We start from the raw sequence: 103,313 nt of genomic DNA, 5'->3' as shown, positions 1-103,313 counted from the left end.
TAAAAAATAGAACAGTCTATGTAAGGCACAATAATACATTGTATGGTCCAAAATCTACATCTAGAGGTACTATGCAGGGTGCTACACTGTCTCCTTTGCTATATAATATATACACAAGTGAAATATGTAAATTTGTAAATAGTAATGTAGAAATTCTGCAGTTTGCAGATGATATTGTTCTGTACACTAGTAATTATAATGTAGAAATTGCGATTGACAATATCAACAAAGCCCTGTCTGAACTATTCCACTACTATAATGATGTATTGCATTTAAAAATTAACCCCTCCAAAAGCAGTGTCATGATATTTGGAAATGAAAATACAAATTCAAAAGTAATTTATAATGGAGAAATTATAAACACAGTAAATTCAAAGAAATTTTTAGGCATAGTAATCGACAGAAAATTAACTTTCGAGGAACATATTAAATACATATCAAAGAATGCTCTAAAAGGCTTAAATATAATGAAATGTCTCGCAGGTGTTTCATGGGGGGCAGACCCGAAAATATTGTCAATTTTGTACAAAAGTATAGTTAGGAGTCATTTCGATTATAGTTCTCTAGTGTATATAAATAGTACTCATGTAAATAAATTAGATCTCTTGCAGAACAGAGCTTTGAGAACAATTTCTGGTGCAATGTGCTCTACTCCCATAAGGGCCATGGAAGTAGAGACTAAATTGATGCCCTTAATTTTGAGACGTATTCTACTTGCAGGGAGATTCTGTCTTAAGCTAATTGCTGCAAATAACAAGAAAATAAAAAATAAAATTGTACCTTTTGTAAATACTAATTCTAGTAGACTAACAACAGGAGAGGATCTCTTGAGTGGCAATTCCCCAACATTATCCAAAATATTGCTGGAAACAGAGAATAGTTTTACTGGTGTTAGAAAACAGTGCCCATGGCCATGTTACTCCTTCTCTTATCAGAGTATTACACATCCTATTAAAGTAATGCAAAATTCAATTAATAATAATTTTGAAATGTGGCAGTTTTTGGCAGAAAATAAGAATTATTATGTTATTTATACTGATGGCAGTAAGGGGAACGATTATGTGCATGCTGCTATATACGATTCACATTCAAAATTCTCTCGAAGCTTTGTTCTGCACAATACTTGTAATATATTCACTGCAGAGGCATATGCGGTTTATAGGGCATTATTATATATTCGTCAGCTTGATCATTGTAAATACTTTTTGATTGTTTCTGATTCACTAAGCTTGATAAAATCTTTAGCTAACCTTTCAATTTCATTTAAGTCTAATTATATTTTGTATTTTATCAAAGAAATAATTTATCAGTATTACCTTAAGCATATCGAAATTGCGTTCCTGTGGGTACCATCTCACCGAGGCATCTCTGGCAATGAAATAGCTGATAAAACCGCATATGATGGTAATAATGCTGTTGATGTTAGAAATGCAATGGAAATTCCGATGACTGATTTCCTGCAATGTATTAATGAAAATGTACATAATTTATGGTTAGAAATGTGGAAGAAAGACCAAAACATCAAAGGGAAGTGGTATGGAAGTATTCAAGAAAGATTACCTGTTAGACCCTGGTACAATAGACTGAAAGAAGCCAGCCGAGACTTTATCACTACGTTAAATAGATTGCGCTTTGGCCATAATACTGCACCGTCACACCTTGCTAGACTTGGGATTATTACGAGTAATACGTGCCCCCATTGTGAATCACAAGAAGGAACCATGGAGCATCTTATTTTTGACTGCCAAACCTTCCTACTTGACAGATTAGTGTTGGCTAGTGAACTGTGTGAACTGAAAATTAAGTTTGATTCTTCATCCCGCCCGCCGCCACTTAAACAGTTATTAAAAGACAAGAACAGTTATAAACCCATATACAAATACATTAAAAATACTATCAAAACAATTTAAGTGTCGTGAAGTGAAGTGATAAAGTTTATGTGTAAAAAATGACTTGACTTAAAGGTCTCAGTTACCAGGTCATAAAATTCCAAAAAAAAAAAAAAAAAATTTATTTTGTAGTGAGTGACAGCCACAGAGTACTTTTTATATTATGAAAGTGACAGCTAGTCTCTTGGTCTAGTCTTTTTGCACCATCGCTATCTTTGGTGAAGAATTAGTCCATTGGACATAATTCGCATTTGCGACGAGGGAAGTGAAAATTTAAACTTATCTTACATAAGAACTATGGCAAGGCCGGGCAAAGAAGATGCTTCTGAGGATGCAAAGAAAATTGTCGACGATGCCAAGAATTTTATTGAAAAAGCAATAGCTGATATTGGGAAAACATCAGCAACGAAGCAGTTAATTTTAGGAACTACGTCAGGATGGTAAGTGCTATTAACAAACCCATTTAGAGAAGTTGTATTACTTATTCATAAACATTAACAGAATTCAGAAACGATTTTACTTGGATCACCTACTCCGTCGTAATTGCAGTCTTGTATGAGTAATGTCAACCTTAAGATTTGGTATAATATAAATATTTCCACGACCTTGGTCGATGTGAATCATGATAATGATCGAGTCTTTGTCTCAACTGCTAAACTACCTGTATTAAAGAGCATGATTTCATTATAATACACAAATCAAACTTAGGTATATAAGAATCTTGTCTGAAATGAAAGTTGAAATAAATGTTAGATTCAATTTATAAACTACTGCAAATAGTCACATGAAGAACTATTTATTTAATTTCTTGAAATTCAATCCCAAATTTATAAAAATATGGATGGGATTGCTGCCCCTAAAACGACTCACATATTCATATTCATATCATTTATTGCGTTCCACAAGTTTCACATGGTGTTACAAAAGCTTACAGCTACGTACATTTGTGGACCCTGTTAGGGCACAGCAACATTTGGCATTTAATGCCAGTACATATAAAATACTTAAAACTAATTCAAACATTTAAACATTAGGTATAATAGGAATAGTTAATTTACAATTAAAATTATATATTATATTTCTTTATATTTGTATAAATATATATTAGGAAATAATTTAGATATTAGCTATTTTAGTGTATTGTAGTGTGTATATTGTTTATGTATGACTAATATTTATTTTGTCGTTCATGTATTCCTGAATTGTATAGTATGCCTTTTTAGTTAGGATTTCCTTAATTTTATTTACATATACATTATACTTTGGTTCGTTTTTTATAGCATTTGGTAATTTATTATATATTTTTATTGCCATTACATATGGACTATTTGAATGTAATGTCATACGGGAAGTAGGTGGCATGAGCGTGTTCTTATGTCTAAGTGATCTGGTTTTGTGTTTGTCTCCTCGGGTTGTGAAGAAGTTACTGTATTTCCTAACAAACTTGCATATTTCCAGAAAGTAAATAGATGGTAATGTGAGTATTTTGAGTTTAATGAAGAAGGGTTTGCAGCTGTCGGTTTGGTCTATGTTTACAATAATGCAAATTAATTTCTTTTGCAGTGTAAATAAAGTAGTCGCGTCTGTGCTATTTCCCCACAATATTATGTCATAGCTAAGCCATGCGTTTGCATAGGCGTAGTACATTGTAAGTGCGGTTTGTATGTCTGTAGTTTTTTTCACTTCGCGGAGAGCATAGCTAAATTTTGAGATTTTTGCCTTGGTATTATTAATATGCGTTTTCCATGTTATATGTGTATCTATTGTTATTCCTAGAAGCGTAAAGTCTTTAACTACTTCAATTTTTGTACCGTTTATGGTGAAGTTAACTGCCAGAGGGTTTTTTTGATATGGGTAAAAAGTCATAATTTTAGTTTTTCTGTAATTTATTTCGAGATTATGTTGATCCATCCATTTAATTGTTGTATTGAATATTGAAGTCAGCTGAATATTTATATCACTATCATCTTGGCATGATGTTAGTACAGATACGTCATCGGCAAAAAGAACACTTGGTTCTTCCAAGGCTTTGGGCAAGTCATTAATATATATTAAAAACAAGAGGCATCCTATTACGCTTCCTTGGGGGATTGATGCATTTATAATTTTTTTATTTGATCTTACTTTTACTATTTGTTTTAGATCATAATCGAAGTGCTCTATTTCAACATATTGTTCCCTATTTTTAAGATAAGACTTGAACCACCTGTGTGTCTCACCGCGAACGCCAATTTTGTATAATTTATCAAGAAGAATGTCAAATTGCACTTTATCATATGCCTTGGTCATATCTAACAGGACACCTACGGCATATTTTTGTCATTAATTATATTTACTACTTCCTGTATAAATTTGTATACAGCAAGGGTTGTTGACCGCATTTTCCGAAATCCATTTTGTCCTTCGTCAAAAATTTTGTATCTTTCACAGAAACTATATACTCTCACGCACATGGCCTTTTCATAGACTTTGGAAATCGTGGGTAAAAGAGCAATGGGTCTATAATTGTTCGGGTCTGTTTTTGAATCTTTCTTATAAAGAGGTTTGAGGATAGCCTTTTTTAAGCGGTCTGGAAATGTTCCATCATTAAACGATTGATTTATTAGATTACATAGAGGTAAAGCTAGTTCAGCTGCACATCACTGAACTGGGATAAGTTATTTTCATTAATTGCCCCGATTGACATGCGCAAAACCAGAACTTTAAAAATCTATTGTACTATGTTAATCATTTAAAGTACTTATATATTAAACATCACATTTCCAGGATTACCGGGTTCTTATCTATGAAGATAGGAAAGGTTGCTGCAGTTGGTTTGGGTGGCGGTGTTATATTATTACACATTGCTAGCCAAAAAGGCTATATTGATATCAATTGGGATAAAATCAACAAAAAAGTAGACAAAATTAGTGACAAAATTGAAAAGGAAGCAACAGGAAAATCACCCGATTGGTTTGAAAAAGTAAGTAACCTTAATTTTATTTATCCTACTTACAGGGCACTTTTGCCTGGTTTCTCTAATCAAATAAAAATTAACTTAACTTAACTTAACTTAATTAACTAATTAGTGTCTTAAAGTCCTATCTGCATCTTTAAACAACATTTCATGCCATTTGACATTTGATTGGATCTCATTTAATTTTATAACACATATCTTAAGTCTTTAAATACAGTAATATAGAAAACGAAAGCTTAGCTTATTATCCAAATACTGTATTTTATTTGCAAGATAGTAAATTGCCTTTTCTAGTGTTGTTACATAAGTTTTAATTTTTTCGTGATTCTCTGTAAGGTTAAAATAGAAATTAAAAAGATGTTATTACCATCTAATCTAAAGTATTCGAAAGTAATAATGAATGCATTAATTGTCCTGGTACCAAGTGCAACACTGTTAAATTTCATGCAAACAGTACTTTGTAACTATAGGCATTCCTGAAAGTGGCTCATGAGTAGAAAAATTTACAAGTACCCTCTTTTGTGATACACATTTTTCAGTTCTACTTTTCTCAGTTAATATCTTAAAAACAAAAATTCCAATCAAAGCTAATAGCACTGATAAGAGAAGAATGTTCTTTCAAAATCCAAATCAAAATATCACGAGCAAGCTGCGTTGTATATGGTTGCCTTTTTTGGGTAGGTATTGGGCCCTTGAAGCTAATAGTGTTGTCAAAATATACAGTTGTCATGGTTTCAAGTCATTCCATCACATTTCAATCAGATGACTGTCACATGCATAAAAACCTTTTTGAATCAATCTATCTAATAAAAAAAATCCGTATCAAAATAAGTCGCGTCGTTTTAAATATTTAAACACACATAGGGACACACCACATCACAACTAGCGGGAAGGGTCTTGTGTTAAACTATGTAGTGATTCAGTTTATTTGTTACAGGTATTATTATTTGTCAAAAATAATTCGTATTACTCTGCAGGCTTTACCGGAGGATTCTTTTTTGGTATTGCTTCCGCGTGATCATTTAAATAGAATGTGAGTTTTGTAAAGTTTATAATTGTTACTTTATTTGTGATTATTTTAAGGCGAAAACTTTGTTAATTTATTTAATATTATACATTCTTTTCAAACGGGACATTAGACACTATTATAATTTTAAAACATTTTTGCTGTTTTACTCATTTGCCATTTTTTATAAGCTGATAATAAACTTATGTTTTAGTTGATAAAAAAAAAAATATTTTTAAAACCAATATGTTAGGGCCCTCAAATTACGTAAATAAGGAAACTTTATAAGAAAATATTGCCGCGAGATGGTGGTGTTTCTTTTTTTAAAACTAACTGTTCCACGTGGTGTCATCCACGTCCCGAGAAAAACTACTTCCCGTACCACAATTAAATAACTGTTGCCCGCTGTTTCACCCACGTCCCGGGGAAACTTATTCCTGAAACCACATATAACGTAGCCTGTAAATGTGAGAATTAAGAACTTATAATCTACTGCCAAAGGCAAGTCCATTTGTAAATGGATAAATATACCTTATGTACTCGAAGCTCAAATAACACCATCAGTGATTGCTGTCTTAGTGATTTTAATTTTTGTTTTGAGTTTTCAGTATTCAGTTACTAAAAAAATCATCTTCTTGAGGAATTTTCTTTCCCAGTCTGGGATAAAATATAGTCTGTGTTAACCGAATATCGTTGCGCTTCCCAATTTTTCAGGTAATTTCAGAAATTTCAGAGCCACTACAATATAATAGCACAATAGAATAGTAAGGGCGTATTCAGATGACACGCGCCGATCACGCACAGCACCCGTGCACGCGTTCTGCCCGCCTTAAACCCGCACACGCGCAGCATCCGCCTCGCACACGCCTCGCGCCCACATAAACTACCAGTGACTGGACTACTTCGTTCACTAGGCATAGTGGCTTCCAGGTATCACAACGCGTACTCGGGGAGGGTGCAGAGCGCAGGCAGGGCGAGTGCAGGGTTGGCGCGAGGCGGGCTCGGGGCGTGCGCATGGCGTGCGCGTGTAGAATTCGTTAAATGTAATTTGAGATCTATTGATGCATTACAAGGCTCAAATTCTTATTTAACTTTCAATGCGAGTTGGACGCGGGTGGCGTGCGCTGGGCGTGCGCGCGTCGTGTGAACGCGCCCTAATACAATGCAATATTTTCTAGCTAGACAAGTTATATTGTCCCCGGTTTGACATAGGTTATATTGTCCCCGGTTTGACATAGGGTATGATGTTTAAATAAAACCGGCCAAGTGCGAGTCGGACTCGCGCACGAAGCGTTCCGTACTATTATAAAACGTTCCATAATTATGATACATTCCATATTCTGTGAATATTTCAAGCTGTTGCCGTTATCGATATCGAGCAAAAATTTTTTTGAACGTTTTTTGTATGGGAGCCCCCCAAAATATTTATTTTTATTCTAGTTTTCAGTATTTGTTATAGCGGCAACAGAAATACATCATCTGTGAAAATTTAAACTCTAACTATCAGGGTTTTACTATTTTCAAGAGTCGACCTCGATTTATCAGGATATGGTTCATCAGATCCTGGACTTGATGGCAATGGAACCATTTGGAAAGTATTTACAAACAAAAAAAAAGAATTGAAGCGTCTTATTCTGGCATAGATTGGATCCCATTATCGATTGATAGATTAGAAAGCGTGACAGATAACTTGAGTCCATAACACGAACCCTAAAGGCTTCAAAAGGTCCCGTATGTATCAAACGCAAAATGTAACCCACTATATTTTGAAGAATATTTTTTTATGTTCTGTAAGGTTCTATGATGAAAACATAAAACGCCACAAATTTTGAAATATAATATAATATCGGGACACCATTTCACACACATGGTAGGTTAGCGGGCCCCATAGAAAATTATTAATTAACTTGTGTTATGGGTGCTAACACAACTGATAAACTACACATAGCTACATATACAGGGTTATAGGTAACACACTAACAACCTCTCAGGACCATATTACTAATATCATAAACTAAAACTTTTGTTCTACGACTTTTAATAATTCTCAGATTTTAGTTCATCAAAATTTTCACACAAAAATTAAAATATTTCAAGTGTACGCTCTAAAATTTACGAAGTCTATGCGAAGCAAAAGAAGCTCTAGTTAGGTAATCAGTAGTACAAAAGACAGCGGAGGGGAGCGGGGCTCGGGCGGGGGGGAGCGTTTGAACTTGACCTATTTACGAGCCGTCAGTCATTTTTATGCGCCCGCGTCGCGTCATACGTGTTCTTGTAGCGAAATTCGGTAGTGCGAACGTAATTATCTTTACAGTATGGGGCGCAACGATATTCAAATGTCGAGTACACGGAAATGGTGCGAAAGCTTGCTAGCTGTGATGACAATGTTTCGGAATCCTGTCGCCAATACGCCATACGATTCCCAAACATCCCTACACCTAGACAATGCTAGCCGCCACACAGCGGTTACGAGATTACGGGCAATTCCGGCATGCCATCAGGGATAGTGGTCGTCCACACACAGCACACAGTACGTGAAGAAGAAGATATTTTGTTTTTTTTTTTTATTTCACCTTTTCGTAAAAAGGCGGGAAATCGTAGCGTAGCGAGTTACCAATTCAAAAGTATTACTAGGTAATTACGAGAATAGTGCGCGGGAGGCGTGGGTAGGTAAAGATCTTGCATTCTTTCTAAAAATGCAAACCCTCCACCAAACGAATTTATTGTATAGTTACCGGCACGGATGTCGGGCTCTCGGCGGAAGAGTGGGGATCGCTTTGCGCACCCGTACGCATAAGGCAATAAGGCAGTAAATCGCTTGTGCGCAGGTGAAGGTCAGGGCCCGACATCCGTGCCGGTAACTGTAATGTGTGATAATCTCGACTCGTCCGCACACTCTAAGGTCGACTAATCGCTCGACTGGTCTCGATCGGGCCTTTAGTTGGTAAACAAATTTTAGGGGCGTGCAAATTTCATCTCGACAACAAAATAGAGTTGAAATGTGTTAGATGGAACAATGAAATCTTGTAGGTTTGTTTTTGGCAAATGTATTATGTTTTATAAAAAGTCATAGAACAAAAGTTGTAGTTTATGATGTTAGTAATACAGTCCTGTAAGGTTGCTAGTGTTTTACCAATAACCCTGTATACATACTTAAAAATACATATTATAACACCCAGACCACGGCCTACCAGCATGCTCATCACACAAATATCGACAGAATCTTGAATCGATCCGGGGGCCTCGGGTTCGGCAGTCCGGAATGGTGACCATTGCGCCATCGATGTCGTCAAAATTAAATTGAGATGAGCAGCACATACCTTATACACCATTCACTACATGAAAAAGTCGCGGCGGGGCTAACGCCTGTTCTTAATTTGAAGTTGTTAATGCCACATTCATATTGAAGAGGTGTACTTTTGAATCTGTATGATTTAAATTTTTAAGTGACATCTATTGGACATGCAATAAACAATTGCGAATTTCAAACAGCTTATCGTTAATACCATAATTAACTACATATACCACCTACAACTAAAAATAGACAAAATATGGGCGTCACCATTTATCTACAGCGTTTATATGGAACAGATTTTATGTTGTTTACGTGGACAAATAGACACTAATTTGCAGTACTTTTGACAAAAAAACAGGATATTCAATTACAAATTATGCTGTATATTTGCACGGCCTTAATTACACGCCTATACCTACCTACGTTTTGTTTTAGGTAGAGAGATTTGTTGACCGCAAACTGGATAAAGCTGAAGATCTACTGAAGAAAAAGGAAGTTAAAGCTAAGCGCTGGGTCAACAATATCACGGGAGGAGATCACTATCGTGCTACCGAATCCCATGTATTTTTTGCATCATTTGTAGCTGGTATGGCCATTGGACTCATCTGTGGAAAATAAACACTTTTTTATTACCTAATCAGTTATACATGCTATTTATGTATTTAACCAAAGCAATTTGCTACTTAACTTACTGTTTACTAGTACACTAGTGGTACTTCGTGTGTAATAGTATAAACTGCTTCTATTTGATCAATATGTATCGTCGAAGTTATTTGTACGGTATTAGGTATTACTTATTCTGTATTCTGATATTGTAACTAATAGATAAGGACGTCTAAAAATATGTATTATTATATCGAATATTATGTAGGTATTTCAATGTTTCCGAAAATTAGTTTTATAAAAAAAGTTAGTGATCTTTTAGACTAGTTGTTATAATTATATTATCTACTAATTGTAAGATTATTATACTCGTTAATTAATAAATTATTATCATTTACATAACGTTTTTTTAGGGTTTTGTACCCCATGGCAGGCCTCTGTCACTCGACGTACTTGCGCGCGATAAATGCCTACCGCTCGCTGGGTTACCGGTAGCCCCACGCGGCTCAGGGCTTTCAACAGTCACACGCGCCGCGCGCGTTCCAATATTATTATTTTTATTTTGTGGCATGTTATGATGTTGGTTTTTATTAAGTTTTTTAAGCTACCTAACAAACTGATGGATTATTTTGAGTTGTGTTGGTTTATATGCGACTATTGTAAGATTTAGAAACATTTTATATGTATGAACTTATCTAGTAATTCTATTTTTTTAAATAAATTAATACTTATCTACTTTATGACTTTAACAACAGAGATCATTAGGTAATATTTTACTTTAGATACCTACTTATAGTTCGGCCATTCAGAGAATGCGTTCCTGACACGTCGCGATTGAACTGACTGAATTATAACATTCATTGATTATTGATATAATAATGTTGTTTTAATGCTCCTCAATTGTTAAAACGGTAAACAACCAGCAAAAATATTTTTATCGTAACTGCAACGCCATTGCAAAGTTACGTCGTCAGTTCAATCGCGACGTGTCAGGAACGCATTCTCTGAATGGCCGAACTATAGTTATGTGAACTGTATTGTGAGTTTTGTAGCTCAAAACACATCTCGAGTGTAAGTAGGTATAGTTCTGGTCCAACTTAATGACGACTCGGAATATTACGCGTGTCCAATATGCGCGTAAACCAATATTTTGTATGTATCAACACTCGACGGAGTTGTACTAGGGGGTATGGCACTTGTGCTCGAAAAATAGTTGGAAACCGCCTTTGATTTTAACGAAAGCTTTACTTAAGTACTTACCTATGCTTACGTATAAGGTAATATGTACCCATACTCCATTTTAGTAGGCAATACAATAGTTAACTAAAGAAAAATATTCTGGATATTACTTTTTATTTAAAAACTCAGTTTTAAAAAAGGCTATTTTAAAATAAGCGTAACTTTGTTTTCCTACTTAAATATTAATAAATTGTTAGAAGCAACCCTAAGCACGGCCACGGCACGGTTGCGGTCACTGAACTGTGCGCTATCGCATTGGAATAACAATCAAGCGCTCGAGCTTTTAAGGTTCATTTTATAACGCAGCTAGGAATTTGTAGGTAGTTGGGGAACTTGTAGGTGCTTATAACAGTAGGTATGGACTTTTTTGTATGGAGTGATTTATCTGTTACGTAGTAACTATTATATAATCTGTGGTCTTAGGAGCATCTTAACTGGGGCTACACTGGCGAGGAAACTGTTCCTGCTTTTTAGTCGGCTGCGCGGTGGTCTAGCGCTATGTAGCGGATGACGTTGGTCCGTTTCTTGGCGCATTTTTTCCAGGGAGGCAGCCACGTTCCTGCGTACCGCTGGGGGTGCAATTCCGGCGAGTGGATATAGCATTTGAACCGGTGTTGGTTTGAGACAGCCTGTTATATTACTTAAGTATACGTATACGTTATATTACTTAAGTACTTACCTATGCTTACGTATTAGTTAATATTTAGTAATATGTTCCCATACTCCATTTTAGTAGGCAATACAATAGTTAACTAAAGAAAAATATTCTTGATATTACTTTTTATTTAAAAACTCAGTTTTAAAAAAGGCTATCTTAAAATAAGCGTAACTTTGTTTTCCTACTTAAATATTAAATTGTAAGAAGCAACCCTAAGCACGGCCACGGCACGGTTGCGGTCACTGAACTGTGCGCTATAGCATTGGAATAACAATCAAGCGCTCGAGCTTTTAAGGTTCATAATAATGGCGTCCACGGCCGATTTCGGCCACGGAGGCTGTTCTCACATACCTAAGGAGATCAGCCAGCTGCGCAGGACATATTATAGTGCACGAGCATTTGCGCAGACACAAGTGCACTCACTATTCCTTCACACTCATAACCCGATGGGAGGGCAATCCGACACGACCAGAAAGAGATCAGGCGCAGGACCTACATTAACGTGCTCTCCGATGCACGGGTGAATCAATCGCCGCCTTCCAGACTACGGGCTGCTTTGTGCAAGTTTTAGAAAACCCACAAAGTGATTTCGGCCCGATCAGGGAATCGAACCCGAAATGATGTAGGTAGATATGACTGTTTCTGCAATATCAATAAATACCGAAAATTAGAAACTACTCTTTCCTGTAAAGAAATCATTTTCCAAATCGGTCCAAGAAAACGAGTAACTAAATCAAATATATCCCATTCGAGATATTCCTCCTTTTTAGAAATTCGATTGCAAATAAACATCTATCATATAATGTATAGGTATTATATTACTGAGGAATTGTTTTTTTCTTTGTAGGTACTCTAAAGGTTCCGAAACTAATGAACCTATTTTAAAAATTCTTTCCCTGTTGGGAAGCTAAACTATCCCCGAGTTGCATACTTACTTAAGTTCCTACGGGACGCGAGAGCAACTGTGGGAAACACATAGATGACTACATAAAGGATGAGCTGTTTTCACGTGGGAACTACTAGATCTACTGCTCGTACCTGAATATACATTCTAGCTTATGTTACACGGGGATCATGAAACTTCTCAACAGTGAAAGAAAATTAGTATAGATGAAATTCCATTCCAGTAAGGTAAAGTAGGTACCTATTGATGGGATATCTACCGAAAAATGTAAAACCATCCGTAGATCGTTAAAACAATGTTTTATTATAGTGATCAAATAACTCTCTAGAGGATAAACTTTCTAAGAACTCTCTGTATTTCGTAATGTAATCCTTTTTCACCAATAACACTGCACGTCTGTATTCGTTTTTTTCCGAAGCTGGTAATGTCGTCCAAGACACGTTGCTGTCTGCGTCCGCTGAATTGAGCATATAAAATAAATCTTTGCTGTTCCTGAAATTAAAGTAAGTTTGTACAGTCTTAAAGAAGAAGTGTCGAACTTCATTTTGAACCTATTTCCTAAAAGGGAAGTATTTGTATAAAAACCATAGGTGCAAAAACTTACACAGAATAGGCAGGTAAGGTACCTATACATATATTGGTAGTTTACTCTCTCAGTGAGGGTCAGAGTCAGAGCTCTTTATTTTGTGTTCACAGGTTACAAAGGTGTTAGTATTAAACATAATATAACGGTAACGGGACACGCCGTCACGCGCAGGATGACAACGCCCAGCAAAGTGCAAAGCAAAACACGCTAGCATGTGTTATTTTTACCCATTGGTTGTTTTACACTGTAACTGTTGTGTTTCAAGATTCTACCAGGAGCTTCATTTTGCAAATACTTAAGCGTCATACGATTGATATCTAACTAAGATTCATTTACGATTGATGCGTAGGTATGTGGCATTCCGCTATTTTTTTTTTCTTTCAAATAAACGTTTTTATCCTTTTCCGTGATTCAATCATGAATCATATTGTCTGCAAATAATTTACGATTGCAATATGACTGTAGAGCAGACTACCCTATACAGAAATGAAATTTAAGCAGCGCGCAAAAAAAAAAACTGGTGGTCCAGAATCGTTAACAGAACATATCTGCATCATCAGTAAAAAAAAATTTTCATTCTTTTGTCCGCCCTAAAATCAGCAAAATATGGATACCAACTATTCTTAAGCGCGCCGAGCGGAGCTCCGTTAGTAAACCGGTTTCGCGTTGCCGCCGTGCATACTATGACGACTGTGACCGTACTATCGGTTACAAAATATGTAAACATCTTTCGATATCAATAACTTTTCTTTTTTGTACTAAAACACTAAAAAATAAAAATATACGTATCTATAAAACTTATTTAACTATAAGTTGACAAAGTTTGCGCACTGGATAAAATTCATTCCTGTATACCAAATAGCAGACCAATGGCAAACCAATGAAATGTCATTGGAATACGATTAGTCTTACACGAGTAGCAGAATGCCAGATAAGGTTAAAACTGCTATTGAGATTCAATTTATATCCAATTGTGACATTATTATATTAACTTAGCAGGATCAAGTTCCAGGTTTAAATCGCCAAGTCTTATTCCTTTTTCTTTGCCAACCTATTCGCTTCGACAAACAATCGTTAAAATTTTGTTAGCTTACATCACTATCAGTAAGAAAAAACCGGCCAAGTGCGAGTCGGACTCGTGCACGAAGGGTTCCGTAAATTACAGTTAAATCAACCTATCTCAAAAACTATAAGAGATACTTTGATCAAACCAAAAATCGTTGAAAGAGTTAATTAGCATGCATCACCTCTATTTTTTTTAGAATTTTATACCCCGTAGTTATAAAAATAGAGGGGGGGGGACATACTTTTTACGACTTTGAGAGCTGATATCTCAAAAACCGTTCACTTTAAGAAAAATGTTTTTTAGAAAACTTTATATCATTTTAAAAGACCTTTCCATTGATACCCCACACGGGTATGTACATCGAAAAAAAAAATTTCATCCCTCAGTTACATGTATGGGGGGCCCCACCCCCAATTCTTTTTTTTACTATTTAGTGTCATATTTTTGTAGCGGTTCATACAACACATATTCCCATCAAATTTCATCACTGTAGTACTTATAGTTTCCGAGTAAATCGGCTGTGACAGACGGACAGACGGACAGACGGACATGACGAAACTATAAGGGTTCCGTTTTTGCCATTTTGGCTACGGAACCCTAAAAATAATTGTAATTAACTTACTTAAGGGTAGGAGGTAGTGGTTCTGGTATAAATATTCTGGGGCCTTGTTCATTACTATTCGCTGTTTCCTCTATAGTCTCATTGTCATTCTCCACACACTGCTGAACACTGCTGGGAATCAGGAATAAACAAAATTTTAAGGGCCATACATGCACAGAAATAATTTTGTTCAAGTTGTATGTAGGTATGAGGTGCTGGGTGGCAAAAGTATTAAACACAGTACCTACTTACCTATAAGTTGATGACTCTTCATCACAGCCTAAGTTGATCTCTTCAGCATTTTCATTTTGTTTATGCGATTCAATATCCTCATGTACATCAGAAGTACACCCTTCAGACGTCTCAACAATTGTATTGCTTCTATTTGTGTCACCAGTTAGAAACCTGCAAATGTCAATAATACCTACATCATATTTGGCCACATATGTAGTTTGATAAAAAATATTTTGATGAGGATTTCTAACTTGCGTACTGACTATAATAATAAATTATGAGTTAGTCAACTCTAAAATTTTTGGTACTTATGACGGAACATGAATGTAATCATTCATTTTCAACCAAGAACTCAATATTCAAAAAGCATAAAAACTTGTGATAAAGATGAAGCAATAATAAATTTTCTGGGTTGTCCCAAATTATAGTTTTAGGACCCTTTCTTGGCAATAACAAATACACAAAACGGAATCGGCTCATTCATGTTTGATGGCCATTACATGGGAATTTTATTTTTATAAGATAACTCATTATACCTTGGTTCATCCTTAATTTTCATGAAAGGTTCAGCATTTGCTAACTTGTCTAATAACTGTTGCTTGAACTTATGTTCACTGACTTTGTATGTTTTGTTAAGTTGGAGTTTTTCTTCTTCACTCAAAGAGAGCCAGGACTTTGTTGCTTCCAATAATAAAGATTGATACTAAAAGTTTATAATATTAAATATATAATAATAATAGGGTACTAATAAAAGTAACACTGAACCTCATAATCACATATAAGTGTTTACCTTACTTTTAGATGAACCTTTGTGTTTACAATATAGTTTTATGTAAAACGATAAGGCATTTTTAGGAAACTTCTTATTTCCGATTTTATTTTTCTTTGCTTCCATTTCATTAACGCTGTGGGTTTTTTTAGAAGTCCGTAACAAAATAATTACATACGAGTGTGCCGTCCGGTTGTGTTTAGTTTGATGACAGTTGCTGTCAATCTGCACCTTAACTGCACTTGTCTCGCGCATTGAGATCATTGACTTGAGATCTATGCTTGAGATAAAGTCAATTAGTCAATGGTCTCGCGTGCAGATTATGCATGTGTTGACATAACAGCTAGTGCTGTCGGTATAGCCCGGTCAAAATAGACATTTGAAATAACAAAAATTCCCACAAAGCTGATTTTTGGTGGAGAGCTAGATTTGATCATCTATACATATAATAAATCTGTAGAAAAGTAATTTTTGTACATTGCAGGAATTGACAAAAAAAATAGCCAGTATGTTAAAGGATAACTAACAGAACCCATTTCCATCATTTTTGTCTGTTTGTCTGTTTATCTGTTTGTTTGTTCGCGATTCACGTAAAATCTACGAATTAAATGCAGACAATGCTTATATACAAAAATTCTACGTAACTTGGGGTATAACTTAGTTTTTGTTTCATCGAAATCGATTCACTCTATCAAAAGATATGATTAATTTTGTGAATTCAAGATGTAAAATATTACGACACGCAATCTATTTGTCAAAACGGTACATTTGAATGTTGTACTTATATTAATTGATCGACCTATTATTAATCTTTACACAGAAAATCACACCTTTATAAGTAACTTCGGAAGAAAAAAAAATATGAAAATTTTGTTTAGCCAAGGTTAAAGTAGCTCCATCTGTGGTAAATAAAATACATCAAATTTGTCAAAGGAGCGAGGTGGTAAATGACAATATTACCATACATTCTTTATAGAGGATTATTATTGCAACAGATGGAGTTGTGTATTTTCCGTAATTCACCATATTTTAACACGAAGTGTAATTTTTCGATAGACATTTCAATAGTGTTTGTCAGTTTGCCGTGCCACATCAAAATCCATCCAACTATAATTATTACCTTGATGAAAGGAAAATTAATAGTTCTCGGCCAAATTTAAAACGGTGCCATCTAAATTATTTTTTGAACATTATGTCAAAAATGATGACTTTAGTGGAACAATTAATTATCATTTAAAGTTACAGATGGAGTTCATATCAGGATTTTTTCATAAACATAGTTTAGCTTATCTTCCACTAATGTGGTGGCCTTAAAACAAATTACTTTGAGTGAGTAGTATTAAGTAGACCTTAATTATTTTTTCTGATGCAAAATATGTAAACTTAATCCTAGAAGAAATGAGGATCTATCTCTTGCAAGCGCTGCTAAGCGTGAGGTAGGTAATGTAGGATTCTGTAGCTTTAAAAACAAGCCCAGATACAAAGTGCAGATAAGAAATGGGAGCTTTCTCGATTTAATACCATACACACGTAAAATGCTTTATGCGTCTGAAAACGTACAAATTAAGCGCCGCATACCAGAGACATGTTTACTTTCAACTTCTGATCGCAAATACACTGTTCACGATTACGAACAGTCTCAGTAAGATCCGAGCCAAGTCTAAAAAAACACCTTTTATATAAAACTACGTTTGATGTCATTTAATCACAAAGACAGAATTGTTCTCTGTTGCAAATCCTATCCACCTGTATTCTATCCTAATCCAGAATGCATTGCAGGTGTGCATTGCACAAAAACCAATGGTATCCTATTCGAGAAGTCAAAAGAGTTGACCTGCCAACGTCAGCTTCTGCGCTAAGCAAGTGTTCTTAATAGTACCATCAGAATTACATTCATCGTTGAATGAGGTGAATAAATTTTCAGAAACCACAATAACAGTAGGAGCCAAAGCGTATTATCGCTTCATAGAGCTCTGATTGGCCCCAGGTGACCAAGTCAGGTCTGATTTGTTCGTTCATCAGATCTTTGAAAGTGTTTCGGTGGATACTTACTGTCGTCCTGTTTACGTGTGACACAAAATATGGTATATGAACGTCCTCCGCAAGAGCGAAATTTTCCCGGTGTGCGGTAGTGACGCACAGTATACAACACTTATGTTTCTTTTGATTTGCTGGCTCCACCAAGAAATGACAAATTGCGAGCGTACATTCTGAAAATCTTGGCAAAACTGCAGGTTTCAAGTACGAACACATGAAGTGGACTCTCACAGATACGTACATTTTGCCTATTCGTGAACTAATGCAAACATTTCGGTGGAGTCCCGGCTTAGGCCTCCCCCACATTAGGCGTGCGATCCTCGGGCGTGTGAGCAGCGCGGGCGCCGCGCGTGCGTCGCGAGCGCGTTGCGTGAGCGTCGCGTTTTGCTGCCCTGCGGCATTTGCAGCGCGCTCGCGGCGCGCACGCACCGCTCTCCTTGACGTTTAACTGCTAAGGCGTTTAGCGGGCGGCGGGGATAGCGGGCGAAGGGGTAAGAACGCAACTCGAGCGCCGCGTGCTCGCCGCGAGCGCGTCGCTTGCACTCTTCACACATGCCGCAGGGCAGCAAAACGCGACGTTCACGCAGCGCGCTCGCGACGCCCGCGCTACTCACACGCCCGAGGATCGCTCACGCCTAATGTGGGGTCAGCCTTACCATAGTGAGTAAGCAAGCACGTACCCAGAATTTTTTGTCGGGGGGGGGGTCCAGGTCCAGGCAAATTATAAAGGTATCGCGTAAATGGATACTTAAAATTAAAAGAAAATTGTTTTCACAAATTATTTAACGGGGTGGCGGGCCGCCACCAGCCGCCCGCCCCGCATATCAAAACTGAGAGCCATATTTGGCACTGTACTTACTACTGAGGGATTTATTTTATGGGTTGCATCTATTTTCGGGAGGGGTCCGGACCCCTTGGACCCCCCCCCCTGGGTACGTCCTTGTGAGTAAGTGAAACTATCCTACCCTATGCGCCTGCTGATGATGATGACTCATTTTATCATCCATCCAGCTATTCCCCAACTATGTTGGTGTTGGCTTCCAGTCACCGAATCTGTTTGAGTACCAATATTTTGCTTGGAGCGACTACCTATCTACCTATCTTCAATCCAGTCAACTACACAAGACGATATCCATGGTAAGTCTGACAGACTTTCTGGCTTCTGATTAGTCACAGCAGCTGCAGAAAATGTACAAATGACAGCTTTGTCAGACTCGAAGCATGTAGACATAGATTATAGCTGTTTCCTGTAAAAATTACTTACGCACCATACGTAATAATTTTCTGAATTGGCTGAACAACGTCACAAACTTTACTTCTTTTGTTTAGATAAATGGTCACATCCACAAAAAAAAAAAAAAAAAAAAAAAAAAAAAAAAAAAAAAAAAAAAAAAAAAAAAATACCACCAATCTCTCAATCACTCAAGTATGAGGGCGCGGGTTCGATCCCAGGTCAGGCAAGTACCAATGCAACTTTTCTAAGTCTGTATGTACTTTCTAAGTATATCTTAGACACCATTGGCTGTGTTTCGGATGGCACGTTAAACTGTAGGTCCCGGCTGTCATTGAACATCCTTGGCAGTCGTTACGGGTAGTCAGAAGCCAGTAAGTCTGACACCAGTCTAACCAAGGGGTATCGGGTTGCCCGGGTAACTGGGTTGAGGAGGTCAGATAGGCAGTCGCTTCTTGTAAAGCACTGGTACTCAGCTGAATCCGGTTAGACTGGAAGCCGACCCCAACATGATTGGGAAAAAGGCTCGGAGGATCATCCACAACACAACCTTGATCAATGAATCTATGTGACTGCTAAGTGCTAATCCTAATTATACTGTCACGTGAAAGAATGCACCTACGGGATAAGTAGTATTTTGACGATTCTATATTGCCCACGCAGACAAAGTTGCGGGCAACAGCTAGTTATAAATAAAATACTAAAAGTCCCTCTCGATCCCTGTGTGCGTCAAAAGTTATTCGAGGTCAAATGTCAAAATTTTTGTTTTTTTTTGTGTTTTTTTCGAAAACGGTAAGTTTTATCAAAAAAATACATCAGACCAAAATTGTAGATTATAAAATTTTATACAAAAATGGCATTAACAGTTTTCTCCTAAATGTTACCATTCCTGAGATATCGCGCTTCAAAGTATATTCCATACATGACATGCACACATTTCCACGCCACCTGTGAGGTAGTATACTTGGCGCGTTTTTTTTATCGTGGTTTCCCCTGTAGACCTACTCCACTAACTGTCATGACAATTTTAGGATAGTTGGGAATAATTGCCGTCAAGTTCTAATATGATGTCATTATTGATATTAACTATTGGGTTAACTATTATTGTGATTGTTTTAGATTTATCAGATTCATACAAAAACTCGTGGTGGCCTAGTGGGTAAAGAACCAACCTCTCAAGTATGAGTGGGTTCGATTCCAGGTCAGACAAGTACCAATGCAACTTTTCTAAGTTTGTATGTACTTTCTAAGTATATCTTGGACACCAATAACTGTGTTTCTGATACACGTTACGGCACGTTAAACTGTAGGTTCTGGCTGTCATTGAACATTCTTGGCAATTTTTGTGGGAATTTTTGTTACTTGACCACTACTTTTATGTCTATTTTGACCGGGCTAGTAAGATAGGGTAACGAGCAAAAAAACCGCGGCGATAAATACAAAATTCGATCGTATTCTGCATAGCAATACACCGTCCAAGACATCCAATTATACCTCAATGAAAAACAATCTTCATTCGCTAATCTGTCTGGGTTCAGTTCATTTTTCCCTGACACGCATACTGTAAAAATAAATCAACAAAAAGAATAAAAATACAAAAAAATGTGAATGTCTTGTTAATTACTTACTTACCAAGTAATTTTAAACTATGATGAGGACTTTCTAGTCAATTTTAATCAATAATAAACTACACTAATTTATTATGAGTTGAAAGAAAGCCAAATAATTTTGTACCGTAAAATAGAATGGACGCGAGGTTTCTGAGTCTGGTCTACAAAAATATCTGCAAACCTATCCATTCGATTTCATAAAACAATCGATTTAATTTCGTTACGTTACATCACTATAAATGTCAGATAACTCAAGTACTGCTATTGCTGTATTGCTGTCATCTCATCTGTCGAACTCGTCCACTGAGTGCATTTTGTATATTATGAAAAAGTCATCGTAAAAACGCGAAAACTGAAATCACAAAGCCCTAAGACGACCCATTGACCAAGTTTAACACACTATTTTATGTGTAACTATATAAGTAATTTTTTTTTAAGTGGAAAAAATAATTTCTGTCTCAGTATTATCGAGAAGTCTACTTGACATGTCGAACAAGAAGTTTGTATCTTATTTATTTAGTTTATATTTACGCTGATATTGTTTTACTTGAAAGTTCTTTACTCATGCTTTCAGATATGGTCTCATATTATCTGATAAAGGAAAACCAAAGCCAACATTCCAGGCGTCAAGAAATGTTTTTGGAAATGATTCTGATTCTGAAGAAGATTCAAAAAGAAAACCAACTTTGCTTCGACCCAGCGATATAACAACAAGACAGGTATAGTGTTAGAGTTCTGTAAAGTGGTCTAAATCTGCAGGTATGACTGCTAAACTATCTCATGTGCTAACATCTATCCAAAGGACAATGCTATTCTTTGTATGGAAGTTGGGCTCAAGAGTTGCCCACAGTAACTGCATAGTGTATTATGTTCCATAGGCTTATAATAGGTCCCAGACCGAAATATTTCGAAATCTATCCCAGGAGTGCTGAGAAAAACTGGTTTGACTCTTATTCAATATTACGAAAAATATGCTTACGAACTCTTAACTATTCCACTTTTATTACCTTAATTGAAATGCATTATAATATTAATCGACAAATACGAGGTATTGAACGAGATTTTTTTTTACCGACTTCAAAAAATGGAGGAGTTTCTCAGTTCGTTTGTATTCTTTTTACGTAAGTACGTGCATAACTCCGTCGTTTACCAACCGATTTAAACAATCATTTTATTGTTTATAAGGATTTACTTTCCAAATAGTTCCAGGGTCCAGGGTCTGGTGATAGAAACCTTAAAACATTATGGAACTCTCGGAAATTGTAAGCACATATTGAATAAAAACTTGTCAATCGGGTATATGTCTCCGACACCACAAAACTGTGGAGGTTAAGACCTGACCTGACGATGGAGACGACAGTGAGACGAGGGAACTCCTCAACGGTATCTATTTACTACCTCGTGTTTGAGCTTATTTTATTCGTCTTGATAAGATTTTTCCATTGCCATTAAGGATATTAATTGCATGACGCTACTCGAACTTAGGACTGATTGTGGTAGATAGAGACTGAAAAGCAAGAGAAACAACAATTACCTTTAAACGTCTATTTCTGTTTTTTTTTTTTTTTTTTATCCTGTTAACAGTGAAACCACTATCTATCTGATATATATATATATCTCTATCTATCAAGAAAAGAGGTTGTTAGGTTTGTGGCTGCTTAAAATGGCTTGCTAACAATGGCTGGCTAACATTAGAACTGGTTTTTCTCGGGACCTCTGGGACCGATTTCAAAAATATTTGGATTCCGTCTTAAGAGTGAAGTAAAAAACCTATTTTAATCATTCCCACTACTGGGCAAATGGCTTGGGCTTCATAAACTGACTGTTCAAGTTGGACATTAGAACCGGGTTTTCTCGGGACCTCTGGGACCGATTTCAAAAATATTTGGATTCCGTCTTAAGAGTGAAGTAAAGAACCTATTCTAACCATTCCCACTACTGGGCAAATGGCTTGGGCTTTATAAAGTGACTGTTCAAGTTTAACATTTGAACCAGTTTTTCTCGGGACTTCTGGGACCGATTTCCAAAATATTTGGATTTCGTGATAACAGTGAAGTAAAGAACCTATTCTAACCATTCCCACTACTGGGCAAATGGCTTGGGCTTTATAAAGTGACTGTTCAAGTTTAACATTTGAACCGGTTTTTCTCGGGACCTCTGGGACCGATTTCAAAAATATTTGGATTCCGTCTTAAGAGTGAAGTAAAGAACCTATTCTAACCATTCCCACTACTGGGCAAATGGCTTGGACTTTATAAAGTGACTGATCAAGTTTAACATTTGAACCGGTTTTTCTCGGGACCTCTGGGACCGATTTCCAAAATATTTGGATTTCGTGACAACAGTGAAGTAAAGAACCTATTCTAACCATTCCCACTACTGGGCAAATGGCTTGGGCTTTATAAAGTGACTGTTCAAGTTTAACATTTGAACCGGTTTTTCTCGGGACCTCTGGGACCGATTTCAAAAATATTTGGATTCCGTCTTAAGAGTGAAGTAAAGAACCTATTCTAACCATTCCCACTACTGGGCAAATGGCTTGGACTTTATAAAGTGACTGATCAAGTTTAACATTTGAACCGGTTTTTCTCGGGACCTCTGGGACCGATTTCCAAAATATTTGGATTTCGTGACAACAGTGAAGTAAAGAACCTATTCTAACCATTCCCACTACTGGGCAAATGGCTTGGGCTTTATAAAGTGACTGTTCAAGTTTAACATTTGAACCGGTTTTTCTCGGGACCTCTGGGACCGATTTCCAAAATATTTGGATTTCGTGTTAACAGTGCAGCAAAGAACCTATTTCGACCACTTTCACTACTGGGCAAATGGCTCAGGCTTTGTTAAGTGACTATCTATGGAGAATATTTGAACCGGTTTTTCTCGAGACCTCTGGGACCGACTTCAAAAATATTTGGATTTCGTGTTTAGAGTGCACTATGGAACCTATTTTAACAATTTCCACTACTGGGCAAATGGCTTGGGCTTCATAAACTGACTGTTCAAGTTGGACATTAGAACCGGGTTTTCTCGGGACCTCTGGGACCGATTTCAAAAATATTTGGATTCCGTCTTAAGAGTGAAGTAAAGAACCTATTCTAACCATTCCCACTACTGGGCAAATGGCTTGGGCTTTATAAAGTGACTGTTCAAGTTTAACATTTGAACCGGTTTTTCTCGGGACCTCTGGGACCGATTTCAAAAATATTTGGATTCCGTCTTAAGAGTGAAGTAAAGAACCTATTCTAACCATTCCCACTACTGGGCAAATGGCTTGGACTTTATAAAGTGACTGATCAAGTTTAACATTTGAACCGGTTTTTCTCGGGACCTCTGGGACCGATTTCAAAAATATTTGGATTTCGTGTTAACAGTGCAGTAAAGAACGAATTTCCACCACTTTCACTACTGGGCAAATGGCTCAGGCTTTGTTAAGTGACTATCTATGGAGACCATTTGAACCGGTTTTTCTCGGGACCTCTGGGACCGATTTCAAAAATATTTGGATTTCGTGTTCAGAGTGCACTATGGAACCAGCTGAAACTACTCCCACTGCTGGGCAAACTTTGAGCCCACACCCTGGCATTGTCCTTTAAAAGATATATTAGGGTCAATCCCCACTGAAAGAGCAGCGGCCGTAAGAGCACGGACAATGTAAGAGCGCGGCGCGGCGCGGCGCGCTCGCGCTCAATCACTTGCATTTGCGGCCGCTGCTCTTTCAGTGGGGATTGACCCTTAATATTATACTAGTGGTATTTTATGATTTATAATTTTTGTTACTTTTGGTTTTCTTTGCTGTTTCTTTTCGCAATAATTTCGCATACTTCACTTACAGTGTCAAATAGCACAGCTAACGAAATTGTGTAGTCACTGTTGGTAAACCAATATATAAATAAATAAATAGTGGTAACTCATAAATTAAAATTTATGCAGGCAAAAATTACTCAGGAGAAAGCTTTAATTGAAGATCCAACAGTTTACCAGTATGATGAGATATATGATGAGATGGTCACCAAAAAAGATAAAGAAAAGGTGAAGACTAAAGAAGAAAAGAAGCCACAGTATATAGAAAATTTAATGAAAGCAGCCAATAAACGAAAAATTGAGAATGAACGTCGGATTGAACGCCAAGTAAGTAAAAAATATCTTTTATGACTACCTGTGCCCAAAAAAGGGGTTTAGAAAACTGTGCAAAAATATGTAATTGAAAGGTTCCACAAATAATCACAAAAGTTCTAGAGTTGGTTAGAACCAGGGGTGGATCCAGGTCACTGTTGAGATCAAGTTACAAAAAATATTAATTATAAAGCTAGTTGCTGCTATTTGGTTTTATATACTTATTCGATTCTTAATATTCTCATGAATTCAAACCGCCTCCCTGTAAATACGAAAGCGCGAGCGAAGCGAGTGTGAAATTTTTTATTCAGATTGAGGACTAAAGTTGACCTTGTGATCCACCCTGGATCCGTCCTTGGCTAGAACTGCTTTTATTAATGAGCTTAGTTTGTATGAAGTAAAAAATTATCTCATTTGCAATTATAACACAGCTCTTGGAAATCGTGAGCGCTGTCAGTGCAGCGCCATCACACATAACTTGACTTCACCAGTGTGGTTTGAGTCAACTTCGTGATTGTTAAATTACCAATTGATGTGGCACATTATGACAGTTCTTTTTTGGTGTAAGGATGGCCTTATGCTTGTAAATTTTGGTCACATAAAAAGCATACGTAATTAACTTACGATTGCACAAAGTACTAATATTTTATTTATTTTGTATTTAAGGTGCAAAAGGAAAGAGAAAAGGAAGGTGATGAGTTCCAAGATAAAGAAGTATTTGTAACATCAGCTTACAAAAAGAAATTAGAGGAAATGCGATTAGAAGAGGAAAAAGAGAAACGTGAAGAGTATTTGGAAAACATCGGGGATGTTACGAAGCAAAATGATCTAGGTACTATAGCAACCAATTAGTTACCGTCATATCAGTGGAATGCAAAAGATACCAACATGGATATGTTAGATAGTTTTTACCCACCTGGGGCTCAATTTTGGTAATTTTATTTAAGTGACATACAATTGTTATCTGACTAAGATTTAATCACGAGTAGTGTTGTAAACTGACGGTCACATACGATAAGTGACCGTCAATTAATATTAAATGACCGGTCACATTGGACATTTATTGTCAGACTGGTCAGATATATTAAATAAGTATTTTTTACTTGGTACAATTATTATTTTCGTCTCAAGCAAATTAAAAACATTATGAATGTGAAATAATACCTATAATTGCCTTTCTAAACCAACATAGTGCATAGATAACCTTTTAAAAAGATAGACTCTCAAGTACGTATTTATTTTTATTGATGTGTACTGACAAATCATTAATCATAGAGTGTCGGCGAAATCTTTCTTTTTTTTTATCGACGTTAAAAATCATCAAATGACCCCTCCCGCTGTGGGTTAGCAGCGGTGAGGGAGTGTCAGACTCTTACTGACTAAAAACCGTCGTGTTCCATCGTAGGCCTTTTATGTACCAGAGCCGCGGTAACTCTTTCGAACAACCCGCAGCCCCGGCAGGCCTTGGCCCAACTGGGCCCCTCTGGGGTTGCTGACATCTCTTTGAGGAGCGCGTGTCGACACGGGTCTGTCGTCTAAGTAGACAGAGGGACGATGAGCCACCGGAACTCACCGCCCACAGACCCACACCTACGGTGGCCGGGAGTCATCTCGCGACACCCGGCGCCCGTGGTGTCTACCTGGTCCAGCACGGCGGCTGGGATGAGAGGTGCGAACTCTCTGGCGTTCCGCCTCCTCCTTCTCGAGCATGATTGCTTCGCAGAAGGAGGCGACGGCATCCCATTCCCTCTCGCCCCGGACCATGGCCTGGATCAGGGCCAGACGCGAGAGGTCGCCGCCGCCTAAAGCCTCGACGAGGACCCAGCGGTGCCCTTCCCATGCGGGGCACACCTGGACTGTGTGGTCCACCGTGTCCTCGGGGCTGTCCGCACAGTGGTGACACCTGGGCGCCTCCTCACGACCGATTCGGTACAGGTACCTCCCGAAACAACCGTGTCCGGTGAGGACCTGCGTCATGCGGTACGTGAGGGTGCCATGACTCCTCCCGAGCCACTCCTCAAAGAGGGGACTTACCGCCACGATGGTGGCGTGCCCTGCACTGGGTTGCGACAGTCGCTCCCTCTAGGCCACCATGAGATCGCGCCGGAGCTCCGCCCGCTGCGCGACAACTTGCCGCGGCAGCGGAGTTTCCCCCTGGCGCAGTGTCTCCTCGCGCCAGTCGTACAGGCGCAAGAAGACTCTCGCCTCCAGATCCCACGGTGGCAGTCCAGCAAGTAGGCCAGCTGCTTCGCGGGAGATCGTACGGTACCCCCGGATTAGCCTAATGGCTATCACCTTTTGGGGCACGTTCAGGTAGTGTACAGCACGCGGCCGTACCGAACGTGCCCATACCGGGGCCCCGTAAAGGGCCATGGACCGCATGACCCCCGCGTAGAGTTTACGGCAGGGGGCGTTTGGGCCTCCCAGATTGGGCAGGAGCCGTGTGAAGGCAGCACCTGCCTTCTCCAGTTTGGGGCCCAAACGTCGGAAATGCTCAACGAAGTTCCACCGGCTGTCGAGGACGAGTCCTAGGTACTTCATCGCCCTCTCGACGCCGATGGGAACCCCCCCCCCCCCCACCGTGACTTGGGAGGCTGAAGGTGGTGCGTTCCGAAGCCCATGAAAGCACATGGCCTCGGATTTGTGCAAGGTCACCAGCTAGATCCTCTCGATGATCGTCGCAACCCCGCGCGTCATTATCTCTGCCGCCTCCTGGTGCGACCTCCCTTGTGCCAGAACCAACGTGTCGTCAGCGTAGCAGACCACGCTGACGCCGCTAGGCACCTACACCGGCGCGCAGCACCTAGTCGTAGCCGATGTTCCACAAGAGCGGCCCAGAACCGACCCCTGCGGAACACCGCACGACATCTCCCGCCGGGCGAAATCTTATCTTAAAGATCGATGAATGACATTTGGTTACCTTCGATGATTCTAAAACTTCCGTAGTTTTATAAAATAAAGAAAGAAAAAACGTTTATTTCTAATAAATTCTATTTAAAAAAAAAACGATTCTGACGTTGCTGACAATAAATGACAATAAGTGACCGGTCAAATTGGATAAATGTCCAATATGCTCGGTCAGATTAATCGGTCACATATAACGTGACGGTCACTTTACATCTCTAATCACGAGTCAATTACGATTGTAGCTTATATGGCATTCTGCAATATTTCTTTTAAATAAACGTTTTTATCCCTTTCTGTGCTTCAATAATAAATCATATTGTCTACAAATGATTAACGATTGTAATGTGATTGTAGAACAGGGACCCTATTCTTCTAAGTTAATAACGTCAAAATCGAATAGAAATTGAATCGCAATATGATCGCAATAGCAGTTTTAACCATATCGGGCATTCTGCTACTATATAATATAAGACCAATTGAATCGTATTCCAACGACATTCGATTGGTTTGCGATTGGTCTGCTATTTTGGTTATTTTAGTCTATACAAAGCATGTGGTTCATTAATTTTTTTTTTTAACTTTAGGTGGTTTCTATCGTCACCTCTATGAGCAGAAACTGGGGAAGAATGTTAATAAGGAAGAAATTGATGAATCAAACAAAGGAGTAGAAGATGGAAAGAGTGATTTATCCAAAAGTAATGCATCTAATTCAACAGATACACAAAAGAAGAGAAATTACAGGAAAAGAAAATCATCAGATAGGACACGACTATCTGAAGGAGAAATAGAGGACTCTGATGAAGAAATAAATCGCGTAAATCTGGACGATATTAGATTGGCAAAAAAATATAAACAAGACAATATTGATGCTGACTCAGACTTTTCTATTGATGAGTCGAGTGATGAAGATAAAGATAAAAATAATGATGAAACCGAACCTTTAAATACTAAGAATAAAGATACAGATGCGGGTAATCCGTTGGAAAAAGACTGTATTTCCAAAAATAATAAAACAAAATCAAAAGAAAATAAAGTTGATGACAATAAACCTAAGGAAAAAATTGATATTTGGAAAAAGAGAACTGTAGGACCAGTTTATGAAGAAGCTCTTAAAAGATATTACGAGAGAAAGGCAGCCAGGGGTTGTTAGCAAATAAAAAACAGGTACTGGATGGGCAGATAATATTTAATTATACCACAACATAGTGCGCCTTGCAGTGAACTGGAAAATAAAACATTAATTAAAAATAAATAAACGAACTTAAAGTTGAACAGCATTTGTATACTTATGTACTTTTTTTTACCTATGAATTCAGAAACTGGATCATTTTCGCCTTCCGCTCTCATTGTTCCAGTAATTTCCTCATTCTCCACCATTGGCAACACTAACTGGACAAATTCTGGCGTGTATGGTGGAGCTATGGCATCTAGAACCTAGTAAAATATATTTATATATTAAAATCCCTATTTCGCAGAATGGAGTGTTATTTATTTGACACAATCTGGGCACACTATTAATTTACACCTGAAAAACTAATTTAAGTAAAAATCTAAAAGTAATCGCTCTACATAAAATAAGATGCATTATCCCTTTCCTACTAATATTATAAATGCGAAAGTATCTCTGTCTGTCTGTCCTGGTTTTAACTCGGACTTTTGAAGAATCCTATTGGAAACGCGATATAATTTTACGCGGGCGAAGCCAGTAATTGATTTACTGTTATATAACATCAATATTAACTATATTCCATGAAAATATGCCTCCATAAATAATTATTTATGTGGATACCAATGAGCTCATTTCATTATTTCAAAGAGGAGTTTTAAATGCTATATTATTTTATTGTACTTAACCTTTCGTGTTTTAGACGTGGATCCACGCGAGACACAATTAATTTTCTATTGTTCTCTAATTAGCGGCATTCAAGAGGTTTAAAAATCTGTCCCACAGAAACAAATATTTGCTAAAATGTAGCATGTATACTTAAACTTGCTTGTTTCACTTAAAAAAGTTTAAATGAGATTAATCAGGATTGCCATGCTTTGTCTCTAGAATAAACTTCAAAAGTTACCATCCCTGGACAAAATGAATTGTTTCTCGCTTATAGGAACCGGACATAAATGAATCCAGCACAATGCCATCTGACTTACCTCGGTAATGAAGTATCTAATTAATGAAATATCAGTGTCCCCGCGCTGCCAGCATTGTTTTATGTAACGAAGGACTGGGACGACACATCCTCGACTTAGTAAATTAACCATTCTATCAAGTAACATTTTCTTTAATTCCAACTGAAAATAAATAACATTATATAAAGTTCAATATATTTATCAATGTTTTTTACATTCGTTTTTATCTTTTTTACCTGCACCAAAATTTCCAACTCATCTTGTGGAGATTCGAATAGCTGAACAAGTAATCTCAGGAGGCGATGATGCAGTAATTGATGACAGGATGCAACTTCATCCAAGAGTGCCAGGTGCACGGGACAATGTTCTGTGCACAACTTGAAGTAAGAAGGTTCTGTAACAACACATTCTACCCAAACTAGGACTCCCATCCCAACGACGGGAAACCTGCAAGGACAAGACAAAAAAGGGTGTATCAAAAAACGGACCGGCCGCGGAGGAAAGTCCTCCGTGGTTGGTATAACTATAATGTTGGTATGTTTTTTCAATAAAAAGTCATTTAAATAACAGGCATGGCTTAGCAGAAAACACGTGTTTGCAAACGACCAACAGGGATTCGTTTGTCATAATTTAAGTATGGCATTACCTTATACAGTGATACAACGTTGGTAATTCTGCTATTAATTCACTAGAGCTGGCGGAACTGGTGCACACGGCGTGCACTTTTTCAATTGCTTGCACTGTAGCTTTCAGTTCATCTTTAACAGGTCTGCCGGCAGTGAGCCCCTCGCAAACGCTCGCAGCATACGCCAGCAAATACATGTATTTTGACTTATGTTCAGGATTCAGTTTACTACCTAACTTGAATAAGGCGTCGACTAGCAGCTCTGCAAAAATAAAGGTACAATCATATTAAACATACTGTTCTCTAAGTGACTCATGTATTTCTTATTTGTTTAAGTTATGAAGGGTTTGCAATAATTTTTAATTACTATACAGAGTGTGTCGTACCTAATCACAAATGTGGATTAGCACAAAGAAATAAATAAAATATGCAAAAATTAAAAACTATTTTTTTAAATGTTTGTTTGAAAAAAAAATGTGCGAGAATTAGAACACCATATAACAGTCAGTCATTACAAACAACGGAAATTCTCGCTTGAAAACCGATAGCTGTCAACTGGTCAATACATTCGATACTCCTAACTTTATCTCTGCTTTACACACGATGTTGTAAATTATGAAAATGAAAAAATGACTCCTGTGGATAACAACTGAATGGATTAGGCAATTTTCTTACAATTCACCATAGAATCTTATAAAGCATATGTGATACAATTTAATGTGATAGGTACGACACACCCGGTATAAATGAATCAATTATTCAACATATATATGAACATACCTAAAAATTGTGGAATTCTTAGTAGATGAACTGGTGGTGGCTCAGGCTGTGTGTAAGCTCTGAATAGTACAGAAATATCAGCTGGGTTGAGTGCACCACGTGACAACATGGCTGCCAGTGCTGTGCGAGCATTGCGCCACGATTCACCTGATGTGAGAGCCAGAGTGATTGGAGTGACATCATGTCCGCTGTAACAAGAAAATCACTTATTATTAGGAGCATTAGCACGACTTATAAGTCACATATACTTTGGTATAAATTTAGTACCTAGGAAGGAAATAGCAGTTTGTAAAAAGCAAATCAGAATCCAAGAGGAATTAGTGGTATTTTAATAATATTGCAATCAATAACATCAGAAAATTAATTACCTTTGTTGTGCACATCTAGTTATTTCTTGTCCAAGCCTTTTCATGATAGCTCCTCCTCTAGGCTCTTGAGAAAGTATATGCACTATAACTTGGCTGTACACATATGTGTGTGCACCATGGCAGACCATTTTCTGCAAAAAGAATGTGATATAAAAGTACCACCTCACATTTCAACCAAATCAGTTCCGCCATTATTGAATAGTAACAGCGATGAACTGCCCAAACCACATCATGATGTGGCTAATAGACAGCATTATAATTATTGAATAGTTCATGATGCTAGGAGACATTATCAGAACAAAATGAAGTTTATACATACAGCACATTCATTAACACTGTTTTGCCAGTCATCTGAGCTTTGCAAGAAACCAACAATGGCAGATTTGAGGACCCTTGAGAATACTTCAATTTGCTGAGCTGCTGTTGATATGCTTGTAATTTCTCCTTGAAAGCCAGCATCTGATATCAACTGTAAATATTATTAGTTATTTAGTGGTGGTGTTTATTGTACTAAACAAAAACATAATTTTGCAAGTAATATAATTAACAACAAGTACAAGATTAATCTCAAAATATATGAATTTGCTTTATTTATAATATGGTGTTGAATCTTATGAACAGAAACCTTGCTTGGTGAGTTGGAATCACATTTTTTATTTAAGAATTCAACTTTAAAAAGATACTAATATGTGGAAAGAACTTGAGGAACACATGCTTCTAGATTTATATGAAGCAGCTTACCTTAATAGTAAAGTTGAGCATAAGACAATCCGGATACTCTTCAGCCAATCTATAAATTAAGGACCGCCAAGTGGGATGTTCAATCATTTCTGTCAACCAAGCAGGAGTCTAAAAATTTAATAATTCGGTTGTATTACAAAACAAAAATTGAACATAATTATTCATAAAAATACCTTAACTTACTTCTCCTTCTTCGGTGAATATTGTGTCAGCTTTTTTGGGATCAAAAGTTTTTAGGATCATATCCTTTAAATGATTTTCAACCATTGCCTGAACTTCAGTAACCTTTACTCCTTGAAAATTAATAAGATTAAATATATTGCTTATAATATAGATTTAATATGATTTAAAATCAATTGTAAAAATAATTTTTAATTTACATTGCTAAAATTACCTCCAAGTATAAGCCACTCCGCTAACAGATTTGCCATTTGTGCGACTGCATTGTAGTTTATAGACAACTGCTCAATCACTTGTTCAGGATTGCCTCCAGCTTGAAAGTATCGCTTCAGTTGACCAAAAATTCCTGGTTCCATGATATAGTCAGGAGTTTTAAATTTTTCAAGGCATTCATGTAAAACTTCTTCAGGGTTCTCAATGACATCTTCATTTCCTTCCTCCTGCAGTAATTCAATATTATTATATTCAATATTTTTATTACGAGCAGTATAATGAATATCTATCTGAGAAGATACTCTATTTGAAACTTGGTTTAAAAATAAAATGTAGCTAAAAATCAATGTGAATACAATAATAACAATTACTTAATGAATTAAATAATTATTTTTAGCAAAAGTTTATTAATTAAATAAGTACTTGAGTCAAAACTTCTGTCAAGATTGTTTACTTTTAGTTAAGTGCCTACTCAGATTGAGTGTAAAAAAAAGCTTTTGATCGCATAAGATCAAAATGAATGTCTGTTCTAATATAATAAAGATAAATGTTTGTTTGTAACCCTAAGGGCTCCGGAACTACTGACCCGATTTGAAATATTCTTTCACTGGTTCAAAGCTACACTATCCCTGAGTTTATATCGGTATATTTTATTTGGGTGCGGGAAGAGGTTTCACTGAGACGCGGGTGAAACGGGAGGGAAACAGTATTATACATACCTCATATTGAGCGTGATTTGGTGCTTCCCAAGTACGCTCCTCCTCGTATTGACTGGGCATGATTGTACACAAAGCTTGAGAGATGCTTGATTGATCACGATGATTGTTTATTATCTATGGTGGAAGAACAGCAGAATTATACGACACAAGTCAACACAAATGCCAGTCAATGTTTTGTAATGCACTTTTAAATACATAAAACAATGTATAACGATAACGACATAAAACGAGCGAGTGAAGTGAAGGGCGCCGAAGGGAGGGAATTGTTTGTTTGACACGTTTGACAGATAGGATACTTACAGTGCTGCCAATAAAGAAAACTCAAAGAGGGATTTTCTTTTTTTTTTTTTCCTAGTTGATGCCTAGATGGCGCTGATCTTCGTACGTTATTGGAAGGAACGAAGCATCATCTTATCAATGTCATATGAGGGATCTTTTGTTTTCATTATTTTCCTAGCTGATGAAAGACATGAAAATCTGCGAACTCGAAGAGGAAGAAGTCCTGGATAGAGCGCAGTGGAAGAAGGGGATACGGATACCCCGTCACAAAATGGGATAAACGCTAAGAAGAAGAAGACTTTTCATCTGATGACTAGATGGTGCTGACCTAGGTACGTTTTTGCCGGGGCTACGGCAGATTGTTCGACAGAGTTACTGCGGCCCTGGTACATAAAAGGCCTACGACGGAAAACGACGGTTTTTAGTCAGTAAGAGTCTGACACTCCCTCACCGCTGCTAACCCACAGCGGGAGGTGTCATTTGATGATTTTTGACGTCGTTAAAAAAAGGTACGTGAATACAAGGAACGTCATATAGTTTTCAGGTCGTATAACGGAACGTTTTTGTTATCAACAATAAAAAAAATAATAGAAAATAGAGAATAAAAATAGAATAAAAGTAAAAAAAGAAGTCAGTCAGATAACTATCTGAATGTTCCCAGACATTTTGTAAACAATATGTCCAGAAATCAGACTTTCTTGAACCAAGCCACTTAAAAGGCTTTTGGCATTTTAGCAATGGCTCAGTAACGTAGTTGTTACAACGCCGTCTATCACTTTGCTAGGAACTAGTATTTTTTAATTCTCAAAAAGGAAACCTCTAATTACCGCGTTACGCCTAGAAGTTCTAGGCTAGAAGTGTCTAGTCTAGTGAAGTATGGAGACAGTAGTCAGGAATATCAAATCGTAAACTGGGGCCCGATTCTCCTAAGTTAATCGTGTTAAAATCGAATAGATATCGAATTGCAATATGATCGCAATAGCAATTTTAACCATATCGGGCATTCTGCTACGAATATAAGACCGATCGTATTCCAACGACATTCGATTGGTTTGCGATTGGTCTGCTATTTTGGAGTTTTTGGTCTATACGGTAGTTTGCTCTACAATCATATTGCAATCGTAAATCATTTGCAGACAAAATGATTCATTATTGAATGACAAAAAAGGATAAAAACGTTTATTTCAAAGAAAAAATTGCGGAATGCCACATACGCTTCAATCGTAATCGAGTCGGGATTGGATCGCAGTCGAACGAGAATCGTATGTTGCTTAAGTAAAATTAGGAGAATCGGGCCCCTGGACTATGCGAACGCATGGAAAAAAAATCGAAACGAAAATGACAGGTTTTTTTCCGTTCTGAAAAAGTACCTAAGATTTGTTTTTGCGAGCTTTTGAAAACATTTTGTACGAAAAAAGAGCATTTCAGTTTCCGAATCTGAATTCTGATCGGAAATCCTAATTCAGAAACCGAATGTGTGCGGCCAGGCTTAATAATAATGACAGCTGTAAACAACTTTGTTCCTATGACAAAGGTAGGGTGTCCATATTTGGTGGCAAATATCAAACAAATAAGAAAATATGTTTTTATAATAAGAAAAACGAGCACTCGAAAGTCGGCCATACAATTTGAAAATGAAAGCGTTTTATTTTTTCAAATAAAAAAATTACAAGCGAAGTCGTGGTGGCCTAGTGGGCAAAGAACCAACCTCTCGAGTAAGAGGGCGCGGGTTCGATTCCAGGTCAGGCAAGTACCAATGCAACTTTTCTAAGTTTGTATGTACTTTCTAAATATACCTTAGACACCAATGACTGTGTTTCGGACGGCACGTTAAACTGTAGGTCCCGGCTGTCATTGAACATCCTTGGCAGTCGTTATGGGTAGTCAGAAGCCAGTAAGTCTGACACCAGTCTAATCAAGGGGTATCGGGTTGCCCGGGTAACTGGGTTGAGGAGGTCAGATAGGCAGTCGCTTCTTGTAAAGCACTGGTACTCAGCTGAATCCGGTTAGACTGGAAGCCGACCCCAACATAGGAAAAGGTTCGGAGGATGAGGAGGATGAAAAAAATTACAAGCGACTTGTGGGTCTTCACTGTTTGAGTCTTAAGTCAAAAACTGGCAATTTATTTACGTAAGAATTGGGGGCCTAAAATTAGGGCATCAAGTTGCCTTAATTCGGTATTGATCATAAGTAACCAAAATTGCTGCCTATTTAAGATTTTAGGGGGCCGTCTATAACTGCAACATGTGTAACTTCTGTGGAGCTTCATTTATTTGGGATATTCGGGGATGAACAACAAAGAAACTCAAAATAGGTCTGTGATTAATTTATTGTGCTGGCTGGTTGCTTTGCTACTGGGCGATTAAAACAATTCCATCTGTTTCGATAACTGTATTTGACAAGCAAGGGTTTATTTAGTATGTGCTTTAAGTCTAGATATGTTTGGGATTTAAGGTATGTATTATTAGGCCATAATCTGGCAATAGCATTCTCTGCCATTATGTGTCTATTACTGTAAAAATTCAAACAATACGTAAAAAGTATCGTGCTAATCAAATAACCTCCTGTGGGTACCTAATTAGTACCTAGGTAGGTGTAGTACCTATCTAATTAAATAGCTATTGGGCTGGATCCGATGTAGCATGTTTTTATGGGCTCTCAAAATGAGTAAACTGGAATTATGTATTGTAAAATTAAATACATACTTCTTACTTAAATTATTTAGTTTATGAGGTAATTAACTTAAAATTTGCAATTTTGAACGTTCACAGTAATATACAAATACATTATTTCATACAGTTACATTGCCAGTTTTGTCGTTATTTTGATTTAATATATACAGTGTAAATTGACTTAGGTAAGTTAGTAATTCATAAACATATCACAATTCATAGATCTAGCAGTTAGGCAATAGTAGGTCCCATTGTATGTACTATTTTACTGAACTGATGACTTCTCGCCTATGAATAAAATGTAAGTAAATACCTTGAATGTGTTTAGATTGTAATCCAATAATAATTATAATGTTAGTAAAACCGCACTTGTCAGACTGGAAATATTGTCCTTAATATATTATAATGGCCGATTATGACGATGTAGGAACACTCGCAAGTAGGGATTTGACCCATCTAATTCTGTGACTTTGGATGCTCTTAGCTCTTAATTTTAAGCGCACTCCATTGACTCCATATTGAATCGAATGTCAACTGTAGTGCGATAAAGCTTCTTTTAACGCGGCCTTTCTACTCGCCGCGTATGACATGCGGCAAATAATTAATTTTGAATAGTAAATAAGCGTTAAAAAGAATCGCAGCCTTTTGAAATTTCGAAAATAAGTTGTGAAATACATATACTTATTGCCACTATTTTAGTTTATATTAAACATACCTACTTAGGTACTTATCATTTTTTCAGTTATAGCTTATCGGTTTTAGTGCGACAGCAACATTACAAAATAGTAAATAATCACTTAATTTGTTATTTCAGAAGCGGAGTAGGTATTGAAGTCTCTTAAGAGACTTTTATGAGATGTTTGGTAACCAAAAGTAGGTAGTTACCTACTACTGACTTTAGGTTAATGTTCCTGGTTATTTATGTGAAATATATTGATAACGTTTAAGAACGGTTTACATGACAATTTCAGTCACAGAATTAGCTGAGAGTACCTGCAGACAGTTGTGAGACGTGCGCCATTCGTTATTCATGACGTTTTTTAATAAAGCATTTTACATATATATTCTTACTTATTTATTTTGATTCAGGCAATTATTTACCCTGCTTTTATTAAGAAACATGTTAAATTTTAAAATTGGTTCGAGAATAGAACTTTACTAATTAATTAAATGGGAACACAGAAATAGAAAGTAATTTGTTGATTCGATCTAAATGTTTGCCTACTTTTATGGTTAATACTGAAATAAATGTTTTGTAGTGGCCACTAACTATAGACTTGTTTATACGGCATGATGGAAAAACTGAATGTCTATCACAGCTTCTTTGTAATTATGTAATTATTTATAGTTATCTATTCTTTTATAAACAGTACAGTAATTTACACTACCTACATTATTTGCAAACGTTATAAACCTAGATGTTTCCATTTATAAAATGTCTAGTAGGTAGATATAAATTTTGATTTTAGGCATTTTATATTATCTAGCCTATCTATATTTTACTCAGGATTGTCGATTTATCCGGTTTTCGTTCACTGCGAATACTTTTACTAATTATTACTAGGTACAATAAAGATCTATAATAATTATTAAACAACTTATTACAAAAATATGTACAACTTAACAGTTATGGTACATTTTTATATAGTATTTTTCTATTTAAATTATTCGTAAATCTCATATCTTTTAAAGAAATAAATAATTAAACAATGTAAGCGTAACGATAAATATTACTTAGGTACGAACTCTGTCCAAGAGTCCTTGGTCTTTATACGTAAACGAGTGGAAGTGATTATCACAACATCATCTCGTTGTATATTTAATTTATTGGAGTTGCACAGGACATCTTACCAACTATCTACTCCTTTTACCTAAACTATGATTGCTCATTTTCTCATTACAAGCACCTATCAATAAGGAAATTATGTGAATGGACAGCGTTGTGCCATTTTAATATTGTGCGAACGTCGTAATAATTATTTACAATGAATGACGATGGGAACATGAATTTGGTGGAAAGCCATAGTATATTATTGGGTTGGATGAGGAGGAGACGTTGTCTCAGACGTCAGGTCGCAGGAGGTGTAGGTCGACAGCCACGTCTCGCCGCTGGTTGCGCATGACGCGGGGCTGGGACGCCTGAGCGGCGTCGCCGAGCAGCGCCGCGTCCTCGGCCAGGGAGTCTCCGGAGCCGTAGCCGCGCTCCTCGGCGGCGTCTCCTTCGCACCACGATGCAGACCCTGAGCTCACCGATCGAGGCTCAGTTTCCGCTCCCGCGGAGCAACTGGCGCAAACTTCTGCAATTATTTCTAATTTTCAATGTTTCTGGTTTAACCCGAACACAAATATACATATTGATCATTTTGGACCTGGGGAGTTTAATGACGGAACTCCCTCTCTTACAGAAATCGTTGAGACTTATTCGAATTTAGTAGATACACTATTATGGTGGGTCCATACGATACCTTCACACAGACTTTCATAGCATTTTATCTGCGTAACAAACTGGTTCATGCCAATGATAAGTCTACACAAACATCTCTTGTCATAATATTTCCACTCAGACTTTAGATTTTACTCAGATATTTGTACTAGCTTAAAGTCTGTATCGTGTGGACCCACCATTAGATAAGTAGGCACAGGTTTGTCAAGTAGAAAATAAAACTCGCGTTATACAGGTACTTCGATGAAGCTGAGCTACACTTTCTGTATCGTCTCGAGTTTGAATCCATGGCATAGGTTGGTTGTTATTTGTGCTATGAGCGTAGCTTTATGGTGTGTGTGACACAACTTTCTTAGCCAAACAGAAATATTTCACTTCTAGCACCAACATATTTCGCACAAATTATTTTAGAATATTTTTAGGTTTTACAAATGTAGTTAACGATAAGTGTCAAATATTTTGATGTTAGAAGTGTAAATACTCTGCTAATAGAAGAAAATACATAATAAAAATTATGTCAAAATGCAATTTGTATCCCAAAAATTATCAACTGTAGCGGGGAGTAGTAGATACATGTAGGTAGACTAAGAAGTCAATTGTTAGATATGTATTCGCGGTAATTACATATACCTCAAAGTAATTTTTGGAGTCTTTGTTTAATTCTGAAAGTTCTGTCAATTCAAATGTTTATAGAAAACATTTGAAGTGAAAGAACTTTCGGAGTTAAAGACATAAAAACGACTTTGTGATATAATTACCATTAGATTAGTGTCAATGTAAATATGTGTAAGTATTATATCGGGTGTGTCGTTCACAATCACATTAAATGAAAGGCGTTAATATACTGGTTAATATATGTCGATTAACACCAAGAAAAAAGAAAATTAGTAAAAATAAAAAAATGAATTTTTCAAACAAACTAAATAGAATAAAAATGTGCGAAAATTAGAACACCATATAAAAGTCAGTCATTACAAACAACTGAAATTCTCCCTTGAAAACTGACAGCTGTCAACCGATCAAAACATTGATATTACTAACTTTATCTCTGCTTTACACATGATGTTGTAAATTATAAAAACGAAAAATGACTCCTGTGGTTAAACCACTGAATGGATTAGGTTATTTTGTTTACAATTCGCCATAGGATTTAATGTGATTTTGAACGACACACCCGATATATTATGAAACCCAAGATGATGTAATTACCACAAATAAAAAGATCACACCTCATATTTGATGTAAACTAACTTTTAAACCAGCTCCAGTCGGAGCTTCAACCTAAGTGATCTGGCGGATTTTTCGCTGGATTTTTCCGAACATGGCCGTTCAATTTGTACTAGAGTTTTCGCGCCTATAAGCTTACGGCAAACCATTGACAATAGCCGGGAGAAAGGACGATGGGCGTTTTGGTACCCTGTCCAACAGTGTTGATTCTAGTACCATTGCGTAGGTCTTGGCAAGGCAAAAAATGTTTACTATGACGACTAGTTCCAAATCCTGGTCCATTTCGCGTGACATCGACTAATAGAATGTGTAATGTTCATAAATCATCAACGTAGATGTAGTTCTTAAATCCAACTGTATTGAATAAAAACTGGTAAAGTAACAAAAAAACAGGAATTTGGCCTTCTTAGAATGTTTGCCTACCGACTTCTTTAAAAAAAGACTGTGCAAACCTTTGCAGTTCACGCAGAACTAGCTTATGTATTTGATAAAAGTCTTTCAGTATTTACAATCAATTAAGGTTGTTAAGTCAGGAGACGATGTTAACATAGTACATATTACGACTTAATCTTGCTCCCCAAGAGGTGCAGAGGTAATGATGAATTTATTCTTCAAAAAAGATGAATAGAAATGTTTTGAACTTTTGTCAAATCAGATGACGATTGTGTTTCCGTAGTATGACTCCATAGACTATTACAAACTTTAGATTATAATAGAGTGTATCTCAAACAATGTAAGAAGTCTATTAACTGAGTTTAAAATTATTACACTGACGACATATTCCTCTTCATGAATTTGCATATATGGATGACATACTTGTTTCTATGTAGATTCAATTTTTATCGTTACTCGGATCGGACAGCTAATTGAGGCAAGCCCCATAGATTTTATTATTCTTCACGTAAATACCTTTCTAATGATATATCATACGTTACTGTTGGAGCGGGTACCAAATCTCATACAAAGTGCCCATTGTCCTTTGTCGTTACTTTACTTCGTTACTTTCAATAGTTTGTCTTCATATCTCATTGAATAAAAAAAAAACTGTTCAGAACACTTTTGTAAAGCATGTGTATAGGTACACTATTAGAACTTGAATGAATAGAAGTACCTACCAAATTTTTGCACTGAATTGATTTTAGTCACCGTTTATATTGAATTTGTACTATCAGAAAGATATGACAAAAATAACACCTATTGGTAATCTTTAATTTCCTTGCCTTTCAGTAATTTCGTTTTTCATATAAGTAATGACATATTTCTTAGTTGATTTCTGTACTAACCGTTTTCCCGCGGTTCCACCTGTGGCCCGTGAGAACCCGTAGCGAGATTAAATATAGCCGGACGGACAGGAAGTTACTCGAGAGGAGTGTAGCTTTCTAATTGTGAAATACTTTTTCAAATCGATCAAGTAATTTCGGAGCCTTTAGAGTACAAACAAACAAAAAAAATGTTTCCTCTTTATTATATGTATTATTTGAGCCCATGGGCATTATTTGTAGACTGGTGTCTTTTTATTTTATTAATTTAAAATTTTGTTAAAGTGTATTGTAGGTAAGTATAGTTTCTCAAAATTGTCCGTCAGTATAGATTAGCCAGTAGGTAGGTAATCTAAGTTTCCATTCGAACTTACTTTGGTTTGTCTTATGGCTTTCATCATTGAGGAATGATTGACAATTTCTATTACACATAAACATTTGAAACACATGTAATAACACGTATAAATTATACTTATTAGGTAATTTCTTGAAATTATTGCATCGCTATATCGATGGATAGAAAAGAAACTACGTAAATATACATAACAGACATGCTAAAGTTGCTAAAAGAAATTTATGAAAATAATGCTGTTTATAATGATCAAAAATTCTTACCACAGTTTATAAAGTAGGCTGGAATCTAGCGTGTAACTCTAATGTAGTAGTATCCGTATCCGAAGTCAATTTATTAAATCAATTTTTAATTATTGGAAATTAAGTATTGATTCCATTCGTTCACGACAAATCGAATACAATTGAAATCAAGTTTTTTTTTCACCCGAAACAACAGTTCACTGATTTCAGCCTAGTTTACATGGCATTGTTTTAAAGATTCAATTTCAAACATGCTACCAGTTTTAAGAATTACTTAGGTAGATCAATTGTGGCGCTTAGCGCTTACAATGCAGATACTCATTTAAAACTTGCTTCCTCTGGCAGTTTCACCCGCCTTCCGGATAAAATGTAGCAGGTAGTTAGTCATCCTCGATAAAAGGGCTAACTGACACTGACAGATTTTTACTAATTGATCGAGTAGTTACCTACTGAGATTAGCGCGATCAAGCAAGTCAACCAACAAACAAACCCTTCAGCTAAATAGGTACTTGGCTCCTGCGGTTTCACCCGCCCATGGGAAATACTAATTGAAACAAATAAACTTCCTACATACAGTAATATAGTATAGATTACATACTTAAAACTTGTTGCATGTTTGCTTTTAACTCTTGATAAAAAGTTATTTTTTTTCGATGGCATCTAGAATTATTAGTAAATAGTCATGTATTGAGTCAATATGTTGTTATCGTGTTGGTATATTGAACTAATTTTGATCAAACAGCAAATTAAAGTACATACATTAAAAAAGGATCAGATAAAGGTAAATCTACATCTACGACACGTTTATTAGTACATTCATGTGGTTGGAATAACTGTAGGCGGGTCTAGGAGGACACAGAGAGACACTAGTAAATGATAAACATTCCACACATCGATAGGGGTAGGGTGTAGAACTCACTCAGCCGGCGGCGGCCATTTACTATGGGGCTCTCCCATGTCGTCGGTCAGAGAGAGGTCGACGACGAATAATCTTCATAAGATGCTGCAATTTTGTAATATTCTCATATTTATACCTATGGCAACGACGTTTAATTGGTTAAGATGGCATTAGACTAGATTACAGCAATCGATTCACACGACTCTACTTTGCAGGTAATGTGGTGATAGTTAAAGTGGGGGTAAGGTTTGATAAGTCATACCTATCACAGCGTGCAGTGAAAAAAGTAGATATTGATTAGAGTTAAGTAGACTTTGCAAGGTAACTTTTGGAGAACAAGAAGGAAATTTACAGGTCAAATTTACAGGTAAATCAAGTCTGTCTGACCGTTTAAACTCTAAACAATTTCTACAAATGCAACGATTTGTGACTATTCACGAATTGTTATGTGGGTTATGACTGTTGGTACTTATGTACATGTGTGTGGGCATACATCGTGCCCGATACCGACCTGAGCTGTCGGTAACAAGTCGGGGAGGCGTGACCTCGCGGTCCGGCACTACGATAACTACTTCGTCGTCCCTGGGGGAATCACCGTTGCGACTTGAACTTGCTGTCCTGTAATTATTTATTATTCAGCTGAGTATGCATCTACACTTCAGTGTGACTGACAATGATGGTAGGTATCTACTAGGTAGATATTAACGTGGCATAAAAAAAATAACGTCTAACAGTAAAATCACTGCTTACTTTACGATAACTTTTTTTTTCATGAATCTGCTACCGAGGTCTGAATATCCTCGGTTCATGGGACGTTTGTAGGGCACGAGCGGCGCGGCGACAGGCGCGGGCGGCTCGAAGGTGCGCGACACCGGGGAGTTGGGCTCGGAGCACTGCTTCTCCGTGAGCGCCGGCCGGTGCCGCGCCAGCAGCCCTCCCTCTCCTGAGGGGCCACCTTCTCCTCCGTTGGCACTACTACCTCCTAGCCTTCGTGACGCTCCTCTATCTTCCTTATACATTTCTAATAAATGATCCAACTTACTTTCTATATCATCTACCTGAAACAAATATATAAACCATATAAACGGATATTATTACATACAAGCGCCTGGTTGACATTTCCCGTGACCCAAAGGCTGGCTTGTTTTTGCCAAACGATTACCTAAACAGGCTATTCAACGTGACATTCCCGCCAGCCTATTGGGTACTCTAAAGGGTGACAGCAAAGCGAGATGAGGACCAAATTTATGACGTCCTGTATAAAACTAAGAATTTTCTCGTTTTAATCTAAAATATATTTAGATTTATAATAACCTTTGAATATGCAAATAATGGATGTTTAGCATGTAAGGCGTACATAGTGGGCATAAAACTTACTTGTCTTTCAATTTTAACTACTCTGGAAGCTAGGCTGATTTTTGATGCGTAGACATCTTTAGCTTTAGATCCTTGTTTTCCAAGTATTTGGTCTAACCTGTAGGTGAGTTAAAAATATAAAAATACATATTATATAACGAACATTTTATTTTGCATATCTATGTGTGAAGGTGCCATGGTTGTGAGAATATTTCCAATGTGCATGGAATAGCAGAACTAAGGAACAGCCAATAAAAACGTTAGCATTTATAAAACAATAGCTTTTACCCAAAGTTGTTTTTTAGGGCTGGTAAATAAAATATTATGTAATCATCTTTTGTCTACAAATACATTGCACAAAAATATCAGAAAAAGGAGGTATACTATGATACCTAATTTTAAAATTAATTCTAGATGATAATGAAAGGTCCAACTCATTTTAAGGACGCACGACTACGAAAGGTAACTAGGTGCCTATTAAAATATTTATTAATTTATTGAAAAGAAAAAGCCTGAGGTTGTAATTGATTAAGTGTATAGGCATGGAAAGTAAATCATTATCATCGCCTCGTGTAACAAAGCTTTAAGTACTAGACAAAAGCATAAAAATAAGTAAGAAAAATAATTAAATAGTAAGAAAAATAAGTAGTGTTTTTATAAGCAAAGCCAGTAAGCCCGAGATTCGCTAGTACCTAAGTACGCTTTTGACATAATGGCCACGTGTTGCCAATATATTATGTTAATTATTTTTAGGAAGCTTGAAACTATTTCAGGGCTTGCGTAATTTAGTAAATATCGTTTAAGGTGTACTTATTATATTTTCAAATGATTCAATAAGTCAGCATAATGATGGAAATGCATTAAGCGTGTGTATGATACGCAATAGGATTTTAAGGCGTGGACAGCTGAAATTGGATAATAAAAATTCCTAACTGGCAACTAAACTATAAAGGTAGGTATTATATGGTAAGGTATCTCTGCGAAGGTTATGATGATACGTTAAAGAGCAAAAGCGATACAAAATTTTGCCCAAGTGATTCTTTTTTATCTAAACATTTTAACAATTATCTATTCATTTAGGATTTAGGATAGCAAATTTTCCTCCTAAATCCAGTTAGGTACCTAAGTAACCCAATACCCTTTGGCAAGATTGTATGACAGAATTTTTGGGTAACTGGTAACGACTTCAAAGATGCTCCAATAACTGCTGAGACCCCCTGCATTCCGAAACTCGGAAGAACTCTTCGTTATAATCGATCGATCCCTGTGGCTATTGCTTAGCTACGAGCTCCTTCTTGTTTTATAGTTTAACTTTAGATTAAGTTTTTTAGTATAAACTTTAAGTTAAGTGTATTGTGCAGGTACACCTGGACTTAGGGGACTTAGTTAAAAAAATTATACCTACCCATAGATACGAGACTCTGTTGGCGTCCTTATTGACAGACTGCAAACAACTTTCAACAATCTTTGTATCGCTCATATTTTTAAATGCAGTTGTCGGGGTCCGAACTCGCTCCGCTATGCACTCGGATAGTCGCGTATTGTAACGAGAACTGAGACTTAATTTGCTTAATGAGGTTTCAAGGTGGATGTTTTGGTGGCATGCAAACGTGCGCGGTTCGTAGAAGGCGGGAAGATTTGCTGGCAGCAAAATGCCTACTTGAAAATGTCTAGTAAGGTTCTATAAGTATAAAGAAGAAAACATACACATGCACAAAAATCATTGTCTAATCTTCTTAACATGCATAATATTCGAATGAGTGATCGTCGGGTTTTGATCCTGAAAGAGATCTGTGAAGGTTATCTTTATTTGGTAATTTGGCAGGTTCACTATTTAGCATGCAATTTAATTGTTAGCTAAACGTACACCCGGCTCTTTGTGTTAATATTTTTTATTTAAATAAATGATTTTCAATGTACTTCTTTTCAGGCACATACCTACAACATGAGTTTCAGTATTGGGGAAACTGGCGTCAAGACAACAAAATAATTCTACTATGGTAATGAAATAGTGAATCTCTATTTACCTATACCTAATATTTTAAAACCTTTTAGGTTTAGTTTATCAAAATAATAAAACCTGGTAGGTACGTATAAGTTGATATAATGTTAAACAATCAAAAACAAGAGATCTATCTATCCTGTAACATTTGTAATAGGTATTGTCGAATCCATTCTTGTTTTCCTAAGCGTAGAAGATTCATTAACTAAAGACTACGTCTAAACCTACCTACCTACATCCTAAATACAATATCGGTTTAAACCCAATAAAGTGATTATTACTACTTAAACAAAATACTTATTACTACATACACTAACTAACATTAAGATTAAAATTACAAAAGGTTGTATTTAAACACTTAAAATCAATAAATCTGCTTTAAAGTGTATTATAGGGGGGACCATCTAATTGAACATAAAGAGGATCTACTTACAAACAACATGTTACACAAGAATATAATTACACAATGCAGATACATTAAACACACATTATCACAGATTAAAATGTATGAACCAACCAGGGCACCCAAAAAGTTTTGCTCTAACCATCTAACATACGATATTTAACGATAAATCATCACATGACATCCAATTTAATTCAATCGTATAGTGGCTGATTTCACTCACTCTTTGGTATTATTTTAAACCAGATTTTATTTTTATAACTAGAGTAAGTACTTTCTTAGAAATCAATTGTGTTAAATACGCAAAATATTGGATACTGCGTTATGAAAAGCAGTTAAAAGTTCGTAAAAAAATCGTATGAAAGTGCCTGTTTCGTTTAATGCACCTTTTCATGTCGAAATGTAACTTTGTTAAGTGAAATTAAACAGTTAGAAATAAGGTAAGTACATTGAATGGAACAAAGCTCTATGAGTGCCTCGTTTATGTGGTTTAATAACGTTAATCACCCTTCCTCCTTGTCGTGGATATAGTAGTTAAATTTATGGCTTACCTACCTACATGGGGTGGATAGTAATGTTAGTTGGTGAGAAATGTCGTTGGTAGTGGGAGAGCCGCTGGCGTTCGGTCTAGTTTAGCGAGTGGCTGTACAAGTAGGCGAGCTCTGGATGACAGTGAGTGAAGCGGCGGCAGTAGCCGACGACAGTGCGAGTCGCTCGTCTCACCTGTACTGCAGGTTCTTGGTTCTGTTTAGCAGGTCCGCATGTCCCGACGAATATTGCTCTATTACATCTTTCACGTCGTACGGTTTCAATGCTTCTCTAAATCTCTTGCGTGCGACAAAATACTTGAGCTACACCAAAATAAAACACATCCTGATGGCCAAATTTGCAAAGTTTATATAAATTAAAATGGTAAGTTATGAGCTCATTTTTGATACGTAGTGAAATTAAGAATATATCATAGTGTCCTAATATTTGTATTGCATGATATTCTAGCATATAATATTGAGTATGTAATTGCAGTAGGATTCGAGAATAACATGATACAAAGATAAACGTGTTTTTTTGTATGTAATTTACATGAACGATAATAAACAATACATGTATATTTTTATTTGATAGGAGGTTCCTGCGTAGTATATTTATTATAATATCGAATCGATGAGGATTAATAGAACTATACCTACCATATTACCCCCATATTTGATAAAAATCATATAGGCTATCATGCAGTAGGTATTTTTACCGGGCAACTATCTGTTAATTAAAGCTACTTCTTGATTACACATGTTAAATCTTTAGTTTGGGCACTAACTTCGTATGGTCACTGAAAATTTCGTTGAAGTTGGGCAAAACGGAACCGGTGTAGATTAGGTCATAAACTAGGTATCAGGCATCTAGACTAAGAGGCAGGGAGCAGTTTTCATTTGAAGTTTTCAGTGTAGAGACCGCTTCAAAATCGCTAATTTTAAATATTCATATTATAAGTATGCCTCTGGTCACTTCCGCGTGAAAGCAATATAATAAAAAACAATACTAATTAAGAAGGGAGTAGAACTATAATCTAGTGTTGTATTTCTTATTTATATATTTTTATTGCTTAGAATAGTGATGACTAAGCCTTAGCTGAAATCTGATCTGGCAACAAATATCTTCATTACATCTTGATATGTAATAAATTCTGGAACATAATAAATACTATAATATATCACTCAAACGAATAACATACAATGCGAATATGTGTTCGATGTGGTATGAAAAGAGGTTTTAGCGATTTCGAGGCAGCCAATGTACTGTAGTTATGCGTTATGTATATAGCGTTGCACACACTAACTACGGAAGTAGTATAAAGGTATTAAGTTCAATGGCAACTTTGACTACGAAGATTACAAGACACAGTCGGTTCACAGTCCAGACGGAAAGTATAGTAGGTAGGAGGTATGTAGAAAGTAAATGGTAGTGCATGGTGTAGATGGGTTTGCAGGTAGCTGCAGTACCTAGTCTGGACGTTTTTCACGCGGCCCAGCAGGTCCACGTGGCCCGCAGAATACTGTTCAATTACGTCCTTGACGTCGTAAGGCTTTAGCGCTTCTTTAAACTTACGTCGGGCCACAAAATACTTCATCTGTCAGAATTTCACAAGTCAGTAAGTTACGAATTGATATTTATCACAAAGCTAACATAAAGTTCCGGAATTATTCTCGGATTGCAATTAAACTTTTGCGCTCTAATGATCATGTTAAATCCAAGATGTCGTCATTAAGTGTTCATTAAATATTCACGTTTAAATGTCTCGAGTATGTACTACTTAGTAGGTACGTATTTTAGGTAAATCTAACGGTAGGACTTGCAGTAAAGTATGAACTTAGAAACTGGTACACATTCTAAATTCTTTTGATTGCCATCCTTCTTTATTTATACATGGTAGTAATGTCATTCGTATAATGTACATACTTTGCACAGTGATATAGCAATAATATTCTTATTAAAAAAAAAACAAGTATATAAAATCGACTTTGGAAAAACTATGTACTTATGTATTGGGTGAAGCAAATGTTATCCGTTCTGTAAGCGTAAATAATTATACTCCCTCATCGAAGAATTTAAAATAAACCTGCATTTCTTTTCTGACAGATGATTGGAAGACTCAAATCACTAAAACTTTAAAAGCTGCGGAACTATTTTCATAACTTCAATCGCCAGCTTTTTTTATTCGTCATTGTTTTTTTAAAGATTTCTCATCGAAACAACTTGTCTTGTACGTACCAATGTAAGGTAAGATGAATATTTAATCATAATTTGCCCTTGTCATACAGATGTTTACGGGATCCGATGTTTGAATTTAGATTTTTTACCCAGCCATGATGCCATTAGTTTCATACGAACGTCAAAAGGGGAAAAGTTGACGACTTAAAAAAAAGACAGTGTATAATTTTAGATTGTTGAGAGCCATTGTATAGTTATTTTCTGCAGAGCCAGAAATCAAGGCCTTGAACTAAAACTCTAATGTTATTAAAAATAGTCTCCGATTTGTTCGACTCTACGTTAATTTGCGAATGGATTTGTGGCTATAAACGTGTAATGGCAACACGCTCGAAATGTGGTTTAGAAGTATACTAGATTTTCTAGTTCAATTAATTCTCCACAAGCTAACGCTCTATGTAAGTTTACAAGATATAGAGAGCGGCAGACAGTTACGTACCTTTCTTATAAATCGTATGGCAGCTTTGTGGCGTGACGTCAACGTCACGCAGCGCGGCTCGTCCTCCTCATCTGTACCAAGAGCTCAGTGTTAGATAAATTAACATAATATAATGTTGGTACCTATATAACACTAAATGTTGTGACTGCCATTAAAAGCGAGCTTGTGTTGACGGCGACCTGTCGTGAAATCATTATTTATGCTTATTCAAAACATGACATCTTTGGATTTTGTTTTAAATAACCATATCTTTACGTGGCCAGCGAATATCGTAGATATATTAATTGATTTGTTTTAGTAGGTACATATACCTAGGTTTACTGTAACTAATGGAATACAAAACAATTAATATTGTATTTAGTTCTTGTTTTCAATATACACAACATCAAAAGCTGTACCTTAATTATAATTAGTTGGAAAACGGGTACCCAATTAATTGACTAGCGACGCTGTATGTTTCTCGCAACATCAGAGAAGTAAATTGGTGAACCGTATTATTTGCCACACGCTATATGAATATGTTTATATACTTGGGTGGCCAGTCGATCTCAACGCGGTTTACAGCTGATACTGAACTTCAGAAATAACACTCAAATTTTAGCACACGTTTCATGTTTCGGATAGATCAATATACTCAATTCTTTTCAGGGGAATCATTTTTTGGGCTGCTTTTCCGACTGATTTATTCACTATTATAAGGATGTGAATAGACACATACGTAGCTTAACATTACGAAATATTAGAGATTAAAGATAAATTCTTAACTTTGTAGATTCTTAATTCCAATTTTTACTCTTTCAAACTAATAAGTATGTACTTTGAATTTTTCGAAAAGACATAGGTACATAAAATACGAGTAAGATGTACGGTAAAGGCAAATAGGTAGCGGCTATACTGAAAAGCAAACTTAAATATTTAAGTTGATGCCAGCTGTCATAAAAACGAAGCCATCCCAAGCCATTCCCTCCTACAATCAAGAAGGAAATCAATTGTTAAACCGGAGAATACCGTGTACTTAGGTGTGTGCTCTTAACAACAGCCTCTGAAACTCTGTTGTAGGTACTGAGTGTTATACAATTTGTATTAGGTTACCATTACACAATTAAACTGTATGGGGAAGTAAATGTATGTGTCTATCTCTAGTTATATGTTGTCAGACAAGCCGCGCATTGAGGGTGGTGATTACAAAAGACTATTAAATACCCAATTGTTGTACAGTCACCAAATATAGATAGTTGTTTTTTTTTATTATTTATTATTTCAAATTAAACTTGAAATGGAATCAATTGAAATAATACGGATACCTTATGCACATTATGTTTAAGTTCATTGTTTAAAACGTTCTTCTTCATTTACTTAAATAAATCAATATTTTATGCTGCTAGATATAAAGTGTATCTATTAACAAAACGACATGAGGATAATCAAATAGAAGGGTACTGTTTTTTTCTTTTCAGGTACAACCTAAATATACTTAAATCAATCTTCGTCATTTGTCAAGGGACATGCTAGTTATCGTAATGGTAAAAGTAATTTGTCCCTGCTGAAAATATATGCTTTTAAGGCAAACTACATGATGTAATGGATGAGATTCTTATTGATACAGATACCACAACAATATATTATAAAAAAACTAGACCACCTTAAAATAAAATATTGCGGAACGAAAATTAAAGGGAAAAATAGCATCATCGTAGTCTATCGTAGTCGATATAGTAGCCGATCATACTCGTGCGTATGGGTCCACCACTGATAGTATTCCACCAATGTGTTATAACAGTGTGTTTATACTATCCTGACAAGTAAATAAATAACATTATTAATGTATAGCTTAATATAAAATAGGTATATATGCGGGGTTTACTCAATAACGTGCTCTGGTTACTGAACTAGGGCAAATTGTACGTAGGAGTTAGGAGCAAACAAACTTCTTTAATGTAAATATATTGATGAGTATAGTGATGAAGAAAATATATTGGATAAGGAAATGTTATGACACACGGATTACATAAAAGTCGTCAAGCGAAAATGTTACTCACAGAGACCGAAAGGATTTAGCTTTGAAAAAACGAGGAACTCTTCCCTTGTCGAGAAAGCCGAAAGCCCTTGAGCATAGCTTATCCCACGTCCAACTATATACCTATATATACGTCCGTGTACCCAAATAATTCAATCTTCGTGCAAGAATTATGAGTACAAATAGTTTAGATCCTTCTGTACAAGTTATTTCTTACAAAATAAAGGGGTAGCTACTTATTTATGGGCGCTAGCAGTCCAGATCTCAAGACATACCGAAGAAACAGTCGTAACGTAAAGGTTTTTCTTTTAATATCATTTAATTGTTCTGAAATTATTTAAGATAATGCAGCTAATTGCAAGAACAATATTTGAGTACCTACTAGAAACTAAATCTCGAAGAGTAAAAATCTTTTCATAAAAATATTTCGATTTCTATTATTTGACTATGACATGATCATCTACTGTTCAAAATAAAAAGATTTGTTTAGATTTTCTTAGGACTTCGTTTTCGTCATTTTGTTATACACACATATAAACAAGTAGGGTTATAGGGGCACGACGGCCGCGGAGATTAATGTGATACAGATAAAAGGATATTTTATTTGTTTGGCTATTCCAGTAACGAACACAGCAAAGCAAAAATGGGTTAATGTAATCAACGAGTGAAGGTTTCGCCGCAAACACGAATTATTATTTACTAGCTTCCGGCCGCGGTTTCACCCGCGTTTCCACGGAACTATTTCCCGTAGATGGATAAAAAGGAGGTTTTATGTTATTTCGGTATTAAGCTGTTTTACTGCCAAATTTTACAGAATCCGTCGAGTTGTTTTAGCGTGGAAGAGTAACAAACATTCCCAGATACTCACGTAGGTACATACATCCATACATTTTTACAAACTTTTGCATTAATATATAATTAATATTAAAAGTTTTACAGGGAGGGAACAAAAGATGTAGGTATAAGATTAGTGGGTACAGATTGTTTGTTGCGGAGGTTAATGGTTGTTAATGTTCACGTTCACAGTCCACACATTGCATTTCCATATTGTAGCATGCGTTAATGTGCCGAGGAAGATCTTTTAACCATGCTGCAGGTACAAACATTTATAATATACATTGTATACAACTTTACACGTAGTCTTTAAACATCAATACAGTTAATCTATAGGACACATTTACAACATTTCATACAAAACATGATACATAAATAAATTCGCATAAAATGTTGTTGCGATGCAATCAGCTACAGAACTACTAGTTATGAGTTAAAACATTAATGGACGTTATTGCGTATGTATAATACGTAGGTATGTATACACTTTACTGGAATAGGTGCATCTGAATCCACATTACTAACACACACCGATGCATAGTTTCCAATAGCACGATGCGATGTCTATATAATTTATAAAAAGCACGTGTCATGAGCTTTTATTAGATTATACTTTCATACAGATTAATGGTCTAATCATCTAAGTGGAAACTTTAGTGAAACATTACGCAATATTCTAGGTGTCGAAAAGTAGTGAATGTGTTCCAAATATACACAATCTCGTCAAACCACATAAACTACATCTGTACATACTCCTAGTGAAGAAATGTTACACTACTCGAAAGCGACAGGAAGAGCACTTGAACAGACGAACAGTTTTGTCTAATACGAAATACAGCTATTTGAAGGTATCTGTTGCGTCCACGTCTTACCATCAGAGTTTTTCTTGGAGAGTGGTGTCTCGGCCACCGAGTCCTCGCTGTGCGCCGGGTGCACGGGCGGCGCGCGCGCCGGTCGGCCTGCCGTCGCGCCTGCCGACCCACACATACGCTCACTTCAACACTGCACCCACTCCAGCGCATCTACCTCGACTAGCTGGCATGCTCGACCCTATCCTACCCGCACACGATGCTACCCAATACCAAGCTCTCAAGGTCCAATTTCATATAATATGTAGGTGTAGCACCATCACGTCATCGATTGTAATCAGGGGATCTACATCAAGTATGCGTACATTTTATAACGTGAGTCAAGGTAGGTACCTACATTATCCGCCTGTCTGCCTGCTGAGTGTCTTCTATAATGTTAAACTGTTACTTGGGCAGTTATTGAACGGCTTTACATAGTACCTAATAATATATTACCTATGTGTAACATACCCTACATATCGATACATTTTCTAATAACTGTCACAAAATGGAAAACTTCGATTTTAATCTAAGCTAGATAGTTTTTGAACGTTATGTATTTTCAGTATGAATAAATTACACCTTATTGTTATTTGGTAACAAATTCGTTCCCTTTCTACTATTTAATTTAATTCCTATAAATATACCGTAAAATGAAATTTCCGCAACGTGTAGCTTATGTCAAATAGGGTTTGCCTTTCATCTTGACTCATATTACAGGGTGGAAAATGTTTCGGGCGGGGAATCCTTTTATTCTTTGAAGATGAACCTTGTCATTAGTATCGAACACAAGTGTAACAAGACTGTGGCAACGTAGGTAACAGTTATACTCGTAAATATACAGTTAACTTGTGTCAATGTTGCCTTACTCCGAATCAATAACTAATAGAAGTGAGTTGAAGGGGAGTTCTTGCCTAACAAATTTCGTAATTCTTAAGGCTGCATCAAAGAAACACCTAAATAATGAGGTCAATGCAGCGGTTGCCATTTAATGTCTCGGGCAAACTATTGATCCATTCTTCGTCTCTTTCTGACTAATGTGCAAACGCTTTATGAATGTAGCTCATTGTACTTGAATAATAAGTATGCGGAAGCATTCCAAATCACAAAAAAAATATGCCATATTTATACGAAATACTCGTTTATGTTGTGCACATGTTTGCGGTGCGGAACCCGCTATTCTTGACCGTCATGAAAAGGTCACTTCACACTCTCGCTACTTTCAACGTATTTCTCTTAAAATGATTAATTAAAGAAGTATAACGTGTTTGAAAAGTGGTATGTTTGTAAGTAATGGCCTTATCTGAATCATCCTCAGATACGTAAATAAGATCCACAAATTCAACTATGAGTAAGTAAAACAAAGTATTTCTGAAAGTGTAGGGGGAATGGAAATACAGAAAGTGACTGTTTTTATGACAGCAAAAGTTGTTTACTTACACTCAAGGCGTTTCATGTTTTTGTGATCACCGAATGGCCACTAGGGGTTGGTTATCTTAGTTTTATTACGAATTAACTTGCCAAGTAACTAAAATACGTCACAGTCTTTTAGTTGTTGACGTCGTTCAAAGTGAAGCATTACTTGACGATTCAAGTTTTTATTACCTATAGACAACCATTAGGATTTAAAAAATCACGATAAATAAAATGAACAATCTCAAGTTACCCATAATACAAGACGTCGTAGCACCGATAAATTGATAAGTTTAGTAAGACCTAAATAGGTCTATTAAGATGTCTCTAGATCTCCTCTTTAGATCAAGCCATCTCGGTAATGAAGTAAATAGAAAATAAGTATTTCTATAAAATTAATAATCCTAAAAAATAATTTATCTAGTTGTTATTGCCAGTTTGCCGACTTGTTTGATTTTGCAGATGAATTTCAAAGATAGACACACTATCAAAATTGCAATGTTTCTATTTTAATTGTTTATATTGATTTATTATTTATAGGTAGGACTCTATTGTTAATATCAGTAATGGTGAACGTCATCTGTCAGATTCGATAGATTCACGAGGTTCCATTAGATTTCATGTAAAGAATTCTATAGCTTTTTTCGGCTTGTTTAGATGTGTGCACAATGATGGCTGAAAACAATTAACGAGTGTTCAATAATATATCTCCCCCTAAATAAAATTGCACGCCATGAGCTTAATCGCGTGAGTTTATATGATTATAATTTCTTAAAATACTAATTCATTACCGTCTAGCCACGCCTACTTGAATTAACATTATTTTAACTTTCCTATAATTAGATTATTTTTTAAAAAGGTACATGTAACTCACAAATCCAATGTTCAATATAAGAATAAACAGCCAGCTAAATGAACAGAAGGTTTTTTTTGTATCAATCTCGACTGAGACAGGCGGGAGTACAAAAAGTAGTCTGAAGCATGCCTACGTACGTTATATAACCTTTATAATATAATATTTTGAAATCATCATCACCCACATATAGAATATCGTGATGATAAATACCTATAAATATTTTACAGAATTCCTATGAACTATCTGGCATGCATAATAAAAAATGCAAAGCAGTGTAAATACTTAGTTATTATTTATTTAAAATACGTAACCGAACTTAAAATTACAAGCTTTTAAGGAAGCCATTCCAGTAACATGAGGTCGCTTGTATAATCTGGAAATTCATTGTGTGAACCGCGATCTATGATGCTAAATGAACGCAAGTCTTGCAGTCGGTATAAATAATTAACATTTCATATTTTCATCACTCTAACTTTAGCAGTTCAAATACGCGGAAGCAATTGTTTTTTAGAAGCCACTTCGTCAGATGTAGGTATATAAAGCTTCTGATTGCGATACAAGTACAAGTAGGTACTGTAAAGTTTTCGAAGCAATATTTGAATCTACGCGGGTGCATTTTTATTTCAAAAAAAGTGAAAAATAATAGAAAGAAGTAGAAGGTAAGTAGGATGTCAGCAATCGTGTCTGGAGCTAAGAGACGTAGCCATTATCGCCGGAAGGTTGACATTTTGTCCTGGCTGAAAGCTACGTCAACATGTTCGCTTTTCGTGTATTCACATATTTCTGGAAAGTATTTTCTAATAAGAATCAACAAGAAACGCAGCGGAAGTTTATCGACTGTAATATTGTCATGCCATAGTGCCGTCTAAAATATTTATAACAGAACCTTTAAAGCAGCTTTTCCAACAATGTAGTAGACAACACGCACGGTCCCCTCCCGACGTATGATTATCTACGGAACAGGGCAATAAATGACATCACACTCCATTCCACTAAACTCTTCACATGTCACACACACTGCACAACACTGCGCTAATTAAAATGGCGCGTCAATCTACAGAGTGTTGATGAATATTTGTCCTTTTTGTTGTGTTAGCAATTGAAAAAAGTTGCGGTTTGAGTGCACCACCTTAATGGCCTGTAGTATGTACATACGTGATGGATGTGCCTGCGAACATTCTATTTATGTACTTATGCTCAATTGTTTTTTATTCGCAACTCGTCTTATTTAGTGATCTTCTCGTTTTATTTATTGCCGATATGTTTTCTTTTGTATTTCGGTATATCCTTCTTCTTTTTTCTTTTGTGTCGTTAATATTGTCCCAAACTTAGAAACAGCCAATTTAGGTCCTTGTGGTAAATTTAATGTTGTTTATGTCATCCGGATTTTGTCTGCATTAACACAATTTCAATTTATTTAGGTTGTTTACTATTATTTGTAAAGTTCATCATAAATGCCGTGTGTTTATTTGGGTATTTCAGTGAAAATGAGTGAGATCGTGCGGTGCCTAAGTTTAAGTTTCCCGTGTTGTTAATTTTTGAAGTGAAGTATAAAGCTGCCCATGGCAATATTTCAGCATGTATGTTTATATGTATACCTACGTCACATAAAAAATCGTATTTTAATATTTTTCTTAATAAAGTCTTCAGTCATTAAAACATATTTAAAATTAAATAAAAAATAAATTACGAATGAAAAGACTATGCTTCAAATAGCCTTACCAAGATTTTCAGCGCTGGCATTGACATCGTATCTATGTGCGGGCTTGGAGTGCGGCGCGGGGGAGTGCAGCGAGGTGCTCTTGTGGCGGCGGATCGTCGGCAGCCGCGACACAAAGGATGCATTGTTCTTGAATGACGCACTCATCACTCGGCTGTCAAATATACATACACTCGTCACTGCTGGTTGTTGACTTTCCTATACAACGGTTTATGGCAAGTGACATAATTTAATTGAAACCTTCAATTTATTTTTCGATAGCTAATATGAAATAAAATAGTATTCTGCACCAATTTTTCATTGAATTTCACTTACTATATCGATGAAAAATGCTGGTCTGTGAAGTTTATTAGTGTTAAGGAAAAGTCAAAGTATCTCATTGATTGTCACTTCGCAGAAAAACGTTTAGTTGTTGCTTGTAAAGCTATGGCAGCGGCCATTCGTTTTTTTTTAATAATTACCTGGCTTGTGGACTGGGAAGTGGCACTTGGTGTATCTTCCAGGTGGCGACACTCATGGAGTGCTCGTCTGCGGCGTAACACCTCCACAGCGCTTGGATGAGCGTGGCGGCCGGCTGCCGTCTCCGGATCATATGCTTCTGACGTTGTTGCTGCTGAACTTTGAGGGCAAAGCCAGACCCAAGTATTCCCTGTTCATAACATTAACCTATATCGATTACACCAAATGATGTAGACACACAGGAAATTGCCAGGCATGGAATTGACATATCAATACATATATTTATCAAAAAATTGCCCGTCTTAAACATATTTTTATATATAGACGAAAACATGAAATAAGGTAGTATTAGATTGTAGTTTGTAGATAAACTAAGCCAGACATTGATTGAATAAGTCAATTAGAGAGTGGAAGTGATTCTCACGGCGGGTAGCGCGAAGAAGGATATTCCCAGCAGTGCGCAGAAGGAGGCGATGAACTTGCCCTGCCACGTCTGCGGCACCATGTCGCCGTACCCCACCGTGCACAGCGTGATCTGCGATTACATTCACGCGTAAGCTACCGCACTACACACACACTACACTGATTGAGGCTTTGTTCAATCTCTCAATGAAAAAGCTGAGACTCAAAACTATTATTATTTATAAGAAATTCAAAATAAACGCATACAAGTTTATATGTACTTACCACACCCCACCACAAAGCTTCTGCGAAATTTTTAAACTTTGTATCCGCGACGTCTTTCTCAGCTAAGTACACCAGAAATGAGGCGAATATGAGCCCGAGGAACCCAATATATAAGGTAGTTATTAATTCCTGAAAAACAAAGATGTTTTGTATTCCCTTTCTGCAGACTCCCTTATAAACATTATGATGAAGTAATAAATAGGTACAATATTATAATTTGTGAACTCTTAATATATTTTCGTGTTCTTTGATTGTGTGTAATACTTTCATAATAGTGTATATTAGAGAGCGAGAACGTTTTAATTAGAGTAGCGTAACATGACGCAGCAGAGTGGCACATAACGTAGCTGTGCCTTTGTAGCTGTTTGCAAAGGTCATAGGGCAAAGATTCCATTCCACTCGCAAACTTATTGATAGCATTCTGCTAAAGATTTCGGGGACTCGGCAAGTCCAACTTATATTAGCTTTTAAGTCTAAAATAAGATGTTCATTTCGAAGAAACTCAGTCATCTCCGTTGAAGGGTTCTTTAACTGAGATTGGCATCCATTACATTTATTTTCATCTCATTTTTCATTTTTTTAAAACGTACAATAAGTCAAGTTCTTTTAGAGAACTGTAGATTTAAGCAGCTTTTTAACTACTGAATACCCCAACTTGGATAAATTAAAGTCTAACCGCAATTATTTTACAAATCTCCCGACTTAATTTTAAGACCCTTCTTAAACGTAAAGGTCATCCATGTTCCAAGTTCAAAGCTTCGAAAGGTTATGAAAGTGAAAACATTTTCTTGAATAATACATGTAGGACAAGTTTCATGCACTTTTATAGCTCCATTCTGAACCATTATTACCTGCATAGTGTGTACGTGCACTCTGATTGCATTCTATAGGCTAGGAAGTGGCTGTATCGGTAGCAGCCAGCACAAACACGGAATATTTATCACTTGTTCTTCGGTGAAGTAAACATTACCAGAAAATTTGCACGTCTGAGAAGAAACTCGGAGCACGTGAAATATGTACCCGAAGAATGCGCTATTGTGCCGGTCGATGTAAGAAGGGATACGAAAAATGAGGAATTCTAAATACCAAGCGCTTCGGTCCGACGTCTGTTATTTGATTGTCGTTTGATATCTACCTATTTCAGCGCAATTCTTGGTATTCTCAGTTATTCAAAAGGTCACGTAGCATGTTTAGTCTTAATATATAATAATTAACAAAAAAGTATGTACTTTATTTATCTACTATATATATATCACACACACCTACTACCTCCTACTACTATATACTACTACTATATATGACTGCCTCGTTGGTCTAGCTGTCGCTAGTGCGGCTGCTGAGCACGAGGTCTCGGGTTCGATTCCCGAGTCGGGCCGGAATCGCTTTGTGGGTTTTAGAAGACTTTCACAAAGCAGCCCGGAGCCTGAAAGCTGGTGATTGATACACCCGTGCATCGGAGAGCACGTAAATGTCGGTCCTGCGCCTGATCTCTCTCCGGTCGTGTCGGATTACCGTCCCATCGGGCTATGAGAGTTAAGGAATAGTGAGTGCACCTGTGTCTGCGCAAATGCTCGTGCACTATAATATGTCCTGCGTAGTTGGCTAATCTCCTTACATGAGAACAGCCGCCGTAGCCGATAATCGGTTAGGAGGACATCATCATCATCATCATCATATATATATTGGAGAATGTACCCTACATAACTTAGATCAAAATTCTATAAAACACACTTTTATTTGCAAAACAAGCACAAATTGCTGCTTGTGACATAAAGACATTAGTCACAATAGATGGAGTAAAAATGTTGGCCAACTAAGTCAGTCTTAAATAACAACAGGCTTTGTTCATTAATCTGACTTGCCGTTATAAATTTTCATCGCTGGTACGTTCACTGACTAAGCAACTTATAAAAAATATTGCTACAACAAATAGCAAGATTTTCTCCAGGAATCCTAGGGCTACTTACATATAAGTAATGAATTGTTCGATCATTTTATACACTCTTTACAAAAAGAAAGAAAATTTTATGACGAAAACCAAATTGGAAATAAACCCAAATATTTATGCCCATTTCCTGACCGAGTACTTCTAAAGCTATAAAGTCAGAGAGGCGAAATTTTGTGGGTGAAATTGTTACTTACACTAAAATATTGCACGAGCAGTCTGGTCTCGGGCACGTCCCTCGTGGGTAAGCAACTCCGCACACGTATAAACTATTCATGACGTAAACAGGCGAATAAAAGTCGTCCGTATTAAAGCAGATATTAGATATTAAATTAGCACCCGCCTGCATCGAAACGCGGCGCTGGCGTTTGTGTTTACTTTGGAGCGAAGCGTTCTAAATGTCAATATTGTAGGAGCAGCGAGAATCGTGCCGGTTGCTCCGGTTTATTTTCTCTGCATTGTGATCATGCAACTTTAACCTGAAGTGATTGTGAATAAATATTGAGTGGCGTCCGCGTCACTACCTACATACAACTTAGGACTACGGAGGAAATTGCGCCCAGAGCCGCAGCGACGCGACGCTTACTCAGCAATGCTTTACACTACGTTAATCACCTTCGTTACGTATCGATATCGTGGGTTTAGATAAGTTTTCGCGAGCTAAGCGGCAATTTTTCAACAAAAATCGCGGTCCTTATTTGAAGTTGTATGTTTTCTTTAATGTTACTTTAATTAACTTTTATGCATCGGGTTTTTTCATTATCAACTTTCACATTTAATATATTTTTTCAAATATTTCAACGATTTAGGATGAGAAAATCAGCATCATTAAATTGCCTTGAATTCTACAAAGCCTACGACGCACTTGCTACGAGAGCTACGGCTGCTACGAACATTGCTACGATGTGTGCTACGTATCTTTTAGCGATTGTCCTGTATTGCCGGTAATATTATTTTTCTATATTTTTTTTACGGTCCTCATTAAATTAAATATTGTATAACAATAATATTCTATGTTCTGGATTATTATCAGTTAATAAAGATATTCGTGATATATTGGTTACGGACTCAATTCGTCCTTTGACGAAGAGACTTACTCATAATCTTTGGAATTTTGCAAATATATAAATAATGAGTACGTATTAATAACGTATTTCCATTATAATAACTGAGCTCGAATCAAAAGCAATTGGATATTTATGATACATATATTCAATAAACTTGTTCATAAAATGTGTAACGGATGTATTACTGACGAACGTTTTACTTTGAAGTCGTTGTGATACAATTTCACAGGGGAGTAATTTTGTGTCGAGAAAATACTCGTAACACGGAAATAAAAGCAGTGGGTATTTAATTTAGATAATTTTTTTGACGTTACTCCCTAAACGAAACTCTCAATTTTGTGCCTCAATTTTTCATTTCTAATAAATAAAATTGCAGACTTAAATGTCGTCGATTCGTAGAATAATATTTTGCGTCTTCTTTCGACTGTAAATCGTTTTTGTCAGTCTTCTTTTTCCTACTTCGGAGTTTTATGAACACGTTTTTTAAATAATAATATTCGCGGGAAGAATGCTTCTCGAGACGACCCAACTCAATTACTGTACATAGGCAATGATTATTAGAAAGAATGCCTTTTTAAGCACGAAGAAAGCCAGCCTACTTTGCAGGCGGCGATCATTCATGAAATATGCACGAATGTAAAAGATGCATATAAATAGTAATTTTCTCACGGGAAACACATGTGGCGCTGTTCTATAACTAGCTCACTTTCGTAGAATATTGTTAATGTACTATATGATTCAAGATCAAAACTAAAGGTTGATAAACGGCCCTTTGTGTAAGTAGCAGTTCTTATGGTACTTTATCTAGATTTTTTTTAACCCGATACGGAACATAATAGTCCAGCCGGGCGAGTTATGGCCTTCCCACGACTTTGCGCTTTATGACCATCATAGCTAAATGCTTCTCAAATACCCGCTATCAATATCTAGCCGTTTTCCCGAGATTTCCCGCCCCCTAGGAACAAATGCCCCTACCGGGGTAAACAAGACACTGAAGTTTCAATAGTGAAAGAAGTTTTAAAATCGGTGCAGGAGTATCGGAGCTTTTAGTGTTCAAACAAACAAACAAATGTTTCCTCTTTATTATATAATATTAATTTTAAGTAGTAAAGATGAACATAATAAATTCTGATGTTCGTACGAGTACAATAAATTTATATTATCATCAAATAGCTTTCAATGACATGTACCGTGGTACTGGAATATGTTTATTTCAAAACGTAAAGCAAATGGTATTTCATAAGAAGGATTTATCATTTCCTTTGCGTATCCAAAATTACTCTTTCCTCATTTTTATTGAAATATTCCTAAAGATATGTGTTTCATCAATAAATGTGCCTGCTGTTCATAGAAATATGGATTATGTATATGTAGAGTTATTAGTATAATGTGTTTTGAAGTAAAAACACGAATCACGTAACATGATTTAATACTAATAATGTGACCTGATACAATATGCAGCACGAAAGGTTACATCAACAAATATGCACGAAGTGAACCTACATTGCTCTATGCTCGTAATGGAATCACAGAGGAAACATTAAACTTTTAACGTTAATAAATATTTTCAGTGAATTCTTAACTGAAATGAATCGTTGCAAACATAACGGCAATAAAAACTATACGGCGCTTTATTGCTTTCTCGAAATTATGTATGCGTAAAAATGTGTTCAAGAGGATTACACTACACTCATTAACTACTCGTTAAATATGTGTTACGAATTCATATAAAAGTGTTCTATTCAGTTATTTATTTACGATTAAAGAATAGTAAAACAGATAGTTTTTATGCGTACATATATTAAGAGTATCGGGAACCGTGTTAACGTTTACATCGTTAACGTCTGCTAATCAAAAGTAATTACCCTTCTCAGTAATATATAGTTTTGTACATTTGTTTGATGTTTCAAGCGGATATTAAACTGCTTCTAATTTATTAGTACTAAATGTTTTCAGTAAAGTCGTCCAGTTTAAGAGGTTGATGATAAACGATCCCGTCGACAGATTTTTATTAGAACTTTTAAAATGTATTAAGTATTTTTGATATAATAAATTAATGATATAATTGAATAGAAATTGCTGTTAAATGTAGATAGAAGGATTTCTGAGTACATCTCGAATAACAATGTAGGTACGGTATCAGGCGCTTATCATAATGGAACATGTCGTAAAACTCGGTTATGGGAAAGTTCTCGCAGTGTGTAAGTGATACGTTTGGTTGCCTGTCAATCATGCAAATTTTGTAATCTGCTGTAGAACAGTGTTACACTGTAGTTGTATGGTATTATGTCGTTGACATGAACGTACTTTACCAATATTTTTATCCAGACTGCAATAAGTACGTTCTATATATTGAACAACGTAATCGAAATAGTTTCTTTAAGCAATCTTACAAGAAAAAAATTCAAGGATGTCTGACGTACAAAGTGAACCGTAAAATAGATTTGGATAACAATCTGGTCGTATTTTATTGGTAGTGGACATAAAAGCGGACGAATCCCAGCTAGCCCGGATTTACCCAGCCTAAAGCTGTCCTCTGTTTTTGTGGAGTAGCAGTGTAAAAGAAATTGACATTAATTAAAAAAGAGAACATTCGTGAGCTCAAAGTTTTTGTAGCATGTTGTGGGATAAAGTAAAATTTTAAATGTTAATAATCAAACAGGAAAAGGATTTTGTTAGTTAATTTCTGTATGATTTAATACACACATGGTACAAACTTTCTACACTTATGTTTGTACATGAAACCTGTGCGGAACACGTGTCAGAGTATAACGTTGCTCGCCAACCTTCGTCACTGTGAAAGTTATAAATGTAACGTATTGTACGGCGAGTAGACTAGATTACGGTTCCGTTCGTTTTTCCGCAGTCGGTCGTGGCCTAGCTATGCAAATTTCTTGAAAAACGTTCCGCTACCACAAAGAACTGCCACCTACACACGGATAGCTATAGTCACTTAATAGCTTCACTTTTTGCTTAAGTTGGTAGTTCCCTATATTTTCTGACATTTTATTTGATGTTTTTGTTATTGTTAGACGCGTCGGGGTCGGTTATGACACTCGTTTTCTCCCGTCCCACTTTTGGAATAAATCTTTGTCCAAATTATCTATTGTCTGCGCTAGACTGTATGATGTTGTAGCAGAATTTGCTTTGCGCATATCTGCAATAATCAATTCTATTTATTGGATGAGGACTGTTGTTGAGTGGACGGCAACCTCAGATTTCAGGGCGATTTTCATTGAATTAGTCTATCGTTTTGTGAAATGTTTTCAGCTAGTTCAGAACAAGTGCATTATACAAGCTGTTTGTTACGTTCATATCAATAGATAAATAAATAGTTAAATGGCCGTTTCAGGCTTACGGGCAAAAATATCTGCATTGAGAGGAAACATTTGACGGAGAAAGTGGCCAATCCGTTTTTATTACACACAGAGCTATTCAGCAAATCGATGTAAGTTTCATTAATTCAGTGACTCACTCTATCTCTTTGTGTATCTTGTTGACTTGCCGTTTTGTAAGGGAATGAACGTAATCTATCGGTTATTATGTTATCGTTAAAATGGATTACCTGGCGATGTGCGTAGACGACGGAGCCGAGTAGTTTCCAGGTGCCGCCGCGTCGGTCCATGCGCACCATGCGCAGGATTTGGAAGAAGCGTAGTCCGCGCAGGGCAGACGCGGCGAACACTTGCCCCGACGAGCCCATCCCCAGCACCACTACTGAAGCTAGTATTGTGGTCACATCTACCACAAAAATGCCTCCGTTATTGTATGGCGTATTCTTTTTTTCATAATTTATCATTGTTACGTGTGATTGAAGTAATTTACTGCACGGAATGCACGGAGTAAGTTTATATATCAGTAAAAATATCGTTAATGTTCAAACACTGAACATTAAAAAATATGGGCGGCCAGACCTAAAAAAGGCGATAACGTAAAAGTTATCGCTTGACCTTAAAGTGAAACTTAGAATAAAACTTATTCTGATTGCTCTCGAGAATTTGTCAAGCAAGCCAAGATTTCATTCTGGTCTTTATAATGATCTAAAATATTAAGAGCTCTTAGGCGATTATCACACTGCCCCGCATGATGCAGCGTAGTGCGTGGATGCGTTTTTTTTCGTTGTATGGAAATATCTCCGTTTGTATGGAAAACACGCATAGTCCAACACACTGAAAATGCATCCACGCGCGTTCATGCGGGTCACGCACATACATGCGGAGAAACACGCACCCCCGCGCGTAGGTGCGGGGCGAGACGCAAGGTATGACACACTGAATCCCGCAATGCCGCGCGTGATTTTGAATGGGCGTGACGTGTATATTTGAAAATGGAACTCGCTGTGCGTGAATTTACAAAACGCACCTACGCGCGTGAGTGCGTGAAAAACCCGCACGATGATGCAGATCTGCACTCCCGCAGGAACGCGCGTAGGTGCGTCGACACGCAAGATGCAGCGTGATGCGGGGCAGTGTGAAGATCACCTTATAAGAAGAAATGAAGTTGTGATAAAAAATGATGTATGTAGTTCAATATTTTCATCAAAGCTGCCTTACACAGGCGGTGGTTACGTGTGCCCTAAACCTAAATCCTATCAAGTTTTTGAGTAAAGTGGCTTCGCCTTTTATAATATTAAGATTGACTATTAAGACTCGATAAATTTACCAGGCCCCATTCGCCGTTAATTGCCTTTGCAACAGAAATCAAGTTTTTAATTTTATATTTGAAACCGACAGCAATGGTGAACCACGCGAATGTTGTTACTGCAACATAAATTTATAATTGGGGGCCTATGGTGGCGTTCATTTGATTGTCGTGGGCAGTATATCATGCGGCTATGTGTGTGCCAGGGTGTCGCGCCGGCTCCCCAGAGAGCGCAAAGCGGTCGCACGAAACTGGTGTCAAGGGAGCGCAGCCTGAAATGCGAAGGTCATAGCGGATTGCTCGCACCTGAAATAGGGTCACTTCGTCACGGTTTATAGACAAAACGTGACTTTTACTTCGAAATGTTCCAGATGAAAGTGTATACAACGCACAACTTCGCTATTTTTTTCAACTCCCTTCTTTTATGATATTTGTTTGGCATTCTCTGGACATTTTCTTTGACGATTCTTGGAGGTTGTTCAAAATTATATTTCTACTGTAGAGTTCTATGTATTCATTGTATATTAAGTACAGTGAAGTCAATGTTTGTGTTTTAAACGCAAACAGAAACTCGTGTAGTGTTTCCAAAAATAGTAACTACTTAATTACCTGAGATATTGACCTAAACGTGAATTTTTTCGTTGTTATTTTATAATTTTATATGCGCGCAGTAGCTCTTGAAATATTGTAACGTGGGCCGAATGAAGGTTACACTGGGTTCAACAAGAGGCGCACATAAAAGTTGATCCCTGTGTCAGTCAAACTGTCATTGCGTATTTTCATTGTCCTCAGTTAGAGGAAAACGGATTCGTTCGACCCAGTCGCCGGTGTTTATTCAACATTTCAGACAATTACAAGTGAATGGTGTTATATAAAAATAGGATTTAAGTACGAAAATAAAAATAACTTGCCTATTATACAAAATGGCCGCCTCAAAAATTTGAGGCGACCTATCGATCCTTGATACCGGGACCTGCATCCTGACGACCATAACCTATTGAAACGAACAAAAATACATTTATGTATTATTCATACGTATCATAAAATTAAGTAACGTTAAAAAAGCACGACTATGTGTCGAATAGGTATAAGTAAATTAGGGTGAATTATTTCGGCAAATCGTAATGTATCATTTTATGACGCTTTGTCACGCCTGCATGAAACAATATCATGCCCAACAAAATATTAATTAAGTTTTCGTTGCTGCTACAGCTAAAATTCAAGTTAACAATATAATATAATGTAGCAAGCTCATTGAGGTGTCCCTGTCATTTTGCAGCTGACCCGTGTTATTCTTGCGCTTGATAGACCAAATAAATAAAACAAAAGAAAATAATGGACTGGGCGCCCACAGTAGGCAGAGTAATCCGTCTACATTGAGTGACGAATTACCTACTTCACGAGCGCAAAGCTCTCAAAACTTATCTATGAGAGTGTTGTTTGCTGTGTGTATTCCACAAACAAAACATAGCCGCTATAAAACGATAGCGGAATTGAAACTTGAGATTGGCAGCTCTTTGTGCACCGCTTACAGTATTGAGAGCGCGATTTGACTTCGTTGCCGACAATTCACTGTCTACAAATTTATCTCATGCATTTCATAGTAGAAATGTTAGTGTTTTCAGAATATTGAAATATTGCTTACCTTAAAAAGAATTCGATGGCGAACCAAATTACAACCACTGTCTCCATATAGAAAAGGACAATTCCTGCTTTTGCTTCGTATTCTTCAATTGTTGAAAAAACTGACAGCGACAAACACATGAACACCATCAAAAACCTACAAAGAAATATGAGATTTGAAACATAATGAAATATTATTTGAATACTCAATTCACAGGTGAACGTAGAGTGTTAGATTTCTGGTAAATCTATCAGAATCCGACGTATAAGTAATTGAATTGCTGCAGTAAATATGTTAGTTGATTGTGAATAGGATTACGAATGTTCGTATTTAACTCCTACGATTTAATTTACAGCTGTAGTGTGTAACTACATGAATGTGATTACATGGAAAGATGCCGAATCTATAAAAAGCAGGAGTAACCTGTACACAATGACTGAACTTATGGAAATGTACATTCGTCGATAAGAATATCGAAATGAACTAATCTAGAAATGAAACGAGAGCTATTTTAAACGTTTTAACATTAGAATTGAACGCACTATTCTGTGCTTAGTTTAGTTCATTGTAATTATGTCAATTTTAAATTGCAATAATAGTAATTGTTATAATAATCAGCCTTTTCTACTGTCCCATTGCTTGACGTCAGTATCTTCTTAAACAGACAAGGTAAGTCAAGGTAAATCACCGTGCTCGCTAAAATTTTCTCACTGTCTAAATGCCGCCCTAGATACGAATCGAATCTTCTTATTTATTTGTAATTGCGATTCGAAGAGTTCTAATGGATAAGATTTTTTTTTGTACAGTTGAGGACGTTTTACAAATACGTGCAAATATATTACCTAGTACAAATAAATGTACAGTACGATATACTGATACGGGAAATACGACACGGGAAGTGGAACAACTCAATTACCCACGGTAAAAATATTCCCGCGAGACTTAAATGTGTCAGCTCGCTACAATAAATTTGGACAAATGAACATTTTGAAAACAAGACAACTGCAGTAAATTACTATCTGCAGCAATATGGCGGCTAAAAATGAACGATTTGAAGTAATAATTCATATACGTTTCAAGGCGCTTAAATTTTTCTCGTTAAGTTTTTAAAGAAGGTAAAAATCAACTAGGTGTTCTATTTAATCTAATATATATGTCAATACTCTCTTGCAGACTCTTTCTTTTTTAACAATGTAATCAATGTAAGATTAGTAAGTAGTGGTTTTGAAAAAAGCATGTCTTGACTTTACAAACTTTTTTTAAGTTTAGAAATGTGTAGTTCATTCAAATTAGCTTGTATTTCTATTAGCTTGTAAGAAATTTTTTATCATCACATTGTTAGGTTTTAAATACTGTCAATACTATTTTAAAAATTGGGTTTAAGGAACACGAGTCTTATTAACAGTTGGTATAAAGGTAGTTAGTAAAACATTAGTATGTTAAAGGTGTCACGGCACGTGTAATAAATAATTTTGGGACATTCTGCTGTCAGAGGGTACGATGTCGTGGTGTAAACAGGGCGTTAGTCTGTCACTCGATTCTTTTATGTATGATTGATGTTAATAAAACATTGATATTAGCCGGAGAATTTCCGGGCTTTCAACGATCCAGGTATTATTTTTTATATCCGATATGAGATACGAACAACATGATTCTCTTCTGGAGATGATTTTGTTTTAGATTAGTCGACGGTGCGTTCAATAAGCGTAGTGTGCGTTGCACTGCGTAACATTACACAACTGCCCATTATAATGATTTAAAAAGGCATTTTAATACAATATATTAATTTAAATAAAAATAGCTCTCGTTCAAAAACTCATGAAACATTTAGAATACGGGTCACATTATTTTGGAATACAATTGTGCAGGACTTACACGATCATGTGATAAAGGACAGCCTTAACTCCTCGAGGCCGTTCAAGAAAATTGTAGAACTTGGACTGAAGGCGGCGGTATCGCGCGTCGCGTCGCGTGGCGCGGTAGCTGAGCGGTTTGCCAAGTAGCGACATCCGCGGCGTCGCCAGCCGGTCGCCGCCACTCTTACACTCACTGCAACCAACGACACCGCAGCTACGCTCAACCGAGCCACATCACACTTCATCTATAATGTTCATTAAATCTATTGCAAACGACTAAGTATGACATTCATCGAATTTTAGCCATTAAGAATTACAGCTTCTACCACTACCCATATGCAAACACTTCTCCCTAAGATCGTACAGATCCTTGTAAGACGAACATTAAGCTATTGGAAAATCTGACGGCACTAAAACCTTCTACGGTCAGAATAAGTAAATATTTTAGCGAACAATTGGGGCTACAATCGCAGCAGTTAAAATTATTTTAGCCTTGGTAATTTATTATAACCTTGTTGCCCCTGGATTATAAGCTATGGCGGTCTCGGAAAGGCCCTTATTCAGCAGTGGATTTTCCAAATTATACATTGAGTTATTTTGAATTCGTGTTACTTGGTGTTACTGTTCGATCTTTTACTCGAAAGTAGCGTCAATTGTGGGCATAAAAAGTGTTGTTAAAGCTTTGGGAAACGCATATGTTGTGTCCTTAACTTCGTTCTCCATACGGGATTAGCAAATATGTACATGCACCATAGCGGGTGTAGCAATAATTTACACGCGTTGATTAAGACAGTGTGGATGTGTAACATAGGCGCAATACATAGATAGCCAAGTACGTTATATATTCACCTGTTTACAGGAAGGAGACTCGACTATCTTGGGACTTGTCGAAAACTTAGTTAAGATGGACAGACCCACATAACTTCGAGTTTATGAGTAGTCAGTTGTTGGAGTACCTCCAGTTAATTAATGCGTCTCAAGATTGACAAATCTTTTGAAGCCTTAAGTATTAATTAATATTTGATTATGTTGTAACAAATAATCAAATAACATAAGTAGTAAAAGCCGTAAATTGAAAAGAAATATTATATTAAATTCTTGACCGTTATTTGAAGCTTACTAGTTTGAGATAGGCACCTACGTGTTTTCCGCTTTTATCTCTGTCCTTTTCTACCCCATATCTTGCATCTCTCTCGCACACCGACCAGTTTCACTCCCCACCAGGCAGGAGGCGACGAGTGTTCTCGGCGGCCACAGTTCGTCATTGGCGTCTTGTTTTCCGCCCGAGAAGGTTGGTCTAACCAACCGCTGTAGTATTTCGTTGAAAAATAAACTCAGTGCTCTCGCAGAACACAGGTGAGTTTATAATATTTTATACAATTTGTTAACGGTTTTACCGTTCGATATTCGATTTTGCGAAATCAAGTGTTAATATTTTGTACATCTACCCCTTTTTTGTCACGAGTTTCTTCCGTGTACTTTTTTTTTTTTCAGTAATTTGTTTTCAGAATGAGTGACTTATAAAGCAAATACGGATGCGGTAAATAATAAAGCTACCACAGCCCGTGCACGTGACTATGGAAAAGAAAGCAAGCCCGAAGTTCCTAAGGCACCTGTGGCCCTAGTTCAATCCTGCAAGGCGTTCAACTTTTTGACAAAAAAGAATGGTGTGAGGTGCGGTCCAACCAGCATCTCCTTAGTTCGGACTGGTCACTACCGCACTTGAAGAGGGCTGGTGGTGTCAAGAAAGCTTTTCGGCCTTGAAAGACTTGGTACGCTCCCCTCGGACTGCCAGTAAGTCTGTTAGCCACCCCCCATGGGGGTCGGCTCATTATCACGGCGTGTGATGGTTTTCGGCCTTGAAAGACTTGGTACGCTCCCCTCGGACTGCCAGTAAGTCTGTTAGCCACCCCCCATGGGGGTCGGCTCATTATCACGGCGTGTGATGGTTTTCGGCCTTGAAAGACTTGGTACGCTCCCCTCGGACTGCCAGTAAGTCTGTTAGCCACCCCCCGTAGGGGTCGGCTCATTATCACGGCGTGTGATGGTTTTCGGCCTTGAAAGACTTGGTACGCTCCGCCTAGGACTGCCAGTAAGTATACTAGCCACCCCCCGCAGGGGTCGGTTCATTATCACGGACCCGCGCAGGGTACCAATCTTGCATTTTGCGAGTCGCAGCATCATTACAAAGCAGGGACCAGTAAGTATACTAGCCACCCCCCGCAGGGGTCGGTTCATTATCACGGACCCGCGCAGGGTACCAATCTTGCATGTTGCGAGTAGCAGCATCATTACAAAGCAGGGACCAGTAAGTATACTAGCCATCCCCCGCAGGGGTCGGCTCATTATCACGGACCCTCGCAGGGTACCAATCATGCATGTTGCGGGTCGTACCATCATTGCAATCTACCCTCGCAGGGTGGCTTTTTGGATCGACTTTCGAAGAGTCGCCATTATAACCTTCCCTCGAAGGGAAATGGTAATCACACTCACGCTGAATGGCGTGTGACGCAAAACTCTAAAAGCTCCCTTGGGATATCACGAGTAAATTACAATAGGAACCATGTCCAACAGAGGAAACAGAAAGCGTCCAGGACCGCAGGCGGACTTTGATGCGTCCAACAAGGCACGTAAGTTATGACTTTCCAGGCGGGTTGCCTAACATTATATCAGGACCAATGGAAAGAAATGGGAGCTCCGCCTTTCTTGTTAAAAATAATAACTGGGTATCGCATACCATTGGCCAAAAGCCACCTTTGATAGATAATGCCAGATTTGACCAGAGAGTCCAAAGAGATGGATGTCGTCATATCCCAAATGATAAAACAAAAAGTTCTATTGATAGCTGCAAATTCTGCCAGCTTTCTTTCCAATATGTTTCTTGTGCCCAAAAGGCGACGGAAAGAACCGTCCAATACTCAATCTCAAGGTTCTCAACAAGTTCATAATTACGGAACCCTTCAGTTTAATAAATGTTTTTCGGGTGCTAGAGTTTCTTCAGAAAGACGAATGGCTGTGCAAGTGGATCTCGCCCAGGCTTACTTCTACCTTCCGGTAGCCGAAGGTCACAGATATGTTCTTCGACTAGTATACAGAAGAAGACTGCTTCAGATTACGTGCCTACCATTTGGCTTAAGCACGGCACCCAAGACCTTCGCCACAGTGACCAATTTGGGTGGCTCAAACTTTGAAAACTCAAGGGTTACTCATAATTGTGTATCTCGATTTTCTGGTGGCTCACCAAGATATATTTGCCTACTTTGGGATCATTTGCACCATGTTTTGGATGGCAAGTGAATAAATCGCAAGCATTATCAACAAGATAATGACAAAACGCACTACGTGACAAACAGCACGACAAACTTAGAAGACCTGCATAGCTTGATAGGACTTTTAAACTTCGCAAGTTTTCGTTGTTCCATACGGCAGACTGCATTATCGGGCTCTCCTCACTTTCCTCAATGCAGTGTTGAACAGCAATCTATACCTACCCTATTCATGGAACCGTGAGCCAAACGGTGAACAAACCATAAAAAGGGTTCTTATAAGTCACGATTGAAGTAATGATCATATTTTATAAAAATAACTACGAAAGTAATATACTGACAACATTAGAAATGATATTTTAGAACGATGTCTGTGGAACTTATGCAATCTTTTCAAACTTAATTGAAATCAAATATGTATAATAAATGCCGTAAATTATTTTCTTAATTTTAATGAAATATGTAGTAAATCGTTTACATGTAAAATGAACCTAGAAGTCTTGACTGTCATACATAGAACCCTACTTAATTGAAGACCACAGATACTAAGAACATTTTACATAAAAATGTGACGTTTTTGTCATCGGTCGGGTTATACCCACCATTTTGAAAAAGTGTCATTCTTTGGTTACATTGTGGGCTCACGGCTCGGTGAATGGAGTATAGCAATGTTGAACCTACCAGCAGATACCTTAGCAGATCTAAAGTGGTGGCTGGTCAGCTGCCACCAAACCTTGGATATTCATTCGCCACTTCCCTGTCACCTTATAACCACGGACGCCTCCGATGTAGGATGGGGGCACAACTGAACGGAACTCCCGTAATGGGTTCATGGAACGAGAGAGAAAAAGGCTTTCACTGCGATCTGAAAGAGATGCTTGCAGTATTAACTGGAAAATCACGGCAAGTTGCTAAAGAGATCAACAGCCATTTTTCAATGCAGAAATGGGACTGTGGTGTCATATCTAAGAAATCAAGGTGGCACCCGATCAAGGAGCCTACCGAACTTGACGTACAGAGTATTCAGTTATCTTGAGCTGTATCAAATCTATCACGTCGTGAATCATATACCAGCCCTATTCAACAGTCAGGCAGACCATCTCTCCCGACACAAACCTCCACCGGAGTGGCATCTTGTATCAGCAGTGGACCTATTTGCCTCGAAGCGAGCCCAGGGACACATAGTTGTGTACTACGTGCCCCTAGATCTGAAGGACCCGAAAGCGGGGTTCCACGATGCATTTTTCTCAAGTTTTGACTTACCCGCTAGCATGGGTATTACCGCCACCTTACCTTATACCGTAGGTCCTCAGTCATCTCAATTCAGGAACGGGAGTTAATCTCATAGTAGTTCCTTCGGTGGCACCAGGTATTTTGGCGAGCAGATTCCCGAAGTCCCGATCATTAGCAGTACCCTACACACTGATGAACCTCGAGCAGAAACCGATAGACACAGCAACGGGGATACCCCCTGCCAAGGTCAAGGAAATGGGGGGGGGGGAGGGACAAGGAGTCTCTCCGACTGAAGTCTTCTTCAATCCACACGCAACACTTATCAATCAGCTTGGAGTCGATGGTTAAATTGGGGCGAAAAGTATGAAATTGGATCCTATGAATCCTTGAATCCCTATTTGGACCTATACTTACCCAATTTTTAGCGGACTTACACATAGTAAATAAACTAGCATACAATACTATTTTATTACACAAGTCAGTTATAGCTACACTATGCAATGCAGAAACCACTCTAGAGCTAGGTTCACACGTTCTAGTCGGACACATTTTAAAATCAATAGCGCTGAGCAAACCTGTTCCCCGGGAAGCCGTCCATCTGGAATATTGACCAATTGGTAACCTACTTAAGTGCAGTAAACGTAGACGAGAATAATCCATTTGCAACTTCCAGGCACACTGCTGCTCTTTCTTTTGCTAGCTTGTTTCGGAAAGGCGAGTCCATGATCTTTCCTTGCTTGCAATAGACCCAGAACATTTCAAAAACAACAAAGATAATTTAATCTTATGGCCAGTCTTTGGCTCTAAGACCGACAGTTCTAGTCATAGGCAGTCGGGTTGTTGTTTGATGGATAATCAGGAAAATATAAATCTAAGTCCAGTGTATTGGGTCAGAAAGACTAAAGCCTTGTTAGAAGATAGACGGACATCGGCTAATTCCTTAAATTTATTTATATCCGTTAGAGGCCAACCAAAGGCAGGCACCCGAACGATGATACGGGTGGATTAAGACATTGTTAAAAGGGGCAGGAATAACTACAACCCCAGGAAGCTTCCACTCGGCGGTAGCGTCAAAATCTGTGTTGACAATATACCTTTGGACGATATATTAGCAAAGGGTAATTGGCGATCAGGCAATACATTTGCCCATTTTTACAGAAGGGAAAGATACCCACTAAATAGAAGTAGCAAGTTATCTCCATTATTTAATTAATCCAGCTGATTAATGTCTATATTTTTGTTACTATTGTTATTAAGAAGTATCGCAATGTTTTTGTTAATTACTATTAGAAAATGAAATCAATTTTTGCTTTTGTTCTTGCATCTCTCTTTTAATTTTTATTACTCATCCTTCGAGCCCCTTTCCCAACTATGTTGGGGTCGGCTTCCAGTCTAACAGGATGTAGCTGAGTACCAGTACCAGTTAACTTTGATTACATTAGTATTCCAGGACGCAATACACATACTTACATGTGATTACTCGTGTACCTAAGTACCTATTTACATACACAATTTCATTGTGCTTTTGCTCACATTGGCGTCCACTTCCACCAGGCGATAACAAACACGTCTCAAACTAGTAAGCTTCAAATAACGGTCAAGAATTTAATAGCAGCGTTTTACCTGAAATAAAACGCATATTAAATACTTACCTTATTTGAAGCTTACATTTTAATTTCTGCCTGGTGTTTTCGACTCAATGACGAACTGTGGCCGCCGAGAACACTCGTCGCCTCCTGCCTGGTGGGGAGTGAAACTGGTCGGTGTGCGAGAGAGATGCAAGATATGGGGTAGAAAAGGACAGAGATAAAAGCGGAAAACACGTAGGTGCCTATCTCAAACTAGTAAGCTTCAAATAAGGTAAGTATTTAATATGCGTTTTATTTCAGGTAAAACGCTGCTATTACTGCATTGACATTCTCGTTAATATTTAGGAAATAACCAGTGAATCAAAAGAGTCATATTATGCGGATGTTCATAAATAATTTCAAAGATGCAATGCAGCATAAGTATGTATCTTTTGTAGAATTTTCATCACATGCCTCCTCTACTGTGGAATGGAGTGGTAGGAAGAGGGTAACTTTTTGAACAATCCCGCAACCCCGGCAGACTTTGCTCAACGGGGTTATGTACTGCAAGAAATTCCGTTTACAAGATGCCTAAGTATATAACGAAAATTCCTGGATTTTTTATTAATATTAGGAATTAAGATAGATTTAATAAATAGCATGCAGTAGGAAATTGTACTTAAGGAATTACTATAATGACTTTGGATAAGTAAATAGTAATAAAAATGATCGATAACAAAAAGCAAAGTACATTTATCAGATTGCAAAATTTTACTGGTTTGCAGTTTCAAAGAGTCGGTTTACATAAGTTTGCAATTGCTGAATACTGAAGCTAAGGAAACTGAAACGTTTCATCACGGCTGAGGTTGGATTTGTTTTACCTAATTCAATTTAAGGCCAGGCAATTATTTTCAAATACCAGAAATTTTCTTAAATTAAAAATACATAAATTAAAGTCGCCTTTGAAGCACAAAAAGCTTTTTGCAGAAACAAATTCAATAAAATCGCGTGCCGGGGAAAGTTCCAGTGCTTTGTTCGAAACAATTTTGCTGCCGCGGCGTCCGATGTGCGACACAAATACAAAACACTAAGCAAGCCACCCCTACGGTTATTTTCTAGCTATAAAGATAATAATTACCACCACACCAACCTAAACTTTATGCTTTACTATAATTAGTTAACAACAACAATTACTACAGCATTATGCATCGTTTAGTAAGAAAACTGACTGCAAGCGGTTGAGAAAATGAGACAAGCTTAGATAGGTTTAGATTTATCTCCAAATATGAAGTGAATTTAGACTGGATCGCCAACAATTAATGTTGATGCGTTGTTGCAGTGAACCATGTGATTGCAAGTTAAGAACGTTACATATCTTAGACGCTGATTGGCGCGACTACAGTTCAGTTTATCAACACAGCGGAAAAGCGATGAAATCGAGACGATAAACTTGCCTCCTCGCCGCTGGAGACGGTCCTATCCACAAACATCGTATAACTTCTAGCTACCAACCGCTACGCGTCAGCTTTCATTTTATGAAATTGGATAGTTGCTACCCTTTACGAAGCATAACGTAACATCGTGTATAAATATACACAGCTGTACTGAAATACTTTCTCTTTTGAATATTGTAGGATACATTTTCAGCAAAAATGTTGCTCTATATTGGTTCCATAAACGTTTTTGCATAATTAAATTATACACAGTTACGCTACGCTTCATATAGGAGTCACACACAGATACTACTAACAAAAACTGGCATTAATATACAGCTTTATGATCACAATCAGCCCTCTAAAGCAAGAACAAAGGATTAGGTCACTCAACCTACATAGTAATGAACTATTTGAGTGGGGTTTAGACACCGCATCCTACTTAAATCTATTCTAATATGTAAATCACAACAATTGAACTACCAACATGTCCTTGGGACCTTTGACAGCTTCTCGTTCACTTGTTCAATCTACTGATATATATTAAAAGATGTAGATTTTTGCGTAAATAATAAAATGGCTTTAAGCAAGTGTTACATAATGGCTTATTATGAGTGGTTTAGGGGAGTTTTTTCCCCCCTTGGGATTTTGTGTGAATATTCAGTAGTGAATGTATAACGTGACCTCAATGTCAAATAAAGCATACAAAATTGGGCACAATTTTGGGTTAAGTGATAGCTGTTTTCGTGACATTTCATAGCAGGAATTTATTCAGTAGGTGCTTAATAAAATTTAAGTATCTACTAGCATGCCCAGTTTCGTGGATAAATGTGTTCCTTGGCGATTTAATTACAACTTTGCTATATTTATGAAACGGAATGGGTTTGTACGTAAAGTTTCTGGTGACAGTTGTAGCAGTAAGCCCTCTAGAATGGCATCCTAATTCTTAAATAAGACGTTATAAGACGAAGACGGTATACTTACTTAAGCTGACATCAAAGATCGTGTCAAAGTTTTGCCCTTAATTCTGCTCACGATGAATATAATATCGTGTATACCTAGCAAGTTAATTACGTTGGCGTGAAAATTAGCCATGCTGCTAAATGAGTTTCGGTGATGGCGTGCGTATGTTGTAGTTTATTGGAGATGTCGATATAGTGCCTGCCCGAGTGTTATTTACTGTTATTATTATTTATAGAAGAGTTTTAAGATTAGCATAACCATTTTTAGTACGAGCAATTCAAAGGTTACCACGATGATCAACAGTGGGAAGAAGAAAATTAGGAATGTATAGATAAGTTTTAAAAGGCAGAATTTATTGTTAATTATATTATTTAATTTTACTGTTAGGAAATTAATAGAAAAGTAGGTTTTGAGATGTGACATCCAGCTGGGAACTACAGTTGGTGTTCCAGTTTATAGACGCAGCTATTACAAAGTAGTTAGTGAGCTACGAGCGGGCAGGAATTTGTAGAAAGCAGGATCACCCGTTCTGTTGATCCGATCCTTATAAGTATATAACATTAACGACGGCAATATTATTAATTTAATTCAGCCGCATATTTATTTTCATTCGGTACGGCAACAGTTATTTTGGTAGTTACACTTTACCGTTACAATAAATCGATTTTGTCTATATGAACATCATCAATAATATAAATAATTTATTTTAACGGTATAACAAATTAGAGGGAAGTGAAATAATAGATTAATTCCAAGGTACATACTTGAGGGAACAGAGTAAAAGCGTAGGTAGTGATAAAACAGACACGATTCAATGGTTGTAATGACCTCGTACCGGTGCGATCCCCACGGATCACGTTTTGATCCAATCTTATTTTTACTATCCATAAATTATATTGGATAGCATCTTGTGCTTACACGCGGTAATTGTTTGCTGATGGTCACGCTATTATTACGAGGTGATCTAGGTCACCTGACTATACCTATTAAGTAGGCAGTGGTGAGTAATAGATCAATTCGAAACACTTAATTACGTCTCGTATGTACAACAGTTAAAATCGATTTATGTAGACATACTATCAGTCTAGTCCTAATGGATCTTAAGCCTGATCGAACTTAAAATTTTATTGTGTGTGACTTTTTCTGCATTCCGTACCTACAAAAGCTTCTGTTGGTAAAGTGATCACTTTTAGCTTCCACCATTTTCAAAATTTAAGGTTAAAAAATTATAATGGTTTTTGCACTCTACGAAAAAAGTATATTAGTTCAATATTAACTTACAGCAATTCGTTGTATTTGAACTGACCAAAAGATCGATTGCTCAAGAATCGTGAAAGTTTCACTGAAAAAGTAATTTTCCAATGGACTACTTGTCGAGTGCTGACAAGTCCCCATTCAGCGTTTTGTTCAATTCAAGAGCATCATATTTCATAACTGAGAGATCGCTAGTATCGAACTTCGCTTTTTGTTTCGGCAAAAGGGCCAGTAACTTAGTATAATATTTTCATAACTTTGTCGTATTCTTTTATAAAACCAGAGGTTATTTGTTTTAACAGTTCAACGCTCAAACGTACCAGTTTATTGGCGAAACGTTCTTTTCGGCAAACGAATGCCTGCAAATTGTGGTACCTAGAGTCAAATCGGTCGTCGCAAATGGAATTTCGATAAAGTGTTCTCAACTTAATTATTTACAAATTAAATTGTGGTGTAGGTATACGGTAGGCGCAGTGAGTTTGGATAGAGTAGGTATGTACAACAGTGTCTGAAAATCTGAAGGGAAGTGGTTTTTAGAAGATTGTAAATATGTACAACCAAAATATCTACTAAAATCCCTAATTCATAGTATCTAATTGCTACAAACACTACGGCACGGTAGAAATTATTTATTCTTAATTGGTTACTGTAACATAACTTCAATTCTAATTTCCGACACTCAGATAAGAAGTACTTACGTAGATACGTTAAGCAATAAGCATGTCACTTTATATCAGTCATAGCTGACATTTATTATGTTTTTATCGTGTAGTTAGAAACGTTGTGGCGCCCAGCGCCGAACAAGCCTGTCCCACGGGAGGTTTAAGATATTACCAAACAATGTTAGTAGAAATTGGCAGCTGCTATCAGTGGCAATTAGCAACAAATTGTATCAAACAGTGATCTGATCTATCTGTTATGTAGGTGGAATAATAATAATTACAGCAATAACCTTTAGTGATGATAAGAGCTTCCGACTGCTACGAAAGGGAAATAGTACATTATGAAAGTGAAAATCATTTCAATCGACTAGCATTTTAGGCGTGTAATGTAATTTAAGCATGTAAAGATAACTTGAAATAAAGTTTGTTTTTGAATTATAACGGAAATTCAACATTTAGTTAATAGTGGATATTGTATTTCTTAGAAAACTTCAGGTTACTATTTACATTACGACGAATCTACAATCGTTCGGCTACAAAATTCGTCCAACAAATGGACTTGAGGTTTCAAAGATATTATCAGTAGAGCCCGACGCTTGTCGGTCTGATGTAATCAGTGGGGAATAATTTAGTTATTTCTTGGAAATCAGAAGAGTAACTTCTTTGCTACCACGAAAAACACCTGAATGTGTCGTAAGTTCATACTTCAGTGAAATTGTCTTCGGAAGTCAGGTAATGCTAAAGGAAAGCACAATGCTCCTTGATGTTGCATGTGAGAGCTACGTATTGAGCATATTGTTAACGAAGCACTTCATGTACAACTAACGTAACTTTAAAGATCTTGTCTTCTGTGAAAAACACAAGGAGACGCGACAAGTTTAATTCATTCAATACAGAATTATAATACGTATATGCAAAACTATACTATACACAGAAAAGTACCCTTTTTCCATACGTTTATAATGTACTTCACTGGATAGTAATGTATTGAATGCAGGTAAATTAAATCCTAACATGTAGGCTACACTGAAAGTCAAAGGTTTTGTGCTAAAGTATGCAAATTGTATGTAGCAGTATGTATAGATAGGGTAACGAGTGAAGTACTACGAGATAAACTAAGTTTGATTTATCTTTCTTTCTCCTGCCCTGTTCCCAAATATTACTTGGGGTCGGCGCAATATGTCATTTTCTTCCATTTTCCCCTGTCACTCGTCATACTGACACTCACTCCCTTCCTATTCATATCATCTTTCAGGCAATCCATCCATCTTTTCTTAGGTCTTCCTCTTCCTCTCCATCCATCTACATTCATACTTAGCACACACTTTGTTGCATGCGTATCATCCCTCCTCATTACATGTCCATACCACGACAATCTTCTACTTCTCATCTTTTCTGTAACTGGCGCTACTTTCAGACTTCCTCTAATGTAATCATTCCTCACTTTATCCATTCTTGTAACACCACACATCCATCTCAGCATTCTCATTTCTGTTACATGCACTCTCTTCTCGTCCGTCTTTTTCAATGCCCAACACTCCGATCCATACAGGACGACAGGTCTAATGACGGATTTGTAAATTTTGCCCTTCAGTTTGAGGGGCATCCGCGGGTCACAAATAGCGCTAGTTACCTGTCGCCACTTCATCCATCCAGTATTGATCCGATGCGTAACGTCCCTGTTCACCTCACCGTCACTTTGGACGAGTGAACCAAGGTACCGGAAGTCGGAGCAAACTGGTAGGGGCATACCGGCTAGGGTTATGGTCATGGGTCCCGAAATACCGCCAAAATCACAATGAAGGTATTCGGTTTTACTCCTGCTCACCTTTAAACCCACTGTCTCCAGTCTCAGCCGCCATGCCTCCAGTCTACTCTGGACCTCTGGCCCACTCTCCCCCACCAGAACAATGTCATCGGCGAAAAGCATACACCAGGGTGCCTCCTCCCGTATATCTGCCGTAAGCGCGTCCATTACAAGCAGGAAGAGATACGGGCTGAGGGCCGACCCCTGATGTAAGCCAACACCTACACTGAAGCTGGTGGTAGTGCCCGCTGCGGACCGGACTTCTGTACGGCATCTGCCGTACATCGCTCGGATCAACTGCACATACTTCCCTGGTATACCTTTCTCCTCAAGGGCCCACCACAAAACCTCACGAGGCACCCGGTCATATGCCTTCTCGAGGTCAACGAACACCATATGCAAGTAAACGATAAGTTTGATTTATATTGTCATAAAAATATACAACAAGACACTTCTCTAGTTTTAGATTAAATAAATTATAGTGTTTCGGATTAATGTAAATTTATAAATAAGTACAATAATAAGAAGTGAGAAGACATTATGTTCAAGAATTCAGTGAATGCTAGCTTTAGGATTATTATGTACAACAGTTTTAGTGTATTCACAAGTCAGAAAGGTCATTGAATTAAATTCAAAGAAGAAATAATTAGTTTTTAGTACGTTACGGTTTGTACTTACGTACTTTTTAAAGTTATTAAAATAAGAGTTTCTAGTTGGTAAAATTCATAACTTTACGCTAACTACTACAGCAAATAAAAATAGGTAGATGTTAGGTAAGAAGATTTATTTTCAAGTTAAATGTTTCAGCTAAGGACAAAATAAGTCAGGTGTGGTAAATAAACAGGTAGGAGGTATTATCTTGTCTACGCAAGGTCTACTATTATAAAAAAAATATGGTAATATATTACCTATGGCGTATAGCATCTTCATGTACCCGAACACGCCTTGTCGATTTCATTTTCACCTAAACATTTTATGCCAATGAATATGTTATTTTAAATAACAATGAAAATTTTACTTTCACTAACATGTGTTTGTAACTGAAAGTATCCTTGAGTTTGAATGTGACATCAACAAAGACATGGTGTTCTAGTAGAGTGTGAGTATGTAGAGTCACGGATGTGGTATTGTTTGCACCTACCTGTCACTAGCTCCCTAACTACGATTACGAACATGAATATGCACGTTAAGTGACAACATTGAGCTTAGCGATGTCAATACTAAACTAAACGGTTAGCCAAGTTTTGGAAAAAATCCTTAAATGGGTACTTAATTCATTATTTGAAAATTTAAAAAATGTTTATTTTGTGGTCTTGTGCTAATGAGAGTGAACAAAGTTATGCAAAAGCTAATACTTAATGAAAACAAAATCTCAACTGGTGTAGCTAAAAGATATTGATTGATTTTGATAAAAGTTTACTTGGAAAGCTTTTCAATTGTTATGAATATCAATTTGGCATGTTCGCGGCGGCGCACTGTCGCTTGCCGCCGTCATATTTTAATCACGTAATGTAATGCGAAAAATCTGTTCGACTAATACTACCTAAGTTTAATGGTAAACTATCGATCCAAATATAGAAGGATACTCCGAGCGCCATTTAAATCGAAGTCATCGTCAGCAATTATGTACAAAGGCACAAAGCACAATGCGATATTGAACAGACATGCTATTTAAGTATTTAATTTTATAATCGACCCATATCGTCTATTCAATCGACACAATCGTTTGTCTAAATAATGTCGTGCAAAATTCGAAACACCAGACATTAGTTACGTACCTTAAAATTCACAGCCAATCTAAACAACTGAAAACTGACATCCATAAATATTTACATTCCGGTAGACGTGAGACGTGTAATAGCGTGGTGTATGTTGTCGGCGCTGCGGACGCTGTAGACGGCGGAGTGGTGCAGGCGCGCGGCACTCGCGGCGGCGCGGGCGGCCGGAGCGCGGGCGGAGCGGGGCTGCGGCGCCGGCATACTACCGCCACTCCACGACGCGCGCGGCAGACGCGGGACGCGGACGCCGACTGACGCGCGCCCGCCCGCGCCGCCGCCGCCCGCCCAAAGCACCCGCCGCCCGCACTCCTCTAATTCTAATTGTTGGCCACCTCTGGCGATCCAGGTCATCGTACCTGCATGTAAATTCTTTCCTAAACGGGAAACTCTGTTCGTACCTGCATATTTGATGATTATGTGATTCAATTCAAGTCGAGATTACAGTGGTAGCTTCACTTTCATAAAAAGTTACTAGCGAATAAGTTTTCCCGGCAGATTTTTTATTTAACAGAGACGGTACCTACCTCCGGACTACGCAGCTACCAAGAATTAAAAACAAAGTATAAGACTTTTTTATCGATCTAAGTAGATTTCCAGTTACATAAAAGAACTGTGCACAATATAAACAATCGTATGTTATACATACCAAGTTTGTGAGCCACAAAAAACGTGTTAATAGAGCAGGGGAAACCCCAAGAGACAAAGCCCAATTCTGCACTGTGGGTTGCGAGTTAAAATATTTTACTCAGCTTCGTTACAAAATTCTTCGGTGTTATGTTGGTACTTAATGTTAACTTTTATGAAGATCATGATGACTTGGAATAAATATTTAGCTACAGACTCATCCACTTCCTCAGCAGAATAATGTAAAGGTAACGTCGTATAGGCAATCTAGCTAGTTTGATCAGACTGTATCCTAGATATGTGTACCTATGTTTTTCACAGGAAACTTGAACCCCTATGATTCAATAGGTAGGGCGTTTAAAATTATAATTGGGCTTATAAGGTAAAAGGTCACACGTATTCGTAGTAGATATACTTACTTGGAGACCTTCGACGAGGTAGTTATAAACTCATTTTTTATTGATCTATTAAACTTTCCATGCATGCTAATGGGTAGCATTAGACATGACTGTCATGATTGCGTTACAGGTTGCATGAGCGCAATTATCTAGTACCTGCCCACTGTTCAGCATGTTATCTGTGGTTATCATATTGAAAATTGCTCAGTAAAAAATAAATCAAAATATTTTCAGGCTTCGTTGGCCCATAAAAACACAAAAATTTGTTAGCATACAGGAACTTAAATCTATGTTGGTATCACTTCCAATGCACTATGTCACTGTGCAATAACACGTCCTGTGGCCAGAAATTCTCGACTAAAAAAAACAGGCCAAGTTTAAGTCGGACTCGACATTATCTATAAAATGGTCAAAACATTCATATTGGCTATAGGAGAGCTTTCTAAAATGTTTTTTTTTTATTCTGGTCACACAGTATTTGTTGTGCCTGAAACAATGAAATAGGTACATGATTCTGTGAAAAATTGCAGCTGTGTAACTATCACGGTTCATGAGATTCAGCCTGATGACAGACGGAGGGACATATAGACAACGAAGTATTAAGTAGTAATAGGATCTCTTTTTTACTCCTTTTTTCGGAACCCTAAAAAGGACAGATATCTAGGTAGATATGTACATATATGGGCACACTTGAGAGACACATTCGATATTGATGTTGAAAGTAAAATGAGTTACAAAATCGCCAACCAGGAGAAAGAAGGACCTATTCTACTTAGAAAAAAACTGGATAGAGCACGTCACGAAATACCTTCTGGAGCGCAAAGCGCATGCACAACATAAACAACAAACCCGCCTGCATGAAAGTAACGAACTCGCAAGGCAGAAACATATTGAATAATTAGGTACAGTTCAGAAACTTCAGTATGGAAGGTAAAATCTCGCCTTAAATTATTAGTTTTCTGGTATTCTCTAGGCAGGTATGCCTTTTAAGTTTCTTGTTTGACCCGTAGTATAAACATATGTAGTGCGTTAAAGGTTCATAAAACGCACGATGTACAAGATTGCCATCCCATACACTATCTACACGAACACAAGGCAACCCTTTTCTTCGTTTTACGACTTGCGCCGAATGATAAGTTGCTGACACATTCTATACTTTACCGCCTTGGAAGTAGGCGAAATGTTCCTGGAAATACCTACATATGTACATAAATACAGCTAGTGTGAATGCGAGAACTTTGCTATACCTCTAGTTGTTGTCACCCAGGGTAGGTAGGTAGGTACCTACCAATATTAAAAAGTAAAATGTTTTTACATCTGACGATATCGCCTATATTAGGTAGTCACACCTACGTTTCTTTAAGCCCTAATACCTGTTTCATACGTAGGTACATACCTAAATAAGAATGAGCAAATTGCAAGGAAAATTATCATACGGGTGCATGAAGGATTCTAGTAGGTCTGTAAAAACAAGAGAAACTTACACTGTATTTATTTTAAACCACAAGGATTTCACGTAGGTCTGTTTTCATCTTCATCCCAGGAATGTTTATAAATAGTGAATGTTGTGCAAGAATGAACAACATTAGCTGGCTATTAGCTATTTTTAACAAAAGTACCTCATCAACTGAGATTATTGCTACATTACAGATATTTAAACACATTACGGTAATTAAGTAGGAATGTGTATGGGCATACCTGCAATTTGTTATTATTGATTTTAACTAAAGGACTAAAGTTATTATCTTTTAAAGACGCGAAGTAATAGTAGGTAGTAAAATATAATAATGATGTAGATACGGTTAGAATGGAAGTGGTACTAATTTACGGCTTGTGTTTGTAAACCATAAGGCGCACATGACTGATTTGCTTACATTTACGCCTACGCGCGTGCCCTGTATTAGTTGCGTATTAGTTAAACTTACGTGTATTCTGTGTTGCATTGTGTTTATACCTAACGACAGTCAACTGACGGTTCATAACGATTTCTCCTTCTAAGCATAAGGAACAAGAAAGGGTTGGCGGGACCCGCCAACATTTTGGCACGCTATCAAGCAATCAAGAATTGAGCTATGAAATTATACCCTGAAGTATTCGGGGTAGGTTCTGACCCACCGACCAACATATTCAACTATATAGAAAACTAGCTGTTGCCCGCGACTTCGTCTGCATGAGCAATATAGAATTTCCAATTTCGTTTCTTTAATCATTAATTGCTCAACCCCCGTAGGTAATAGCGTGATAATACATAGCCTATGTGTTGAACCGGCCCCCAGGCAATAGGCATGCAAAATTTGATTTAAATCCATGCAGTACTTTTTGAGTTTATCCGGGACAACATACAGACAAACAGACATACAGACAAAAATTCTAAAAACTACATATTTGGGTTCAGAATCAATTATGGATCACACCCCAAGTATTCTTTAAATTATTATATTATAGATATATAGATGATAAAGCGGGATTCGGAATAAAATAAGTATGTATTAAAAATAAACAACTTTTGACTCGTAAAAATATTCTAAGATCAGAAACAAGAACAATATAACATTAATTAATAACTTGGAACGCTCGCCTGTGGAAAATGTCGTCTACTTATCTTGTGACTTTTCTGACCGTCCTGTGTAAATGTCGCAGTCATCTGGTTCATTCTGCGCTTCGAATGAATGAAGTAGTTTTTTGCACGAAAAAAAGGTGTTTCTAAAAATTCATAGTAAACAGTTGTTTTAAGAAAGATAATGTTTATGTTGTCGGTAAATTTGAGCCTTAATGTTATAATTGTTACGAGATACTCATCGATACTGGCAAGTTCAGCTTTTTAGATAAATTAAGCCAGGAAAATTCTTGCCCTAAGATGTCTTTTGAGAACTGAGTACCAGCAACAGAAATAATAAAAGAAAACAAATAAAACTTTCCAAATAACAAAAAGAAACATGACGAGATTGTAACGATAGACAATTTGTATAAAATTCACTTTGTTAAGATAGACTGCCAAAGACGTGACGACATTACCCCTGGGCCCCGATTCTCCTAATTTTACTTAAGCGACATACGATTCACGTTCGACTCGGTTCGACTGAGATCCAATCCCGACTCGATTACGATTGAAGCGTATGTGGCATTCCGCTATTTTTTCTTTGAAATAAACGTTTTTATCCTTTTCTGTCATTCAATAATGAATCATTTTGTCTGCAAATGATTTACGATTGCAAAATGATTGTACAGCAAACTACCGTATAGACCAAAATCACCAAAATAGAAGACCAATCGCAAACCAATCGAATGTCATTGGAATACGATGGTTGCGATTATTGGTTTGCGATTGGTCTTCTATTTTGGCGATTTTGGTCTATACGGTAGTTTGCTGTACAATCATTTTGCCAACCAATCGAATGTCATTGGAATACGATTGGTCTTATATTAGTAGCAGAATGCCCGATAAGGTTAAAACTGCTATTGCGATCATATTGCGATTCAATTTCTAGGCGATTTTGACAACATTAACTTAGGAGAATCGGGCCCCTGATTGCTGTTTCATGCAACATGGCGGATGGCTGTATTTTATGGTTTTATTTCAGTTATGAAAAAATATTCATGACAGTCTGATTACGATACAGTTTTAACTGAATCTATGAATGTTATTTCATTACATTAACTAACTTCCGCTTGTGGCTTCACCCGCGAGGTGTGTTGATTAAAAGTAGCCTATGTTTTAATCCAGGGTATCGCCTATCTACATACCAAATTTCAACCAAATCGGTCTAGCCGTTTTTGCGTGAAAGAATAACAAACATACTTCCATACGTTCTCACAAACTTTCACATTTATAATTTTAGTAGGAAGTAGAGTATATTATGTGTTTTATTGATAACAAATAAATTGAAACGCCTTTGTCTTGAGACCCCTGAGTTTTAGTGCTCAAAAAACATGCATTTAGAAATTAATTTTAATTATAAAGATTATTAGATCTTAGATTTCAATGTAAGGTATTAATAATTCAATTAAGAAGAAATAAGCCCCCTAAATCCCTACCTTACGTCCGCGTCGAACATCAGACCACGTGGGGGGCGGACACGTATACAATCGAAACTTATACGGCTAACAAGGCAAAGGTAACCCATTAACATGGAGACTCGTTCAAAAAGTAAACGTATAGGGCCGCTGCCCGGGGGCGATCGCCGGGGCACACCTGGAGCTGACGCTGGGTGTCACAGCATGCGAACCGTCAGCGGTGAGGAGTTGAACAGGCGGGCTCCCACCGACAAAGATACTACAGCCGATATCAGTGACGATGGTGACAGACCTACAGACCGTACAGACACTCCAATAGAACCATTTAGTCCTAGTACCATCTCTTACACACCCTCAAGAGCATCATCACCATCAATACCATCGTCACCTCCCACACACTCATCACCCCCTAATCCTACTATCAGATACTATCCACCACAACCAGCCTTGAATGTTGCGCGGGGGGCAAGTGCCTTCTTGCCCGCGTCCACCAAGGCTGGAAAACCAAGAGTTCGCATGAGATGGAGCAAAGAAATAATTCTACTAATATTATTATTTATTTATAAGAAATTATTGTAGGTACATTCTCGATAAAGATAACATTTCATCATCTGGCATGGTGTAATGAAGCTAATTGAGGATCGTAAGATACAACATGGATGGCGTAATAATAAGAAATGCCTGTGGCGAGTTGCGAGGATGCTTTTATATCAGCTAAAATGGATTTGAATAATGCGTAAATACACCATGACCTCAATTTTAAAAATGCACTGTGACTAACACACGCGATAGTCACCACAAATCTATTTTAACCAGAAGGATTCACACAGCACTATTATGCATTGCGTTGTCACCTGGTATAACAAACATACTACATTTTGTGTGGGCGACTGTGAATCATCTTAAAAATCAACAGTGATTGAGTTCAACAACTTTATTTATTTATTTCATTAATGCATAAAAATCACCAAGAATATTGGATCAGTTGATTGATGGTCTTCTGAAGAAATTACCATTTCTGTTAGTCATAGATAGAGAACATCTCATAGGTCTAATCAAGGCAACAGAAGTTGTCAAATAGCTGTTTTTTCACTATAACATTATTTCATAAGCTGAAGCATAGAATGCTTTAATGTGTGTACAATTGAAATTTACATATTTTTGTACATAAAGTCACACATATTGATTTTATGTATATCTACGAATTACAGAAGGTTTTAAGATTAAATATGACTAACTTAAACTAAATTAACAGATAGTATTATCCTCCTTTCTTCCATTTTTCTCCTGGAGTATACTCAGTCATGGGTTTTCCTGATATGCCACAAGTCCCAATGCCAACTCTACCAGTCAAATTATCAGGTGAAGCAAATATGCTTTTTGTCCTTACACCAGGTTTCTTGGCTGCCTTGGTGTGGAAATTGAGCCATTTATTCTTTTCAGTTTCTCTTTCCTCTTCAATCTGTTTAAACCTTTGCTGCTTTTTCTGCTTTTTCTTTTTAAGGTATTCTCTATTGTAGCCTTTGCCATGTCTGTAACAAGAAACAATTGTCTTGTAAATGAAATAACGTAACATTCAGCTTCATGTACATACTTTAAGCATTTTATGTCTGCAAATATATGAATCAGTTGTGTGACTTACTTGCTTTCATCTCCACTATGAGGTCTCTTCAGACTGCTACCCGGTATTACCTTCACATCATTAATTGAAACTACTTCTGCAGTTGCATAACCATCAAACTTTACTTTCAAAGTATCCTCAGTAACATCTTCAATGAGTGCTTCATAAAATCTGTAAAAGAACGTGAATATATAAATATTTAGATTACAGGAACACTGTTGAAAATAAGTGATGAGTAGGTATTTGTACAACTTTATATTAATAAATAAAAAAATATTGTTTGACTGTAAAACGGTAAATATGGAGTGCTATAGCCCATAGTTTGTGGGTGTATAGATGTACAAGAGACACAAGAGATTTTGTTTGAGTTGAGTTTGCAGTATTCACAAGGATAAAACCCATAACATAAAAAAATAATTGTACACTGAATTGCTTCGCACACCTGGATGAGAAATAAGTTCCATAGGAATTTGAATCATTATCACTAGTGTATGTGTGGACAGCAACACATTGATTGCAAACTTGAATTATGGGCCCTATCAGTTGATATAATACTTTTGTTACCTTTAATGCCTGTGGTGCATGCTTTGGCAGGAATAATAAAGAGTTAAAACCAAAAGCATGTTACATATAAACCTATAGTTGTCTAGCATGTTTTAGAATATTTACTATGCCAATTATTATAGGTATGTACATAAACATATGATTATACCATAAACAAACATTATTTTTGGCTTTTTAAATTCTTTTTCTGCATCAAATGACAGGCTTATGCTTGGTAAATGTAAATATCATTTGATAAAAACGAATTTGTTGTGTTGGTTTCAAACAAAGAACATGTTGGTAAAAACAACTCACTGTCCATCTGATCTCCATTTAGCCAGGCACCGTTCTCCGACTTGCCAATTTGAAAGGTATTTGTGAGCGCTTTCATCATCCTCGGCCGCCAACAGGGACGCTGTAACATCATGATCATTACTAGAACCATGAATATTAGGGACTTTGGAGTCACCATCTTGAGTTTTTATAAGATCTTGTGTCAACTCTATTACTTCTTCCAAGTCAGCCTTTAGTTTCAGCAACTCCTCGTTCTCACCATCAGTGAGCAACGCTGCTTCTACCTGAAAAAAATAAAACATTAACCTCATGCAGTTGTAACACACGAACTCATCAAATTTTAATCGATTAGCGCTATCATTAACCTGTTGAAGTTGCAGTTTATAATTCCTTAAATCATCTGCCATTGTAAATGTTTATTTTTTTCCTAAAACTAATATGAATTCAGATAAATTAAGCTTTGGGAAGCGATTTTTTGACGCATTACAACACAATTCAACAATAATCGTTTTCGTCAATCAATCCATAGACTATGTAGAATAAATAATTAACTACAGACAAAAAAACAGAAAGCTAGCAGACCATAGACTATATAATAATTTAACTAATTTTTGTTTTATAGATTTGTTTGCGGTTTCTTAAAATGGTGAATAGTTTAGTTAACTTGAGATTTTAATGCTTCGTACAAACTGGATAACTTGATTTTGGTAATCCCAATCTTCTTGACCTCTAGAAGTCCTTATAATTCTTACCCAATCATTTTCCATGGCTAATTTCCAGTAGGAAACCTACAAAGTAGCCGCGGGAAAACGGCCTGTTTAACATGTATTTTTTTTCCTGAAGTGTCCTTTCCATTATTCAACTCTAAATTTTCGTTCTTAATCCATAAGAAGTATTCAATCACATCAATGTCTAGGTATCATATTACAAGAAATGGTAAACCATTGAAATTGATTGGAACACCAAATTTTTATACAGGACATCGGAAATCCTTACGCGTTTTAGTTATTTTTTAATGGCAATTCACTTAAAGTTGGCACTATTTCAAAGACTAGAGATATTAAAATTTTATAAGAAAATACTTAATTGCGTTCGAGATGACACTTAGACCACTTAGACGAAGTTAAAAACAGTATATTTGTAAGTGTGCGTTCGCGCAGCGGAATGTTGTTGAATTTAAAGATTTTAAGTATGCAGATAATTAGTGTAAGACGTCCTATAATTGTGTATGGTAAAAAAAAAATGTGTATGCAGCCATTGTGGAGAAATTCACCAAAAACTGATTCCGCTGGGCGAACGTTGCCCTGGCGGAACTTTTTTTAATCCATAGACTTTAGAAGAAAAGAGATGTGTCCAAAAATTAGTGTGTATTTGTGTATAATTATTTATGTATGAATGAAATCAGTGCATGCATAAACTTCGGAGAAATTCAAGTTTCCGCTACGCGAACGTTTGGCCATTAGCTAGTTTTCATACCTATAAAGCGCTTACATAGAGAGCTGTAGATTTTTATGGTACGTTCACACGCGCGCGTTCAAATCGACATTCAACGGGCACAGTCACGTTCACGAGCGTGTAAACGGTACGCCCGAGCCCGTGAACGCGCCCGTGCCCGTGATTGCCGCGGATCGGTCGTGTGTCGGTTTTTTGGCAAAGTTCAAAGGATGAATGTGCGGCCGCCCGGCGACTGTTTACACGCGCGCGGGCAGTCAGTCTCTCCTGCGCTTTCGTGACGATTAAACGTTCTATTCTAAGAAAGTCGCTACAATCGGAGATTACAACATGGCGGAATGGTTAACGTCGTTCATAATTTTGATTCTTTTTCCAATAAAAATAAGTTAAGCCAAAGGCTATGACAGCAACAACACCGAGATCTACGCTGCTCGCCATTCTTGCACTGACTGACACGACGGCGCGCGTGTGAACAGCTTGAATGTACGCCTACCCGCGACGGGCTGCACGCCAGGCAGCCCGCCGGGCTGCGCGGCGCGCGTGTGAACGTAGCATTACATACTTTGTTTTTAATTTGTTTATACCGCCGCTTTTTTGTAGCTATTCGGTCTCTGCCTCGAATTTTGCGGGCAGCGGGGCGGCGGCGGCGGCGGCGCGGGAGCGGCAGGATCTTACGCGTATAATTAAATGGACCGGCCCTCGAATACAGCGGCGCGGCGGCGGGCAACGAGCGGTGCGCTCCAGTCAAGCGGTGACCGCCCGCGTTGGGCGTCTGCATTGTAGGCATAGTGTTTTACATTTTTTTTGTGACGTATCAAAATGTCTTCGGACGTGCAAGAGCTAATTATTTCGGCCATCTTTGAGAGGACACCCATATGGAACAGCAAAAACAACAGAACACAACACTACACTGCTATAGTGCCGCGCGATCTGCCCGCTAGTTTCGAGAACAGGTATGCGTTGCCCGCCCCGCTGCCGCGCCGCCGCCGCTGCCGCCCCGCTGCCCGCAAAATTCGAGGCAGAGGCCTTCGAACTTGGTCGGATTATGTAGGTTTTCGATGCTTCGTCAGTATTATAATTGTCTTTCTTTAATTACTGAATTAAATGACATGGAATTTTGCAAGTGAATAAAATACTTGGAATAAGTGCCTAAAGAAAGAAATTATTAATGAAATTGAAAATCATCATCATCATCTCAGCCATAGGACGTCCACTGCTGAACATAGGCCTCCCCCTTAGATCTTAGATAAATTGAAAATGCTTTCACAATATAAAAAAATAATTTATTTCAATTTCTAATTCGTTTTCACATTAAAAAAGTTATGCATGAAATATATAATTTATTATTAATATCTTAATGTTAATTCTTAATAGGTATATTACACATTTACTGAAGACAAATAAGTATATATTATGTACATTCATTCAAAATCAGTCCAAACTTGTATAAATTAGCCAAAGCTTACAATTGTTAAGTTTTATTTGCATGTTTTTCAGTTGTTAGTTATAAGAAATATATGTACCTATAATACTTTTTATGTAAATTAATTTAGTTACTATCAGAAATACCTAAATACGTTTCAAAATTAAAATTACTATTTCTGATTTAATAATTTACATGTACTTTGACTTTAAAAATTATAAACTTTTAAATGTATAAAAAGACGAAAAATAAATGCGAGAATAAAAAGATCACAGAATAACAAATCCTATATTCTATGACGTATCCATAGCATTGTAAAAGGTTAATGTGGTTTTGTTTTTATAATAACTGTGCTTAATAAATCAATATTGATTCAAGATAGCTTAACCAAAGGAGATGCTGTGATGTAATTGATCATTTTTGCGTTTAACGTCAGATATTGATAAGTTTACATGGTTATTTTCATTATGTCTTATATTTCGAAGAACATAATTTAACTGTCGACATTGACGAGATGGCTTTGTAATGCAGTAGACTGGTGGTACCGCCGTCGAGAAGCAAAGTCCTCGTTGTCGTCGTTCAATCTTTCCTGTTCTACGGATATATCTCCATGCACCGGCGTCACAACCAACTGTTCATACTCTAAAGGCCGTTTTCTAAGTACAGAACATTAATTTATTAATAAGAAAAGTGAATTGATTGAGATAAATGATGAGTAACGAGCGGCGGATGTATTATGACTTACCCAATTAACTGTAGGAAAGAAATCTTCAGCCAGTGGAAAAAACGGAACTCTGAGGCGCGTCCAGGCTTTAGGGCAGGATTAGCCGCACCAATGTAAAGCCAGAACAACCACAAGATACTGAGGCAACCAAGGGCATAGCCCCAGTGTACGAGGAACATGAGCAGTAATTTAATTCCTACCTGTAATTACATATAAATAATGAAACATTTCAATCTTTTATCGTAACACGATGGATAAATCGGGTATTGAAAACCGCAGTTAATCAGATACACCTGATTTGTTTGTGTAATCAGTCAGTTTACACAGGTGACATAAATTAATACATACCCCAACCAAGGACAACCATCTATTACATAGATGCGAGTACCAGTTCTTGTTTTTAGAATGAACGCTAATGCTCGGCCGTCGAACATCTCCGTTAGACGTTCGTCCATTCATGATGGCGGAATCAGTCGGCGATGGTGTGAAATCCTGGAAGAAATTAACTTTATTGTAATTACAAGACTAAATATTTAATAGGTTTGAAAATACGGCAATCAATTGGTTTGTGTTTGAATATCTGGTATTAGGAGCGGGTGTAGAACTTACCCCAACATTCTTATGCCTGATTCTTTCCGGGAATAACAAATCAAGGTCGCTGCCAGTAGCCCCGTAAACTTGGGTGTCTCGTTGGGAACTACCTTGATATCTAAAAAAATAATAATTATCTTTATTCAGGTAAAAATCTAAGATTATTATAATTTGAAGTCAAAGAACAACTCCTCCAATCACAACTTTTCTTTAAAAAATCTTATAAATTTTAGGTAATGCATACCACACGGCATTTAAATTGGACGAGCTGCCCTAACGACGCGTCCCCACTTTTTCTGACTGGTGTTCCTCTAATAATAATTATGTGTATCTTATTTCGGATTCTTGTTACTAAGTATCACATGCCAGATACATAATGAATTGGCAATATGTTAAAACACATCGTTTTATTGTAACAGCAAAAATTAAGACAAACAGTGTATCTATCTATAAAGATTGGAGACAGTTGGCATTGGGGCATGCAATGAATGGACTCTGAATAAAAAACAAAACATACCTCATTTCGCGTCTATGTTGCAAATCAAAAGTCTGAGCGAGAGCAAAATAGGAATAATCAATGCAAGCATAAGTGATTAGAAACGGCATAGTGACAATGGGTGCAAGTTGATTGATGTCTCCAATGATGATGAATGTTACAGTCACCACAGCTACTACCACCATTGAGTATATTGGCACTTTGTTGGGCCCTCTCTGGAAATAACAAAAGGATTTTAAAAGAAGCACCATTATTAGTTAGCTTAATCTTAATAGCGATTTTGGTGGTATATTCAAGGCACACATCTATTTCAAAACAAATTAAGATCTCATTCCTTTTAGCATAGATTTTATTAAAAAATAACCATACTTTGATGTGGTAAAAACTACTTTTTACTTGTGCTCAATAAAACACTCATTTTCGGTATATGTACCACTTACCCCATTTCCAAGAAATTCCAGTCCTGGAATGACTTTCTCATTCGCAATGCTTTGTAAAACCCTGGGTGTGCCATACATGGCACCCAGACACGAACTCATTGAACTGACATAGAGACCAGCTAGTAATAGAACAGTCACAGCCGATATATCTGCTGTAATGGACAGGTTTTGAAGCAAACCCTCCCTGGTCACAGTCGCTGCTAGAGTTATTATAAACATTAAATATAAAAATGTCCTGGAAAAAAATTTATAGTTGTCATATCACATAAGTTCATTAGAATTACATTTTCTTAGAGATTTGGGAAATAAATTAGCTCACCCAGTGCCAATAGCTGCTAAAGAGCCATTGGGTATATTTACAGAGGGATTTTTCAAATCTCCACTCATGTTGATTCCTGCTAATATACCAGTGATGGTGGGGAAGAAAACTCCAAAGCATTTGAACCAAGTGTAACCATCTTGGTAAGCGGGCCATGTATTATTTGCTGCTACTCCACTGAGCCACCCTTTAAATTCTAGCTGAACTGCAAAATTTACAAAATAATAAGATATAAATTATGCAAATCATATTGAGATAATATAATTATCACTTACGTTTTTCATCTGTAGGTACTGTTGTGAATGATCCAACAAAGAAGTCAAGTGCAGCTAACATGATGATCATTAACAGTGCAAATTGTAATTTGACCACCCATTTCACTCCAGCTACATTAATGGTGCCAAGCAGCAATACCGCAGCTATGGCAAACCCTCTGGAGGCCCATTTGTGGGTATCACTGAGTGGATCTTCGACTACAAATCCAGCCATAGATTCACCAAAACCAAAAACGTTTAAGGCACAACCTACAGCCTGAAAAAAGGATTTAATGTAGATTAAGTGTAGATCTTTTTTTTGTGATTTTGAATGGGGTGTTAAGATTTTTCTTTCTCTTCTGTATCGGGTGTAAACACAATTTTTAAACAAAACTTATATGATTTCAGAGAGGTCATAATATCTGGTTAAGGTACCAATCATTTCAAAGATTTATAATATTTCAGTTTTTTGTAAGTGTTCTGATTGTGTATTAGGTATTACCTGACCAAAACAGTATATCATGCCAAGAGCTCCTCCCATTCGGGAACCTAACGTGTGTGCCAGCAAAAAGTACACACCACCACTTTCTATTCTGCATCTTTCACAGATTCCCACTGCAGACAACACTGAGATCAAAGCTACAAAAACTGGAAAAAAAAGAATTGTCTTTGAGATGCTATTTAGAATTATCAGGCATGTTAAGTAATAACAAAGTGAACAATTCCGGATCCAAAGCGATCTACTTCTTATACATAGATAAAATATACTGTACATATGACATCCACAACAAATGTGGTTTTTCATTGGAAGAATATAGATATTTTTAAATTGTTTTAGTACAAGACTATAAATATACACATAAGTACTGGTTTCAAAATTTTAGAATCTGATAAATTACCTGTAAAAAGTACTATAAATATTGCATTGACCAAGCCTGCTTGTCCAACAATCCATCCAGATCTTAGAAATACAATAACTCCAAAAATATTTATAAGGCATGATGTAAATACTCCATCCCAAGTACCAAAAAGCACAGGCTGGGATATAAAAAAGTTTGATTTCCACCACGGTACATCACCCTGAAATATGATTAAAAATCAATTATCATAAACAATAGAAACTCTTCATTTATCAAGTATTGTTAATATGGAGATATTTGCAAATGATAAGATAACTACTTCCTTACAGATATTACCAATAGTACGTACAAATGTACTGATTCTTAAAATGTTCCACATATTAATATGTTGTAGACAATGGCATGAGAAGCTGGAGTCTTAAGGTGGCAAATACAAATCAAGATGATAATTTTCTAATGAGAAAAAGTTGATGCATATTTATAACTATTTTCACTCCATCATAACGTAAACAAGGATGGTACTTGTGAAATGGTATTCCGTATTCATATAAAATTTAGGGCTCTATAGAACCCATTGAAAGTAACTTAGGCAGCAGCAATATAACCAGGTACTTTGCTTATTACTGATATTACTTGGGAAAGCGAAAGTATGTCATCACATCCAAACCAGTGATTTATTTTAGTAAAATATTGTTTACCTGTATATCTGCAAAAATTTCATTAGCTCCTGAAGCTTGATGTCCACCTGAGCCATATTGTGATTCATTGCCTAAATCCACGAAGCCACCAGACTGTCTTCTCATTCGAGCTCTGTCAAATCCTGGTTCGTCACTCCGAAAGCTATCTATATCTAAATCATTTCTCCTTTGGCGATTACTTTGATCCATTTTGATAGAAGTATTAGTACTACGTATAAATATCAAAAGAAAACATCGATAAACATTATTCTTGGCTGTTTACTTATCTAAGGAAATCACTGACATGACATGACATTGACTGCTAGTGCTAGTGCGTTCCGATTTCCGAAGTTTTTCGTCACGTCGTCACCGAACCAACTTATTCATCTTTTACCTAAATAATAGTTTATTTTATAAAATTTTATTTGTTTCATATTCATAGGAGACTCATAATTTGTCAGTGATTATCACAGATGCATCGGAGCAGATCGAAACAAAAGTTTTATTTTAGTTTTGCTGTGCGCCAATCAATCAAACAAAGACAAACGTCAAAGTCAAACTTGACAAAACACGTAAAATGACAATGCGTCAAGAGTGTGTTCCGAAATATATATCCATCACTTTAAAAAGTATGTTTTTCAGTCTATAATATGGTCTTTATTGGATTGGGGCATCGAGATAGTAGTTATAAGTCAATGGATTGGCAGCCATCATAATAGACGCTGACCAGCTTTATGAGAGGGTCTGTTGTCAAGGCTGAGGTATCGCTGCGCGGCGCAAAAGGTTTAATTTGTGCTGGAGTGACAGTCGGTAGCATGATTCCAACTAGCACCTTTAGAATGTTTATGATCCCAAAAAATGGTTTTCTAACGTGACAGTGTTTTCACTCCCTTGCACACGGGTGGTGACGACAACATCAACATCCATTTTTCTTAAAATAACTGTTTACTTTGAAAATTAAGGTAGAAATTCATAATAAACAGTCGTTTTAAGAAAACTGACAATTATGTTGTCCGTGAACTTTTACCTTAATGAAATTAACGGTGACATTGTTTTTTATAACCGACGCTTACCTACAATATATAGGATGTTCTTCGATCAAATGGAATGGTCAGTGGGTCGTCTTCTATGGACAGGATCATTTGCCAACTTTTTGACTTCCGAATGTCTTTCCTTTTACGCGTTGTAGTTACAGCTACATAGCTACTTTTAATTTTGACATCATGCCGGACTGATGGTCGATGGTCGTGTATTCGATTCCCGGTATGGTCAACATTTGTGTGATAAGCATGCTTGTTGGCAGTGGTCTGTATTATAAAACGTATTTAAAAGTATATGTAAAGTGTTATGCTTAGCGTTTGTGGACTATGAGAAAGCCTTCGATTCGGTGGAAACATGGGCGGTACTTGAGTCACTCCAACGATGCCATATTGACTATCGGTACATCAAGGTGTTGAAGTGTTTGTATGATAACGCCACCATGTCGGTGCGAGTACAGGAGCATAGCACGAAGCCGATTCCATTGAAAAGAGGCGTAAGACAGGGGGACGTTATCTCCCCGAAACTGTTTACCGCCGCAATGGAAGACGCCTTCAAGCTCCTGGAATGGCAAGGACTTGGCATCAACATCAACTGGGCCTGAAAATGAACATGGACAAGACGAAAATTATGTCAAATGTCCATGTTGAGCCCACCCCAGTCTCTGTTGGAAGCTCGGTACTCGAAGTTGTTGACTCATATATCTACCTAGGACAAGTAGTCCAATTAGGTAGGTCCAACTTCGAGAAAGAGGTCAACCGCCGAATCCAACTCGGCTGGGCAGCGTTCGGGAAACTATGCAGTGTCTTTTCGTCCGACATACCTCAGTGCCTCAAGACGAAAGTCTTCAACCAATGTGTGTTACCAGTGATGACTTACGGCACCGAATCGTGGTCTCTCACTATCGGTCTGATCTCAAAGCTCAAAGTCGCTCAACGGAGCTATGGAGAGGGCTATGCTCGGTGTTTCTCTACGTGATCGAATCCGAAAAGAGGAGATCCGTAGCCGAACCAAAGTCACCGATATAGCCCACCGGATTAGCAAGTTGAAGTGGCAATGGGCAGGCCATATTGCTCGCCGTTGGCCGATGGGGCCGAAAAGTGCTGGAGTGGAGACTACGGACTAGCAAGCGCAGCGTAAGACGTCCACCAACGAGGTGGACAGACGACCTTATAAAGGTCGCCGGAAGAGGCTGGATGCAGGTCGCTTCCAACAGGTATCTCTGGAGATCAAAGGGGAGGCCTGTTCAGCAGTGGACGTCCTATGGCTGAGATGATGATGATGATGATGATGATGTAAAGTGTATGTAGTTTTTATGGCACAAACTAATAAATAGCTTACCATAGGGCTAACCGACCGTGTGAGAAAGTGCCGCGATATTTATTTAGTAGCAATTTACAACAACTAGGCAACTAGGTACACGTTGTGAAAAAAAAACATTAAAAATACTGGCCCTGATTTTTTTCAGCAAGTTGTATGTTTGATAATACTTTTGTGTCAGTAGAACAAACATGTCTAGTAAAAAAAGTATAATGTTTATTACGAAAAAAAGATTATTTAAAAAACATAGTCAATAAAATAAAAAAAAAACTGATTTTTAATTAATTAGGTGGAAAATGGGGGCGCTGAGATCGCTGGATCCGGCCCCGAAAAGAAAGATAAAGTGCTCAAGAAAAATTGTATTTCTTGACCAACTTCCCAAAAAGAAGGAGGTTCTCAATTCGGCCAGTATGTTTTTTTAAAGTAAATATTACAAATGTTACAACTCCGTATTTAATTACACCAAACAGTAAATTGGTTCGAATAAAAAAACCTATCCTTTCAACCATTATTTTTTACAAGCACTGAATTCATCGGTACCTATTTGGAGTTCAAAATTTAAAAAAAACTTTTGAAATTTATTTCATGAATATAATGCTGATTTGAAGAGTGACTTTGCCTAACCATCGCTGGGTTAGCTTAAAAAGTCCAGGAAAGAAACAAAATAAAGGTAGCAATAATTTCTTCGTTCAGGTTTTTTGTTTCGAAAAATATCTTTAAATTATAGTTGTGAAGTGGAATCTTTAGATACGACGCGGCCAAATATACTTACTGCTGCATAGTGAATCATTTAAATAAATAAAAAAATAGTCTGTTGTCTTCCAAACATAAGGCGAGGAATATCGGAAATATTACAGAATTTGGACATGGAAAACTAAAAAAAAAAACTTTGTCACCTTCGGAAAAAGTATTTAAATAGGCTTTTATTTATTTTTGGTAGTAGGTACCGCACACGTGCGGATTATTAAACTTACCGCATTTACATCCTTTCAAAATGTAGTATATCTATATCATTATTCCCATTATTTCCCTACAACGTCTTGTGCCTATTCGTTCTCATACCGAAAAGAGATTTATTGGGAAAGCAAAAATAGCGACAATCTTCTTCCCCCAATCTCTGTGTTCGCTACCCGTTGTAAGCGGGCACTACGGTTACAGGGCGCTATAGGTGGGACTTTCAGTGGCTTTCAGGAACCACTTCACGTACCTAAACGATCTTAGATAGTTTGGACGTTATTAGCGTGCCTAAAGAGCTGTGTTAAGTCAGGTATGTATGTACCACCTAATCATCATCATGGCGGTTATGAAACGATGTAGGTCAGGAACTTACATACGACATTAACCGAAATATAAAATAACCGAAAGCGAAGAAATCTAAAAGAAAAATTACAAATATAAATAATTAAATAAATATATCGATTATATTATTGCTATTATAATCGATATATAATCAATTATAATAGCAATAATAATTGATTATATATCGGTTTAACCTGACTTCGTTACCTGTGTGGTTACCCCTTACACCTGTGTCTTTTGTTTAATGACTCATCATTCTCCTGCCCTTACCTCAATGTTATTTGGGGTCGTCGCAGCATGTTTTCTTCTTCCATACTCTTTTATCTGTCGTCATCACGCAAGTAACATTCTTTCTAACCATAACTTTCACAATCCATCCATCGTTTCTTTGGACGTCCTCTTCCCCTATATCTGTCCACGTTCTTGCTCAAAACCTTCCTCACAACATGACTCTCGTTCCTCCGCATCACATGCCCATTTAATTTTTGTTATATTACTAAACAGTAGTTAGTTACCCACTTACAGTGGCGCTCATATAATTTAAAGACACTGTTCGAAAATTAAGTTACCAGCAGGCGTAGCACGGGCATTTCATCTGTATTCCTTTTTTCAGATTGCCTGGGATTTTTTTTATAAGAAAGCATTACGAAATCTTAAAACTAATACGGTATAACCATAACGAGGCCTGGCCTCGTATAATTAAAGACACACCATTTGCTCCGAGAAAGAAATACAAAGTAAGTCTATTAATATTATTGAAGTTAACTTTCTAGAATAACATTTCCCTACACCATAGTTAAATATTGAAATGCGTATGAATATTTGGTTCTATTTTTTTTAGGTCTACGGAATCTTTAATCGTGCAAGCGGTCAGTCTTGTACAAGTCGCTATGAGAATTTTCATCCATGCTTCATTAAAAACTGTGTAAAAATAGATTTTCCATGTACGACTTGTCATTATTATGTTTTTCAACTCCTCATCATCTCCCGAGCCTTTTCTCAACTATGATGGGGTCGGCTTCCAATCTAACCGGATGCAGCTGAGTACCAGTGTATTACAAGGAGTGATTTACACCCATTACTATATTTTTTTTCTATTGAATTTGCAATGGCTAAACCAAAACCGTGTTGCCCGATCAAAGAGTCATTCTTACTACTATTGCATTGTTTTTCCAAACTTTTCTTATTTAGGAGGTT

At 37.1% G+C, this 103,313-nt stretch overlaps 7 protein-coding genes across 15 annotated transcripts; 2 read left to right on the top strand and 5 right to left on the bottom strand.

Annotated features, from left to right (window-relative positions):
• Nucleotides 1–2,053: 2,053 nt before the first annotated feature.
• On the top strand, nt 2,054–10,146 carry LOC124636182 (FUN14 domain-containing protein 1-like). Of its 2 annotated transcripts, XM_047172249.1 has the most exons (4): nt 2,054–2,329; nt 4,656–4,851; nt 5,783–5,878; nt 9,582–10,146. In XM_047172249.1, the coding sequence occupies exons 1-3, from the start codon at nt 2,187–2,189 to the stop codon at nt 5,861–5,863; spliced, it is 420 nt and encodes a 139-aa protein (XP_047028205.1). In that variant the 5' UTR covers nt 2,054–2,186; the 3' UTR covers nt 5,864–5,878; nt 9,582–10,146. The 2 variants fall into 2 exon arrangements, with proteins under 2 accessions (XP_047028205.1, XP_047028120.1); XM_047172164.1 differs by lacking the exon at nt 5,783–5,878.
• A 2,684-nt stretch (nt 10,147–12,830) lies between these two features.
• Nucleotides 12,831–16,015, bottom strand: LOC124634492. 2 transcript variants are annotated; one of them, XM_047170100.1, is made up of 5 exons: nt 15,828–16,015; nt 15,574–15,740; nt 15,056–15,208; nt 14,825–14,932; nt 12,831–13,042 (listed from the first exon to the last, which is right to left on the bottom strand). In XM_047170100.1, the coding sequence occupies exons 1-5, from the start codon at nt 15,930–15,932 to the stop codon at nt 12,838–12,840; spliced, it is 738 nt and encodes a 245-aa protein (XP_047026056.1). In that variant the 5' UTR covers nt 15,933–16,015; the 3' UTR covers nt 12,831–12,837. The 2 variants fall into 2 exon arrangements, with proteins under 2 accessions (XP_047026056.1, XP_047026049.1); XM_047170093.1 differs by having other exon boundaries at nt 14,825–14,935; nt 15,828–16,012.
• Nucleotides 16,016–20,951: 4,936 nt separating this feature from the next.
• Nucleotides 20,952–28,979, top strand: LOC124630486 (nuclear speckle splicing regulatory protein 1). Its single transcript, XM_047164416.1, has 5 exons — nt 20,952–21,183; nt 21,259–21,403; nt 24,618–24,815; nt 25,467–25,632; nt 28,292–28,979. The coding sequence occupies exons 1-5, from the start codon at nt 21,170–21,172 to the stop codon at nt 28,855–28,857; spliced, it is 1,089 nt and encodes a 362-aa protein (XP_047020372.1). The 5' UTR covers nt 20,952–21,169; the 3' UTR covers nt 28,858–28,979.
• Nucleotides 28,740–33,742, bottom strand: LOC124630471 (negative elongation factor D). 2 transcript variants are annotated; one of them, XM_047164402.1, is made up of 12 exons: nt 33,464–33,741; nt 32,746–32,971; nt 32,535–32,644; nt 32,352–32,459; nt 31,930–32,079; nt 31,611–31,741; nt 31,243–31,430; nt 30,484–30,724; nt 30,074–30,284; nt 29,859–29,999; nt 29,012–29,141; nt 28,875–28,929 (listed from the first exon to the last, which is right to left on the bottom strand). In XM_047164402.1, the coding sequence occupies exons 1-12, from the start codon at nt 33,521–33,523 to the stop codon at nt 28,898–28,900; spliced, it is 1,728 nt and encodes a 575-aa protein (XP_047020358.1). In that variant the 5' UTR covers nt 33,524–33,741; the 3' UTR covers nt 28,875–28,897. The 2 variants fall into 2 exon arrangements, with proteins under 2 accessions (XP_047020352.1, XP_047020358.1); XM_047164396.1 differs by having other exon boundaries at nt 28,740–29,141; nt 33,464–33,742.
• A 2,311-nt stretch (nt 33,743–36,053) lies between these two features.
• Nucleotides 36,054–83,964, bottom strand: LOC124631542 (potassium voltage-gated channel subfamily KQT member 4). Of its 6 annotated transcripts, XM_047166032.1 has the most exons (18): nt 83,730–83,964; nt 82,860–82,915; nt 69,785–69,958; nt 67,931–68,065; nt 67,197–67,279; nt 65,210–65,385; nt 58,633–58,761; nt 58,370–58,480; nt 57,948–58,135; nt 57,489–57,640; nt 53,522–53,620; nt 49,799–49,869; nt 47,320–47,447; nt 44,213–44,309; nt 43,586–43,893; nt 43,347–43,453; nt 42,857–42,940; nt 38,624–38,711 (listed from the first exon to the last, which is right to left on the bottom strand). In XM_047166032.1, the coding sequence occupies exons 1-17, from the start codon at nt 83,772–83,774 to the stop codon at nt 42,903–42,905; spliced, it is 2,097 nt and encodes a 698-aa protein (XP_047021988.1). In that variant the 5' UTR covers nt 83,775–83,964; the 3' UTR covers nt 38,624–38,711; nt 42,857–42,902. The 6 variants fall into 6 exon arrangements, with proteins under 6 accessions (XP_047021959.1, XP_047021949.1, XP_047021972.1 ...); XM_047166003.1 differs by lacking the exons at nt 42,857–42,940; nt 47,320–47,447 and adding an exon at nt 48,594–48,721 and having other exon boundaries at nt 36,054–38,711; XM_047165993.1 differs by lacking the exon at nt 42,857–42,940 and having other exon boundaries at nt 36,054–38,711.
• A 5,339-nt stretch (nt 83,965–89,303) lies between these two features.
• LOC124632831 (survival of motor neuron-related-splicing factor 30) lies at nt 89,304–91,752 on the bottom strand. Its single transcript, XM_047167810.1, has 4 exons — nt 91,589–91,752; nt 91,245–91,507; nt 90,408–90,557; nt 89,304–90,297 (listed from the first exon to the last, which is right to left on the bottom strand). The coding sequence occupies exons 1-4, from the start codon at nt 91,628–91,630 to the stop codon at nt 90,027–90,029; spliced, it is 726 nt and encodes a 241-aa protein (XP_047023766.1). The 5' UTR covers nt 91,631–91,752; the 3' UTR covers nt 89,304–90,026.
• A 2,189-nt stretch (nt 91,753–93,941) lies between these two features.
• Nucleotides 93,942–98,781, bottom strand: LOC124632202 (solute carrier family 12 member 8). The gene is made up of 11 exons (XM_047166932.1): nt 98,481–98,781; nt 97,822–98,002; nt 97,425–97,570; nt 96,944–97,199; nt 96,669–96,873; nt 96,350–96,584; nt 95,931–96,124; nt 95,432–95,531; nt 95,171–95,314; nt 94,844–95,022; nt 93,942–94,754 (listed from the first exon to the last, which is right to left on the bottom strand). Exons 1-11 carry the CDS (start codon nt 98,667–98,669, stop codon nt 94,592–94,594), a joined length of 1,992 nt encoding a protein of 663 aa, XP_047022888.1. The 5' UTR covers nt 98,670–98,781; the 3' UTR covers nt 93,942–94,591.
• Between the last annotated feature and the right edge of the window lie 4,532 nt (nt 98,782–103,313).

The sequence above is a fragment of the Helicoverpa zea genome, chromosome 1 (genome assembly GCF_022581195.2).
Source record: "Helicoverpa zea isolate HzStark_Cry1AcR chromosome 1, ilHelZeax1.1, whole genome shotgun sequence".
In the NCBI taxonomy this organism is placed as follows: domain Eukaryota; kingdom Metazoa; phylum Arthropoda; class Insecta; order Lepidoptera; family Noctuidae; genus Helicoverpa; species Helicoverpa zea.
The sequence above is the reverse complement of the archived record's forward strand: the minus strand, read 5'-3'. Positions and strand labels throughout refer to the sequence as shown.

Coding starts and splice junctions, on each gene's coding strand:
- LOC124630471 (XM_047164396.1), bottom strand. CDS start 33,523: ATGCCCAGTCAATACGAGGAGGAGCGTACTTGGGAAGCACCAAATCAC. Junction 32,460..32,534: donor TATTCACCGAAGAAGGAGAA/GTAAGTTAAGGT, acceptor TTAAATTTTTAG/ACTCCTGCTTGGTTGACAGA. Junction 30,285..30,483: donor ACGTTGTATCACTGTATAAG/GTAATGCCATAC, acceptor TTGTCCTTGCAG/GTTTCCCGTCGTTGGGATGG.
- LOC124636182 (XM_047172164.1), top strand. CDS start 2,187: ATGGCAAGGCCGGGCAAAGAAGATGCTTCTGAGGATGCAAAGAAAATT. Junction 2,330..4,655: donor TTAGGAACTACGTCAGGATG/GTAAGTGCTATT, acceptor TCACATTTCCAG/GATTACCGGGTTCTTATCTA. Junction 4,852..9,581: donor CACCCGATTGGTTTGAAAAA/GTAAGTAACCTT, acceptor GTTTTGTTTTAG/GTAGAGAGATTTGTTGACCG.
- LOC124630486 (XM_047164416.1), top strand. Junction 24,816..25,466: donor AACGTCGGATTGAACGCCAA/GTAAGTAAAAAA, acceptor TTTGTATTTAAG/GTGCAAAAGGAAAGAGAAAA. Junction 25,633..28,291: donor TACGAAGCAAAATGATCTAG/GTACTATAGCAA, acceptor TTTTAACTTTAG/GTGGTTTCTATCGTCACCTC.
- LOC124634492 (XM_047170093.1), bottom strand. CDS start 15,932: ATGGAAGCAAAGAAAAATAAAATCGGAAATAAGAAGTTTCCTAAAAAT. Junction 15,209..15,573: donor AAAATTAAGGATGAACCAAG/GTATAATGAGTT, acceptor TGACATTTGCAG/GTTTCTAACTGGTGACACAA. Junction 13,043..14,824: donor CCACTACCTCCTACCCTTAA/GTAAGTTAATTA, acceptor CTTTAATTTCAG/GAACAGCAAAGATTTATTTT.
- LOC124632831 (XM_047167810.1), bottom strand. CDS start 91,630: ATGGCAGATGATTTAAGGAATTATAAACTGCAACTTCAACAG. Junction 91,508..91,588: donor ATAAACTGCAACTTCAACAG/GTTAATGATAGC, acceptor TATTTTTTTCAG/GTAGAAGCAGCGTTGCTCAC. Junction 90,298..90,407: donor CATAGTGGAGATGAAAGCAA/GTAAGTCACACA, acceptor TTCTTGTTACAG/ACATGGCAAAGGCTACAATA.
- LOC124631542 (XM_047166003.1), bottom strand. CDS start 83,774: ATGGATGTCAGTTTTCAGTTGTTTAGATTGGCTGTGAATTTTAAG. Junction 48,722..49,798: donor CCATACGATTTATAAGAAAG/GTACGTAACTGT, acceptor AAATTCTGACAG/ATGAAGTATTTTGTGGCCCG. Junction 43,894..44,212: donor TAGTTAAAATTGAAAGACAA/GTAAGTTTTATG, acceptor TATTTGTTTCAG/GTAGATGATATAGAAAGTAA.
- LOC124632202 (XM_047166932.1), bottom strand. CDS start 98,669: ATGGATCAAAGTAATCGCCAAAGGAGAAATGATTTAGATATAGATAGC. Junction 97,571..97,821: donor ATTTATAGTACTTTTTACAG/GTAATTTATCAG, acceptor TTTTTTTTCCAG/TTTTTGTAGCTTTGATCTCA. Junction 94,755..94,843: donor TCTTTCCTACAGTTAATTGG/GTAAGTCATAAT, acceptor TTCTGTACTTAG/AAAACGGCCTTTAGAGTATG.